Raw genomic sequence first — 137975 nt, 5'->3', positions numbered from 1 at the left:
AAAGCTAAACCTAGAAAATTGGAGAATGCATCTTCCATATAATAAAGACTTTTTAAAATAGAAAAGTAGGAAAATTCAAGATAAGAACTATCAAAAATTCAGTGTTTCACAGAGTTAAATAAAATGAATTTCTAGCCAGACATGGTGGCACACACCTTTGATCCCAGCCCTCAGTGATCTCTGTGAGTTCAAGGCCAGCCAGGTCTACAGAGTGAGTTCCAGGACAGCCAGGGATACAAAAAGAAACCTCATATCAAACCCCCCCAAAAAATTTAAAATTTTAAAAATGAAATTATAAACCAAACAACTAACCAGGAATAGAACACAATAAATGTACAAATGTTAAATCCTGTCTCTGTATGTTTCATCTCATATTTTCAGAACATCAGGGATACAGGAAATGTTTCCAGAGGGGGAAGTTAGGTCATATCTCACAGACAAAGGAAACAGACAAAGATAAGATTTGAAACAAAGTCTTTAAATTCTGAAGGGAAATCATTTTAATTTAAAATTTGATAATCTGCCAGGCATGGTGGCTCACACCTTTAACCCCAGCATTAAAACAGCAGACAACTGTAGATCTCTGTGAGTTCCAGGCCAGCCAGGGCTGGAGAGTGAGACGCTGTTTCATATTTTTATTTTTTTTTAATTTTAAAAGAAAACAAAACAAAATTTGATAATCTTTTTTTTTTCTTCCCAAGACAAGGTCCCACTTTGTAGCTCTAGCTGTCCTGGAACTTAATATATAGACCAGGCTGGCCTGGAACTCACAGATATCTACCTGCCTCTGTCTCCCAAGTGCTGGATTAAAGGCATGCATCACTACACCCTGTTTAAAATTTGATAATCTTAAAAATCATCAATCAGAATTGTAGATACAATGGTCATTTTCAGACATGCGTTTTTCCTAGGGACTGTCATAGGATGTGCTCTATGAAAATAAGGGCTACATCTGAGAAAAGGAGACCTGTTTTGAAGGACAAGGTTCCTGTCACTCAGTGAAGAAGATCTCAATGTAAAAGATAAACCAGAAGCTCACAGGAAGCCTGTAAGTGGAGATGAGAAAACACATGTTTAAAGCTACATGCTTGGGGCTGGAGAGATGGCTCAGCAGTGGAAAAACTTCTGGTGCTCTTTCAGATGACCCCAGATCAGTTCCCAACACCCACGTCCAGTGGCTCAGAGCACCTGTAACTCCAGCTCCAGAGGTGCTGATAAAAGGCTGCCTGCCACCCCAGGAATCCAGGACACAGAGGAGTCCACCTAGAGAAGAGTAGAAAATAATGAAGACAACCCTGACAGAGCAGCTGATGCAAATGAGGGGAAGAAGCAGGGAGGGAGGGAGGGAGGGAGGAAGGGAGGGAGGGAGGGAGGGAGGGAGGAGGAAGGGGGAGGGAGGGAGGGAGAGAGGAGAGAGAAACAAGTCCTTCAATTCACCCTCATTTGTGAAAAGTCTGAGGATAAATTAGGAAAAGCAAGGCAACTACTAGCTCCAAGAAAACCAAAAGAAAGTTCTGGAAAGGTTGTGTGCTGGTGCTGTACCATTTCTGAGTCCAGAGCAATATATATAGTTACAATGATGTAATGCTGACCTTACAAAAAGAGGGTGCTATAAGCATACTGAGTGCAGGGCAGACAAGTAGGAACAGACGAAGTCCACACAGAAAGAGCTCAACAGAGAACATCTAAATTTGGAAAATATAATTTTCAATAGAGCATGATTTTTGTTTGTTTGTTTTCTTTGGGGGGGGGTTCCAGACAGGGTTTCTCTGTATAGCTTTGCGCCTTTCCTGGATCTCGCTTGGTAGACCAGGCTGGCCTTGAACTCACAAAGATCCGCCTGCCTCTGCCTCCAGAGTGCTGGGATTAAAGGCATGCAGCACCACTGCCCGACTCAATAGAGCATGCTACTGAGGTGTATAGTGTGGTGATATTTTTGTTTGTGCACTAACAAATCAAGCTTGCCTGGAGATCAGAGTGCAGAGCTAGCCACTAGAGGCCAGACACCGGTGGCACATCCCTTTAATCCCAGCACTTGGGAGGAGAAAACAGACCATCAGGCAGACCCAGGATGGCTCTCAGAAAGTATCTTTTTTACTTGTTTGGCCTGGATGGCCCACAAGCCTGTTAGGGTGAGTCATCCCACAGCCAAGGACAGAATAGGCCCAGTGGCACAGAGACATCAATGGCCAGAATGTGGTAACAAAAACACCTGACCAAAAAAAAAAAAAAAAAAAACTAAAACAGGTACCAAGAACTGGGTACTTGCGAGTATTTCACTCATGGGAGTCCTCACAGAGCTTGGCAAGGAGCCACAGGCACTACCTCCCTGTTACCCAGGAGCAGGCAGACACCACAAGGCTAGAAGACATGCCCAGACCACTAGGCCTGAAGCTCAGGCACCCACCCTCCAGAGTCACACTGCCCAAGTCCTCACTAGAGACCCCAGGGGGAAAGCCAGGTGACCCCACTTTCCATCTTCACAGCTTTGCAAAATTCAGATGGGTGGGACAGATCAGAGTGGTACCACTGAGGCAGGCAATAAGCATTGTCCAGAGGATGGTTAAACATCATTAAAATCACCTCTTGTGCATGGGTCTTAGAGAAGAGCCTACTACACTTGACTAAACAGTATAATTGCTGACTGACCACATTCTAACGCTTACCCTTATAGCCACAGATAAACGTAGCTCTCACTTCTCATCAAAGATGCTTCCTTTTGCAGCATACAGACTATTGTAGTATAGCGAGATATGGAAGTCCAGGATCAGGTCAGGTTTAATAACAGAAGAAATCAATAAGGTACACTCACTACACAGAACAAGGTTGACGTTACTGTCCTGCCCTTCCATGGCTCAGACCAGCCCAAGAGAGTTGTACTCTCAACTCTTCCCCCAGGGGTTCTTAATGGGTCATATACTTCTGAGAAGACCACGCCCATTGAGCCAAACTGCTCCATTCAATTGATCATTGGACCGAATGGCAGAATTCCCACACATTACAGAAGACCACAAATGATTAAAATTCAGATTGACTGATCATGGGACACAATTCCTGCACTGAAAACTCAGGAAATATCATGGAAGAAGAGATAGGAGCCAGAGGACCAGAACGTCTGCTAGGAAATTGTGTTTCCTAGAAATGAATAGGAAGCCACACCCACGATACCTCAACAACATATCGGCCTAAACAAGACTTGAACAATGACAGCACCAACCACAGATATGTTAACTTGGAAGGGGAAATCTCCTTGTGGCCACACCCCTACGTAAACTACAGGCAATTAATGACTGCTGAGAGAGGAAGATCTAGTCTTTGCAGAGGATAAGTTGGTTATCCAATACTAAGTGGTCAGCCCTGAAATCATATCCATACATGTAGCACTAAAAGGATGCAGCAGGTTGTATTTCTGTATTTCTGTATTCATATGTGTTTGTGTGTATAACAATAATATATAAGAAAGAGGCCACCAATTTGAGAGGGGTGAGGGGGGACATGAGAGGTTGGAGAAAGGACAAGGGGGGATTAGAGGGAAGAAAGGGAAGGGGGAAGTTATGTAATTATATTTCAATTTAAATTGTTCTGGCTCCCGTCACTAGCCTGTCACACTGCCACCATGTTGGAGGAACAGCTCTTCTGACAGGTCACAGGGGTGGCAGGAGCCAGGACAGTGCCAACAGTGAGGCCAAGGGAGTGGCCAGCAGCTGTGGCTGTCGCAATGGTGGCACAACAGCAGCATCTGGCCACCATGAATAAAGCCTCGGTGACAGCAGCAATGAAGCCACGGCTGTGGAGTGATGGCCGAGCTGGAGCAGTCTGGTAGCAGCCATGACGACTGTGACAGGAGCCACAGGAGAGTGACAGCAGGGACAGCGGCAATAGCGCTACAGCGCCAGTGACAGCAATGACAAGCAGCGTCAGTGATGGCAAAAGGTGCCTCCCCTGTGGTGGCAACTGCGACCTTGGCCATAGCATCAGGAGTCACCCCAACAGTTCCCGAGGGTGGCTCAGCAGGGAAGGGGGCGAGGCAGAGAGTGGAGGCTGAAAGACCATGGAAGGCTGAAAATGGCAGTGAAGACGAGCAACTCCTGAGGGCTGCCAGGCATTGGTGTGAGACTTGTGTCTCAGACGCCATGGAAAACAGGCAGAGAGTACCAGGGAAAGCCAGCCTGAATCAGTAGGGTAGCAAGGCCTATGTCCCTTCCTGTGACAACATGAAGTAGTCTCCTCAATGACTGGTGACAGGATGAGCCCTGGTGTGGGTCAGAGCAGCGGTTATCACTGAACCAGTAACATCTCCCATGTCCTGACATCTCCAACCCATTCCTAGCAGGAGGGTACCATTGAGCTAGGAGAAGCCCAGCTGGTCCATGAGTCACAGATATCCTTGTGATGTCATGGTCATCTCCTCATTTCCCACCTGCCCTGCCCCTGCTGTACCTAAAGGAGCAATACCAAGAGGGAATGAACATCTGAACCCCTGCCCTCCACCATGGTCAGTCAGTGTTGTCTAAGGCTCTGTCAGACTCACCTTCCCTGGGGTGGAGACTTATCCCTTGACAGAAGGAAGCCCTGGATGATGCTATGGGCTTCAGGAATAAAATAGGGAGCTGGGGCATTAGACATATCTCGGAGAAATTAGTCTTCACCCATGACCCAGTGAAGTGTTTGCTTATTGTTATTGTTCTATTAATAAAAACTCAGGAGTCAGATATTTGGGTACAAACCTGCTAGATCAAGAAAGTAGTGAGGAAATGACTACCGACTCTTTTTCCACTCTCCCAGATTGAAAAGCCCGAGAATCTCTCTCTCAAAGCCCCTACCTTTCTCTTCCTCTACTTCACTGTCTGGGCTCTCCAAAATCTGTATGGCTAATTCTGGTCAGCTAGTTGTGGACTCCATCCCTTGATTCAAGGTTTAACTTTATTAACAGTCTCAGAGTATCTCTGTACAATCAAATATCCCACAACAGCCCAACTCTCATAGCGTTCTATTGCTGTGAAGAGACACCGTGACCACAGCAGCTCTTACAAAAGAGAGCATTGAATTGGGGCTTGCTTACAGTTTCAGAGGTTCAGTCTGTTATCATGGTGGGGACCATAGTCCCATGCAGGCAGACATGGTGCTGGAGAAATATCTCAGAGTTTTACAAATGGATCTTCAGGCAACTGGGAGAGAGAGACTCGGGGCTTGGAGTGGGCTTTTTAAAACCTCAATGCCCACCCACAATGACACACTTTCTCCAACAAGGCCACACCTCCTAATCCTTCCATATAGTGCCACCTCCTGGTGACCAAGCATTCAAATCTGTGAGCCTATGGGGACCATTATTATTGAAACTACCATACCAACCCAATTCTGATTGCAGAAGTCTGATCAAGATAAGAAAAAGCAAACACCAGGAAGAAAAGAAGAAGCAGAGAACAAAAGGCAACTGAAGGTAGGTGAGAAACTGGAGAGGGCAAACCCCATGATCTCACAGTCCCTGCACTTAGAAGAGCCAGCTCTGGCCCCACTGGACTGGCTCAGCATTACCTGTCTCTGAAATCTGCTCCCTGAGTAAACAGCATAAGAGCACAAGGAAGGTGAGACCCAAGGTGTAAAAATGGGAAAGTGGACAAAGGTTGGCATGAGCCCCAAAGGCTGTGGAGTAACTTGAAAGGTAGGAGTAGACATTAATAGAAACAAGGTGAGGGAGACCCTGGATGGCTAGGACACTGTGCGACACATTGGTGAACAGCATCCTGGCCTCAGGACCGAGTCACAGGCCATAAATTCAAAGTTTCTTCCCTGTAAGGACCCTTTACTTCCTACACACAGAGAAAGACATTTTCCCCCAACTCCCCCTGTGAAGTCCACATGGCAAGTGTAATCCTGCATGGTAGATAAGGATGCTGTAGCTCAGAGGGTGTGAGCTACGGCCCACAACCACCGGTAAGACAAAGTACAGGTAAAAGCCCACCTGTCTCCTCCTGTGTCCAGGAAGAGGGCTGGTTGTTAGAGCTCCGTATGCTTGATTGACAAATGCACTGGGAATCCTTGTTAGTTGCTTCCTGCAAAAACATGCAGAAGAAAATAGTTCAGCTCTCACTTTTTGACCCCCCTGCCCCTTAGTACTAGATTTGCTATGGTGTATACAGTCCCCTCCTCCCTAAGCATGGTGATATTCTTCAAGACTCCAGAATCGGCTGATGGGGCTCACAACCACTCACTTCTCGTCTCCAGTGACTTTGGATTCCATTCTACCACAGTCATCCAGGCCTGGGCTTGCAGTATAGACCCCAGTTTCACTCGTATAATCGTTTGGAAAAAAGAAAAGAAAACAAAACAAAACAAAAAAATGGGTAATCCTTCACAGATCACTTCTTTTGTAACAATAAACATGGAGTTTGAGAAATGAAGCAAGAAAAAGCAGACACACTCCGAACCTTGTCCTCAACCACTAATTAGAGTAATTTTCATGGGCTCCTTGCCTCTCCCCTCTCATGACCACCTTTCACTACCATCGCGGCCCCACTCCTGTACCCTCACCCTCCTCACCCTGCTGAGGCTCTGACACCCTATGTCAGATGTCCCTCTCTGTGGCTACCCTGCCCTGCTCCAATCGGTCCCTCTGATCACCGTGGCCTGCCATCCTCCATATTGACATTCTTCTCACCCACCTGGGCCCCAGGACTGCGCCAGGCAACTTCTCCAGGTAAACACAGTCCTCACCAGGATGAGGCTCCTGCCTCCTCACTGGCCTGTTGACCCAGGCAAAGGTCCCCTTCATTCACCTGAGCACAGAAAGTATCAGCCTCTCGGTGTGACATTCACCTGAGCACAGAAAGTATCAGCCTCTCGGTGTGACGCGGTCTGACTTCCTGTAGACCACTTCTCATCCCAAGGATATGATACACGTTAGAGCTGGGAACTTGGACCCCTGTGTCGACCCCTCCTGTCTTGGCCTGGGTTCCCTGCTGGAGACCCCTCTTATGACAATGCCTATGGTGATATTTTATTTGTACTGAAATGTGATTTTATTTGTATGATAATAAAGTTCCCTGGGGTCAGAGCTAATAGCAGCCACAGCAGAAGCTGGGCAGTGGTGGCACACGCCTTTAATCCCAGCACTTGGGAGGCAGAGCCAGGTGGATCTCTGTGTGTTCAAGGATACAGCCAGCATGGAAGACACACGCCTTTAATCTCAATACCAACCATAGAAGACCTGGAGGTCTGTACAGACAGGCAGTGATGAGGAGGTCATATGGTTGGGTTTGCAACCAATGAGCAGGCAGAACAGAAAGTCAATAAGAAGGACAGACACACAGGAAGTAGGCCTCTTTCTGAGGGGAAGGACGGCAGTGACAGCGAAGGGTAAGAAAGGAGATTTTAAGTCTCAGCTCTCAGCTACTACTGTGACCTCTTGGGCTTTTAACTCTGCAACTGGCTCTGTGTTTCTTATTTAATAAGACTGTTCATCTACAAATGCCTACTTACCTGGCTTGGCATCCTCACTGACTTCTTTGTCCTCTGTATTTACCGCCCACCCTATTGAGGGGAAAGGAAAAGGGGAGAGATGAGAAGAAAGTTCACTTTTAGATTTCTTTTTATGAAGTAAACAAACAAGACACAAGACACCCGTGGAAGAAAATTCTCAGTCACGGCCTAAAATAGGCTTCAGGGTCCCACTCAAAGGAAACATCCAGAAACTCAAAAACAACAACAAACAAACAAAAAAACAGAATGCTTGACACTGGACCCAAATGATGAGTGCAGCCTCTGACCTCCTTCTCCCTCTACACACTCATATGAACAACAGAAGAACGTATCATTTCAAAAATATCTATTGCACCTTTAAAACGAATATAAGAAGGAACAACCCACAGGTAACAATGATGTGGAATCCCTAAAAGATAGAAGGTAAATGTGACAAGACAAAGAAGATAGGTCAAAGTTGTATATAATATATTTTTAAAGTAATTTTTAATATACTTGGGAAAGTGAAGAGAGTCCATGCTGGCCATCCAAGCTCAGAAGCATCAGGTCCAGGGGCTGCTTGGGTTTGGGCTGCCAATGGGCTGTTTGGACTCTTCCTCCAAGAGGAGCAAATGACTTGTCTGTCTTCAAGAGGACTGAGGCTGGTTCAAGGAGCCATAGCAGGGTCTAGTGTTGCACCCTACCAGGACACTGACACCACATCCCCAGCCTACCCACCCCATAGAAACAGACAATCCAGAGGTGAGAAAGGAAGCCAAGAGAATGAAGGGAGGGCAGCACACAGTCAGTCCTCAAGGGATTTCCCACTGTTGACAAGAGGGTTTGCCAGAGGCTTTAGAAAAACCAGACTGAAGTCAGTCAACTGACAAACGAGTTGTGTGCAGGGGAAGCTGGGTTTTCACTAGTAGAAAACAAGGCCTGTGTTTAGGCTGGCTGTCCAAATGAAGCAGTTGTGTGCGTATTAGAATTAACGCTGACTTGGCCACAAAACGATCTACTTTGTCCTTTGATTCTGATTATAGGAAGAGCAAACCCAAGATAATAAAACTAAAGCTGTGAAGACAGATGGAACCATACTTAAGAAAAGGAATACAGAGAAAATGGAACTTCCACCCCAGCCAGAGGTAGGTGGTGTAGAGAGGGCCCCAGAGTTGGGCAGGGATGACCTATGAGCTAACGCAGCTCTTGATCCACATCACACAGGCTGGTAAAGGCTTTGTTTGTGGCCCATACCATAGGGTAGTCATGGAATTAATGCTCCAAGCATGGCACATGTGGAGGTAAAAGGTCTGAATAAAACCATTTCCCTGAATAATCATCCGAAACCGAGACTATCCCAGCTAACTGGGGCGGCTACATTCTCCAACGCTGCTATGAATAGGACTTGCTTGTCCTTGACTGTCTTATCCAGTCGCCTTGTTAGAGAGGCAGATGACTGAGGTACAAAGATTGGTGTGTGGGGGAGGCAATGTCCCAGAGAGTTGGGGTAGGGCTATGTGACGCTGGGGGATGGTGTGTGTTTGGTGAATAAAGAGCCAAACAGGGAAACTCTCATGTCCAAAATTATGCAAGTGTGGAACGTGTGTGTGTGTGTGTGTGTGTGTGTGTGTGTGTGTGTGTGTGTGTAAGATGTGGGAAGTGAACAAAGTAAGAGTGAAAACTAGAAGAGAAAGACCCCAGACTGTACAGAGGAGGGGACAATCTTAGGACCTCACAGAGGGAGATGGCAGGTTGTGTGGATTAAGGCGATAGGAAAGTACAGTTCATGCCTGCAGATGGAGGTCTGAAGGAAGAGGACAAGGGGCCCTGGTGGCTATCAGATCCAAGGTGGTTCTATAGTACCTAGGGCTCTTGTCCTAAACTGGCCAGCCCAGCTCCATGGAAAGCCAGAAGAGGTATCAAGAGCAGATGTACCCCATTCTATAAATGGGGACATTGGACTCAAGGTGGTACATGTGTATCCATTAATAAGCATGACAGAAGGAGGTAACCAAAGGACAAATGCTCTTTCTGATCTCTAAGGGCCCCCTGGTTTCCCACCCTGAGGCTGAGGTATCTGAGGACTATTTCCTGAGTGTCCTTTCTTTTTCATGCAACCACCCCTCTTCAAAACAGCAGCTGCCTGCTGCCGTTGTGCTGGCAAGCATAAAGATCCAAGCCTGGTGGCGAGGCACACTGGTGCGCCGGACCCTGCTGAGGGCTGCGCTCAGTGCTTGGACCATTCAGTGTTGGTGGAGGCAGACAATGGCCAGGCTACTGAAGAGGAGGTTACAGGAGAGGACACACTACAGCCTGAGACAAGTACATGCAGCTGTGAAGCTGCAGTCCTGGGTGCGGATGTGGCTCGCCCGCAAGCATTACCTCCATTTGTGCAACTCTGTTCTAAAACCTCAAGACTCTAGGAATCATGACTACATTTGTAAAAATCATAGTGCGATCCAGGGCTGCTATGAGATCACAGGAGACAAGCTAAAACTTCAGGTTGATATCTTTTTCGAATCACAAATTTGTCGGATTTCAGACTGCATGCCTTTCCCAATAAAGAACTGACCGGGGTTGCTCCTAATAGCTGTCTCTGGGTCTTTGTAAGTCAAACTGCTGGATGTCCCAGCCTCAGCGATGGGTCAGGAAAATGACTGCCGGCTTAAAGCACAAGTGTGCTCTGGAGAATCAAGAGAGAATGTCTACACTCCCGAGGGCCAGAGAATGTGAGAGTCTCAAACTACATGATCAAGATCTGTGATTGATTAGCAATGTCTGCTGGTTGGAATATTGGTGTTGTAGGGTCCAGGTGTTGCATGACCAACTCCAGAGACCCTGCCTCACTGATGTCCATTTAAATGATGTTCCTCAATTTGTGCAATATGGATGAACTCATCCTCCAACATCTGGATTTAACTTTTCCCCATAGTGACCTTGTTTGGTCTGACCTGGTTTTTGCACCTTCTCAGTGTCCTTCCTGTGACACTGGATAGGAGGCAACTTTGGTTTCAGTGACATTAGGATAAAACTCATGCAAACAGTGTAAGTGTCATAGGCAAAAGTATTATGGTTAGGGGAAGGCAGGTTCAGCTGGAGTTACAGGAAGCCAGTACTGACAGAGAGGATGCTGGCTTGCCCATGCATGAAAGAGACAGGCCTTTCAATGAGTCACTGATATGGACTAGGGCCTAGAATTTCCCATGGATCATGGATATGACACTGTTTTTCATTTTTTGTTTTGTTTCAGTTTTTGAACCAGGTACTGCATTAATCAGGGTTCTCTAGAGGGACAGAACTGATAGAATGAATCTATGTATACATAAAGGGGATTTATTAAAGTGGTTTACAGAAGGAAAGTCTGAGAATCCAGTAGTTGTTCAGTCTACCAGGCTGGGTTTCTCAGCTGGTCTTCAGTGTATGTCAGAATCTCAAAGAAGTAGGCTCTGATGCCAGTGAATTGTAAGGGTAAGCAGGGAAAAAGCAAAACCTTCCTTCTTCCTTGCCCTTTATATAAGCTATCACAAAAAGGGGTAGCCCAGATTTAGGTGTGTCTTCTTAGCTCAAATGATCCAATTAACTCAAACTCCCTCACAGTGTGTCCAATGAGTTGGTGTTTTAGTTAATTCCAGATATAGTCAAGTTGACTACCAAGAATAGCCATCACAACTACCAAGGGTAGACTTTTAAAAAATTTTTAGTTTTTTTTGGGGTGTGTGTGGGGGGGGTATTTTGCCTGCATGTATGTATGTGTATCACTTTCATGCCTAGTGCCCTCAGATGCTAGAAGAAGGTCTCTGATCCTGTAGAACTAGAGTTACAGATTATGAACCATCATATGGATGTTTGGAATTGATCCCAGGTCTTCTGGAAGAGCAGCCAGTGCTCTTAACTGTCGATCCATCTCTCCCCAGCCCCTAGGTATGGCATTTTTAAAAGAACATCTTCCTTGTACATAGTACATATCAACAATCAGTTCATCCTTGGACACATTACAGCCCTACCCTGGTCCCTACAGTGCATCTGGCCCTTCAATCAGAGGAGAGTAGAAAGAAAGACATTCTGTGCATTGTTGGGAAGGGGAAGGAGGGGGAAAGACACAGTCACACATTCAGTGGATATCAGAATACACATCGTATTAAGGCCCAGAACTTATCCATTCCTTTTCTGGGTTAAAAGTCCCTGTCCTGTAAGAAGGAACCAAACTGAAGCCATTTTGGGTAAAACTTCCACTTTGAATAGGGGGTCAAAGAAGGGTTAAGTTCCCAAGACTGAGTGACTGTCATCCTGGTTGACAAGAGACATGAATGTGGGGCAAGCCATTCAGCCAGAGTTGAGTAACCAACCAATGGGAACAGGACAAGGGTGCCGCCAAGAAATGTCCCTAGGAGATTCCCCTATCCTGAGAGGTGGAAAATGTAACTTGGCACAGATTTTTGTGACTTTTGTGGTGTGTGTGTGTGTGTGTGTGTGTGTGTGTGTGTGTGTGTGTGCTTAAAAGCTCTGTAGCATTCTGGCTCAGGACCACAGTTGAGCTCCTGAGTCTGTTCTGCATCCCCGATCGACCAGTTGCAGCTTGATGACAATGAACTTTTCTTTTCTGCACTGACTTGGTGTTTGAGCCGCATTGGATCCAAGCAGACCCCCTAACAGTCCTACACATCCCAAGCAGAACACCCCAAGCTTGCTCCCATCCCAGAACTTTTCCCTCGCTGCCTGCTTCCCTGGAGAATTCTCTGCTGAAGCTCTCTCTTCATTCAAGTCTATCTCTGCACAAAGGCTGGGGGGGGGGGGCACGGCGCAGGGTGATGCTTTCCCTGACCTCCTCCTCTTAGCTCTAACTCCTAACTCTGCTGCTCTGCTATAACGTTCTTATCAGGTCCTGAGCATCTAGCCTTGTTGTCTACTGACCTGTGATGTTCTTCTTGGTTGTCAACTTGACTGCAGCTGGAATGAACTACAATCAATGGAGGGCACACCTGTGAGAGATTATTTTTGCTTGGTTTGGAGTGGGTGAATCTGCTTCTAGTCTGGAACTTTGAGGTGGGAAGACATATATGCCTTTAATCTGGGCCACACCTTCTGCTGGAAGCCTAATTAAAGAAGGAAGCTCTTGCTCTTTGTCTGCTTGCCCCCACCTTGCTAGTTCATCCATTCTTTCACTGGCCTTTGGAGCCTAGTTCTTTGGGATTCCAGCATATATTGAAGAGCAACAGAGACATCCAGCCTTGAGGACTGAGCAAACTACTGGATTCCTGGACTTCCCTCTTATAGACAACCATTGTTGAATCAAGTGGACTGAAGCCTGTAAATCATTCTAATAAACCCTCCTTGTATAGACAGAGAGGGCGATTCACTCTACTTTCTGTTAGAACCCTTCCTAAGACACGGCCTCCCACCAGAAGTCAACTTCATGGATGCAGGGCTCTGTGCCAGGAGCTTGCTCAGTTCTGACCCCAAAGGTTCCAGCACTTCCACCCAGCCAGTCCTAAACCATCTGCCTGCCCTGTCTGATCTCTCCATGGAAACACCAATATGACTGGCCTAACCTCTCTCCTTGCTTCTCTCCGCTGCCTTCTCACCAAACCTGAAATTCCCCTGTGACCTTGAGGGCACACAAGGACCTTTCTCCATGACCTGAAGAGCAATAAACTTGATTTTCCTGAGCTCTTTCTGTGGCTATTTTTGTTTTTTGGTTATTTATTTAAAATTTTTTTTTCATTTTACATAACAACCACAGATACCCCTCTCATCCCTCCTCCCACTCCCCAGCTACCTCTCCCCCACCCCTCATCCCCTCCTCCAAAAGGGTAAGTCCTCCCATGAGGGGACAGCAAAGCCTGATACATTCATTTGAGGCAGGACCAAGCTCCTCCTCCCTGCATCAAGGGTGAGCAAGGTGTCTGACCATAGGTAATGGGATCCAGAAAGCCGGCTCATGCACCAGGGATAGATCCTGATCCCACTGCCAGAGGCCCCCCAAACAGACCCAGCTATGCAACTGTCTCCTGTCTGCAGAGGGTCTAGTCCAGTCCCATACAAGTTCCACAGCCATTGGTCTAAAGTCCGTGAGTTCCTATGAGTCAGTGACTGTGACTATTTTTGTGAAGTATTGCTCATCACAGGAAAGAACCCAGGATTTGTGTGTGGAGTGGGGGAGGGGGTGAGAAAAAGAAAGGAGGAAAGGCAGGGTACTGAATGCATGAGGCGTGGAAAACAAAATGGGAGAGTGTTGAGGGGGAAGAAGAGATGAACCAGCAGAGGAGACGAGGGAAAGGGAGAAGGACAAAGTAGAACAAAGTCTAATGACATGAGTGTATGAGCCCACCATCATGAGACCTGTTATTACGGATGTCAACTAAAAAACCAATTTAAAAAAATAGAAAAGGGTAAATTAGAGAGTGGCCCACACATAGCCATCAAAGGTCATGGCCATGTAAGTCATGTGACCTGCACTGACTGACAGACCACCTGTCTGTCACTCCTGTGCAGGAATGAGGGAGCCAGACTCAGGTTGCCTGGGGAAGGGCTGAACCTGGCTCATGTCAGAAGGAAATGAGCAACACCTTGAAAGGAGAAGATATAATGGAGTTGGCAATGAAGACAAACTATTAATGCTGTCTTGTTATCAGCCTAGAAAACTATCTGACCCCTTCAAACAGGTTACTAAGAGGCCAGGGCACCATTCTCTTATACAATGGCTTCTCTTTGGAAAATCCCCATCAAAAAGAGTATTCAACCACAGGAGGGAATGGCTTGTTAAGAGTTCAGCTGGGAAACAGAGGTGTCGTAGACACAGAAGGACCAGTTGGAGTGACAGCAGCAGACAAGGAGACATAGACATTAGCTGAGGCTCTCCATCCCGAGGGATGCTCCCCAGCCTCCCCCCCCACTCCCACCCCATTATAGTTTGGATAGGAAGTACCCCCCCCAATTATTCATCACTACAGTTCCAGTCATCTGATGCCTTTTCCTGGCCTTCACAGGCACCAGGCACACGTGTGGTGTACATACATAGATACATGCAGGAAACACACACACAAATAGATCCCTAACAAAATGAAACGGGAGGACACGGGGGGGGGGGGGGGGCTGCAGCCAGAGAGGTAGCTGGTACCCAAACCTCCCGAGGTTCACCTCTTGCCACCACATAACCCAAATGCCAGACATAGCGCTCCAATAGGTAACGTTTGCCCTGCTGGGTTTCAGCCTTGAAATCCTTCAGCAAGTGTCCCCTCGATCTACGTTCCTCCTGTTCTTCTCCTTAGGAGTGGGAATGTTTGGTCTGTGATATTGCATGTTGAAAGTGTGAGAATCGGCTCTCACTGTTAGCCCAGAAGCTGCTGGGGAGGAGCCGCATCTCCTCCTGAGCCAGAGTGTTGCCTTGCAGCAAGAAACTCAAGAGATGAGCATCAGAGAGAATGGCTGTAATTTCCATTATTCGAACCTCTTAAGAAAATATCTGGGGGCTGGAGAGATGGCTCAGAGGTTAAGAGCACTGACTGCTCTTCCAGAGGTCCTGAGTTCAATTCCCAGCAACCACATGGTGGCTCACAACCATCTGTAATGAGATCTGATGCCCTCTTCTGGCCTGCAGACATACATGCTGTCTACATAATAAATAAATCTTTAAAATATATATATATATATATATATATATATATATATATATATATATATATATATATATATAAAGACCAATTCAAGATGGTGGTGGCCACTGGCACCTTGGGACTGAAGAGCAGCTCCTAGAGCTGGCCCTAGGTCCCCTGAGAGGCTCAGGCCAGTGCACCCATACCATGGCCTGGAGCTGCTACTGCTCGCCCTCCTTGGGGGTGGAGAGCATGGGCCCAAGGGCTGCAAACACAATGGTACAAGGTGAGCAGGCAAGGCGGCCTTCATCAAGAAGGGATTTAGCTCAGTGGTAGAGCATTTGCCTAGCAAGCGCAGGGCCCTGGGTTAGGTCCTCAGCTCTGAAAAGAAAAAACAAAACAAAACAAAACAAAAAAAAACCTCTCAATCCTGCCCCCAGATGCCCTGCCCAGCCAAAACATCGCTCTGACTCTGGGCAACCACAGAATCTCATTGATAGTCCAGTATCTATGGTACTTCAGAAACCCTTGAACCAGATAAATGATTCCTTGCAATAAGCATGTAAAGCTATTTGGGCAAAAAAAATATATACTGTGTGACACACTCAGTTTGCAATGCCATTTAGATGATAAATGAGATGGAGAGGTGGGAAAGATGGCCTAAAGGAGCAGCACATGTATGTTGATGATGGATGGGGGAGCATGTCATTGTGGAGAAGGGCTGCCATGGGATGGTCTTTCTGTGTGCTGTGAATATGTGTTGCTACCATTGGTTATCCCAAGGGAAAGGCAGAGCATAGGAGAAGACCATAGTGAGGGAGGTCAGAGGCCCATATACCTTCTTGTCACAACATGAGCTACTGTCCTCAGTGGCCAAGGACAGAATGTACCTGATGCAGCCAAACAATAATTCATCTTTGGGGTAGAACAGATTTACACCCTAAGGACTCTAGTCCCTTCCTGGCTAGAAACAGATATTTCTTCCTTCAACCAAAACCTGTGATAGTGGAGAAGACAATCTGGTCCCTGGGTCACAGTTGCCCTTATGACATCATGGCCATCTCCTCCATCAGCCATCCTAGGCCTGCTGGAGTCAGATGAGCAGCAACCGACGGGGGATGATCACCTGAGCCCTTCTCTCTGCCATGGGCGCTCAATGTTGTGTAAGACCATCAGGCCCACTGCCCTAGGGTTGAGGGGTGCTACTTGGCAGAGGGAAGTCATGAGCTACTCTAGGGGACTCGGGAAAAGCCTGGGGAGCTGGCAGGGGTGCTGGCTTTTACCTGTGACTCCTCATTTTAATTGCAGAAGTCTGACGTTGAACTCGATCTATATAAGGAAGAGAAGCAACCAAAGGTAAGTGTGATCCAGGACCATAAATGAACCAGAGTCCCCTCAAACCCTGACCTCAGTGTTTGTAGAAATGAAGGTGCCTTCTTCATCCTCACTCGGTATTGCTCTCCTGTTCCTTAAATACCCTCCCTACCCCGAGTGACCTGTGCACAGGACACAGGAAGGTGAGTCACAGAGCAGTGGGAAGTGAGGAGGTAGACAGGGGTTGCCATGGCCCGCATGGCTGAGAGAGGGAGAAATGGGGTGAGAGAAGAACTTAGGGAACTGTTATAGCAAGCCAAAGTGTGGGCTGGTTCAGAACTGAGATGCAGACTGTAAGTCTGTAATTCTTCTTTATGAAGGCCTCGTGAGGTCTTCAGGATCAGAAAGTCTTCCCCCCACCCCCCGGGTCCCTTGTAAACATTACAGTATAAGCATACCCCACTTTATAGAGGAGGCCACTGTGGCTCAGAAGATGAGCTATGGCCATAGCTGTGGACAAGACAGAGATGGAGACAAAAACTCTATCCAGCTCTCCTGTATCCCCATGCACTGAGCATCCTGTCCTTTGCTTGGTTAGCCCCGTCCTTCAAATCTACTACACCACCAAAAAAGGACCCAAGCAGCCAGTAAGATCCAGGCCTTGTGGCGCGGATTCCTGGTGAGGCAGACTCTGCTGGTTGCTGCCCTCAATGCCTGTGTGATTCAGTGCTGGTGGAGGAACATCCTGCACAGGCACATTCTTAAACAGCGGCTGGCCCTGCTGCGGATATACGTCATCGAGGAAGAGGCGGCAGTCAGGCTCCAGGCCTGGGTTCGCATGTGGCAGTGCCGTAGGTATTTCAGTCACATGTGCAACACGCTCTGTGTGGTCCAGTCCCTCGAGAGCAGCATCACCTTCCAGAATGATGACATTTTTCAGGTTCAATATGGAATGGTTCCCAAGCAGCCAGAGTTCCATATTGAAATCCTCTCCCTCTAGAAGCCTGTAGCTCAAAGAATTGGCTCTAGCGCCTCAATAAATACCTGACCTGGTTTTGTGAGTCTCAGTGATTGTCATGCCATAGGGACACCCCCACCCCAGGGGCTCAGATTCTACATCTCTTCCTCTCCTTAGGGGAAGACCATCCCCCTCCCCACAGAGCCTGGTACCTCCAAACCAGGAAATGAGGATCAAGATGTCTGTATTTATGCAGAGCCAGGCATCCCATGACACAACCCTGGGACCACCCCTGTCTTGTGAAGTTGGAATTAAAGGGACTAAGGTTCATGTTCCTAAAGCAATATATGAGATAAGCAGCTTCTCTGCCTGCTACCAAGCACTTGGTATAATCTTTATGAGCACCCTCCCACAGCACGGAAATAATACATGCACCATCCCAGCCTCTAATTTGTTGTCGTTTTCTTGCCTTCTCTCTTCTAGGAGAAAGGTCAGAATAGTATGGCCTGTACAGCAAAGTTGTTGCAATAGAGATGAACATTTAGCCCAACATATTATCCGGCCCTCACTGACTTGCGTACGCTAAGCAAATATTTTCTAATGTCTAATTAGAACTCCTCAGAGACAGACATAACCAATTTCACTCTTGGCTATACTGTCCATGCTCTTGCACCTCAGTTTTCTTCTACAGTTTTACCCCAGTGACCCTCTCTCTCCACCTGTGAATGAGTCTTGCTCTATCCTGCTTCATCTCTGCATCAGATGAGCTAAAAGAAAAGTCTTGTTGGATGGGAGGAAACCGTTATCAACTCCTCGAAAAGCTAAACAGAAACCAGATGTGGCGGCGCCCCTGTAATTAATTCCAGTACTTGCAAGGCTGAGTCAGGGGGTCCAAACTGGGCTTCATGGAGGAACCTTGTCCCAAAAGGGGGTAGTTAGCAGACTGGTGACATGGCTTAGTGGGTAAAGGCACTGGCCTCCAAGCCTGAAGACCTGAGTTCAATTCCCAGAATCCACATGTTGGAAGAAGAGAACTGATTCCCACAGGTTGTCTTCTGGGAGGCAGACTCGGGGAAAAGGTAGAGGAAGGAATACAGGAAAGATAACTAAAACCAAAGACATTTTGAAAAACTCACCTGGAAGCCTACTGCTGTAGAAACTTTCCAAAACATTACACATATACATATACACATACACATATATACACATACATATATATATATACATACATATACACATATACAAAGAGTTTAAATAGAATTACCCTATTATAGGGCAAAATGCCCTCCTAGACAAAAGAGAACAACAAAAAGCCCAATGCTGGGAATGTGTTACATCTTTTGAAGTTGTTGGCAGGTGAGTCACATGGACCCCCCCAAATATTACAGGAAATGTCAATGCTCTTGGTTACCTCCAGAACTTGATGGTAAGACCCTATTGCCAAATATAACACATACTTGAGTCATAGAACAAAGAGATAGCAAGCAGATAGCCACAAGGAAGCATTACCCATAGTGTCTAACTTCCATGAGCTGGAAGGTGCTATGCACACTACCAGAGGAGAAAGGAATCACCACTCTTGGCCCACTGTAAACCCTGTGAGTTACAATGGCAAGAGGTGTCCACTAGTGCATAAGCATCATGAGGAACCAACCACTCTCTTACTTCACAAGCTGAATCCCATACCTAGCACCATTACCCGGGACCATGAACCTATGTCTAGACAAGTCATAGCCCCTATAGGAGAACCTACCGCTATGACTCTGCTAAATAGACATAGTATTAAACTGACTCCTAATGGCTTGTGGTTATATCCCTAGACTAGTGTGTCTCTCAGCCCTCATCAGAGCGGCTGCTTTTTGCAGTAGATGGGAATTAACACAGAGGCCAAGAGAAAAACAAACTGAAGAAGGTTCAGCCCTAAATAAGACATCCATTTCATAGCCCCTCCTCCCAAGGCTCAGGAATTACCGCTAAAGAAAGGGCAGAAGGGTTATAAGACCCTGAGGTGATGGACAACCACCAGGAAATAGTGTTTCTGGACACAGCAGGCCACTTGCACATATGAATCCTTGAGACAGCGTGCATAAAACCTGCATGCGCTCACACCAGACAAAGGGGAGGTGGGCATGAAGCCTCACCCCTAGCTAAAGAGCTATGGGCAATTGTTAGCTGCTGGGAGGGTGTGTGTTTAAGGGGAAGCCTGGTGAGCTGACTACCCTTCAGTGAAGGCCACCCATACAAGAGTACACTGGCAGTACAAATTGTACTTGACAGTGGTGGGAAGGGTGCGGTTGAGTCAGTTGGGGGAACCTGGGAGGAGTGGGGAAGTGAATATGATCAAAATACATTGTGCAAAATTCTTAGAAAACATAAAAGAATGAGGAGGGAAAAGCTGTCATCTTACCTCCACATACACACTGGGGTCCACGCACACACATTCACGAAGAGAAAAAGGAGAGAGAGAGAAAAGAGGATAACGTGGAAAACAGAAGTTCTACAACACAAGTTAACTTTGAAACATTATGTTAAGTGGGAGACACACATATTGCAGAGTTATATAAAATTTATATAAAATGCCCAAGAGAGGTAAATTATAGAGTTATAAATAAACTAGGATCTGCCAGCATCAACGGGAAAGAAGTGACTGCTCCAGGTTTTTGCTGGTGGTGACTTTTGTTTTCAAGGATGAAAATATCATAGAATGTGATCACAATGATGGTCACTGTGCTAGTTACCTTTCTGTTGTGATAAAAACAATGACCCAAAGCCACGTATGGAAAAAAGTTTCTTTGGATTTACAGCTCCAGAGGGCTAAGAGTCCATCATGGCATGGAGGAAGCATGGCATCCAGTGCCAGGCATTGTGGCAGAAGCAGGAAGCTAAAAATCTCATCTTCAACCACAAACAGGAAGCAGGGAGAGCAAACTAGAAGTGAGGCAGGGCTGTGAACTCTCAAACCCAATGTGGGTTTAAATGAGAACGTCCCTCATAGGCTCATGCGTCTGAACGCTTGGTCCCCAACTGGTGGAACTGTTTGAGAAGGACAGGGAGGTGTGGTTTTGTTGGAGGAGGTGCGTTTCCCAGTTAGCTCTCTTTCTCTGCCTCGTGCTTGTGGATCAGATGTGAGTTCTCAGCTACTGTGCCAGCACCATGCCTGCCTGCCCACGGCCACGCTCCCCATCATGATGAACATGGACTCTAGCCCCTGGAAACGTCATTCCCAATTAAATATTTTCTTTTATAAGTTGCCTTGGCCATGGTGTTTTGTCATGGCAATAGAAAAGTAACTAGATACTCACTCCCAGGTGAAGCAAAGATAAAAACTCTCCATAACCTAGAGAAAACAGAGGGAAGGAGAAGGGAACTCCGAGTACAAGCCCTGGAAGGCAGAAGGTTCCAAGGGTACTGAGAAAAGACAAGACTGCACACAGAGACGCTGCATGTCATGTTTAACCTACTTCAGAAGACTGAAGGCCTAGAGGTCGCCTCTCTTGCCAGCCATTCGAAGTCTTGTCAGATTTACACACCTTGTCCATATGGAGACTTGGGGAAATTGATTAATAGTTCTTCAAACTCTCAGAGGCTTTGGTGACCTAGAGCTATCAAAATCTTCAATGAGTCCAGGCTGTACCACTTTTCATATTCTTTCTGAACAAGACGATATTCTAATGATTGATCCAATAAAGTTCTCTATACCTCAGTATGGGGCCAGCAAGATGGTTCACTGGGTAAAGGCATTTGCTGCCAAGCCTGACAACCCAAATTTAATCCCAAGACTCACGGAGTGAAGGGAAAGAACTGATTCCTGCAAATTGTCCTCTAACCTACATACACACACACACACACACACACACACACACACACACACACATACACACACATACACACACACACACATACACACACACACACATACACACACACACACATATACACGCACACACACACAAATGTGGTGGTATTGTGTTCCCTGAAATATTGTGCACTCTAATAAACTTATCTGGGGTCAGAGACAGAAAAGTCACAATATTAAACATAGAGGATAGGCAGTGGTAGCTGTGCACACCTTTAATCCTAGCATTCCAGAGGCAGAAATCCCTCTGGATCTCTGTGAGTTCAAGGCCACATTGGAAACAGCCAGGCGTGGTGACAAACACCTTTAATCCCAAGAAGTGAGCCTTTAATCCCAGGGAGTGACGGCAGAAAGCAGAAAGATAGATAAGGCGTGGAGATCAGAAACTATCAGCATTTGGCTGGTTAAGCATCTGACTGGTTAAGCTTTTAGGCTTTGGAGCAGCACAGTTCAGCAGAGAGGCTTCCAGTCTGAGAAAACAGGATCAGCTGAGGAATTGGTGAGGTGAGGTGGCTGTGGCTTGTTCTGCTTCTCTGATCTTCCAGTATTCACCCCAATAACTGGCCTCAGGTTTGATTTTATTAATAAGACCTTCTAAGATTTGTGCTACATACAAACACTGAAAAATAAAGACAATACAATAATACATGATAATAGAATCTGTTACTTTGTATACTAACTTTAAAAGTTAATTTTTTAAGCAAGAAAATTGATTTTTTTTCTCCTTTTGGAAGTTGTTTTCTTAATGACATAGCCTCTAGAACACTTAGTATATATACTAAGTTACAGTTAAAAAAATCAGGGGCTAGCCGGGCGGTGGTGGCGCACGCCTTTCATCCCAGCACTTGGGAGGCAGAGCCAGGCAGATCTTTGTGAGTTTGAGGCCAGTCTGGTCTACAGAGAGAGATCCAGGAAAGGCACAAAGCTACACAGAGAAACCCTGTCTCAAAAAAACAAAACAAAACAACAACAAAAAAACCTCTCTAAAACTGTATAAATGCTATTTTCATTGCAGCACAGAGAGAAATGAACACTCTCAACATCAGTGAGAACCGTACTATGAGGCTTTTTAGAGAAGTAAAGGTATCCAAAGCCAGGCTCATGTCCGTTTGTTCTTGCAGGATGATATGCCTCAAGAAGTAACCTCATTAATCCTTTCTGTGAAGTAAGGAATCGGGGTTCTCATTTATGTACTTATCTTTTTGTTTGTGTGTAGGCAGTCACAGCACACACACATGTGTATGAAGCCAGAGGCCAACATTAGGGAACTTCCTCACTTTCCACCTTCTATTTTTGAGGTGGGTCTCTTGAAGAACATGAGGCTCATGAACTGGCTAAACAGATTGGCCAGTGAGCTCCAGGGACCTACCTATCTCCACTATCCCAGAACGAGGGTCACAGACACACCCCACAGTACCCACATGTGTGTGGGGTGCCAGAGGCCTAAGCTCTGGTCCTCATGCTTGAGTGTTTTACCCACTGAGCCATCTCCCTTGGCCGTTTTTCTCTTAGGGTGTGTGTGTGTGTGTGTGTGTGTGTGTGTGTGTGTGTGTGTGTGTGTGTATGAGTGCACACATGGTCTCTGCCTCCTATCTCATTATCACTGGAATTTCAGGCATATACCACCACAGTTGGCTTTTGTTTATGGGAGTTGGGGTCCTCATACTTGTGACGCCAATGTTTACTGACTGGGGGTTGTCTTCTAAGCCCCACGAATGAGCTGTCTGTATTATGGTTACTTCTAAAGAAAATTCAAATGTGATGCTAGTATCTTTGGCATTCTGTGCACTTTCTGACACAGCCTGGACACTGATAAAGAAAACTTCATTTCATGCACAAAATGTACCCAGAAAGGGGCCTTTTTTTTATAGGTAAAATGTATATTGCTATAAATATAGTAATAAAGCTGCATCACTCTATTTTAGAAATGGCCTGTGTCATGTATTTTTATCTATGCTATAAATATTTTGTACTGCTAATAGTTTGTTAAAATATTTTTTCTTCTCTCTAAGAAAATATTCAAAAATAATAGTTGTGGGCTATATAGAAGGGGTACCCTAGGATGACTGTGGCTTATAATAAGTTTTGGGTTTACTCAATTACTGGGCAAGCCTCAATCAAACATTTCACTATTAGGATAAGAATTTATATTGTATCAAGCTGATAATAGATAAATAAATAAATAAATAATAGTTGTGCACACCTCTAATCCCAGCACTTGGGAGGCAGAAGCAGGAAGATCTCTGTAAGTGTGAGGCCAGCCTGGTCTACAGAGTGAGATCCAGGACAGCAGAGCTATATAGTGAGATTCTGTCTCAATCAATCAATCAATCAATCAATCAATAAATAAATAAATAAATATTGATCCAGATATGGTGATACACGCCTATAATCTTAGCATATGGGAGGTGGAAGCAAGAAGATCAGAAGTTCAAGCCCAGCCCCAGCTAAGCTACATGAGTGTCTATCTCAAAATACAAAATAAGTTAAAATTTAATTAAATTAAAATGTTGACACTGTATCAGTTAAACGGTTATAGCTTATTTATTCAGCAGAGCTACCACTCTGTGTCTTGGTCCAAGTTCAAAGACAATAATGTTGATCTAGTATAGCTCTGTAGCTTACTGGCCACTCTTGGACACTTTGATAGTGAATTAGACTATCAAATACACAAAGCTGAATGCTGGCCTACCCTAGCCATGTCCCAGCCTTAATAGATGCTTCTCAGTACATATTATACTTCAATAATTGGAAATATAGCTTAGGTTACAATTTATTTTTTCCAGAAAGCTAAAAGAAAAAAGAAAGAAAGAAAAAAAGTGTCAGGCATGGTGTTGCACACCTATGCAAACTATGGAGGTAGGGGCAGAAAAGTTATGAGTTCAAGACCAGTCTGGGCTACCTAGAGTGACCCTATTTTAGGGTTTATTTTTAGGTCTCACCATTTTAGGGTTTTAGTACATCATGGCAGGGCAGCTCTGTTCCTGACAGGGGGACTGTGTAGTAGAGTGCTTCCACTGTACAGATCAGGATGCAAAAGCCAACAGGAATCAGGAGCCAGGCTACGACCTTCAAAGGCTCACTCATCCCTACCAACCTATTTCCTCCAGCTAAGACCCACCCCCTAAAAAAGTCACAGCCTTTCAAAAGAGCTCTACCAGCTGGGAAACGAGCATTCAAAATATGATCCTGTGGGAGACATTTCAAACGGAACCATGGCATTCCCCTTTCATATTTCTGTCTGGCTGCAGACTCCACACAAGAGCACATTAACTCAGTTATGATCCCGGCAAAACCTCCACAGATGTTTAAAAACTTTTATCTGTAATGGTGCCAAGAGACACAATTACTCCATATTAAATAGCAGCATCAACTTATTTTTTCTTTTTCTTTTTGCTGTGAGGAGGTCATTTAACTGCTTTGTGTCCCTTTTTTGCATCTCTTTCTATTTTTTGAGCTTTATCCAATATTAGAATTCTTTCTCAAGTTCCTAAAATTACATTTCACCCTTAATACAATATTTCTAAAAATGAGAGGTTTTTTTTAATTCAACATTTCAAAGTATAATGGGAATGTTCTAAGCATTTAAAAAGAGATCCCAACTAAAATGCATATAGAACCACAAAAGACTGTGAACAGACTAAACAAGCTGTGAATGGGGAAGTTGTAGGCATGCACGTTCTGATTTTAAAAATCAGAAGGGGTGGGAAAGAAAAATTAAAGTAAGCGTAAGACCTAAAAAGACATTTTCTTCCAAAGAAAACATATTGCTGGCCAACAGGTACATGACAAGGTAGTCAACATCATTAGCCATCTGGGAAAATAGAGACCAAAATCACAATGAGCCATCACCTGACATCTGTTGGGATGGTTATCATCCAAAGACAAGGGGGGACGTGTGGGCAAGGGTGTAGAGAAAAATTGGGACAGCCATATGGGAAACAATATGGAAGATCCTTTATAAAAATCAAAATAGAACTACCATATGACCCAGAACCATGCTTCAGGGGACATAGCCAAAGGAAGTTAAGTATCTGGAAGTAATAGTCACTCCCATGTACATGCACGGGATCCTTCTGGCTTGCCTCCCCAGCAGCTGGATTACAGGTGTGTGCCACCATACTGGCTATTTTATGTCAGTGGTAGGGATCCAAACTTGAGTCTTCCATGCTTGCGCATCACACACTGTCAGTCTATCCACAGGATGACAGAAAATGTTTCACAGATCATAGATCTGATCATGAACTTGTGTCTAGCACACACAACTCCTAATAAAATTCTGCTGAGACTGGCTGGAACTTCTGGGTCAAGGCTAAGGAAGCAGAACGGCCCTGGCAGCAGTGAGGCTGTGTCTGTACCCTTCTGCTAGGCCCACCAGACAAAGTCCAGCCCTGAACACCAGCTGTGGACGGCCTGGAGGGCCTGGGCCAGGGCTGCTGGGAGAGCAGTGTGCTCATACAGTGCTCATCTTTCTGAAGAGGCTGCTGGATAAGGTAGCTTTAAGAACGTTGATGCTCAAAGGCTTCAGAGTGCCAACTTTGGAAAGATGACTGGCGGTCTGAATAAGAATGGCCCCATAGGCTCATATATTTGAGTGCTCAGGGAGGGGCACTATTTGAAAGCATTAGCAGACATGCCCTTGTTGGAGTGAGTATGACCTTGTTGGGGTAGGTGTGGCCTTGTTGAAGGAAGTATGTCAATGGGGGTGGCCTTTGAGGTTTCAGAAGCTCAAGCCAGGCCCAGTGGCTCCCTCCTTCTTCCTACTGCCTGGGGATCCCAGATATGAAACTGTCAGTTTCTCCAACACCATGTTTGCCTCTGTGCCTCCATGCTCCCTGTCATGAAGATAATGAAATAAACTTCTGAAACTGTAAAGCAAGCCCCAATTAATTGCTTTCTTTTATAAGAGTCACCATGACCATGGCGTCTCTGCACAGCAATAGAACAGACCCTGAAGGATCTGTTTTTCAGGCACTTCCAAACAAGTCACAAGGATGCTGCCCATCCACTTGGCAAATGTCTACCTAGCAGATCTCACTGAAGAGGATCCTTGTTAACAGTAAACCTCATCAGCTTTCTTCCAGATGCCACTGTATTCATGCTGTGCATGCTGTCAGTGTCTTGCTGGAGGGGCAGCATTTTTGACAAACTTGAGACCCTCTGCTGTGTAAGGCTGGGTTAGGCAGTGTACCCTTACCTCATGATCCTGATCTTTGAAAAGTCCCTGGTCTTCATGGTCCTCCTCATACTCCAGTGGGAAAAGTCCTAATGAATCCTATTTATTGGAAACTCAGACCTAAAACTGGCCATTGCCATGGACATCATCTCCTTCTTCATTAAAATATGTTTTCAAAAAAAACAAACAAATAAAAAAATCCGTTTTGAGTAGTTTTGAACAGTTTCTTCATGAGAAAGGGGTAGAGGAACCATAAACTGTTATCAAAAGAGGGGAAAAGCCAGACAGGTTGGAAGGAACAAGAGTGGGGTCCACAGCTAAGGGCTGTGTGTCTCTGAGAGACTGAGTCTGAAATTCTGATCTCAGCCCACAGGACGGAGGAGTCAATGTCCAGGAGGACCTCCACAGGCTGACCCCTGACAGGACAGAGGAGTCAATGTCCAGGAGGACCTCCACAGGCTGACCCCTGACAGGACAGAGGAGTCAATGTCCAGGAGGACCTCCACAGGCTGACCCCTGACAGGACAGAGGAGTCAATGCCCAGGAGGACCTCCACAGGCTGACCCCTGACAGGACAGAGGAGTCAATGTCCAGGAGGACCTCCACAGGCTGACCCCTGACAGGACAGAGGAGTCAATGTCCAGGAGGACCTCCACAGGCTGACCCCTGACAGGACAGAGGAGTCAATGTCCAGGAGGACCTCCACAGGCTGACCCCTGGACAGGACGGAGGAGTCAATGTCCAGGAGGACCTCCACAGGCTGACCCCTGGACAGGACAGAGGAGTCAATGTCCAGGAGGACCTCCACAGGCTGACCCCTGGACAGGACAGAGGAGTCAATGCCCAGGAGGACCTCCACAGGCTGACCCCTGACAGGACAGAGGAGTCAATGTCCAGGAGGACCTCCACAGGCTGACCCCTGACAGGACGGAGGAGTCAATGCCCAGGAGGACCTCCACAGGCTGACCCCTGACAGGACGGAGGAGTCAATGCCCAGGAGGACCTCCACAGGCTGACCCCTGGACAGGACAGAGGAGTCAATGCCCAGGAGGACCTCCACAGGCTGACCCCTGGACAGGACAGAGGAGTCAATGTCCAGGAGGACCTCCATAAACTGACCCTCCCTCAAACTGTGGAAGTGTCAAGTTTGTGAACGATACTTTCCCACACTGAGAAAGACAGTCTGGAGTCCAGCTTTATAGCAGGATCCCTCCTCTTTGCCTCTCCCTTTCTGCCTCAAATTCTCTTGCTGACTCTGCCTACTCTCCCCTACCCCCAGACAACTGTGACTTTAAGGGAAGTCTCATAAGGCCCACCCCTAGATGAAAAGCTATGGGCAATTAATGACAGAGAGGGAAAATCAGTCTTCCTCAGGGATAAGCTCCCTAATTGGTATCCAATACTAAATGGTCAACCAAAAAATACCATACATACAAAGGCCACTAAATGGTCTCAGTAGATTGCATTTATGAATGTATCTGTGTATGTAACAAAGAAAAAGAAGCCATGAATTTGAGAGGTCCAGAGCAGGGAGAAATCAGGAAGGGTTGGAGGGCAAAGAGAAGGGGGAGAAGATGTAAATATAGTACAATGTCTCAAACTTTTAAAAAGGTTTTTCATTTAAAAAAAGGGACAAGCCGGGCGGTGGTGGTGCACGCCTTCAATCCCAGCACTCTGGAGGCAGATCCAGGAGGATCTCTGTGAGTTCCAGGCCAGCCTGGGCTACCAAGTGAGTTCCAGGAAAGGTGCAAAGCTACACAGAGAAACCTTGTCTTGAAAAAAAAAAACAAATAATAATAACAATAATAATAATAATAATAATAATAGTAATAATAATAAATTTTAAAAGGGACAATGAAAAAGTGCTGGAAGAGCCTTGGGTACTGGTGGTCCCTGGCTCAGTTTCTCTACAAAGTCACTGTGTAGGCATCAAAAATATTATTTGTGCTGGGTGTGGTGGTGCACACCTTTGATCCCAACACTTGGGAGTTGGAGGCAGGTGGATCTCTGTGAGTTCAAGACTAGCCTGGTCTACAGAGTGAGTTCCAGGACAGCCAGGGCTGATATACAAAGAATACTGTCTTAAAAAAAATTTATTTGCCTTAATCTCAGTACTTGGGAGGGAGAGGCAGGTGGATCTGTGTGAGTTCAAGACCAGCCTGGTCTACAGAGCGAGATCCAGGACAGAAGGGCTTTGTGGAGAGACCCTTTCTCAAAAAAAAAAAAGAAAGAAAGAAAGAAAGAAAGAAAGAAAGAAAGAAAGAAAGAAAGAAAGAAGAAAGAAAGAAAAAGGAAAAAAGAAAAAGCTTTACTTTTTGTTGAGAATAATATAGTAAGAAATTGTATTTATATACTAGTATAACATAAAATATATACTTCTTTCCCTCTCATGATCCCCTTTCATGTTTTATGACCCTTCCACACACATAAATACACATATACATATGGATACATACATCCATACTTTTAGATCTAGATTCTGCATGCATATAAGAGAAAGTGAGTGTTTAAATTTTTTTTTTCTTAGTTTTTCAAGACAGGGTTTCTCCATGTAGTTTTGGTGCCTGTCCTGGATCTTGCTTTGTAGACCAGGCTGGCCTCGAACTCACAGAGATACGCCTGGATGTACCTCCCAAGTGCTGGAATTAAAGGTGTGCACCACTACCACCCAGCTGGATGTTTAATTTTTTTTTAATTGAAAGTTGGGGTATTGTGAAGCCAATGTTCTATGTCTGAGCCAGTGGCATGGTGGAAGGAAACAGTACACATGGTTGTTGTAAACACAAGACGCTCTTGGAGTCAACAGTAACTCAATGGGCAATGTGGTACAGGAATGCTTTTCTTTGTTGTTAGAGACAGACAATCTCTATACAGCCCTGGCTGTCCTGGAATTCACTATGTAGACCAGGCTGGCCTTGAAACTCAGGAGCCTGCCTGCCTCTGTCTCCCTAGTTCTTGGATTTTAGGATTTTATTTCTTGTTCAAAATAGCTTTTGTAGGTCTTGTTTTCTAAAGCCTGTTTCTACACTTGTCAGGACTGCTGTTTTTTCAAATGTGTTTGTTTCCTTGAAAGTATCTACAGGACTTTTGGACAAAACAGGTTCTCAAGTCTTCTCCATTGCTATTTGTCTCCTACATTTTAAACTGTAATTTAACTTTTACTCATTTATTGTTATTTTAGGTGTGTGGGGGTGTTGTGGATGTGTGTTGTGGAGGTGTGTGAGGTGCCCTCAGCCAGCCTGTCGGCTTGCAGTTCAAAGACAGCCTCCAGAGTTGGGGAATCAGTTCTCTCCTGCCACCTTGTGGATTCAGGGATGAAGTGCAGATCATCAGCCCTGTGTACAAGTGCCTCTACCCACTCAGCCATCTCCTTGACCCTCAGTTATTGTGTTTTTAAGTTATTTTAATCCCCGCTCTGAAATTCTAATGAATAAATTAAAGTAGGCAAAATATCTAGAGATAGACATTTCTCTGAACACACATACATGGCCAATAAGCACACAAAATACATTTAACATCATCAATCCCAAAAAAGATAAAATATATTAGTTGTGGCAGTATGAATCTTTGATCCCGGTACTCACGGTGCAGAGGCAGGTGGGTCTCTGTGAGTTCGAGGCCAGCCTGGGCTACATAGAGAGTTTCAGGACAGCGAGGGATACATAGTGAGAACTTGTTTATAAAAAATTAAATATATCTTCTTTTATATGCATACAAAACCTAAGATTTGGGTTGGGGATTTAGCTCAGTGGTAGAGTGCTTGCCTGGCAAGCGCAAGGCCATGGGTTCGATCCTCAGCTCAAAAAAAAAAAAAAAAAAAAGCAGAACCTAAGATTTAAAAATACATGTGCTTGTATTAATACCTATATGTGTATTTATTTGTCTGGATGGGTCATGAAACAAGAAAGGGAATTAATTATGAGAGGGAAGGGAGAAATCTTTTAAAATATAATTTTATTAATTCTTTGAGAATTTTCTACTATGTTTTCCAATCATTCACTCCCCAGTCCTTCCTATAACATCTCCCAGATCCACTCCATCCCCAGCTAATCTAAAACATAACACTAAAAAGAAAATCTAAAAACTTCAAGATGCTACCACTACACACCCAGAAGAATAATTAATCAAAACACCAGGCAGTAGCAAGTACTGACAGAAATTTGAAAGAATCAGAGCTTACACACACAGGCAGAACTTTTACATGCTCGGTCCCTATGTAAAACAACGCCTCTGTTCCTGAAATGATTCCTCAGAGCTAACCATGAACCAGAAGTTCAATTCCTAGCTATAGAGAAATGAAAGACTGTTCACAGAAAGTTTGTACGTGGTTATTGACAACACAATGCCCACCAAAAGGGTGTGCAGACAAATAGAATGTGGCATGTCCATGCAGTGGGATATTACTTGGCAACAGAAAATTATCAGGTACTGATACATTCTGCAACATGGATAAAGTGTGAAAACATTCAGTAATGAAAGAGTCCAGACAAAATGGAACACACATGTGATTCTAATAAGAAATACTGAAGTTCTGAGTTTCAGATGTCTGCCACCAAGTCAAACTGTCCCTGTGAAATCCTTTTTTTGTTTTGATTTTTTTTTTGTAGCCCTGGCTGTCCAGGCACTCATTCTATAGACCAGGCTGGCCTTGAACTCAGAGATCTGCCTGCCTCTGCCCGCTGAGTGTTAAGGATAAAGTCATGTGCCACCACTGCCCAGCTCCTATGAAATTCTTGATGGAAATTCTTTTAGGATAGTTTTTAATGAGTAACATCTGAATTTCTAAGTTTTTAGAGATTCAGATTGGGTCTATCAGGTCTTGGTGCCTATTTATGGTAGATCTTTAATGGGCTTCTCAATGGGTTCTGGGTCTCTGCATTAATCTCCATCTACTGTAAAAATAAGCTTCTTTGATAAGGGTTGGAAGATGTACTAATCTATGGGTATAAAAATAAGAGCTTAGGGGGATATTTATTGCTATGACTATTTAGCAGAAAAATATTACTAGGTTCTCCCCTAGGGCCAATGACCTAGCCTGCCCTGGGCTCTTGGCCCAGTTAACAATGCTAGACATTGTAGTTGATATATTGTGTACTCCAATAAACTTATCTGGAGGTCAGAGAACAGCCACTATATTAAAATAGGTTTAGGCAGCGGTAGCACATGCCTTTAATCCTAGCATTCCAGAGGCAGAGATCCATCTGGATCTCTGTGAGTTCAAAGCCACACTGGAAACAGCCAGGCATAATGACTCACACCTTTAATCCTAGGAAGTGATGGCAGGAAGCAGAAAGGTATATAAGGCATGAAGACCAGGAACTAGAGCTGGTTAAGCTTTTAGCTTTTAGCAGCAGTTCAGCTGAGATCCATTCGGATGAGGACACACAAGCTTTCAGTTTGAGGAAACAAGGTCAGCTGAGGAATTGGCGAGGTGAGGTTGGCTGTGGCTTGTTATGTTTCTCTGATTTTTCAGCATCACCCCAATACCTGTCTCGGGGGGAAAAAAAAAAAAAGATTTGTGCTACAAGACATGGGTTCCATCTTGTAGAATGAGCTTAAAATCCAACCTGAAAGTGGTTGGTTGTTCCCATAATCTTTGTACCACTATTGCACTGATGGATATGTCTTGTCAGGTTAGTTGTTCCTGCAGCTCCCAGGGTTCACAGCTGGATAAGACTGTTAATTACTTTTCTCCCCTGGTAGTATGCATACAGCCTTTGAGGATTGTGAAAGCTAGCCAGAAGAACCGAAGCTTGTAGCTCTGACTACAGAGATACTTGGACATCCATGTTCATCAATATTATAGTCACATTAGCTAGGAAACAGTAAGCCTAGATGCCTACCAAGTGACGACAGATAAGGAAAATGTGGGATATACACAGAACTAAATCTTGAATTCTGTGAATACACAGAAATTGTAAGACTTCTGGATACATGGGTGGAACTAGACGGTATTTTACTGAGGAAGTAGCCCAGGCTCAGAAAGACAGATGCATGTTCTCTCTCATATGCAGATCCTAGATTTGAATTTTTAGATTTGTGGGTTATCCTCCTTCCCCCTGTTTGGAATGCCTGTAGAGGTGAGAGGCTAAAAAGGGGTCACTGGGGAAGGTACTTGAGAGGGGGACAGTAGCACATGTGTGACATGGAAGTAGGCAAAGGAGAGTCTGAGGCAGATGTCTTAACCCTCTATCACAAAGCCATTGTGAATTCAGTTTCCACATCAGACCAGACCTTGGGAAGCAGAGAAACCAGGGCAAATGAAACATCTAGATGCAGGTTGGTTAAGGTGCTTAAGTTTTGTGTAAACGACCTGACAGATCCATCAGTGGTTAGAACAGGGGTGTGGCTGGGTATCATCCTGGACTTCCCAGGTCTAGGGGAAAGAGGGGATGGTAAAGCACGGGTGGTTTTGAACAGACCACACTAAGAATGATTTACTCACGTATGTGTATTTCTCATTTAATTCTGGTGACAGTCCAAGAGCACTTTAATTTCATCTGTAACTGAAGAGGAAGATGAAATTGTTCAAAAGAAGGAGAAACTAAAAGTAAAAAAACGAGTGAGTAGAATGACAATAGCTAAGAGAACCCCAAATCATCTGTACCCACGTCCTAGGGGTGTGGGATTCCGCCCCACACACCCAAGTCTAAAGTAACCAAGAGTCAAGTCAGTATTTGCTCATTCCTCTCTGTCTCCTGCTCCTCCTCCTCAGTCCAGACTCTTGGATCTGAGTCTGACTGTGACCCGGTGACTGGGAAGTGGGAAAGCCATCAGAAACTAACTGCTTGGGGCTGGAAGTCAAGAACACGTGTACTCTGAATTAAGCAGAATGGCCTAAGTACAGAAAGGTTGGCTGTAGAGCATGTGCTACAAACCACACCACAAAATAAAAATCCATGACTACTGCAGAGAGCCATCAGACGATGGAACACGAGTCAGCAAAGCAAAACCAGACAGAAGCGTTAGGAGAGCAAACGTCCCCCAATCAGTGCACCCCAAAGATGTCTTGTGACTACAGCGGAGCTCCTCCCATTCCCAGTAGACCCTTCCAGTGACTCTTGATTTAGGCAGCAATGAGGTAGGCAAGAGAAGGATACTACTGTTAGCCAGGAGAGTACACTCCCTGTCATCCCAGCCCTTGGGAGATGGAGGCAGGAGGAACAGAAAGGTAAACTCATCCTCCACTGTATAAGAAGTTCAGGCCAGTCTACAATACATGGGATGAAAAAGAAAGGAACAGCTGAGTGGTGGTGGTGCACGCCTTTAATCCTAGCACTCAGGAGGCAGAGGCAGGAGGATCTCTGTGAGTTCAAGGCCAGCCTTATCTACAGATCGAGTTCCAAGACAGCCAAAGCTGTCTGTCTCAAAAACAAACTCTGTCTCAAAAAGAAAAAGAAAAAGAAAGGAACTGTGACACTGAGGGTGAGGTGATGTGTCCACAATGACAAAGAAGGTCCCTACCAGATCTCCTGGCTCCTGATCAGAGTTCTGCTAGATCCCAGAACTCAACGAGGAAGAGCCAATGTTTCTTCTTGTTGTTGTTGGGTTTTTTGTTTGTTTTTGGTTTTTTGGTTTTTTGGTTTGCTTTGGTTTGGTTTGGTTTGGTTTTTTGGTTTGGTTTGGTTTGGTTTGGTTTTTCGAGACAGGGTTTCTCTTGTGTAGCTTGGTGCCTGTCCTGAATCTCACTCTGTAGACCAGACTGGCCTCCAACTCACAGAGATCCACCTGGCTCTGCCTCTGGAAGAGCCAATGTTAAGAGACAGACCAGAACCCTTCGAAGAAGACCCTGAAAGTTGGTAGCAGGGAGGTCCTTGAGTAATCTCTCTTATCTCTGTCTAGAAAAAGTTTAAAAAGGCCAAAATCAAAGCAGCCATTAAGGTCCAGGCCTGGTGGCGTGGCACGCTGGTGCGCAGGACCCTGCTACACGCAGCCCTCAGAGCCTGGATCATTCAATGCTGGTGGCGGTTGACACTCGGGAGGAATCTGGAGAAGAAGCGGAGGAAAGCGCTGATTGACTACTCGAACAGAGAAAGAGCTGTGGTCAAGCTCCAGTCCCTGATTCGGATGTGGCGCATCCACTGGCGGTACTGCCAGGTCCTCAATGCCATCTGCATCATCCAGGGCCACTGGAAATACCACAACTGCCAGTCTTGCTCCCTCCTGCGGGGTCACTGTGTGATCACTACCACTCACCTACAGTTCCATATTGAGATCATTGACCACTGAGAGCTGATTAGAAGGAACGCTATGTCTTTGATCCCCAGTAAAGGTCTAAATGGTTGGTGTATGTTTATGTTTCCAACTAATGGAAGCCTTGAGTCTTGGCCCTCACTGACTCCTTGTCTCTCACAGAGAACGACAGTAAGGTTTTCCTATGTTTGTGTATTGGAATGGTAATGGTCACATGCCACTCAATTATCAAAACATCAGCTAGGTCCCAACCTGACCTGACCTCACAGAAGTCCAGTTCCTATCCTCAGGCCCATTCTTTTCTGCCAGTCACTGATCTAAAGACTACAACCCATGAAAACTCTTGATTCCTCTCCATGCATAGGCTGAGTCTGGGGTCTGGAGTCAGGGCTCGCTGGGGTCTCCAGTGCCTCTGTTCCCTCTTTGGGAAGCATCTAAAGCAAATGTCAGTGTCTGAATGAGGGCATCACAATGTGGCCTTAAGTGAGGATAGGAGGTTGGCCTTAGTGCTGGGGCTGGGGCTGGACATGTCAACAGGCAAGGAGATGACCCGGAGAACAAGAGAAAAAAGACCCTCACGGGGCTAGAGCAAGGGCTCAGTGGTTAAGCTGTTCTTCCAGACGACTCAGGTTCAATTCCCAGCACTCACATGGCAGCTCATAACTGTAACTCCAGTTTCAGGAGACCCAACACCTTTACACAGACATTCGTACAGGCAAGACATGAACGTGCATGAAATAAAAATAAACTCCTTTTCAAAAAGACACTCCTGGCACCTCAATTCCTTCTTCAATTCTCTCACACAAACTCCTTTCCTGAAGGGCTGTATAGCAAACAAGATGCTCTCTAACATCCCTCCTTCCCAGCCCCTAAATGACCCTCCCAAGCTCCTTAATTCTGCTCCCATGGCCACACGAAAACAGCACTATTTTGTAGAACCCTTTTGTAGTTGCACTGTCTGGTATGGAAAAGCCCTGGAAATACACCCAGCAAAATGGAGGAAATGGGTTTTTAACTTTTTTAGCTCTCCACACTGTGGCTAGTGGCTACTGCACTGGACAGTGAGGCTCCAGAAATGATTATCCCCCGTAATGGAAGGCTGCTCAAATTGCTTTCTCCAGGCCCCATCTCTGGTCACTTCCTTCTTTCTTTCCGGTACAGCTTCTCAGTAACAGATGGAGTGTCTCTTCCGGTGTGTTAAGACCTTCCATCTCTAGACGCTGCCAGTCTTTCAGGCCATCACTCCTGCTGCGCCTGACTTTACCAGTCCAGGTTCTGTGTTTCATTACAATCAATGCTCTGCAGAGTCTGGCTTCTTCTCTTCCTTCCTCCATCCAGCTTCCTCCCCGCCCCTCCTTCTTCCCCTCCCTCTCTCAACACGTGGGGTGAACCCACCCCCTTCCTTCTTCTTTGCCTGTAGTATAGCGCCGTTTGAACAAGACTCTATACTCAAGACTATTTCTCAACTGAATATTCCCCCAGTTTTCTCTCATATTTACATTTCTATTTTATGGGTTGAATAATCCAAAGCCCCTCCTCTCCAAATACCCAGTTTTGCTTCTTCTCCCCTCCACTTGATTGAAGAAGAAGGAACAGATTGGGTCCCTGATTTCCTATCCCCTTGTTCTTCATCAAGCTGTCCCTGGTCCCACACTCACTGCTCTTTCTCCAGTGAAATTAAAGGTCTTTGTCCTGATCACAAGCCAACCCCTCAGATTATTCTTCTGCCTTCTCAAGCTGCCTGATCCTATATATGGAGCCTAGCTGTCCAAATTGTCATTATCTACTTCTCCTGTCTTTAAACATGCTTCCTTCATTCTGAGCATGGTGACATCCACCTTTAAACCCAGCACCCTAAAGGCAGAGGCTGTCAGATCTCTGAGAGTTCAAGGTCAGCCTCATTCTACAGAGCAAGTTGCAGACCAGCCAGACCTGCGTAGTGAAACCCTATCTCAAAAACTAGGTGAGGAGAAAGGTGACCAGAGAGATGGCTCAGCAGTTAAAAGCTTGTGCTGCTGCTTCAGCAGTCCCAAGTGGGGTCCCAGAACCCAGGTCAGGTTGCTCACCATCACCTGTAACTCCAGCTCCAGGAGATCTAACACGTCTGGCCTTGAAGAGCACCTGCACTCACGTGCACATACTCATGCGAAGGTACGTACAAAGGATTTCACACAAATTTTAAAATACAATACAAATAAAGTCCTTTTTGAAAAATGTTTCCTTTCATTCCTGCTCCAGTTCTTTGCTTCTTCTCATAGTGAGACATGCTACAATTCTTTCCACCTCTGTTCTCTCCACTTTCCCTTTGATTCATACCCTGCCCCACCTCTCTCTCTCTCTCCTCACACACACACCCCACTTTAAAGAAGTTTGTTTAACTAAGATACTTGGGCAGGAGAGATGGCTCATTGGTTAAGGATGCACACTGCTCTTGCAGAGGACCCAAGTTCAGTTCCTAGAACCCACATCAGCTGCATCAGAACCACCTCTAACTCCAGCTCCAGGAGATCTGATGCCTCTGACCTCCACACATACATATCTGCACATATCCACGAACAGGGTCACACATAGACACATCATTAAAAATAAACTAAAAAAAAAGACACTTGGCTGGGCGGTGGTGGCGAACGCCTTTAATCCCAGCACTGGGGAGGCAGAGCCAGGCAGATCTCTGTGAGTTCGAGGCCAGCCTGGGCTACCAAGTGAGTTCCAGGAAAAAGGCACAAAGCTACACAGAGAAACCCTGTCTCGAAAAAAAAAAAAAAAAAAAGAAAGAAAGAAAAAAAAAAAACCACTTGAAGGGAAACTGTGGTCTGTTTTGCTAGAGTTGTTTACCTCTATTTAAAGACATGGTGGCACATGCCTTTAAGCCTAGCACTCAGGTGGATTTCTGAATTTGAGGCCAGGCTGGTCTACAGAGCTAGTTCCAGGACAGCCACAGCTACACAGAGAAACTCTGTCTCAAAAAAAAAAAAAAAAAGAAAGAAAGAAAGAAGAAAGAAAAGAAGGAAGGAAGGAAGAGGAAGAAAAAATTGCCTATATGTAGTAACCAGATACAAAAATGTTATGAAATTGTTCTAGTGATAAATGGGAAATACTAAAATTCTCCAATTGAACAAGAAATGTGAGAATTTTTATGGCGGTGGCTATTTGTTAAACAGCAGGAGAAAAGAACTTCCTGGGCTACAAAGAAGAGCTGAGTAGCACAGGGAAGAGGTGCTTGACAGGGCCAGTTCCCCTGTCAGCCTGTACCTGACACCAGCAGGCAAATCTCTGTGAGTTCAAGGCCAGCCTGGTCAGGACGGGGCTACTTAGAAAAAGCATACCGTTTGGGAAGAGGGCACTGAGAAAACGGCTCAGCCAGTAACGTACTTGCCTGAGTTTGATTCCAGCACCCAGATAAAAAGAGCCAGGCTTGGCAGGACACCTGTATCCCAGACTTGGAAAGGCAGAAACAGGAGGGTGCCCGGGGTTTGAAGACCAGCTCATCCAGCTAAATTGGTGCATTCTAGGTTTACTGAGAGACCCTGAGTCAAAAACTAAGATAAGAAGGATCGGGAAAGATACCTAAAGTCAACCTCTCCCCTCCACAAATACATGTACACACAAGTACAAACACACACACACACACACACACACACACACGCATGTGCACACGTACACAAGCACTCATACACATGCATACACTCATATGTGCGTATGAAGGCACACATTTAAAGAATAATTTTAAGCCGAGCGGTGGTGGCGCACGCCTGTAGCACTCGGGAGACAGAGGCAGGTAGATCTCTGTGAGTTCAAGGCCAGCCTGGTCTACAGAGCTAGTCCAGGACAGACTCCAAAGCTACAGAGAAACCCTGTCTGGGGCGGGGGGGGGGGGGGGGGGGGGGGATAATTTTAAAAAATCAAGTTTACACAATTTCATTAGAACAGAAATCAACTTTTGTGAGGCCAGTGTTCAAACCGAAGTGAAACCAGGGGATGCAAAGGAGAGTTGGAATAAAAGAACAATAGCCCCGGGGGATTTATATGCCAAAACCCACGAGAAAATACCAGCATTCCAACCCCAGGACAGAGCCTGGCTCTCAGCACACAGTCGGAGAAGAGAGCCCTTGGTAAAAACTGAAGCTGCTCGAACAGGTTTCAAGAATGGAGGCATGGCTAAAAGGAAGAGGAAGTGTTAAAATGGCAATCTGGAGTATCGAGGCAGAGGGCTGGGAATGATACAAGCAAGGCACTATTGTTCTTTCATATGTCCTTGCTTTGAATACAGCTAGCTGTAACATTAAATGGAAGCTTCTGAGAAAGCCCCCCTATTCCCACCTGACCCCCATTTCAGGAGAACCCAGACCATCTGATGCACAGGAGTTATCCAACTAAACACAGCTAGTTCTTGGTAGATGTTTTGCTTGACGTGTGTGTGTGTGTGTGTGTGTGTGTGTGTGTGTGTGTGTGTGTGTGTGTACCTGTATGTCTGTCTTACCTACATGTATGTCTGTGTGCCATGAGTAGGCCTGGTACCCAGAGAGGCCAGAAGAGGGCATCAAATACCCTAGAACTGGAGTTATAAGTGATTGTGAGTCACCATGTGGGTGCTGGGAATCAAACCCAGGACCTCTGGAAGACCAGCCAGTGCTCTTAACCACTGAGCCATCTCTCCTCCAGCCCTCTCTGGTAGGTTCAAGGAGCAATACTAGCTTAGTATAATTAATGGCAATTGAGACACCTGCAAAGTTGGAGGTAATGATGCCAGCCAGTGTCTAAGGGCCAGCAGATAGTCAAGGCCAACAACTCACAAAGTCAGAATCAGACATGGATAAAGAAGAGGCTTCAACCACCCCTAACGGAGGGACAGGATGTGATCATCTCCTTGGGTGGGCCAGGGGAACATGCACAGAGCATCTGTGCTCATGTTAGCAGAGACCAAACCACAATGTCACCTCAGCCTTTGTCCAGTGTCCGCCGCAGCCCTCTACAAACCCCCAGACCAGGAAGGTCAATCAATAGCTTTTTACCTCTGTGAGGACCCTCTCACTCTGGACAGTCTCTCACTTTTCTTCAACTTCTCACTTTTCTGTAACCCTGATAAAGTTTCCTTCTTCTTGTCATACTCCCACAAGTACCTGAGTCATTAGTATTTATGGGCATGAGACCACAAACACAGAGCCACTGTCCCAGATTAACCCTTGAGGACCACAAATGTCCAGTACCCTAGGTACTTAGTCACATATAACTGGGCAATAAAATGTCTCATCACACTCAAAAACCACATATCAAAAACCAACAACATATAAAAGTGATTCTAGACCTCAATCAAACCAAATTTAACTCTAGGAAGTTAAAATCCATCAGTCCACGTGTGATTATTTTAACCAGTACAGAAAAGTGACATGGCAAATTTAGCATCTGTCTACTCATGAAAACTCTTGAGCATTTTAGAAGTCTGATAAAAAGAACCCTACAACTAGCCTAAGAGTAACCAAGCATACTCCACCACCCCCACTACCCTGCTAGACCACTAATGAGACAACACATCTACTCTCAAAGGTGTTCACTGTAGTTCTGGGAGTTCTAGCCCACGCAATTAATTAGTCAATAAAGAGAAATAAAAGGCACACAGAGAGGAAAGGCAGAAGCCAAACTGCTCTTATTTGCAGATTATAGGTTTGAGAGTACAGATTCAAGAATCTAAATGCAAACAAAAATCCACCCAAAGAAAAAGATTTAGAAAGTAGGGTAGTTCCTTCGGTAGAGTGCATGGCCAGCACACACAAATCCCTGTGCCCCATAAAACCAGACATGGTGGCGCGCATTGGTAATTCCAGCACTAGGGAAGTGGAAGCAGCAAGGTCAGAAGTTCAAGGTTATCCTTAACTTAAGGATAACTTAAGAATATAACTTAATGTAGTGAGTTCAAGGCTAGCCTGAGCTACTTGAGAGCCAATCTAAAAAGAAAGAAAGGCAGAAAGAAAGGGAGGAGGGAAGGAAGAAGGAAGGAAAAGAGAAAATTCATTTGGATAATCCCTTAATACAGACAACGCAGATCTATATACTGAAAATTTTAAACTCTTGATATAAAACACCAAAGTACAGCAGGCTCGGTGAAGGACAGTGTGTTCATGAGCTAAATGATAGCGGAGGAACGATGTCACGTGGTCACTCACTCACTGTCAAGGTTGGGTCACAGGCTTGGTGACAGGCATGTTTATCCACTGAGCATCTCACCAGCCTAGAAGTCTTTTAGCTGTTTGTTTGTTTTTAACTTTTTGGTAGTTTTAAGTTCACAACAAATTGAAAGTACAGAGATTTTTCCCCCTGCCCTTGAAACACTCCTAGCCTCCTTTATAATTGGCATCTCTCACCAGAGCAGCACATTTGTTACAATAAGTCTACAAGCCGACAACAAAATCACCCAAAACACACACTTCCCATTAGCATACACTCTTGGATTTGCCGTGTATTCACTGCTATGGAATCATGAGTGATAGTATAACTTCCCTTAAAAAATAAATTTCTATGTGCTCAGGTAGGTGTGCACACGTGTAATCCCAGCACTCAGAAGGCAGAGGCTAGAAGATTGCAAGTTCAAATTCATCCCGGGCCACATATTTCTCCATCCTCACACCCTCAAAAAGCCTACCAATCTCTGACATTTACTTTATTTACTCCCTCCATAGTTTGTTTTTGTTTTTCTAGAGCACTACATCTCTGGAAGCTGTGTATGTAGCCTTTCAGTATGCTTTCTTTCCTTGAGTAATATGCACCTAAGTTCTTTCATGTGTCATCATGGCCTACTCACTTTAACACCACATAATATTCCACTTGAGGGACACATCACAGTTTATTCAACCCCTCCTAAGCTGAAGGACATCTTGGTTGCTTGCAAATTTGGGCAGTTATGAATAAAGCTTCTAAAATCATGCATACTTGGGGTTTTATGGGGATGTGAGTTTTCCACTCCTTTGTGTAGACTCAAAGGAGCATATGGATACCCAGAGGACCTGAGTTCAAGGCCAGCTACACACTGAGACAGGTCTCGAAAAGCAAACAAACCCACAAAGATGGGGGAGTATGTACCCCATGATCCTAGCATTGGAGAGATGGAGACAAGAAGAGGATCAAAAGTTCAAGTTCACCCTCAACTACAGAGTAAGTTCAAGGGTAGCTGCATGCATATTCATGAGCTTGCACATATGCATGCAAACACCACACACACACACACACACACACACACACACACACACACACACACACAGGTGGGGTTTCTCTGTGTCTTTGCAGCAGCTCCAAATAACCATTTAGAGACTTATTATTAATTATAAATGCTCGGCCAATAGCTTAGGCTTGTTACTATTTTAAATTAACCCATATTTCTTATCTATGGTTGCCACATGGTGGTACCTTCTTTCAACAGTGCATTTTTGTCTTCTCTCTGCATCTGCTCATGACTCCTGAGACTCCTCCCTTCTTTCCAACATTCTCTGTCCCAAAATTCTGCCTAACTATCAGCCAAGCAATGCATTTTCACAGTCTTCAGAAGGGTTATTCCACAGCACACACACACACACACACACACACACACACACACACACACATGCATATACCACACATAAACATACACCACATACAGACTCTCATACACACATATACAAGCATATACCAGACACACGTGCATACATGACACACTACAACACACAAACACACATACACATGCACACACCACACACACATTTTTTTTTTCTTTTAGGTTTTTGAGACAGGGTTTCTCTGTGTAGCTTTACGCCTTTCCTGCAACTCACTTTGTAGACCAGGCTGGTCTTGAACTCACAGAGATCCACCTGCCTCTGACTCCCAAGTGCTGGGATTAAAGGCGTGCACCACCATCGCCTGGCTAACAATTTTAAAAAGAAGGGAAAGTGCTATTTGTCCATCTGTGTTCATAGCCACATTGTTCAAATATCCAAAAGGCAGAGTGGCACACATCAGTCAACAGGTGGACACAGGCAGTACATGCATTCTCTGGGCTGTGATTCAGCCTTTCAAAGGGACACCTGACATGTGCTGCAACCTGAACTTGTAATAAGTGTAATAAGCTAGTCGCTACAACATAGGTTTTCTGTGAGTTCTCTGGGTTCTCCAGAATGGGTAGAGGGAAGGGGTGCCACTCATCAAAAATTGAATGCATAAAAACAAATAAGTTGTCCAGGGCTGTAGGGAGAAACAAAAAATTCCATTTAATGGGTAAATTTTCAGCTTTACAAGATGAAAACATGGTGGAGATCGATTGTGACGATCGCACAATGTAAGTATCTTTCAACCTAGTTTAAAAGAGTGAGTTTGTGTCAAATTTTTACCATGATTTTTAAAATAAGTTTTGCAAATTTGTAGCAAATACAAAACTCCAAAATATAGGCCTCCATGTTATGTTGTCAAGGGAGGCCATTGATATGTTCTCCCTGGAACTGACACCTGGAAACCCTGAAATCCTAATGCCCTGCCCATGGCAGACATTACTAATCTATCCCAAATCCTTCTCCTCCAGCACTGAGGCTCCTTTTCAGTAGTGTCCCTCAGAGTTGATTTGCCAGACACCTGGTATTTGCCAAGTTGACTCTAATAGTGACCTGGAAGTCCTGATAAAGAGAGCTAAGGACATGGGTGTAGCAGACCTGATCACTCTTTTATTGGTAGGGTTATACACTGCTGCACTTTGCAAGCCTGTGAGCCCAGGGAAATTTCAAGTTGAATATTCAGTTGATTTTCTTTGATTTCATAGTTGCCCTGGATAAAGCCACGAGTGTGGCAACTATGCCAACGCCAATAAACCTGGATGATACGGACAGCATTTAGCAAACGACAGTACCGTTGGCGGATGCGCCACATCCGGTACCAGGACTGAAGTTTGACAGTTGCCCATGTTTTTTTAGCATACATCTCCAGAGCCGCTCGCCGTCTCCTCTCCCACAGCTTCGCCAGCATCTTTCTCCACCAGGACTGAATGATCCACGCGTTGAGGGCAGCCTCCAGCAGCGAGCGTCGCAGCAGTGTGCCACGCCACCATGCTTGAATGAGCACAGCTGCAGATGTTTTTGTCATGGCGCGAGTTTTTTCTGTCATGGCGGGAGTTTTTTCTGTCATGGCGGGAGTTTTTTCTGTCATGGCGGGAGTTTTTTCCGTCATGGCGGGAGTTTTTTCCGTCATGGCGGGAGTTTTTTCTGTCATGGCGCGAGTTTTTTCCGTCATGGCGGGAGTTTTTTCTGTCATGGCGGGAGTTTTTTCTGTCATGGCGCGAGTTTTTTCCGTCATGGCGGGAGTTTTTTCTGTCATGGCGGGAGTTTTTTCTGTCATGGCGCGAGTTTTTTCTGTCATGGCGCGAGTTTTTTCTGTCATGGCGGGAGTTTTTTCTGTCATGGCGGGAGTTTTTTCTGTCATGGCGGGAGTTTTTTCTGTCATGGCGCGAGTTTCTTCTGTCATGGCGCGAGTTTCTTCTGTCATGGCGGGAGTTGCTTCTGGGCCTTGCAAAAGAGAAAAGACCACTTAGGAAGTTCAGGGTGTGCCAGACAGGAATCCTGATCCTCCATTAAGGAGGTGCAGGACCCCAGCAGGGCCACAGCCAGACCCAGGCGACCAGCTAGCCTTGCTCTGGTGTATGCTGGTTAATTGGCAGGAGTTCATCGACCTGACCTCCGAGTGTCGGGGCACGGCTATCGGTAAAACAGGGACATCTGCTCTAGCTACCGCAGCCAGTTTTCCAAGGGTTGTCTCATTGGTCAGTCTAGAGCAAGACACCATGATTTTGAAATAAAATGACTTTAAGATTCACTTTGCAGGGGCTGGAGAGATGGCTCAGTGGTTAAGAGCACTGACTGCTCTTCCAGAGGACCCAGGTTCAATTCCCAGCACCCACATGCCAACCCACAACTGTTAACTCCAAGATCTGAAACTCTCGCATAGACATACATGCAGGTAATGCATCAACGCAAATAAAGTAAAAATAAATTAATTAAAAAAAAAGATTCACTTTGGCAGTTGAGAGTATTGGCTGCTCTTCCAGAGGTCCTGAGTTCAAATCCCACCACATGGTGGCTCACAGCCATCTATAATGGAACATGACTCCCCTCTCTTCTGGCATGCAGGTGTACATACAGAAAGCATACATATACATAAATATTTTTTTAAATAAGATTCACTTAGGCAGGACCACCTCCTTAGGATCCAGAACCTCTGTTCAACAATCTACCAGAGAACTGTCACCCACCCATGTTATCAACAGTTTAAACTTCAATTAGCACTTCTGTCACTGCAAACATACACACCTGCTCATACACAGCATGTAGCATGTTTAGAACATGCTTCTTCATTTTCTTTAATGATAATTCATTTTTTAAGATTTATTTATTGCTGGGTGGTGGTGGCGCACACCTTTAATCCCAGCACTCGGGAGGCAGAGATAGGCGGATCTCTGTGAGTATGAGGCCAACCTGGGCTATAGAGCGAGATCCAGGACAGGCACCAAAACTACACGGAGAAACCCTGTCTTGGAAAACAAAACAAAAGATTTATTTATTTTATGTGTATGACTACTCTATCTGCATGTATACCTACATGCCAGAAGAAGGTAACAGAACCCATTACAGATGGTTGTGAGCCACCATGTGGGTGCTGGGAATTGAACTCAGGACCTCTGGAAGAGCAGCCAGCACTCTTAACCACTGAGCCATCTTCCCAGCCAGATGGTTTGTTTTTTTTCTTTTTGAGACTTTCATCCTATAGCCCAAGCTGATCTGGAACTCACTATGTAGCTCAGGCTGTCCTCAAATTCATAGCAATTTGTCTGCCTCAGCCGCCTAGGTACTTGATCACTTATGCCTTGTTCTGATTATAATTTAAAGCTTTCTTTCCATATTTGGGAAGAAAATAAGGGAGAATATAGAAAACGTTTTTCCTGGTTCCAAGTCAACAAGACCCCACTTCTGGCCTTTCCTGTTTGTTTGTTTGTTTGTTTGAGATGGGGTCTTACTATGTAGCTCTGGCTGTCCAGTAACAGGCTAGCCTTGAATTCACAGAGATCCTTTTGCCTCTGCCTCCCTGAGGGCTGGGATGAATGCTGTGGGCCACTACACCCAGCTGTTTCTGGCCTTTCTTACAATATTAAACATGGAGGGGGGCCCCCCTACTATGGTAACTAGGAGAGACCTTACCCTACCCTATCAAATGTATCCAACCTTTAGACATTGTGAATGACATTACCACCTACAAAGTTCACATGAAAAATACCACACAACTGAGTTACAAAACAAAATCAACCACACACATAAATCTCATAACATTTAAGGAAGTTTAAAAGTTTATATTGGGCCACAGTCATAGCTATTCTCATCTGCATGCTGCCCATGGGCTGTGGGATGGACACACCTGGATAGCTCAATCTCTGGATAGCATTCAATGCCCTGACTTAGGCATGCATGGTCGAACCCCCCTCGGATCTATATTCTACTAAATTACCCATGGTTAGGGGCTAGATGTTCCCATCGCCCTCTGGTCTGCGCTTCTCTAGCTCTGATCCAGCAGAGAGGATAGAAGGGACAGTGATGATGTCACAAGGGCCCCTGTGACCCAAGCACCAGATGACTTCTGACAACCGGTGCAGCCCCTGTGTGATGAGTCATGGGAGGCTCCGTTACACACACACACAAACCCACACAACCCATCTCTTTATACTGCTCAAACCTACTTGCCTCCCACGTTTTCACTCCTCCAAAAGCTTCTTTGGAGGGCTGGAGAGATGGCTCAGTGGTTCAGTTCTGAGCACCCACATGTCAGCTCACCACTGTCTGTAACTCCAGTTCCCGGGGGATCCAACATACTCACACAAACATACATGTAGGCAAAACACCAATGTACATAAAATAAAAATAAATTATTTTTTTTAAAAAAGCTTCTTTGGGGCTGGAGAGATGGCCCAGTAGTTAAGACTCCTGGTTGCCCTTCCAGGGGAGCTGGGTTCAATCCCCAGCACCTACATGGTGGCTCACAACCATGTGTAACTCCAGTTTCAGAGAATCCAACACCCTCTTCTGGCTTCCATGAGCACTACACTTATGTGGTGCACAGTCATACAGGCAGGCAAATACTCATACACATAAAATAAGAGTAAAAAAACTTTTAAGATTCATTTATTTTTAGTGGGTACCAAGACAGGTCCTAGTTTCTTTAGCCATCACAATATATCAGTGCGAAAGTTAGTGTCGTCAACTTGACAGAATCTAGAATCACCTGGGAGATGGCCTCTGGGTGTCATCTTAAGTTAGGGCAGAACCATTCCCTAGGCAGGAGACCCCTGACTGTGTTTATGAGTGAAGAGAGCTAAGCAGCAGCTGGCTTACTTCACTACTTCTTGATTTTAGACACCATGTGACCAGCTGCTTCAGGTTCCCACTGCCCTGATGTTCTGCCATGATGGACTGTGCCTTGAACTGGGAGACACAATAACGTCTTCCCTTCTTAAGTGGCTTTTGACAGAGTATTTTATCACAGCTGGAGAGATGGCTCAGCGGTTAAGAACTGACTGCTCTTCCAGAGGACCTGGGTTCAATTCCCAGGACCCACATGCTGACCCACAACTGTCTGTAACTCCAACACCCTCTTCTGGCCTCCAATGGTGCTCCATGCATGTAGTGTACAGACATACATGCAGGCAAAACGTCCATAAAGTCATAAAGAAATGTAAAGAAACTAAGATAAATCAATATTAGCAGACTAAGCAAACCATAAAGGTTGGAAATGTTCAGTGCATATCTTATCACAGGGGAATGTTTCAAAAACTAAAATGTGAAAATAAGATTGCAAAGAAAATGAATTTCCAACTTGCTCATTTGCTAACCAAACAAGGAAAGCTCTTACCTGAAGTGAGTTTAATTAAATCAGCTTGATTGCAGCAGCTGAAGAAACGTGTCCAGAGAAAACCAACCCCAGCATTAGCTTTTCAATGAAAAGAGCTGCCCAGGGAACTGCAGACTGTGAGGGCTGACATCAACAGTCAATTTTAAAACAAGGAGGATGTTTTCAAGAGGTTTTCTTTGGCTCTTAATGAGTTGACAGATGCACCAATACAGACCAGCTGTTGTTACTGTCAGGGCAAACACCAGCTTTGGAGTGGCTGAGGATGAGCTATAAATAGTATGTATGAAACAAATAATAAGAGACTATCTGTTGAAGAAGTCAAGGGGAAAAATAAACAAAAACTCAACACCACTTGACATGGACTCTGCCTTGGAGGTGAAAAGCCTGAGGGTACCAAAAACGGTTTTGGAACAAAGTGGGGGGACAAGCTTACGAAATGAAAGGCTTGGGCGGAGGCTCAAGGACAGAGTGCTTGCCTAGCATGCACAAGGCCCCAGGGATTTGACCTTAGCACCACAGACAAAAGTGTGTGTTGCAGGTTGGGGATTTAGCTCAGTGATAGAGCACTTGTCTAGCAAGGGCAAGGCCCTGGGTTCAATCCTCAGCTCAAAAAAAAAAAAAAAAAAAAAGTGTGTGTTGCTTAAAGCCTATGGCTTCTCACTGTATCCGTATCCATTAGTAGGAAAGTTATGGAGTCTACTGTGTTGCATGTCACTAGGAAACCACTTGTTATCATCAGTTCCATGAATGTCTGTCAAAAATCAAAGCTGGGGCTGGAGAGGTGGCTCAGAGGTTAAGAGCACTGGCTGCTCTTCCAGAGGTCCTGAGTTCAATTCCCACCAACCACATGGTGGCTCACAACCATCTGTAATAAGATCTGGTGCCCTCTTCTGGCCTATAGGTATATGTTCAGACAAAACACTGTATACATAATAAATAAATACATAAATAATAAAATAAAAAATAAAAATAAAATAAAATAAAAAAATTCAAAGCTGGCTAAGCTGACTTGCCCAGCCACCCTGGGGCTCCATGGCTTAGCACTGAGAATATTTGACTGAAACAAGATTCAAAATTTCTGAATAAGAAAAACCATTTGCAGCAACTAGTATCAAACTGACCAGCCCTGAAAAGAAACTGTTTTACTTCTGTCTTAGTCAGGGTTTCTACTGCTGCAAAGGGACACCATGACCACAGCAACTCTTATAAAGGAAAACATTTAATTGAGGGGGCTTGCTTACAGTCCAGAGGTTCAGTCCATTATCATCATGGTGGGACATGGTGGTGTGCAGGCAGACATGGAGTTGGAGGGGCTGCGAGTTTTACATCTTAGATTGACAGGCAACAGGAAGTAAACTGAGACACTGGGTGTGGCTTGAGCATATATGAGCCCTCACAGCCCACCCCCACATGACACACTTCCTCCTACAAGGCCACACCTCCTCCAACAAAGCCACACCTCCTAATAGTGCCACTCCCTATGAGCTTATGGGGGCCAATTACATTCAAACTGTCACACCTACCTTCACATTTCTTTTCCATTTTTAGGGTTTTTATTTTTTAGGATTTTAAAAAACTAGCATGAGGGAAGGGGCTGAGGAGATGGCTTAAAGGATAAAGCACTGGCTGCTCTCTCAGAGGACCCAGGTTCAGCTCCAAGCACCCACATAGCAGCTCACAGCCACCTGTAATTCAGGGGTTCTGATGCCCTCTTCTGACTTTGATGGGCATTACATGAATGTGGTGTACAAATAAACATGCAGGTAAAATGTCCAGACACATAAAATAAAATAAACCTTGTTTTTAAAGTTATAAAAATATATAAATAAGTATGATTAGTATGCAAAGTAATGAGTTTCCTTTTGGCAATTTCATACAGGTGAGGGGGTATGGGGGGTATGGGTATGTGTGTGTGTGAGCAGGGGCACATGTGTGTTCAGATGTACATGTATGTATAGAAGCTGTAGGTCAACACTGCATCCTCAGGTCAATTCCTCAGACACTGTCCTCCTTCCATTGTGTTCTTGCTCTTTAATTGGTTTTTTGTTCTTGTGTTGTTTGGGGGTTTTGTTGTTGTTGTTTTGTTTTGTGTGTTTTTTAAAGATTTATTTGTGTATTTTATGTATTAGGGTGTTTTTTCCGCATGTATAACTGCACACCAGAAGGAGGCATCAGATCCCATGGGACTACCGTTACAGATGGTTGGGAGCCACCAGGTGGATGCTGGGAATCGAACTCAGGACCTCTGCAAAAACAGCCAGTGCTCTTAACCACTGAGCCAGTTCTCTAACCCCTTGTTTTGTTTTGTAGACATGGTTCCCTGGCTAACTTGGAACTTGCTACATAGATCAGGATGACCTGGAACTCAGCGACCCACCTGCCTCTGCCTCCCAAGTGCTGGGATCAAAGGTGTAGGGCCACTCACTACACTCTGCCTATACCCCCTGCACGTGTGTGTGTGTGTGTGTGTGTGTGTGTGTGTGTGTGTGTGTGTGTTCAGGCATACTTCTCAGAGGTCAGGTGACAACATTGTGGAGTCAATTCTCTCTTTCCAGCTTGTTGAGATCGGGTCTCTCCGTTTCTCCCATGCTGCACACTCTAGGCTACCTGGCCATGAGCTACAAGGAAATTCTCTTTTCTCTGCCTCCCATCCATAGGAGTGCTGGGATTACATGCGAACACCAATCCACTTGGATTTTTTACATAGATTCTGGGGATTGAACTCAGGCTGTCAGGCTTGCAAGGCTAAAACTTTTACCCACTGAGCCATCTCACAGACCCCACCCTTCTTTCTGTTTTTAGATTCTCATTGGCCTGGAGCTCACCAATTCAGCTAAGAGAACTGGCTATCAAGCCCCGGAAGTTTTTCTGTCTCCACTTCCCAGTGCTGGACTGACAAGCCTGTGTCACCACCCCTGGCTTTTTTAATGAGTGCTATGGCTATGGGTTGGAGTCAAGTCTTCGCTATGGTGGAGTAAGCAGTTTCCCCGCTGAGCTCCGACCCTGTTCTTGGTTTTCTTGGGGGGCTTGTTTGTTTGTTTTAAGACAAGGTGTCATGTAGCCCAGGCTGCTCTCAAACTCACTTTGTAGCCAGGCAGTAGTGGCCCTTTCCCTTCCCCGATAGACCCCTTCTGGTTTCATGTCACACGCATTCTATTTTTGAGACAGGATTTCTCTGTGTAGCTTTGCGCCTTTCCTGGATCTTGCTCTGTAGACCAGGCTGGCCTTGAACTCACAGAGATCCACCTGGCTCTGCCTCCCGAGTGCTGGGACTAAAGACGTGCACCACCACCCCAGCTCCCTTCTTCCTTTTAGAGGGCTTTTTCTCTGGGGCTGGAGAGATGGCTCAGAGGTTAAGAGCACTGACTGCTCTTCCAGAGGTCCTGAGTTCAATTCCCAGCAACCACATGGTAGCTCACAACCATCTGTAATGAGATCTGGCGCCCTCTTCTGTATTCATAACAAATAAATAAATCTTAAAAAAAAAAAAAAAAAAAAAAAAAAGAACCCTGACTGTTCTTCCAGAGGACCAGGTTGTATCCCCAGGCCCCCACATGTCAACTCCAGTGCCAGAGGATCCAATGTTATCTTCTCACCTATGCGGGCATCAGGCACAGACGCACATGTAAGCAAAATCTCCATATACATAAAATAGTAATAAAGATTTTTTTTCTCCTCTCATGTCTTCTTGTTTCTTGATGAATTAAACCCAAAATTAAAAGGCAAAACTATAGGGGCTAGAGATACGGCTCAGTGGGTGAAAGCACTGGCTGTCCTTCCAGAGGACCCGGGTTCAATTCCCAGCACCCACATGGCTGCTCACAACTGTCTGTAACTCCAGTCAGTTCCAGGGGATGTGGCTCCCTCATACAGACATACATGCAGGTAAAACATCAAAGCACATAAAAAAAGCAAGACCGTGAGGCTTGTAGCTAAGATTTGTACTCTGACAAAGTCATGGCAGAAAGAAGTAATTTTGAATCTTAAGTGATGTTGAGCTTTGCTGTGTACTTCCTGTGCTACCATGAGATATCCACTCGTACACAGATCTGCACTGAATATATTCTGAGCTCATGTTATAGATACAGCAGCCACTGTTTGTCAGTTTCTCCATGCAAAGATGAAAGTGGTTTCCGTATGTCTAGATGTATTTATCCAGAAACTGAAGAGCAGCCACCCACATTTCAGATGGAAATAATCCATGGTACGATGACACATTTAAGGGAAATATCAAGAGGGAAATCTAGCAGAACTCTGTAACTGTCTCCCAAGTGGTAAATATTCTCAATAAAGATAGTATGTTCATGGATGTATAGCCGTGTCCAGCAGTGCCAAATATTTTACACAGTAGCTGTATTGTGAAAAGAAAATTTCAAAGGTGAAATGTGTAATATTTCATTAAAGACAGGCATTTCCTTTTTAGAAATTTATTTATTTATTTGGTTTTTCAAGACAGGGTTTCTCTGTAGCTTTGGAGCCTGTCCTGGACTAGCTCTATAGACCAGGCTGGCCTCGAACTCACAGAGATCTACCTGCCTCTGCCTCCCGAGTGCTGGGTTTACAGATGTGTGCCACCCACTGCCCGGCTATTTATTTTTGAGACATGGTTTTTCTCTGTAGTCCTGGCTGTCCTGGAACTTGCTCTGTCAGCTGGTCTGGAACACAAAGATCCACCCAGCTCATGCCTCTGCCTCCCAAGTGCTGGGTTTAATATTGGTTAAATTATTAAGGCCACTCCACGTAGTTAAAAGGGAGGTTTATTTTGTGGGGTAACTTACAAATGAAGGGGTAGGTTACAGGGTCTGGCAAGGGTATAGCGCAGTCCGGCGGTGTTCTCTGGAGAACTCTGCTCGGTCGACCTCCAGTGTCCAGAGTCCGGGAACCAAGCGAGAGAGCTCTTCCCGATCCTTCGTCTTCCGCTTCCTCCTCTGCCCCGCCTTGTGGGCGTGACCATTACCGAAGCCTCAGTGGGGATTGGAACTTCCAGGCCAATGCTGGGATGGCTACCCACTACATCTCCCCCTTTTGTCTAAATAAGAAAGCTCTAACCTAATACAAGACTATATACAAAGAGATGCTTATCAAATATTGTCTAGGAGTAATGAGGGATAATGACCTAGATAAGTTGGAATTACAATAAGTACAAACAATATCAAGCAAAAAACACATAGTAAAATCCAGGGAAGTCTAGGGCATGGGTAGGTGGCGTGTTACAAAGATCATTCCAAAAGGTATCCTATCCTAAAGAACCTGAGTCTAATACTTAATATATCCTATCTAAGATATTATATATGTATATATACTAAGTTGTAACTATAACTGCTAATCTCCAACCTCATCAAAGACCTGAGAAGGAATATAATAATACCTGAGAAATGGGAGAAGGATGCAAGCTATTTTCAGGAGTCTTGCAAGAGTAGACAGAGATAGCTAGCAGCCTGGACAGTCACCTAATGTTTCTCAGCATCGTTGGTGCATTCAAATTGGCTACAGGCCTAGAGTATCTGACAGACCATTTTCAGAAGCAGGAATTCTGAAAGACCATCTTACCCTGTCTTGGCAAAGTATAGTGGTCGCTTTCCTTGTGTCCCGCTTGTCCAGAAAGGACAGCATTTGTACTGTCAGCAGTTGAGGCAAGGGCAGTTCTTTGCCCAGTAGGCCATTTTGTGCCAAGAAGACAAACTTCCAAATGGAAATGTCTTAGAGGCCCAACATTCTCTCGGGAACAAATTGGTGCTGCCAGGAGCAATTGTGTCTCACGTCAACAGAATTCTAAGTTATTTAAATGCCATGTTCTCTAGGTCCATGAAGTGTTTGAAGATTACCTGTCCATCTGACCTATGTATTTATTAATCTGGATGACCTAACTAACATAATTATAGAGATGACAAGCATAGGTGACAATAACTATGTAAGTCTTGTCTACCTAAACAACCTAAGGACTAAGCTTCCTATAAATAAGGCAAACAGTCTGTAAGCAAATGCACAGTAAAAGGACAATGACTTTAAATTGTGACAATACACAAAATATCTTTAACAGAGGTAGGAATGTATAGTGCAATATGCAATATGATAATAATCCTAAATATATATCAGTATACAGAATATCTTAAACAGAAGTAGAACATACATATAGTATGACAGATATAAATTCACATTTGTATCAATATACAAATATTTCACATAAGAGTAAAAATATATGTACAATATAACAAACATCGTTCTGTATTTGTATCAATATACAAATTATCTTAAATAGGAATGTAAAAAGTTTATATTTGTATCAACATATAAGAATTCATAACAGTGCAAAGGCTGGTATATTACTAAATTTGTTTACTAATGTATATGACAGTCTACCATAATATCTTATACCTATCCATTCCATTTCTTCTTTTCCCTTTTTTTTTTTTTTTTTTTTGAGACATATTTTCTTTCCTTAAGGAGAGTACTGAGTTTAACAGTTTCTTCCACCCCCAACCCTAGAACCATTATCCATAACCCTGAGAAATATGAAACCTTAGGGAGAAGGGGCGTCGTTTTCTTAGAATTGCTTCCTGCTGTTTAGGAAGCGATGGTTTCTCTGTTGGGTATTGTGAGAAAGCTCAGATAGTTAAATCTCAGTTAGACTAACTGTAGATTCTGCAGCAACTCTCAGAGTAATGGGTAAGATTGTCTGAAATTTTGGCAAGAAGTGTAATATGATGATGATTACCATGGCATCATTCTGGATTGGGTAGAGTTGTTGTTGTTGGGGCCCCATCTTCCTTCTGGAGACTTCAGAGATTGCTATTGGAAAAAACTTATTTTTTTATCAGAATGGAAGGTTTGGATTTAAAGATGTCATGACATGTAAGAAAGGATTCCAAGAAATCAAGAGTAAGCATGGAGAGAATTAGAATCTTGAAGATAATGGTCCCTTATAATTGGTTTCCTTCTGTCTCACACCAGAGGGCTCTTCTGATATGGGACTGAAGAATCTCTCAACCTTTTCTTTTATCAATATGCTTGGGTTTAGAGAAGGAGTGAGCCAGTTCCATCTCCAAATCCAGCTTGGTTTATAATTAAATTGGAACCACAACTATTCTAGATTGATAGAGATATAGATGTTAGAAAGTGATATCTTACCCTGTGTAGATTGGTACCAATAGATTCTTTCTTTCTGCTGTAAACATCCGGATATCCAAGGCCTTATGATTTCTGGAAGATGGGTATTTCCATTATCCTGGAAAGACAAAAACAGAACCCTACCCCAACCTTTGATTGTTAAGTTTTTCTTACAACCTGAAGAGATGTCACATTGGTGGATGATCTTTTACTTCTCCTCATCAAGGGGTTTCTCCTGTTCGAATCAAATTTTTATTAATTTTGTTGGTATCCATAGCTTTTCTTCTCCTGTGGAAACAAAAGCAAAACCCCTTCCCCAACGTAGGACATATCCAGGTTTCCATTCTGAGGTCAACACATCTTTGAAATAAACCGGTTGGTTTAGCTCAGGAGTTTTGTCTGTCGTCCAATGTCTCTCCGCACCTGTTGTTCCTTTCTCATCAGCATTGAGAAAATTCAAGGTTAATAAAGCACTATGCAATCTATTTCTAGGAGTCATTGTTACCTGTTGCTGTTTATTTAGCATATCCTTTAAAGTTCGATTGGATCTTTCTATGATTGCTTGGCCTGTGGGATTGTGTGGTATACCTGTAACATGCTTTATATTGTAATAAGCAAAGAACTGTCTCATTTTATTGGAGACATATGCTGGGGCATTGTCTGTCTTAATTTGTACAGGTATTCCCATGATGGCCATAACTTCTAATAGGTGTGTAATCACAGAATCAGCCTTTTCAGAACTCATAGGAGTTGCCCACTGAAATCCTGAATAGGTGTCAATGGTATGGTGCACATACTTTAATCTTCCAAATTCTGCAAAATGAAACACATCCATCTGCCAAATTTCATTTCTTTGTATACCCTTTGGATTGCTTCCTGCAGGTAATGGAGTTTGGTTATAGAAGGAACAAGTAGGACATTTTTTCACAATATCCTTAGCTTGTTGCCAAGTAATGGAGAAATCCTTCTTCAAACCTTTGCTATTTACATGGTGTTTCTTATGAAATTCTGAGGCTTCTAGCACATTACCTATTAGTAACTGATCAATCTCATCATTACCTTGTGCTAGAGGTCCTGGCAGACCTGTATGGGATCTGATATGTGTTATATATATAGGATGTTCCCTTTTTCTGATGATTTCCTGCAATTGTATGAATAATGAAGTTAATTCTGTATTATCAGGAATAAATTCAGCAGTTTCAATGTGTAAAACAACTCTCTCTGCATATTGAGAGTCAGTGACTATATTGAGGGGTTCTGTGAAGTCCATCAGTACCATAAGAACGGCATACAGTTCTGCCTTTTGTACAGAGCTGTATGGACTTTGTACTACTTTACTTAAGTCTCCTGATTTGTATCCTGCTTTCCCTGATTTATTTGCATCTGAATAGAATGTGAGGACTCCAGAAATTGGCTTGTGTCGTACAATGTGAGGAAGGACCCATTCAGTCTTCTTTATGAATTCTATTCTCTTGCTTTTGGGATAATGGTTGTTAATCTCTCCCAAAAAGTTACTGCAGGCTCTCTGCCAGTATTCATTATCTTTCCATAGTGACGAAATTTCCTCATTAGTTAAAGGTACTACAATTTCTGCTGGGTCTATTTCTGTCAACTGACGAAGTCTTAATTTACCTTTTTGAATCAAATCAGAGATCTTTTCTATATAAGTCTTTAATTTCTTATTTGGTTTACGTGGTAGGAATATCCATTCCAATATAATATCTTCCCTCTGCATCAAAATACCTGTGGGGGAATGTCTGGAGGGGAATATAACAAGAATACATTTAAGTTCTGGATCCACACGATCCACATGTGCTTCTCGAATTGTCTTTTCTACTAGAGCCAATTCCTTCTCAGCTTCGGCTGATAATTCTCTTGGGCTATTTAATTCTTTGTCCCCTTCTAGAGTATTAGCCAAATTTTGTAGTCCATCTTTGGGTATTCCCATGATACCCAATAAGTTGGAAATGCTTCCTAACAACTTTTGAAAATCATTAAGAGTCTTTAATCGATCTCTCCTCAGTTGTACCTTTTGGGGTCTAATTTTTTGTAACTCTATCTTATATCCTAAGTAATTAATAGAATCTCCTCTTTGTATTTTTTCAGGAGCAATTTGCAGTCCCCAGCGAGGCAAAACTTTTTTTACTTCTTCAAACATGCTTTCTAATGTGTCTAACTTTGGATCAGCTAATAGGATATCATCCATATAGTGATAAATTATGGATTGTGGAAACTTTACACGAATTAACTCCAATGGTTTTTGCACAAAGTATTGGCATAAGGTAGGGCTGTTTAACATTCCCTGTGGGAGGACCTTCCATTGATATCTCTTGACTGGCTGAGAATTGTTATAATTAGGAACTGTGAAGGCAAATTTTTCTGTATCATTTTCTTGTAAGGGTATGGTAAAGAAACAGTCTTTTAAGTCAATAACTATTATAGGCCATTCTTTGGGTAGCAGAGAGGGCAAGGGCATCCCAGTCTGTAGGGAGCCCATTGGCTGAATTACTTTATTAATAGCTCTCAGATCTGTCAGCATTCTCCAATTACCAGACTTTTTTTTAATAACAAATACAGGAGAATTCCAAGGGCTGGTAGATTCTTCAATGTGTTGAGCATTTAACTGCTCTTGAACCAGCTGTTCTAAAGCTTGTAGCTTCTCTTTTGTCAAAGGCCACTGTCCAACCCAGACAGGTTTATTAGTTAGCCATTTTAAAGGTAAGGCAGTTGGTACTTCTGAGAGTTCAACAGCAGTTGTGCTCTGTTTGTGTACAGCCTGAATGGTTGGTGACTGGTTTTTATAGCATTTTATGAGATTATTCCTAGAAACATGCATTGGCCTGTATTCCTTTTCTGAGAGTGTAGGAATTTTAATCTGGGTATTCCACTGTTATAACAGATCTCGGCCCCATAGATTTACTGCTACATTTGCTACATATGGCTTCAGCCTTCCTCTCTGTCCTTCTGGCCCTATGCATTCAACCCATCTCGAACTCTGTTTTATCTGAGATAGGGTGCCAATTCCTAAAAGTTGGACATCTACCTCTTGAAGAGGCCAATTTGGATGCCATGATTTTGATGTAATTACAGTCACATCCGCACCTGTGTCTACCAGGCCCTCCAGAACCAAGCCATTAATTCGAATTCTAAGCTTTGGCCTTTGTTCATTTATGGAAGTCTGCCAAAATATTTGTTTTATTGTGTTCTTTGTAAACTGTGATTCATCTATCAGAGCTGTTTTATCATCCATTGCAGTATCAGTTTTTACATTAGACATTGGTTTATTCAGTTGTCCTGGAGAGGAATGTCTTCCACAGTGGCTGGGAATGTTCTTACCACATTTGATTTGGGGGCCTGCAAGAGGCCCCCTGAGGTGTTTCCCACTACTAAAGGGTTGCCTCGTATATCTATTTTTGATCTGCACTCACTGGTCCAGTGTCGGCCTTTGCCACATCTTCTACATAATCCAGGAGGTGGTTGGGGTCTTCTGTTTAGGCTATTCCTAGAAGGAGTATTACTTCTAGGATTACCCCATGTACAGTTTTTACTTATATGACCTGGTGTACCACATTTAAAACATTTGGTACTACGGGGCCTTCTTACACCTCTGGGATTTGTCTCTCCTATCCAAGCCTCATTACTGTAGTTAAGAGATTCAACACTATTAGTATACTGAATCCATTCTTCCAAAGGAGCTGATCTGATCTTTAATGGTGTAAGTATTCTTTTGCATTCTGCATTAGCATTGTCGAATGCCAAGGACTCAGTTAATACTTTTCTTAATTCTTTATCTGATACAGCTTTTGTTATAGCTGTGTTCAGCCTTTGTAAAAAATCAGTGAAGGGTTCATGTGGTCCCTGAAATATCTTTGTGTATACCTCAGTTGCTTTTCCAGGTTCTGGAATTTTTTCCCAAGCATTTAGAGCTGCTGTACGGCATAGGGATATTGTATGCTCATCATAAATGGCTTGTACATTCCTGTCAGTGAAACATCCCTCACCAAGTATTTGATCTTGGGAGATCTCAAAACCTCTGAGTTTACCTTGTTGTTCTAAATTTCTTGCCTCTTCTCTCAACCAGCTTTTCCACTGTAACTGCTGGCTATATTCTAGAACAGCTGAAATTAACTGATGCCAGTCATCTGGAATGATTCTATGTGAGGTAGACCACGAATTTAACATCTGTTTTACATATGTGGAGTGTATCCCATATGTAACTACTGCTTCCTTTATATTTTTAAAGTCCCTTGTTGAAATTGGTTGTAATGTATATGTCATATATGGCTCGGGGTGTGTGTCATCTGCTGGCTTCTCATGGATGATAACAGGATAAGCCATTGTATGAGAGCCATTTGGAGATGTTACAACCTGTATGGTCTTGCCCTTCTGCTTATTAGGTCCCTTGTCATGTTTATTTAGAGTTTCCTCCAGGGCTTGTAAACGAGCACCTAGGGTCTGTTCCAGGGAGTAAACCTCTTCTCTTGTAAGGGATTCCAGATTTTTCATGGAATCATGGAAGTTTTTATGTTCTTCTGAAACACATGATTCCATGGACCTTATCTTATCAAGTAATGATAATTTTTCTTCCTTATATATTGTCTGAGTAGCTACAACTTCACTCTGGAGAGTTAGTGTTCTATCCATTAAATACTCATATTTATTATCAATAAAAGCAATTTTGGGTACAAGCTTGCTTTGTAAATTCTGGTTAGCAGATTCCAGAGAGAGAATCTTTTTATGTAAGTCCTGGCCAGCAGATTCCAGAGAAAGAATCTTTTTCTGTAAGCCTTCATTGCTATCTTTTAAAACCTGTAATTCCTGGTTAGCAGATTCCAGAAAGAGAATCTTTTTATGTAAGTCCTGGTCAGCAGATTCCATAGACAGAATCTTTTTCTGTAAGCCTTCATTGCTAACTTTTAAAGCCTGTAAATCCTGGTTAGCAGATTCCAGAAAGAGAATCTTTTTATGTAAGTCCTGGTCAGCAGATTCCATAGACAGAATCTTTTTCTGTAAGCCTTCATTGTTATCTTTTAAAGCCTGTATCAGTCCCAATAATGACTCATCTTTGTTCTTATTATTAAACCAGTGTTTGAACACTGTGTGAATTATTACAATGAATGTCAAAATGGTACAGGCCAGATATGTCTTAGGGAGGTCGTATATTTCCAGGAAAATGTCATTCAGCATACAGGCAAAAAGGTTATTAAATTCTTGTGAGGTAATGTTGTCAGCCATATTATAAGAATTACTCAAAATTTGTTAGTCAGTTTTAAGGTGTAAAATTATCAAGTATTTTTACTTGAAAGAAGCTTACCTTTCCGTGGTTTTGGGGGGTGCAATAGCACTTTTCAGCCAGCAGGAGGTGTTGGTATAGCTCCAAAGCAGGGCCTGCTGGCAACCTTGGCTGGCGGCAGCTGAAGGCAGGAGCCAAGATGGCGGGGAAACGGCACTCGGAGGAGTGGGAAGATCTCACTCACAGCGGTTTTCGCTGGTCTGGGGGATAAGCTAGGGAACTGAGACTGGACTAGCTGCTCCCTTTTTCGGGAATGGAACCGTGTAGGTGTCCCCTGGTTAAATGGAACTTTGCAGGCAGTTTTAGGTACCCACCAGCTGGGGAGGAGGCTGAGGGAGGGAGCCGCCTAGGCCTTTGGAATTTGCCCCACGTGAGCGCCAGATATTGGTTAAATTATTAAGGCCACTCCACGTAGTTAAAAGGGAGGTTTATTTTGTGGGGTAACTTACAAATGAAGGGGTAGGTTACAGGGTCTGGCAAGGGTATAGCGCAGTCCGGCGGTGTTCTCTGGAGAACTCTGCTCGGTCGACCTCCAGCGTCCAGAGTCCGGGAACCAAGCGAGAGAGCTCTTCCCGATCCTTCGTCTTCCGCTTCCTCCTCTGCCCCGCCTTGTGGGCGTGACCATTACCGAAGCCTCAGTGGGGGTTGGAACTTCCAGGCCAATGCTGGGATGGCTACCCACTACAGTTTAAAGGTGTGTTTCACCCTTCGGGGCTCAAGACAAGCATTTTATTTGATGGTTTTTTAAAGTATTTAGTTATTTATTATGCATACAGTGTTCTGCCTGTGTGCCAGAAGAGGGTACCAGATCTCATTATAGATGGTTGTGAGACACCATGTGGTTGTTGGGAATTGAACTCAGGACCTCTGGGAAAGCTCTTAGCCACTGAGCCACCTCTCCAGCCCAAGACAAGCATTTTCTATTGATTTTTTTTTCATTGTTGTTTTAAGGTTTTGTTGTTTCTTTTTGAGAACAGAGTCTCCTGAAGCCCAGGCTGGCCTTGAACTTGCTATGTAGCTAAAGATGACCTTGAACTGTTGTGGAATAATATTTTTTTGTTTGTTTTTTGTTTTTTGTTTTTCGAGACAGGGTTTCTCTGTGTAGCTTTGCGCCTTTTTCCTGGAACTCACTTGGTAGCCCAGGCTGGCCTCGAACTCACAGAGATCTGCCTGGCTCTGCCATCCGAGTGCTGGGATTAAAGGCGTGCGCCACCACTGCCCGGCCGTGGAATAATATTTTAACTAGGAAAAGATGTATTACATTTGGGACTGGAGAGATGGCGCAGAGGTTAAGAGCACTGGCTGTTCTTCCAGAGGTCATAAGCAACCTCATGGCTCACAATGATCTATAATGCATTCCGGTGTCCTCTTCTGGCCTGGCATACATTGCAGGCCACATGCAGGCAGAACACTGTATACACAATAAAAAGTAAATCATAAAAAAAAAAGATGGGTTACATTTGCTTGTGTTTCAGAACATTACTTTAACTGTGTGAAGGTGTGTTACATTTGTTTATGCTGCATTTGTTTAATGATGTAAAGATGTGTTGCGTTTGTTTCACCTTGCCTGCCTAAGGCACCTGATTGGTGTAATAAAAACTGGAATGGCCAATAGCTAGGCAGGAGGAGGATAGGCAGGGTAGGCAGGCAGAAAGAATAAATGGAAAGAGAAATCTAGGCTTGAGAGGAGAAGAGAGTGAGGAGAAAGAGAGGGACATGTCTGGGGCCAGAAGCCAGGCAGCCACCAGCCAGACATGAGAGGCAGTGAAAGTAAGACACAGAAGGAAAGAAAATAAAAAGCCCTGAGGCAAAAGGTCGATAAAGAAAGACAGGGTAAGTTAAAGAGCTAGCTAGAAATGAGCCTAAACTAGGGTGAGCGTTCATAACTGATATTATGTCTCCATGTCATGATTGGAAATTGGATGGCGGCCCCAAAAGAAAAAGCCTGCTATATTGAATCTTGACCCTCCTGCCTCCAGATTCCCAGTTCTGGGATTATACGCATAAGTCATCACATCAACTTTGCAATTGACTATGACGAGAGGAAACATTAACTTTCAGCCTTCATTACATAACACACACATATAGAATGTTCTCAAATATTACAGTAAGTTACAATGATTGGTTTTCAAATATTGAAACTGTGTATCTGATATAAAGCCCATTTAGTCGTGGTGTGTGTATTGACATGCAGACTTTATATTTAGTAAATGTTTGATAAATTGGATTTACTAATGCTTCATTGACTTTTTTTTCTTTCTGTGTTCATGAGGTATATTGGTAATTTTGTATTTTTGTATTATCCTTGTTTGGTCTTGGTATGAAGGTTGTGTTAGTTAATTTCCCACCAATATAATAATATGCTCGAAGCAATTAATTTATTTTTATAAGTCTGTTTGGGTCCAGAGAGGTATCTCAATAGTTAAGAACACTTGCTGCCCTTCCAAACAACCCACAGAAGAACTTACAGCTGCCTGTCACTTTGCTCCAGGGATCCATCTGACTGACTCTTTCTGTCTTTGTGGGTACCTGCATACACACGCTCATATCCACACATGTTGACATAAAAATAAAATCAATCTTTTGCTAAGTTTGTTTTTTAGTTTAGTTGCTGTTGGATTTGGTTTGGATCTGGTTTTTTGGCAGTGCTGAGGATCAAACCTGGGTCTTGTGTATGCTAGACAAGTGCTCTACCACAGAGCTACAGCTCAGACACTAAGAACATATTTATTTGAGCTTACAGGTCTGTGGGTTCTGCCCAGGATCCGGCAGTCCCATTTCTTCAGGCTTCTGGTTCAGGGAGTGTAAGGGACCCCCAAGACCAAGTTCTCAGCACAAAGGAGATTATTTGCCCCAGAGGGACAGAGGGTAGGGAATAAGAGACAAAGACAAGCCAAGTGATGCACACCTTTAATCCCAGCACTCAGGAGGCAGAGGCAGCTGGATCTCTGAGTTCAAGACCAGCCTGGTCTATATAGTGAGTTCCAGGATAGCCAGGGATATGCAGAGAAATTCTGTCTCAAAAAAAGAAAGAAGGCCAGGCTGTGGTGGTGCACGCCTTTAATCCCAGCACTCGGGAGGCAGAGGCAGGTGGATCTCTGTGAGTCTGAGGCCAGCCTGGACTACCAAGTGAGTACCAGGAAAAGGCGCAAAACTACACAGAGAAACCCTGTCTTGAAAAACCAAGAGAGAGAGAGAGAGAGAGAGAGAGAGAGAGAGAGAGAGAGAGAGAAGAAGAAGAAGAAGAAGAAGAAGAAGAAGAAGAAGAAGAAGAAGAAGAAAAACAAAAAAAAAATAGAGTGAGAGACAAAGACAGGAGATAAAGGATGAGGGAGAAGGTGACAGGAACAAGGGAGAAGGATATTTGTCCAGGGGCCAGGGGAAGAAGAAAAAGGACTGTCTTTGGATAGAGAGCTGTAGTGGTATTGTGTTTCCCAAAATATTGTGCACTCTAATAAACTTATCTGGAGTCAGAGACAGAACAGCCACAATATATAGAGGATAGGCAGTGGTAGCACACGCCTTTAATCCTAGCATTCCAGAGACAGAAATCCATCTGTTCAAGGATACAGCCAAGCATGGTGACACATGCCTTTAATCCCAGGGAGTGATGGTAGAAGGAAGAAAGATATATAAGGTGTGAAGACCAGAAACTAGCAGCATTTGGCTGATTAAGCTTTGAGGCTTTGGAGCAACACAGTTCAGCTGAGATTCATTCTGGAAACAGGATCAGCTGAGGAACTGGCGAGGCGAGGTAGCTGTGGTTTGTTCTGCTTCTCTGATCTTCCAGCATTCACGCCAATTACTGGCCTCAGGTTTGTTTTTATTAATAAGCACATTTAAGATTCCTGCTACAGAGAGCAGACAGCCGCACCCCATAGGCAAAAAGTGGCTTATAAAGGTAAGCTCGTGTTAGAATGAGGTGTTTAATTTTAACGGGGCGTGTTAATTAGGTGAGCCAAAGGGGGCTTTTGATTGCTAGACTTCAATACTTTGACAGCTGGATCTTGGTAGTTAACCTTAGGAGGAGAATGTGGGCAAATAAGGGAACAGACCTTGGTGGCTAGCTTTAGGAATGTAATCTAACAGTTTTCAGTAAGGCAGAGGGGCTGGGGGAGAAGGGCAAGACTACCAGAGCTGTGTTTGCCATGCTGGCCGGCTAGAGTCCCTTCAGGGAGCACACGATGCCTGAAGTGTCAGACGCCCTGAAACAAAGAGGAGGAGAGAGGCAGGTATCCCACAATCCCCTTGAAAGGCATCAACCCAGGGTTGGAGAGTTGGCTCAGTGGTTAAGAGCACCAACTCTCCTAGATGACCCTCGGTTCAATTCCAAGCATCCACATAGGGACTCACTACCATCTGTGACTCCAGTTCCAGGGGATCTGACACCCTTTCTGGCGTCTGTGTGCATCAGGCACACAAAACACCCATACACATACTTTTTTAGCTAACAACCCAAGAATGCCCCACTTTTCAAAGGCTCCACTACCTCCCAGTAAGCATCATCTGGGATCAAATCTTTAGCACAGGAGACTTTGGACAGCCACATCCATGCCACAGGGTAATGGTGACCTCAAAAAAACAAACAAACAAAAAAACAGCTGGGAAAGTGTCCCTTCTTCTGTTTTATGGAAAATATTGTGCAGAATTGGTATTGCTTACTTATAAATGGTAGAGTTTACCAGTTAAATCATCTAGAAGGTTTTTAAACCAAAATTTTAATTTTTATAGAAACTATAAGATTATTCAAGTTATCCCATAAATAAGCAGTGAGGTCTGGTAGTTTGGAGATCACAGAACTGATTCATTTCATTGGGTTCATTTATGTTCAGTTATTTATAATATTCCCCTGCTAATAGGTGCCGTGGGAGGTTCTGGTGCAGAAACAGCCCAGCAGAACTGCCCCAGAGTGGGGGAAAAGGACGGGTCTTTTAGCTATTCGCCTGGATCAGTCCTTGGGGGTGGGACTGCCCTCTGCCACTGTGTGTGACGCTATTCCTGGAAAGATGTGAATGAAGGTCTACCCCTCAGACAGTGAACAGACAGAAGTAAGGATGCCACCCAAGTCCAAGTTGATTGGCCAGCGAGTTTTATTGGGGTTACTTACAGGAGTAGAGATGAGCGCTTGGTTATTTACAGGGGCAGAAATGAGACAAAGACCGTGATGTCACCAAAACTCACCCCAACATGAGTAACAGCTGATAAAAGCTGGGAACCTGGAGCACGCTGCACGACCTGCCAGCCGCTCAACAGATTGGAATGTTTGTTTCTCCTTCAAGCAGCTCATCCCAGGCAGCTGGCTGGGCTCTGGCTCTTCCAAGTAGCTCAGAGGGTCTCTCCATCTCCCAGGCAGCTTGGCTGACCTGAACCTCCTGTGACTGACAAGCTTCCCTCCAAGATTGACACTTTGGTTTTGTCCCGGAGGAAACTGTTACACAATAGCCACTGACGCCCTGAAGAAGCAGACAGCTGCACACAGAACCCCAGGAGCCCAGGCAGCAAGTGCGTTGTTGTTTGGCCAGAGCCCACATCTCTGCCCTCACTGTCCACAGCAGGGCGAGAGTCCCAGCTCTGTAGACATTTACAGTTGTGTGTGTGTGATGTAGCTACATGTTCATGTGGGTGTGTCTGCAGGTGATCTTTCCTGCAGAGACCAGATGACACCAGTTGTCTTCCTTGATACCTCGTCCCTTATTTTTTGAGACAGGGTCTCTCACTGAATTTAGAAACCATCAAGTTGGCTAGGCTGGCCAGCCAGTGAGCTCCAGGGATCCACCTGTATCTGCCCCCACAGTACTGGGGTTACAGATGAGCACCTCCAGGGGTCTGAACTCAAGTCCTCATGCTTGGGCAGCAGAGACCAACAATCCTCTCTCCAGTATTCATTTACATTTATTCTTAATCTGTGCAGACATACTACCATCTCATTCTGCGTCTCCCTTCTTCTTGTGACTTGCTCTTCTTTCTCCAGTTAGCTTGATAGGCTTTCCCATGAGTTTTAAGTCTGGTGAGTGCTGCCCTTCAGCCATCTTCAAAACTGAGTCAGCTATTGTTAGTTTATTCATGTCCACACCCCACACTGCTCACCAGAAGAACCAATTTTGTTTTGAATGTCAGTATGCTCACTTGAATGAGTAATTTCCACGCCTCCCTTGCAACTGCAATGATTATGTGATACTTGCTAACCAGTATCTGCAGGAGCTGTAGGGAAGGTCTTCTGGGAAGCTCTGTGTCTGTCTGTCTGTCTGTGTGTCTGTCTGTGTGTCTGTCTGTGTGTGTCTGTGTCTGTCTCTCTCCATGTATGTGTCTGTGTGTGTCTGTGTCTGTCTGTCTGTCTGTCTGTCTGTGTCTGTGTATTTGAGCCTGCGTCTTATGCTGGAGCCTGGCCTGGCTCTCTGCGTAGGCCAGACTGTCCTCAAACTCACCTCCCTCAGCCTCTCAAATACTGGGATTCTGGACTTGAGCCGTCTCACCTGGTAAGAACAGCTCTTCATGGCTTCCGGGACCAAATGGACCTTTTTACCATCCTACCTTCATGCTCTTCCTTCCCAAGCTGTAAGCCTGATGGCCTGCACTGTCCATTCCTGGGCTTCTTGTATGTGATATAAGAACAAACATCCAACTTGTGTGACTCACCGTCCTTTAGATTTCTGCTTTAGGGGAACATAACCTCTGAATTGCATGGGAGAGATGCCTGTTCCTTCTTCCTATGCTTACACTAAACATCAGCACATTTTCAGGGATGGAGGATGACTCAGCAGTTAAGAGCACTTGATACTTTTCCAAAGGACCTGGGTTCAATTCCCAGAACCCACACAGTGATTCATAGCCATCTGTAGTTCCAATTCCAGGCAATACAACTCTTTCTGGCTTCCCTAAACACCAGGCACAGAGTGGTACACAGACAGACATGCAGATAAACACCCATAGACGTAAAATATTAAGACTCTGACCGGCATGGTGCTGCACACTTTAAATCCCAGCACTCGGAAGGCAGAGACAGGTGGATTCCTTGTTTGAAGCCAGCATGGTCTACACAGAGTAGCCAAGGCTTCATAGCAAGAACTTATCTACACACACACACACACACACACACACACACACACACACATTTCAGCTCACTCCCCCTTGCTCTCCTGCCTCCAGCAGACTCCTCTATTGCTGTCATCTGAGACTGCACTCCTTTGCTATAGAAATCTGCATATAGAAAAATCTTGTTCAGTTGCGAAAATAAATCTTAGTGACACCTGTTCATCAATGCTTCTTGTATCACTCTCCTGAATCTGCTTTTGTCACTGGGTTTTTCTCCAGAAATACTTTCAGAAAAGGGCTGGGGAGATAGCCCAAGGAAGTGCTTTCTGCATAAGCATAAAGACCTGAACTTTATTCTGGAACCCACATAGAAAAGCTAGGTGTGGTGGTATGCAACTGTAATCCCGGCACTTGGGGAGGAGGGGTGAACAGCAGGAGTAAGAGTTCAAGGTCGCCAGGCAGTGGTGGTCCACGCCTTTAATCCCAGCACTCGGAGGCATAGCCAGGAGTTCGAGGCCAGCCTGAGCTACAGAGTGAGTTCCAGGAAAGACTCCAAAGCCACACAGAGAAACTCTGTCCCAAAAAACAAAACAACAACAACAACAAAAGAATTCAAGGTCATCATAGCTACTCTTAAGATGAGTTACATGAGACCTCGTCTTTAAAGAAAAAAGGGATGACTTGCACTCTGTTCTTATATTTGGTGATATTTGGGGGTCATAGGTCACTCAGGGCTCCTCAATCTCTTTCAGAGCACTGCAGGTACTCCACACTCTTCCTCCACCCAGCATTACTAAAAACACCCACGCCAATCTGACACTGCGTCCCTGCAGAGGTAACCTGCTTATCTCTTTTCCTCTTGACTACTAAGCTTTGTTTTCACTCCATCTGTTATGACATTGTGCTGTGACCTGTGTGGAGCGCCGTCTGTCTCCCTTCGTCTTTTAAGGGCCAGTGAGTCCCTTTAGGAATCTTGCCCATGCTTTAATGGAGCAGCTCTCCATCTTTGCTCTCCCTTCTCGGGGACCTTTTCACTTTGTTTCTCTGGTTTTGCTTTTCCTGATCTTTGCATTTCTCTGCCCTTTTGAACTGCAACTCAGGGGGGTCCTTCATGTCAAATGCTCCAGTCTGTCCTTATGGTGTCCTCTCGTCCCATCAGTTAGTGGCCTATCGTGTTCCTCTCTAATGGCTCTTTGATGACAGTTATCTCTGTCTAATGAAGCCCCTCCCATGCTCCCAGGATATTAATTTCTCTCTTTGGTAGTGGCCATGCCAGAGGAGCTGCAGTCAGTGGTGGAGCTTACAGAGTGCAGCTCACTGGATAGCACAGCCTCAGTGAGTGCACCCTGGAGAGGCAAAGCCCCAGGGGTTTGTCTCCAGAATGACTCCTTGCTTCTGCTGTGCCTTCTCCTGCTTGCTGCTGCAGTGTTCTTACCGTATCTGGCATGGTCTGAACCTTATGTGAAAGGATCCCACTGTATCTAGTACAATTTGATTGTTTCATAGGAAAATCTCATTCCTTACTGGGCAACTGACTTGCAGATCATAATGAAGATGATTTTCATAGAGCAATGTCGCTTGCTGGGGATGGAAAATGAAAACAGAAAAGTTCCCCACATTATAGGCCCACGAATTCTGCCTGTGGAAGAACAGGCTGATGAGCAAAGAAGGCAGTGATGTCCCTACAACCAAGGTTAGGTGGTGCAGAATATTTGTTTAACCAGGCAAAGATGTGTTGCATTTGTTTATGAAGAGATGTGTTGCTGTCTCACCTTGCCTGCCTAAGGCACCTGATTGGTCTAATAAAAAGCTGAGTGGCCAATAGCAAGGGAGGAGGTATAGGTGGAACTTCTGGACAGGGGGAATAAGTATGAGGAGGAATTTAGGCTGGGGGGAGAAAGAAGGAAGAAAGAAAAGGAGACAAAAGGGAGTGACCAGGGGCCAGCCAGGCAGCCACCACCCAGCCAGACACAGAGGAAGCAGGAAAATAGAACATATAGAATGAAAGAAAGATTAAAAAGCCCCGAGGAAAAACAGAGAAATAGAACTGATTAAATTAAGTTAAAAGAGCCAGTGGGAAAAGTCTAAGCTAAGGCTGAGCATTAAAATTAATAAAAAGTCTCCGTGTCTTTATTAGGGAGCTGGTTGGCATCCCGAAGAAAATGCCAACTGCAGTTAGGTCTGAGTTCCTTGGTCATGTAGCTTACAGAACTAGCCACAGTTTTCAGTGTGCACCTTGAATAAACAAAGTTGTGAACGCAAATCAAATGACCCTATTGTGTATAAAGAAAAACAGATGGTGAGCTGGGCACCTGTTGAAAGTTCTCTAGAGTAGAAATAGGAGGAATCTGCTACACCGAAACCACAGACAGTTGCCCACCAGCACAAAGGAGCTAGGTTTTCATTTATTTTTGGAAAATATGTAACTTGCAGTTGTGAAGTGATTTCCTTTCTGCATAGAGATTCTTGTCTTAGGTGGCATAAAAGGGTTAAGAGAAAAAGAGTAGAAAGAAGAATTAAGTTTTGTCCCCTTGGATAAGACTCCTTTGTGTTTGTATAGCAGCCACCTCCACATCTCCTCCCCAGTTTCTCTGACCTGCTGGAGGGGGACTCCAGCAATGTGTTTGCTTGCTTGCTTGCTTGCTTGGTTTGGTTTTCCTGAAGATGAATTGATCCTGCTTTTTAACAGAATGTTTAGTGTTCTCTTATTTTATTTTCTTGTTCCTCCCTTGAACAATTCTTTTTTTTTATTTTATTTATTTTTATTTCACATACATTGGTGTTTTGCCATGGGTGTTGGGTCTCAGAAACTGAAGTTACAGACAGTTGTGAGCTGCTATGTGGGTGCTGGGAATTGAACGCGGGTCCTCTGGAAGAGCAGCCGTGCTCTTAACTGCTAAGCCATCTCTCCAGCCCCCCTTGAACAATTCTGAAAGCTCCTGAATCAGGTGGTATAATGGGACTAGAGAGACAGTCTTGACAGCTCCAAATAAGGAAGATGCCAAATGCTTTAAGGAAGGCGTTGGCATGGGAGGACTGGCCAGCAGAGCCCCGGACTATGGGAGAAGGGGTCCATGCAGGGATCCGAGGTCATATCACTGAAATGTGCATTAAGAAACTGCTCTAGGGGTGGGGATTTAGCTCAGTGGTAGAGCACTTGTCTAGCAAGCGCAAGGCCCAGGGTTCGATCCTCAGCTCAAAAAGAAAGAAAGAAAGAAAGAAAGAAAGAAAGAAAGAAAGAAAGAAAGAAAGAGCTCTAAAAACCACCGACCCCTCACATGGGCACACAAGGTAACTATAACAGTTCCAAGGCAAAAGCCTGGCATCTTGGCCTTCATTCATGTCTGTCCCCTTCCCTTGAGGCCACCTGGCCATCTCTGCAAGTCAACTGTTAGTCACCCAATGAGTATCTGAACTATCTCATCCCCTTCAAGGCTGAAAGCCCAGAAATGGACTGACCTAAACACACAGTCACCTTAGACTCCAGGAGCCACCAAACCTCAAAGACAGACCACCCCAGAGACAATAGCAGTGGTCTATGAGAACCAGGCTGTACCCTGGGGCACAAGTAATCACCCCCTAAGAAGGACTTCTGTAGACCACTTTGCAGGACCAGAACTGAGATAGTGATCAAGGAGTCCACACCTAGACCAGGGATGCTAAACTGTACATACCCCTGCTCCTCGCCCCAGTTCTGTCTAAACCTAAAGCTGATTTCAGATCCCCAAAGACAGGCCTGCAGTCACCATCCCTTACTTGTTCCTCTGCACTGCGGCCACATTGAATTCATCTTCTCTACTTTCTACCATTCCTTAGCTCTTTAGTTGTCATCCTGGAGACGGGCGAGCAAGCCTAGCTTGTTGGGCTGCAGCGAATCATGTCCAGTGGCATGGGAAAAGGCATCTGTGGTCTGTAGACATCAGAACTTAAGCATCATGAGACTTGGGTGTCCAGCTCCGGCTGGATGAGGAGTGTTTCTGCCCAGCAACAGGGCTCTAACTGAGCAGGAGCCTGAGACACTTGAAGGGCAGAGAGCCCAACAGTCACCTGGGCGGAGGGAGGGAGGGTCAGTCACTGCTGAAACAGCATGGGGACAGGTCAGTGCAGGGGAGAAGCTGGCAGCAACCACTGACTCCTAAGTAATTGCCTACTCAAAATTAAGAGTTAGAAATATGGGGCTGGAGAAACGGCTCAGTGGTTGAAAGCATTGGCTGCCCTTAGAAGGGGACTTGATTCCATTCACAACATCCGTATCTGGTAGGTCACAACCACGTGTAACTCAAGCTCTAGAAGAGCCAAGAGCCTCTTTGGGCCCCCAGACACCTACACACACCTGCACCTTCATACACACATAGACACACGATTTAAGAAATAAAATCTCTAAGCCAGGAGGTAGTAGTGGCACACACCTTTAATACCAGCAATTGGGAATCAGAGGCAGGTGGATCTCTGTGAGTTCGAGACCAGCCTGGTCTACAGAGCTAGTTAGTTCCAGGACACTCAAGGCTACACAGAGAAATCCTATCTCAAAAAAAAAAAAAAAAAAAAAAAAAAAAAAAAAAAAAGAGGAGGAGGAGGAGGAAGAGGAAGGGGGGATTTGGAAAGGGGAGCAGTAGTAGAATGAGCTGAGTTTGGAACTGAAGGTCTCATACAAACTTGAAAACTCGCAGATTTCAGTGTAGATACCAAAACAAGCTCAACTGTGCCTGTACATTGCTGGTATAAATGTGTTCCAATCTCCATCCACTGAAGAGGCCAGGACTCTTTTTTTTTTTTTTTCTTTGACACAGAGTTTTGCTACATAGCTCTAGCTAGCCTGGAAATTGCCATGTAGACCAGGCTGGCCTTGAACCTGCAGCAGTTCTCCTGCCTCTGCCTCTTAAGTGCTGAGATTACAGGCATGTGCCACCACGCCCAGCTGATCGGTCTCTTGGGATTCATTACAGCAGGTCCAAGTAACGACTTCTTTTCCACAGCCCACAAGTAGTTAAAGTCTGTGTCTTTCTTGCTGAGGCTGAACATTTTCTAGGTTTTTATTGAGATGTAATTGACAATGTATATGTTTAAAGAATAAAATGAGAAGTTTGAAAGAGACAAAAATTTGTACCTGACATTCAACCCTGAAATGCAGAGATCGTCAGCCCCAGCTTGGGAAGCTAAGACAATTGACAGGTCCATGGACAACTGACAATAAGAGGCCGAACCAAGGATCTCACCCAGCCTCTCAAGGGCCTTACCATCAGACACTGAATGTGAGACAGAGGAAGGCAAGAACAGAGAAGTCCTTCAGAGTGGTAATGAGACACCAAGACTCTGAAAAAACGCAGGGCAGGGCAGAGAAGGGAACAGAGAGATCATGCCTACATATGAGACAGATAGCTGGCACCTGAGATCTCTGGGAAGCATCTCAGAACCTCTATGAGGACCAGCTGGCCAGAGAAGTCAGTAAGGTAGGGCTGGACACAGGGCTCCAAGCCTACAGTCTTGTAGGAAAAGACCCAGATCTCAGAGAACCTCCTTTTCTGTAAGAGTCTTTGGAATAGCAATATCCAGACAGGAAGAGGGGTAGCCTAGTCTAGGCTGCCACTGACCTTTGACTACCATCTGGCCCTGATCCCACCCTATGGGATAACACGTCACAGGAAGAGACTTTCAGAGAGCCCAGCACTGCCTAGACATCCCTTGAAGAGGAAAACAAAACTGAGACTCAGCTCCTGGGTCCGTGTCACCTGAGGCCTGGCCACTCACTTGCAGCAGAATGCCATAGAACCTCTCACGTTGGCCAGATGTGGAGACAAGTGAGCCTAGTCTCCTTTGGGGGTTCAGGGGAGAAGTGGGAATGAGAATTCAGCTGGACTCTCTTGACAGTTTCCTGTTTGGGTGTCTGATTACAAGTCAAAAGCTGAGGATGTGGTATGTAGGGTGAATAGAAAATTTCTTAATTAAAAAAAAAAAAAAAAGCTGAGGATGAAGATGAAAAGCCAGTCCAGCAGGGAGACAAGAACCCAGGGTTGCCACTTCCTCAGAGGTAGTACACAAAATGCCAAGTGTCTTCCTTTATACCCTCCTGGAACTTGCCAAACAGAAAAACTGCATAAGACCGTCTCACTCCTTTACTGGGAGGGGAATACTCTCGGACACGATACATGGCTGTGAGCCCAGCAAGATCTCCAGCTCGAGATGCATCTGGCTGGCTGTAACTCGGTAGTGGCCTTTGATGACACCCCGTGAAGTGCAGGCATGGCACCTCCAGTAAGACTGGATGACTCGGGCAGCCTTAAGCACCTGGTGGTAACGCCTGTGGATACGCCACATTCGGACCCAGGACTGCAACCTGACCACCGCCCACTGCTCCTGTTGGAAGGTATCCAGTAGCGCCTGGCGCCTCTTCTCCATAATCTTTGGCAGTGCCATCCGCCACCAGCACTGGATGATCCAGGCCCTGAGGGCCGCGTGCAGCAGCGCCCGACGTACCAGTGTGCCACGCCACCAGGCTTGGATCTTTACAGCTGGGGTCTTTTCAGAGAGCTCCTGGTTTTCTTGGAACTTGCAAGGAAAAAGAGCGGATGGATACTCAGTGACTTTCCTCATCCACCTCAGTACAAGGGTATGCGGAGAAAGGCCCTGACTGCCTGTCGATAATTGTCCCCCTCCCCCTGAAGTGAATAACCTTGGTCAGGACACTGTCACCTTCTGGCTCAGGCCCCTAGCGGCTCCCCTAGTTCCTCGAGCCTGTCTCCCCTGCCCTGGCGTTTCAGCTTTCCTAGAGACCAGGTAAGCAGGCTGAGAGCAAAACCCGCGACCCACATATAGATCACATGGTTATGTCCTGGAGAGCCTGCCCACCTAACCAGGACCATGTCCCTTCCCATCACACCCTCCTGGCGACTTATTGTCCTTCGCTCACTCTTCCCTCTCTTCCTTGACTTTACCCCGTGCATGGCCTTCTCCTTCCCTCTTGTTGAATCCTCATGTTTCCCCCAACTCATATTCCAATCCCTCATTTTCTCTTTCTCATTCTCTCTATTCTTCTCTTCCCACCCTGCACCTCATCGTGTGTGTGTGTGTGTGTGTGTGTGTGTGTGTGTGTGTGTGTGTGTAGACAAGGTCTTTGTAACCTTTGCTGGTCTCTGTCTCACTCTCCTATTCCTCCCAAGTGCTGGAATTATCGGTGCATATCATCAGGCTGGTCTGTTCTCCTCGTGACGTTCACACTTCTCATCTTGATTGACAAGCAGACATGTGCAGAAGTTTAAACACGCACACACAAATCTTTTGTTTTGGTTTGAGGTTTTTGTTTTCTTTTGTTGTTGTTTTTGGTTTTTTGAGAGAAGGTTTCTCTGTGTGACAGCCCTCGACCAGGCTGGTCTCAAACTCACAGAGATTCATCTTCTGTCTCTTCTCTTTTTTTAATTTTATAATTAACTTAATTTCACATATTAGCCACGGATTCCCCGTCCTCCCTCCTCCCATCCCCTTCTTCTGTCTCTTTAAGTGCTGGGATTAAAGGTGTGCTCTACCACAACCAACTTCCTTACATCCCAGCTATTCTATTCCATAAACACGTTCCCAGCCCTTTGGTCTGAGAGGTCATAGTTCCCCAATTTCACACTACCATCACCTGCTTTCCATTTCTGAACCAGAGTTTCTGGCTGGAAATGAAGTAGGAACGTGGGGAAATATGGGTAAATCATTTATTCCTGTGCCTAGCTCGGTACCATGCAAAGAACAGGGGCCAGAGACACTCAAGCCAAACTTCCTCCTACCTTCGCCCTCTGTTTCTAAGGCTAGACCAACTGGCTGCGTCTCCTGAGGAGCACACCCAGTAGATTCTTTAAGGTCTTCTCAGGTTTTGTCTGTTCCTCATCCTGTACTCAGCCATGGGGGAAGTTAAGAGTGGGGGGCTGCCATCTCTCCCTCACTGTTCTGTACCCCACATTCGCAGTTTCCAGAGCGTCCCAGACTCTTCCCCCACTCAGGTTTTCCAAGACAGGGTTTCTCTATGTAGTCCTAACTGTCCTGGAACTCACTATGCAAACCAGGCTGGCCTTGAACTCAGAAATCTACTTGCCTCTGCCTCCTGAGTGCTGGGATTAAAGGCGCAGAGCACCACTGCCTGGCTGCTTCCTAGACTCCGGAGTTATCAGAAAGGTCTGGCGTTTTGAGATTTATGGGAACATATATAACAAGCCTAATGTTTCTGCCGTCTCTTGCTTACCATTGTTCATACATGGATTGGGTGTAGATGGTTAAAAATCCCCTCAGGTCTGTGCTGCCCCGGTGTTGGCATGAGCAGAGAGCAGAGGAAGGTGACTCATGATGTCACAAGGGCAGCTGTGACTCAGGCAGCAGTTGAGTCCCTTCTAAGGAAAAGGCAGAGTGCTGTTTTTTTTCTGCCGTAAATGCCCAAAGCCCTTACTTCAAAGCTGAATCACCCGAATCACTGGTCCATTGACATAAAGGTGTATAATGAATTATTGGTAATAACACTTCATTTGCATTTCTGAATAATCAGTGGAGGGTTTATTTAATAACTTCAGACAAGATCGGGCATGGAGGTATCAGGGAGGTATGGCGGTAGACTGCTTACACCTTCAAATACTAAATACTAAAAAGTAGTGAGTTAAATCAGACATGGTGCTTCATGCCTGTAATTCCAGCACTTAGGAGGCCAAGGCAGGAGGATTGCTTTGGGGTCAAAGCCAGCCTGAGCTAGCCTCAAAAAGTAAAAATGATGAGTTGATCTATACTACTGAAATGCACTTGTAATTAAAGGCACTTGACTACCGTGACTGCATTTCTGGAAACTAAGATCATAACAATGCACATATCTGCACATGAATATGAGAGGTGAAAGGCATTTACACAAACTGTCAGTGACAACAGAGGTACTGGGTGGCCGACATGGCTGACCTACCCACTCAGTGTCCAGGAGACCCGTGGGCTCCATCTCAGTTCTGGGTTCAGTGATCTCTTCTTTCTTCTGCCCTTAAAGATGTCAGACAGGTGAAAGGCAGCTGTTACCAAGGGGGCCCTTCCTGCTGATCTTACCTCCCAAGACCTATCTTGACAGCATGAGGTCCTGGAGTCTGGTCAGTTACAGTACCAAGAGTCATGGGCAGCACTTTCAGAATGTATATCGTTAATATAGACTAGGGGGAGTCATGAAGAGGCGGGGGTCATGAGAGGCTAGAAGTGTCAGTGTGGAGTTAATGGGGTGAGGGAGATGCAGGAGGCAGGTTGTGGGTATGGAGTGGCAGAAAGACACATTATCCTCTATTTGGAAAGTAGAATGTACAGGCATTTGTGACTGTTTGTTTTTTAATCTCTATACACACACACACACACACACACACACACACACACACACACACACACGGGGAGGGGGCATTTTAAATTTTAAAAAGATTTTTAAGAGGTAAGTTGGAGTCTACATGGAGGTCCTTGGATTACTGAAGTTGCTACCCTTGGAAAGGACTGTTGCAGATTTACCCCTGAATTTCTGGCTTCCTATTGGGTGATGTGATATAATCTCTCTCCTTCACATAAACTCTTGCCGTCTGCTACAGAGCCTCACCAGAGGTCGGTCAGCTGACACTGGCAATGAGCTACATCAACACAACAGAGAAATCTCACGTTCTAAGAAAGCACTGAGGTCATGATCAAGACACCTACAGGGACATGGTTCAGGGTGGAATATTTGCCTAATGTGATTCATATACCTTGGTGTCATTCTGGGTAGGAAGGGGAACACCTGTTCTTGCAAAGAACCTAAGTTTGGTTCTCAGAGCCCACACACAGCAATTCACTGCCTGTCAACTCTAGCTCCAAGGGACCAGTGTCCTCTGCTGGCCTCCAAGGGCACTGCACCCACATGACATCCACATATAGGCATACACATAAATAAAAATAATAGTAAAATATATGTGGCCAGGCGATGGTAGTGCACACCTTTAATCCCAGAACTCAGGAGGCAGGGGCAGGTGAATCTCTGAGTTCAAGGCCAGCCTGGTCTACAGAACGAGTTCCAGGACAGCCAGGGGTACACAGAGAAAACCTGTCTTGAAAAAACAAAAACAAGATGTGTGTGCGCACACACAGAGTATTTTCAAAACAATTATAAAAGGTACTGAGTCCAAGTTTTATTTCTGAAAGCATGTGACGATGAATTGACTGTCTCTGCTGTCCTCTCAACTCTAGGACTCTGTAATTTGTTTTTTGGAACTATGTTGCCGGAGCTTCAACTTTGACGTCTGCATCTTTGCAGGTTAATTATAGGAAGAAAACCATGTTCTCTCGATGACTGGCCAGAGAATTCTCCAGGCTGTGTTCGCGGGCCTTGGGAAAGGCACTGACCCAGACGATGACAGTCACACAGCTCTGGAGTCAGAGGACTAGGAGACCAGGTAGCAGTCAGCAGCAGTGCTGAGGGGCTGCCAAAGAGAAATGTCTTCTACAACACTAGCCAGCATCACGCTATGTTCCACAGAGTCTTTGGATCCTCGCTGGTGCTCCACAAATAATCCAGGCTAGACTTGAGATCATAAGGATAGGAATCTACTAACCCTCATAATGCAACCACTTTTGAGGGGGAACCCTGCACATTCTTGAAAAGTTTACGAACTGGGAAGGAAAAACCATTGAATTTGTGGTGGAGCACAGGCTGGACATTAAGCAATCAGTCTTCTCCCCTCACTCCCCAGGACACTGGAGCTTGGGCAGTGAGACCAGACAAAATACAACCTGTCATCCACCCCAGGAGTGCTCTCAACCAGGCCAAGGGCAACATGGAGGAGCCATGCAAATCCTGAAGGAGCAGAGGGCGAGGACTGGCTTTGCCTGCATCCATGAGCCCAGCTGCACGACCTTGTGTCCAGGGTCCTGGGAATGCCCAAGAACTGTGGCCACCACATTCCCTCTGTCACAGGTCAGTACGGGTATTAAAACCCAGACGTCATAGAGACGCCTCCTAAGGAAGATGCCTAGTCACCGCCAAAAGCTTGGAGGGTTAGCAGTGAGTTGGTGTTCTGGGAGAGCATGTTTAAGCAACAGCCAGAGGTGAAGTACACACAAACCCACACACAAACCTTCAGTTGTGCCACCAAGACCACCCAATGCAGACCTACACACATACCTTTTTCTTCTGTATTCTTCCTCTCTCGGTTTCCCAAGCAAGTGTAGCCTGGCTGCTCCTAGGACCCTCTCCTATCTGACCTGGAATCCTGTTATCTACCTATATGCTCTGGCGAGTCTATTCACCCGTGTTTTTAAAAATTAAATTAAGCCAGGCAGTGGTGGCAGACGCCTTTAATCCCAGCACTCGGGAGGCAGAGCCAGGTGGATCTCTGTGAGTTCAAGGCCAGCCTGGTCTACAGAGTGAGATCCAGGAAAGGCGCAAAGCTACACAGAGAAACCCTATCTCTGGGGGAAAAAATTTAAATTAAATTAAAAGCCTGCTCCACCCCCACCTGGTCGTCCTCAGTCATTACTGACCCCTGCTATCACACCCCCGTCCATCCATCACAAGATCCGTGAGCTCCAACTCCAAGCCCCACCTCAGATGCAGCTACCCCTGCCGGCTGCAAGCCCCTCACCATCCCATCCCCATCGTCCCCTGTGACAGAACTGTGGCTTCCCAACTGGCCTTTTTCCTCCAACTCCTACCCTGAACCAGCAACCCTCACCGCCACCCCCCCCCCCACACACACACACACCGCTGCAGCTAGATGGTTATGTTTTCTCTTTGCTTTTTTATTTATTATTTATCAAGATGGCATGTGCTGGGCTGGAGAGATGGCTTAGAGGTTAAGAGCACTGACTGCTCTTCCAGAGGTCCTGAGTTCAATTCCCAGCAATCACATAGTGGCTCACAACAATCTGTAATGAGATCTGGTGCCCTCTTCTGGCCTGCAAGCGTGCATGTAGGCAGAACACTGTATACATAATAAATAAATAAATCTTTAAAAAAAAAAAAAAAGATGGCATGTGCCATGGCATGTAAAAGTCAGAGGACAACTTTTGGGGTTCAAGTCTCCCCATCTGGGTTCTGAGACCGGAACTCAGGTTGTCAGGCTTGGCCTCCACCCGCTGAGCCATCTCACCCCCTGGTTATCTTTTGAATGTGACCTAAAGTCGGTCACTGGCTCTCACATCTCTCCCGGTTCCCCTCCGCACTTCTTCCAGCTGACCCAGGACTCTGGTACCTCCGGGCCTTGCACAAGCTGTCCTGGGTGGGGGTTCTCGCCATCACTTCTCACAAGAGCCTTGGAGGCACCTGACCATCTGCCCTGCTCCTCAGCTTCCCCCGTCTCTCCCCTCCTCCTCTGCTGCATCCCCAGGACAGGGGTGAACCACCCAATATGGAAAAGCAACAAGTATTCCTTTGATACCTCTCTCCAGCAGGGTCCCTGCCTAGCTCCATCAGACTGAATGTCCCCAAGTATGGTAGACTCCCACGTCAGGGGCAGTCTATCCCTTCCAGCTTCCTGAGCTGGAATGGGTGGGAAGTGGGGTCAGCCTGACTTGTAGGCCTTGCTGGTCCATTTGAGCCTCAGACCCCAGCTAGAGAGCAGCTGGCTGATGAGGTCATGCAAGAGCCTGCTGAGGTTCCCACCCACAGTCCTCTGACAAAAACCAAAGGCCTTCGGCAGAGAGCTTGCTGGAGTCCTGTCCTTCCCCAGGGCTCGCCAGCTCCTGGTCCCTGCCACACCCACCCACCCCCAAGCCAGAAGAACAAGGTCTAAAACAGAAAAGGCTTTAATACAAAAGGGGGTCGGGGTGCTGGAAGAGCTTAAATAAGGACGAATGTCAGGAGCCAGCAACAGGGGGCGCAGGGACTCTACGGAGTGGGATGATGCAGACTGAGTTCCGAGCCTCTTTGATCCTCCACCATCGGCCAAGCCTGTGGGGAAGGAGAGGACCAGCTGAGGCAGACCCACACCACCCCTCTCCTCTTCCCATCTGGCCAGTGGCACCTTGCCCTCAGCCCCACCTCCCACCGTGTACCTGTGCTCCTGGCCCACTCCAGCCACCAAGAAGTCCCCCGCACTGGAGAACTTGAGGCTGTTGATAAAGCCGACCTGACAGAGAGGAGACACAGTAAGGATCCGAACATTCCTCACCACAGCTGCCAACGTCAGTCAAGAGCCTGGTGAGAACCTGCTGCCTCCTGCCCTGGGCGGGTGGTCCAACCCCTTCCCCCTGCAGCCCCAGCATCCTAATCTGAGCCAGAAGTGCAGCAGCAGCCTCGCAGGAGATGGATTAAGGAGACAGTACCCATCAAGTGTGTCAAGAGCTGCCTAGGGCCTGGCTCCTGGCAGTGGGGTGAGAGAAACCCCAAGAGAGCCATCCCGACCCAAGCTGTCACTGACATATCCTGCCACAATCCCACAGGTCACCCCAATGTGGATAATCAATTCCACACAGCCCAGCCTGGTTCTCAAGCCAGTGCCAGCTATGCAGAACAAACCCCAGGGCAGGCCTCCAACCCTCTGCCCATGCTACTCTCAAAGCCAGGACAGGACAGGGAGGAGGGGCAGGGGACAGAGAAGGAAGGAAGAGGGAGTCCCTACCAGGATCTATGATAGTAAGTAGCCTTGCTCTGAAGTGACTCCTTTGGGTGGGAAGAGCAGAAAAAGCTCATCCAGGGGCCCCCAGAGTCTGCCAAAGACAGGCTTATGTGTTGACCACTTACCAGGGGGATGTCACAAAGAGGATCAAGCTGCCGGAAGCCCTCTCCACACTGCCAAAGCCGCACACCGGCATTGTGGGAGCCTTGGAGGACAGAAGGCCAGTGAGCAACCCCTGTACCAACTTGCCCTGTGCCCCCTCTTCCCCACCTCACAGAGCACCCACCTGTGGCCACAAGGTCTGTATTGAGTAGGGCAGCCACTGATGATACCCAGAAGGGCTGCTCCAGGCCCGGCTCCCCATGCAGCCCGTGAGCTTCACGCTGCAGAGCAAGTGGCCGTTTCTTGGAGAGGCCCCACAAGGCCACGGAGCTGTGGGTGGCGAAGATAAGTCTGAGGGGCCAGAGCAGGACCAAAGGCAAAGAGCAGGGAGAACCAAGCACACAGACCAGCTGAGTCCAAAATGATCCCATGAGTGAATAAGTCCAGGCCCTGGCAGGCAGGAATGGTCAAAAGCAGCAGCAGTGGTCAGACATGTCAGGAAGATAACGCTTACCCATCATCCGCACCGGACACCATGTGCTCCTCATTGATCAGATGAATACAGTCAATGGAGCCCCTATAGAAAGAGACTGTGAGGGACAAGGGGTCCAGCCCTCTTAGCAGCCCATAGAGCCTTAACACACACCACAGCAGACTGCCTTACTGGTGGCCATAGAAGACAAGCTGGGATTCCTCTGGGATCTTCCACACCCGCACAGTCCCATCCCGGCCCCCAGCTGTCACACAGCACTCTCGGCTCAGGGCATCCAATGCAGCCACAGCATCCTGGTGCCCGAAGCTGGAGGGAAGAACAAAGCAGGGGTTGGGGGGGTGGTGTCACATTTGAACTCATAACTACATGTGAACCCGTATGCGCACGCCTGAGCACACTTACAGAGTCTCCACGTAGGAGTTCTCTGCTACATTCCACACCTTCACAGAGCGGTCATGGGAAGTGCTGTAGAGCTGGTGGGTACCTCTTCGGAAGGCCAGTCCCTAGAGTGAATGGGTAAAATTGGGATGCCACCAGGGGAGACAGGGGGCAGGCCCAGAGAGGCTCTCCTGAAGCAAGTCATGTGATAGGGGAAGCCCTAGAGCACTGTTGAGGACCACATGAGGCCCTGTGTGGAGCCGGGAACATGCTTGCCTGTCCTCAAATAGCTGGACACCTCTCAGGCCCTCCCTGGCCCTGCACCAGCTGAACCTAACCTCCCGCCATCCCTCTTTATATCATGTCCTTTACACACAGACTCACTACCCAGAAAGGAGGTCCCCTGAAGATGAGCCGGGGCCTAGCCCCAGGCGGGCCCACTCAGCAGGTGTCCCCTAAATACCACAGAGCCTCACCGACACAGCGTCCCGGTGTCCAGTGAAGGTGTACAGGTGCTGGCAGCTCTGGGCCTCCCAAATTAGAATGAGTTTGCTACGGTCACCAGAGGCCTGTGGGAAAGACGATAATAGCCACATGCACACGCTGCACACCCAAATCTTCCACCTGCCTACAGGGCTAACCCAGTCTTACAAGGTACTTGCCGTCAGAGGAGATGGCCATGCAGAGGATGTGGCTGCTGTGGCCTGAAGGCTGCCCCTGGGACCCCTTCTTGGCTCGAGGAATCACACGCAGCTTCTGCCCACTCTCTACGCTCCCTGCAACCAAGACAAGAAAGGTTACTGGGATGGGGGATACCGCTGGCTGCTTAGCAACCTCCCCTCCCCCAGTATGAAAGAGCAGCATGGACAAGGTCATGGAAAGAGTCCCACACTCGGGTCAGAGGATCCAGCTCAGCTGCTGTGAGCCTCTGCACAAATCACTCTCATCTGCCAAATAGGGGCAACAGTCCCCAAGAGCAGCCATGACCCCTAAAAAGAGGAAGAATGCAAAAGTGCCCTGAAGATTGGAGGCATGCTCAGTAAGGACCACTTGCAATGTGCATGGACCTGAATTCAATCTCCAGAACCCACTCGACTCCCACAGGTTGTCTTCCGACATCTCTACATGTGAGCTGTGGCATATATGCACACCACACACACAAAATAAATAAAAGCATTTGAAAGATAAAGGAGGAGGAGGAAGGGGGAGAGAGAGAGAGTGCACGCATTGGGACTGCTGGCACGAGCCCTTCCTCTGATGAAGGTGGGAAGGTGTGGACTGTGCTCAGGTGTGGAGGGCTAGGAACCTAGAAGGACCAAGGACTCCGTCAAGTTGGTGCAGAGCCTCAAGCACCCTCTAGTGCAATCTCCCATTTGAGGCCTCAGTTCCCATCCTCATCCTGTCTTTGCCCCTTGGAGCTGGTCGGAAGCTTCCGCTGTCACTCACAAACACCCCCTTGGTAGCAAACCTGCCTCAGAAGCTTCCCTCATCAGGGCTCCACACATGCCCCCAAGGTCTCACTCACACTTAATGATGGTGCAGTCTTTGGCGGCAGAGAAGATGGCCAGGTCGTCGGGAGTGATAACCAGGCATGTGATGGAGAGCTGGTGGCCCCGTAAAACTCGAATGTCAGTGGGAGCTGGGGCCTGGATCTGGGCAGACAGGGACTGGGTCACTGCACTTGGAACCATGGCGACACTCCCCACCCAGAACCATTCTTACTCACCCACCCTAGCCAGAAGGAAAACAGGACCCAAGGCTACAATAAGACCCTTCCTTACCTAGCCATATCTACCTAGCTGTCCCGCTGTATTCCACAAAAAGACTCCCATAGCCTGCACAGCCCTAAGCCATCTGCTAGCCAACCCAGCTGAGTGCACTGACTCTCTCTGACCTTAAACCACGGCGCTCAGCACACTCACCTCCTTTGCCACCGATTTCTGTAATCTGCCTCTCTGCTCGAGCTGCAAAGAGAGGAGAAAAGAGGAGTTAGGACCTGGGAGAAGGCCCAGCCTCCCACCACACTCGCGCCCTGCCTTCCATACTCACCACGTCCTCCTTCAAGCGCCCCGCCACCTGATCCTCCTCAAATGCACGGGCTTCAGCCTTCTCCTCCTCTGTGCAGGACAGACCAGTCCATATAATCCCGGGCTGCGTGAGGTCCCCTCCCCTCCTTCCATCCCAAGCCTAGTCCTCTGCCCCAGGGCTGGATCACAAGTGCCTACCTATCTCATAGGAAGCTCCCAGTGCCTGAGCAGAGGGAAGGGAAAACTAGACAGTCCCTTCCTGATGCTGGTTGTTTATGACTGGGCTTAGCTCCCTTTGGGTCTAGTCTGTCCGGGGAATACTGGCCCATTAGAGACCCTAGCCACCCTCCACACAGAGCCAACATCAGCAGCACAATGGGAAGCTACAGACGGCTGGGGCTGCAACAGGGACAGCAGGTAGGCAGAGACCCTGGCCTTCACCTAGCGCCCCCAGCTCACCTTGCTGCCTGAGCTGTTCAAGGTAGAGTTTGGCCAAGCGTAGCTTCTTCTCCTGCGCAGTCTCCTCCAGCTCCTCCCCCTCCTCTTCTTCCTCTGTTTTCCTTGGAGCCACGCTATGGGAAGAAGGGGCTGGGTCTAAGAGGTTGGCCTCACTCATCTGGCCCCTGGGACTGTGCTTCCTCAAAGCCAACCCTGTCCCTGCCAAGCCCCAGGGCCAATGACCCATGTGCAGCAACTGCAGGATGTGACTTGACCAACTGAGAGATCCCATTCAGTGTCCATCCAGCACAATGTAAAAATGGCCAACTTCCCCCAACACCAAGAAATGATTATAAAAGTTCAGCAATAATGGAAAGAGAAGGGTCCACAAGCTTCTAAGAGAAACCAGGTTGTCTACAAAGGATGAGAAATAAAAATGGGAAGCCTGCAGAATTAGCTCAGTGGCAAAGTAAGACAAGCATGCTTGAGGCCCTGGGTTCAACAGCCAATATGGGGGGGGGGGGATAAGGAGGAGGAGGAGGAAGAAGATGAGAGAGAAAGCAGAGAGAGAGGAGGAAGAGGAGGTACCCAGATAAAACAGTGGCCAATGAAGACATTGCAATAGGTATGGCTCAGTGACAGACCATGGGCTTAGCCTACACAAGCTCCTGAGTTCAATCACCATCCCATTGTCAGGCCAGGCACAGTGGCATACCCAAAATCCTAGAATTTGGAAGGTAAGACAGGAACTGCCACAAGTTCACGGTTAGCCCAAGACAGAACAAGACTGTCTAAAACTCCCTGCTAAAAAGATGATGTACAAAGTGACACAGAACTGGCCCCTTCCTTCTCCTGAGCTTCCCTAACTAAAGGAGAAAGGCACAAGACACTAGAGACGGGAGATCCAGCACGCAGAGCAGAAAAGGCCAATGCCAGGGTGACAACCACCGGGGGCACCTAGTTCCAGCAGAGGCTAAGAGACAGACATGTTGCAGTGAGGCTCACTGCCCCCAGCATCCTCCTAAGTAGTACTGACTTAACTGTGTTGATGAATGTCTTGCTATCTCCTCTAAGCCCCAGTCCCTGGGCCAGCTGAGGACACTCTCTTCACTCAAAGGCTTTGGGAGCTTGAGGTGGGTGATGAACTCACTAACAGGGAGTCCAGGGCTGTGGTCCCTCTGATCACAAGTCCTCAGACATCTAGTCTGCTAGCTGCTTTATTTCCCAGCACCCACTCAAGACTCTGCCCAGGACTTCCAACAGAAGGGACCTTAAAAACCTGTCAGGAAGCTGGGAAGTGGTGGCGAACGCCTTTAATCCCAGCACTCAGGAGGCAGAGCCAGGTGGATCTCTGTGAGTTGGAAGCCAGCCTGGGTCTACAGAGCGAGATACATGACAGGTACCAAAACTACACAGAGAAACCCTGTCCCGAAAAACAAAACAAAACCAGTCAGGAAGCCCAGTGTGATGATGTAAGCCTTTTTGTTTTGTTTTGTTTTGATCTAATTATTTTTAATGAAAATTTTTAATAAATTTATTTGTTTCTTTTACATCTCAGCCACAATTTCCCCTCCCTCCTCTCCTCTCAGTTCCTCCTCTCACCCAACCTCTGTTTTATCCCAGCACTCGGGAGGCAGAGGCAGGCAGATCCCTCTTAAGGCCAGCCTGTTCTACAGAGCAAGTTCCAGACCAGCCAGAGATACAAAGTAAGCACTCACCTCAAAACCAAAACAAAATCAAAACACCTTTCAGGAAGGTCAAGGCCAGGCCAAGTTCTGACCTTCCTGAGTTTACCCAAACCAGTCAGTATTTAAGGGCCACCCCCAGAAAACTAGGAGAGAGGCAGAGACAGGCCCAGGGTAACAGCACTAGGTGCCAAACCTTAGAAACTTGATCTACCATTTCTGCTTGCCTGCTTGCTTTCTTTATCTATTTATTTAGCTTCATTGTTTTTGGTTTTCTCAGACATATAGCCCTGGCTATCCTGGAACTGGCTCTGTACCAGGCTGGCCTCAAACTCAGAGATCCCTATCTGCCTCTGCCTCCGGAGTGCTAGGATTAAAGGCATGCGCCACCACATCCGGCATCATGGGGTTTGTTTGTTTGTTTTTTCGAGACAGGGTTTCTCTGTAGCTTTGGAGCCTGTCCTGGACTAGCTCTGTAGACCAGGCTGGCCTCGAACTCACAGAGATCTACCTGCCTCTGCCTCCTGAGTGCTGGGATTAAAGGCGTGCGCCGCCACCGCCGCTCAGCCTGGCATCATGTTTTGTTAAAAGTAGCTTTTGTAAGAAAAGGTATGTCAACCCTGAACTGTATGTGTGTACACATTTATTTTTATTTTTGCCCATGTTAGAGGATCAGCAGAAGAAAACTGAGAGGTGTTTCTATAGCTAATATATTTCACAACTTCTTAAAATACTTGAAAGTGGGCTGGACAGATGGCACGTCAGTTAAGAGCTCCTGCTGTTCGTGCAGAGAACCTGGGTTCACTCCCCAGCACCCACACCGGTGGCTCACAAACACCTGTCACTGCAGCTCCAAGGGATCCCATGCCCTCAGTCCTCCTTGAGCATCTGCACACAGGTTGTGCATACACACTCACGCATGTACACATCTATACATATATATACTAGAAACACACAAAAACCTTCAAGTGTTTGGCACAGGCTGTGGAAGCAGAAGCAGGCAAAGTCTTTTGAGTTTGAGGCCAGAGCGATCTATATCGCTAGTTCCAGGAGAGCTACATAGAAACACTTTGTTTCAAAAGAGAATGTTTCTATGAGCAAGTTAAGGCAACACACGTTTCACTTTCAGAAGCAGAATTGCTAGCCAGGCCTGTAATCCCAGCACTCAGGAGGCACTAACAGGTGGACCTATGAGTTCAGGGCCCGCCTGGGGTACAGGGCCAGTTCCAGAACAGCCAGGGCTACACAGAGAAACACTGGAGGGGAGAGAGTGGGACACAGAATTGCTAAGTCCTGTTTATAAGGATGGCATCAGGATTCCCTGGACTGAGAGCCCCCACCCCTAGGGATGACTCCCTGCCCCAGTCCTTTGAAACCTCGTAGCCATCCCCATCAACTGCTGAAATGAGCAAGTGTTCCTACCCCTCCCTCGATTCTATATGCACCTGTCACCTGCTTTCATCTTTTCTGTCTTCCACCTGGGCATGCTCACACCCCAGACATGTCGCTGACCCCTGGATGCCTTCCCTCCCTCTCCATGACACTCCTCCTCATCTCCCCAAGCCCTACTTTTAAAAAGCTTCTGTTCTCAGAACACATACCTGCAAGATACACCTCCCTACAACACCTCTCTCCACTTGCTGCCCACCTCTGTCCCCAACAGTGAAACCAGTGCCTAATGTCAAGGGAAGGAAGCCTAGATATGCGCCAATAAACAGAGTCTTCAACTATTTAGGAAGCCGAAGCTGTAGGATCATTTGAGCCCAGGAGGCCAGGGCCACCTTGGGCAATACAGGAGAGACCTCGTCTCAAAACGGAGTCCAAGGACACCAGTAATTGTGACGCTGTGTGAAAAATGGGATGAGTTCTGCAACTTTCTCCCCTGCCTCGCAATCCACTCTTGTGCCTGCGTCCTTATCATGAGGCAAAAAAAAAAAAAGTCTCAAGACCTCACACACGGGGACCCAGAGTCCTCCTCACAGACACACCAAAGATAAAAAACATCTCACAACCAGGTGTCAGAGTTAAGACCCAAGATCTGTGAATCAAAGACAATCCTGAGTTCAACCAGTCTTCCGTTCTTCACCGTGAGCCTCAAGTTTACCCTTCCCCTCGGTGGAAAAAAAATGCTCACCTCTCGCTCTCAGAATCGCTGGAGATTTCTTCATTCATCTTGCCGCCATTCTTGGCTTTGCCCCTGTCCCCAGCAGAGTCGACCTGGAAATAATACGATCCTTTCTCGGTCAAGAGTCTCCGGACTGAGAAAGGCAGGGGCTCCTGTCCCTGGCCAAGCAAAAGGCTTTCGGTGGGTGGGAGAAAGAGATCGAGGCTGGATCCAGATGGGACCCTGAGCAACGGGATGGGGCCCCGGGCAAAGGTATGAGCCCCGATGGGGGCCCTGGGATGGAATGATGGATGTCCCAGGAGCGAGATCGGTCGTGCCCGAGGGAACTTCATGCTCACCTTTCGCCGCCGCTTGCTGGGCCCCGCAGCGGCCCCGGCCCGGGGGGCCGGCTTTGCCCGCTTACGAGTTGCCACGGCGGTGGACATGCTCTCCAGTGTGCTGCCGCGGCTGCGGGGAACTCACATGGCTGCTAAACCCCGGCCGCATGGCAAGACCCGGAGCCCTGATAGGTTCCTACGGAGCGGCGGGCCCCGCCTTCCGCAGCCCCATTGGACCCTCCGGAACACCCTGTCACTCCCCCAATCGTCTATTGGACCGACCAGTTGGCCACGCCTCCAAGAGCTCCTCTAAGCTCCAGCGCCAAGCTGGAGTAGAAAGCAAGAGTCTTTTCCTGTTTCCGGCCTGGGCCTGCGGCGCTTGCGCTCTGCCGTCTCCCGACTTACAGGGAGGGGTGGGGCCAGGAGGACATTCTTTGTGCTTGCGCCTCATGACCACTCGGGGGAGCCAGAGGTTTGGAGTTCTTCGTTCCCCAAAGTGATTCCATTTTCCAGTCTGGGGCGGGGACAAGGCTAACCCAGCCAGGCTCTAAAACACGGAGAATGGAATCCAGGCAGCCCTGGAGAGTAGACAGTATCCAAACCCAGGGCCAAAGTCACCGGGCAAATAGCGGATACATGTTTCATGCCCCTAGTCAAAGCTGCATGAAGGATGTATCAGTCTGTGAGGCTTTGGGTGTGTCTGGATTTGTGTCCTCTCATCTGGGCACAGGACGGCCCACCAGCCTCTGCCCAGTCTCTGACTCACCCCACTAGTAGCCAAATAGCTGGAATTCAACACCACCCCTTCTGCTCTTTCCCTTCCTCTGGTGGTTGTTGGGAAGTCCCTACCAAAGACAAGCGGAAGGTCCACAGAGGTCACCAGACCGGAGCCCAGACTTAGAACTTGTTTCTTGGGAGGCACTCGGCATTCCTGATACCAGGCTGGGTGACAACCACCTCTTCCAGGGTCCTATTTCTTTTGGGTGAGTGTCCTATGGCCCTGCCCTGGAGTCCTCTGCCTAGCAGGGAAGGGTGGGTAAAGGTGGCTCCTTATCTCTGGCAGTTGAAGGCCACTTTATCGGAAACCTTGGCTGGCACCCCAGAACTCTGTTGTGTTAGGAAGAGGCTTCTATACCTCAGCTCTAGAGAGGTAGATCTGGCTGCAGAAGGGCAGCTTGTGGCGCCCTGCCCTCTCCCAACCCCACCCCCATCGCTCAGCTGATTCAGAGCAGCAACTTTGCCAGATCCACCTTACTGACAGGAGGAGGAAATGCTTCTAGAAAGGAAGATGGCAACAGGTGGGAGGGGCGAGTCTGCTTTCACTTTTCCTACAGCCTCAGGGCACGCAGGAGAGCCGGAGAGGGTAGGCAGCCAACTTCTTCCTAGCCCGGGGTGGCGATTGGACAGGCTCTAACCTTACACTTGCAGCTTGGGGAGGGGCCGTGTCTGCGTACAAAGTGCAGTTTTAGAAATGGGGATTTGTGTAGCAAGAAGTTGGAAGGGGCCAGCCCCCTAAAAGGCGAGTCTGATCACTCCCCACCCCTCACCCCAGAATAGCCATGGCTCCAAAACGAAAGTCTTCAGTACAGGCTGAGGGCCCCAAGAAGGGGCGACTGGAGACAGGGGAGGAGGGCAGTTTCCGCTCCACTGCTGAGGCTCTCAGAGCAGCTCCTGCAGATCAGCGCATCATCCGTGTGGACCCTGCATGTCCATTCAGCCGCAACCCCAAAATTCAGGTGAGCTGCACCCATGTTCAGACCACACCTTCTGCCCCCTCAGGTTCTCCGTTCTAGCCCAGTAACTCAAAGTCTCTAATAAGCTGTGGATCGCTTACATGTGTCTTCTTAAGACAACAAACGTGACTGTATTCTATCAGGTCAAGGTGTGTCATGTTTGGCTATCAGATACTAGGGTGTTGCCTCTTGCATCACACTCAAGGAAGAGGTCTGACTCAGTTTCCCCAGGACTCATAGTGCTCCCTCAAACTGACCCCTCAGGGCAGAGCCAGGTCTCTTTCAGATTCTCCCACCTAGGAGATAGTTGCATCCTCTCCAAATTCCCACTCCCAAAGCAGAGCTTAGTTACATCCAGTTAGACTGTGTCCCCAAGGGCAGAGCCATTATACCAAGTGCCAAAGTAAGACCCCTTCTGATGTCCCCCAGGGTGCACACGCAGCCCATGCCCACCTGAGCTGCCTTCCGGTCTCACCCCACACAGGTCTACAAGGACTATGACTGTACACTGAACCAGACCAACATTGGCAACAACAATAATAAGTTCTACATCATCCAGCTGCTGGAGGAGGATGGTCGCTTCATCTGCTGGAATCGCTGGGGCCGAGTGGTGAGTGACCCGTGACCGGTGTGCCTCGCCCAACTCCTTCTCTGCGCACACTTCAAGAGTCCACACTAGCTGCGTGGTAGTGGCACACACCTTTAATCCCAGCACTCGGGAGGCAGAGGCAGGCGGGTCTCTGTGAGTCGGAGGCCAGCCTGGGCTACAGAGTGAGTTCCAGGACAGGTGCCAAAGCTACACAGAGAAACCTTGTCTCGGGAAAAAAAGAAAGACTGCCACACTTCAAGAGTCCCCAAAGGGCCACTGTTGCTGACTGTCCCACTTCACCTTCAGGTGTTCAGAGGCAATCAGTCCAGCCAGAGACAGATCAGAGAACATTTCAGATAGGCACGCCCCTCAAAGTTGTCACTTGCAGGGGGAGACGGGGCAGACCAAGATGACCCACTTCCCCTGCCTGGAAGATGCAAAGAAGGACTTTGAGAAGAAATTTCGGGAGAAGACTAAGAACAAATGGGAGGAACGGGACCACTTTGTGGCCCATCCCGGCAAGTACACACTTATCGAAGTGCAGGGAGAAGCCGAGGACCAAGAGGCTGTAGTGAAGGTGAAGGGGTGGGGCAGTGGGGGGCAGAGGAAGGGGGCTGCCTGCCTGGCACCACACCCTCAAGTCCTGGCCTCCCTCCCTGGCCTCAGCCTGGACCCTTTCTAAGGCTCTGCCCTGCTCCCTGTGTGGGCATCGTGCCCAACTGCCCCGCCATGCAGGCACTGTCTCGGCAGGTGGACGGAGGCCGAGTGAGGACTGTGGTTAAGCCCTGCTCCCTAGACCCTGCCACTCAGAAGCTCGTCACCAACATCTTCAGCAAAGACATGTTCAAGAACGCGATGACCCTCATGAACCTGGGTGAAGAGGGGCTCCAAGCGGAGTGGCAGGGACCCGATATCAGGGGGTACAGGGCTGAGACTATCCCTTCATCCCCCAGATGTGAAGAAGATGCCCTTGGGAAAGCTGAGCAAGCAGCAGATTGCAAAGGGCTTTGAGGCCTTGGAGGCTCTAGAGGAGGCCATAAAAAAGCCCACAGGCGGTGGCCAGAGCCTCGAGGAGCTGTCTTCCTGCTTCTACACCATCATCCCACACAACTTCGGCCGCAGCCGGCCCCCGCCCATCAACTCCCCCGAGATTCTTCAGGCCAAGAAGGACATGCTGCTGGTGAGGGCTGGCAGGCCCTGAGGATACCAGATAGACTGGGCAAAGACCAGAGGAGCAGATGGTCATGGGGCCCAGGTTGCAGTGGGCAGGCTGAGGGCCAAGAGAGGAGAAAGCCAGACAGAGAGATGGGGTGGGGATGGACAGGTGGGGTGTCTGTCACATGGGAGAGGCTGGGGGTGGAAGTAGAAATCCACGAGGCAGACAAGCTCTGGTGCCCATTCTTAGGTGCTAGCGGACATCGAGCTTGCCCAGACCTTGCAGGCAGCCCCTGGTGGGGAAGAGAAACTGGAGGAAGTGCCACACCCACTGGACCGAGACTACCAGGTCCTCAAGTGCCAGCTTCAACTGCTGGACTCTGGAGAGCCCGAGTACAAGGTGAGCTCTGCCCACTGCCCTTGAGGGACCTGGGCAGCCCTGGCTCTCAGATCTAAGGAGAGCTCTGGAGTGGGAGGACCACGGGGCACTAGTCCCGGCGTCTGTCACTCTGAGTCACCAGCCCCTGTTCTCCACAGGCAATACAGACCTACCTAGAACAGACCAGCAGCAGCTACAGCTGCCCAGCTCTGCAACATGTTTGGAAAGTGAACAGAGAAGGGGAGGTAAGGGATATTCAGCTCCTGTATCACCACCCTGTCCCTTAGGGGATAACATTTACTTACCTGCCCCTTGCTGAGCTGGCTCAGCAACTGATCCACAGCCACCATGCCTAGTGTATGCCAGTGACCTGTGGGGCCCTAGGCCTTGGTCACACTATCCAAGAAGAAGGAGGACACATGAACCTTCCTTCACGTGACGTGGCATTACCATGTCCCACCTTTCCCCCACTCAGGGAGACAGGTTCCAGGCCCACTCCAAACTGAGCAACCGGAGGCTGCTGTGGCATGGCACCAATGTGGCCGTGGTGGCTGCTATCCTCACCAGTGGGCTCCGAATCATGCCGCACTCTGGTGGCCGTGTTGGCAAGGGTATCTATTTTGCCTCGGAGAACAGCAAGTCAGCTGGCTATGGTGAGGTGCCTGTGGGTTAAGACCTGGGGGGTGGAGGCACCAAGATGGACTGGGCCCAGTCCTGAGAGATGAATCCTGAAAGCATTACTGACCAGAGTACACTGTGACGTGCCCTAGGGCTCAAGGACTCAAGAAGCATCTGGCAGTCAGGGGTCATGTTACCCTGGAAGAGGGGTGGCAGAAAGGATGTGAGCAGCAATCAGAGTCTCAGCAGTGAAAGAGAGATCTTGAAGGGAGAGGGGAGAGGCTGTGTGGACCAGGCCTTGCCAGCGTGTTCTGTGTGGAAGGAGGGGCAGGGACATGGGACCAGAAAGCCACAGGGCCCAGGTGGATGTGCACATTGAAGATTCAATGGCTGCAGCTGTGGAGAGGATGGGAGGGATGGAGGATGGGCTCTCTGTCTCTCTCTGCCCCTCTGTGTCTCTCTGTGTCCATCTCTGTCTATCTGTGCCTGTCTGTCTGCCTGTCTGTCTGTCTGTCTCTCTCTCTCTCTCTCTCTCTCTCTCTCTCTCTCTCTCTCTCTCTTTCTCTCCACGGGCACTGGCCCTGGCCCCAGGGCTACAGAAATGAGATGAGAGCATCCGTGAGCAGAGTGTGTGAGTGAGGCAGAGGTGTGGCAGCATGTGGAAAAAGACCAAAGGCATCTCCAGTGACTTCCAAAGTCATGGTCAGGGTATCCTCACTTTAGTGACCTCATCAGTCCAGGCTGAACACATCATTGGAGGCCGCCATCACCTGCCAGTCCAAGAAAGCAAGGCTTTAACCAAGGACAAATGGGGCTAAGTTCTTGGTGGACAAAGAGGTCTACTGAGAGGACAGTATCCCAAGAAAGACTGGCTGGGGGTGGGAGGGCTCAGAAGAGCCGCCCCTGTGAGGTGCCCCTTCCCAGCTCCCAGGCTGGGATACCTCACTGACTCAGTAGCTGAGAGCCTGTGGGAGGTGAGGGAAGGGGATACTTGGAGCAGAGAGGCAGCTGAAGCAGGAGGGAGCAGGCCAGGATGAGAGGTGCTGGAAGATAGCAGCAAGTGCTTCCCTGGGCTGCAAGCTGGTGGAGATAACATGGCCACTGCAGGAGACAGTTGGCCAGGGGCCCGAGCTGCTTCCTCCTGCCACTGAGCCTCTGCATCCTCTAGTTACTCCCATGCAGTGCGGGGAGCACCTGGTGGGCTACATGTTCCTGGGCGAGGTGGCCCTAGGCAAAGAACACCACATCACCTTGGATGATCCAAGCTTGAAGAGTCCACCCCCTGGCTTTGACAGTGTCGTCGCCCGAGGCCACACAGAGCCTGGTGAGCCCCAGATATGGGTCGATCTATAGACAAATGTGGGGTTGATATAAGGGACTGGGTGTATTTTTCAGAAAGAAGTCAAATCATGCAGTTCCTGAAGGGACTGATCCCCTGTGTGTTGGCCAACAGATCCCCCCAGGGTGTCTGAGAGGGCTGAAAAAGTCACACCATTGACTGAGCGTTAGCCTAGGGCTTTCCTAGGGGAAAATGGGGGGATAAGGTGACATTCCCTGTAGCAAATGACAAGTCACAGGGAGCAAGACCAGTGACCCCCTTGGCTCTCCACCCCTTACAGATCCCACCCAGGACATTGAACTAGAGCTGGATGGGCAGCGGGTGGTGGTGCCTCAAGGTCGACCTCTGCCATGCCCATCATTCAAAAGCTCCAGGTTCAGCCAGAGTGAGTACCTCATATATAAGGAGAGCCAGTGCCGTCTGCGCTACCTGCTGGAGATCCACCTCTGAGCTGCTTGCCCTCCCACATTCTGCTAGGCTGGGCCATGCTCTTGATCCTCACTTCCCCTGCTGGCTCCCACATTTCCATTTGCCTCCCAGGAATATAATATATGCCAGGCACATTGGCACACCCCTATAGCCTCATCAACTCAGGATATAGACAAGAAAAATACTACTCTGGGAGTTGGAGGCCAGCCTGGACTACATAGTAAGACATATCTTTAAAAAAATTACACTCATGAGACAAAGCCAAATGACAATGTTTTGAAGTAGGCAAGGATGATTCATGCCTATAATCCCAGTACTTAGGAGGCTGAGGCAGGAGAATCACTGTGAATTCAAGGTCAGCCTGGGCTAAATAATGAGTTCTAAGCTAGCCAATGTTCTTCTGGTCAATGATGGACTGCATATACTAAGATTATATAACCTAACAACACTGTTGTCATCTCCATCTGTCCACCAACAATGACAAAATCACCTAGTGGCCCATTCATGAGAATGTATCACCATCATGAAGTAAAAGATGACTGTACATTGTCATCATCTATAGGCATTGTGTTGTGCAATAAATTCTTGAACCCATTTCTCCTGTCTGACTGAATTTTGTATACACATCTTCCTAAGCTCCTTTACATCTACAAGTTCAATTTTTTATATAATTTCTTTTTATTTTATGTGCATTGGTATTTTGCCTGCACACATATCTATGTAAGGGTGTCGGATCCCCTAGAACAGGATTTACAGACAGTTGTGAGCTGCCATGTGGGTGCTGAGAATTGAACCTGGGTCCTCTAGAAGAGCAGTCAGTGCTCTTAAATGCTAAGCTCCTGTGTTCAAGTTTTTTAGGTTCCACACATTAAGTGACATCTTGTGGTGTTTGTCTTTCTGTACCTGGCTAACTTAACATAATGTCCTGAAGGTTCTCCATGTTGCTCCGAACAACAGCATTGCCTTCCTTTTTTAAGGCTGAATAGTATTCCACTATATGTTCACACCACAGTTTCTTTGCCTAGTCACCCATCAAGGGACATTCAGGATAAGTTGTATCTTTGCTATTGTGAACAGGGCTGAAAAAAAATCAACCTACTGGGTTCATTTCCTTTAGAGTAGTCGGATTGCTGGATCCATCTCACCTCTTCCTGTCAGACCCCCCATATCTCAATGAATGATTCCCAGTACCTTCCAATGGTCATGGCTGTGGCCCCAGAACCTTGCCTCCTAAACTGATATTTAAAGGGACACAGGCTAAAATGGGTTAGATCCCACCCATAACCTGAGTTCATGCACTCTGCCAACTGAGTTACATCTCCAGCCCATTTGGGGTTTTTCTTATATTTTATTTCAGTTTTTTGTGGTTGGGGCCTTGGGCATATTAAGGGAAGTGCTCCAACACTGAGCTACATCCCAGCCTCACAGTTTGTTAAACCTCAGCTTGTTCTGTGAAACAGTGGCCACAGACTTCCTCGATTTCCATGGTGGCCCTACACATGGCAGCTCCAGCTGAACACTGAGAAGTGAGGGCTCACATGAGCTGATAACGGCCACACCCACTCAAAGCTAACCCGGAAGCACCTATCTCTTCTAATAACAGGGTCCAAAGAGGAGGCTCGCCACTAACTCAGAAACTGTCATTTGGAAACCCACCTGATCCTGTCTCCTTAGCTTAAACATTGCCAGGTAAACCAAGCATCCCTGTGTGTCTCACATCTGGACATTATAAACAAGCTGAGTTTGTATTAGAGAGGCACAGCTCTGCAATCCTCGAGATCGACAGCTATCACCTGGAAATCCCTGTCCTAGCCTGGGGTGCAAGTGCCAGAAAGTAAGATCAAGGTCCCCTCTGCGGGCTGTATGTTGCTGTCTGTCGTATCTCTTTTGCTCAGAAAATGTTCTCAACCATATTCCTTTTATAACTTTGACTTTTTCTTTTTCTTTTTGAGACAGGATCTCGCTATATAGCTTAGGCTGCCCTTGAACTCTTGATCCTCCTGCATCATCCTCCTAAGTGCTGGGGTTACGGGGGTGTGTGTCATCACATCCAGCTCATTTTGACATTCAGAAGAGTCTATGACAGTTGTTTCATATAATGACTCTTCATAGTTTATGTGTATGGCTGTCTTGCCTGCACGTATGTCTCTGTACCGCTTGTGTGCCTGGTGCCCACAGAGACCAGAAGAGGGCATCAGATCCCCTGGTACTGGAGTTACAGATGGTATGAGCTGCCTACTGTGAAGCTCGGCAACCTGAGTTTGATCCCCAGAACCCACATAAAGGTGAATGGAAAGGGATGTCGATGTGGACCAAGCTCCAGGAAGCAGCTGACCAGAGCTCCCGCTGTATGCTCTGAAGCACATGCCTCCCTTCTCCGGACCCCAACCTTCCCATCTGAATGATGGAAAATTTGACCTGTCAATTCCATCATGGAATGAGTCAGCGCAAGAGGCTGGAGCCTGATCTCTAGAGCTGAGGTGGCACTGACCTTGTTCTTGTGATGACCTTGGAGGCATGGGTCCAAGCAAGAGGCAGACAAGGCCCCCTCTCTTTCATCCCAGTAAAAGAGGCTTCAAATAACCACAGACATACATATGAAACAGAATATCAGGAAAGCAAAGTGCCTGTGAGAGCACTAAAGCAGGTAAAAGGATTGATGTGAGCCAAAGCTGGAATGCTTTTAGAAGAGATGGGCAAGGCAGGCCTCTCTTGTGAGTAGAAAACCGAAGTAAATAAATGACAGAACAAAAATTAGATGGGGGGTGGAGCTAGAGAGATGGCCCAGCAGTTAAGAGCACTGCTTGCTCTTCCAGAGGTTCAATTCCCAGCACCCACATGGCAGCTCACACTTGTCTGTAAGTCTAGCTCCATGGGATCTGACATCCTCACACTAATGCATGTGAAGTAATATTAAATAAATTATATAAAAAATAAATCTGCCGGGTGGCGGTGGCACACACCTTTAATCCCAGCACTCAGAAGGCAGAGCCAGGCAGATCTCTGTGAGTTCAAGGCCAGCCTGGTCTGCAGAGCAAGTTCCAGGACAGAAACCAAAGCTACAGAGAAACCCTGTCTCGAAAAAAAAAATTAGATCTGGTAGCATATGCCTGGAATCCAGCATTCGGGGATAAAAGCAGTAAGATTAGAAACTTAAGGTCATCCTTAGCACACGATGAGTGTGAGACCAACCTAGACTATATGTGGTCCTGCCTCAAAAATAATAAAACACAAACAAACCGTAGGAAAGCAAGTCATGGGCAAACAGAGAGAGCAGCAATGCAAAGATCCTGGAGAGCACTTGCCAGGTGAGAGGCACAAAGAGCAGGTGACTTCTGGGCCTGGAAGCATGATGGGCAGGAAGGAGGAGAAGAGGTGGGAGGTGGGCAGAAGACAGCTGACAGAAGCCACAGTGGAGCTCAAACTGGCTCTTGGAGGGAAAGGAACAGGTTTCACAATGCCATTTGATTTCTTTTTAAAAGGGTCCATTTTAGCCACTGCTAAGAGTGGATTGTAGGGAACAAGTTGGAACAATCCAGCCAGCAAGACAGGAATTACACTAGATAATGGAAGACCAGGGGAGCTGGATACAGAGAAAGAACAGGCAGGAGATGATGAGGCGATCCAGCAACATCAAGGAAGCCATCACCACCCACCACCCAGGAGGCTGGGGGGAAATGGGAGGAGACAGCTATGGGGCCAGGTTCATCTAGCAAACACAAGAGCACGGAGGAGGCTCCGTGGAGGAAGCCACAGGTACAGGGTGAGAAGATGTCTTCCACGGAGGGTTGTAGAGGACCATGCTGGGCACCAGAGGGAAAGCATCCTGGCCTCCTCCTAACTCCCACTCTCCAGTTTTCTGCTGATTTAACTTCCATCGGCTGACTATTCCTCCAGAGAAGCCTGGGAAGACAGGGTAGGTAGAGGTCGGTAGAGTGGAGAAGGGACTAAGGGCTAATCAGCTAATCAGATAGATGTGCAGCTTGAAGTGCAGGAGCAAAGAACAGGCCAGTTAGGGGGGTGCTGTGATGCTCTGGGTGGGCAGCAGCAGTGGCAGGGAGGAGACAGTGATAGGAAATAAGTGGATTCCCAGGATTGATTGAATGATTGATTGGTTGATTGATTTTGGTCTTTCAAGACAAGGTTTCTATGTGTTACAGCTCTGGCTATCCTGGAACTTGCTTTGTTGACCAGGCTGGCCTTGAACTCACTGGGATCCTCCTGCCTCTGCCTCCTGAATGCTGGGATTAAAAGCATGTGCCTCCACCGCCTGGCTGGATTCCCGGGATCTTGGTGGTGGATTGGATTGGGTAAAGGAAAGCTAGAAAGTTAGGGAGCTCTATCATGAGAAGCAATTTTCCAAGAAGATTCCGCAAGGAGCCAGTCATCAAGAGTCCTGGTTCTGTTCAGGACACAACATGTTTGAGCTGCCCATTAATCAAAGTCCTAGGGAGACTCAAGTCTGGTTCAAGGGAGAAGGCCCTTCAGACACTGATAGGTTCTCGGTAGGGTTTTGCCATGGGACTGGGTGACTGTAACCTGAGCATGTGACCCACTGGAGTTGCAGGGCTTTCCTGGAGCCACCTACCTGGGGGTGAGGAGGAATGATACATACTGACTGGTCAGGACTGAGGCTTTTGTGTTTGCTTGGTTGGTTTAGTTTTTCTGAGACACAGCCCAGGCTGTCCTGGAACTCACTTTGCAGACCAGGCTGACCTCAAACTCACAAAGACCTCTCTGCCTCTGCCTCTGCCTCTGCCTCTGCCTCTCTGCCTCTGTCTCTGCCTCTGCCTCTGCCCCTCTGCCTCTGCCTCTGCCTCTCTGTCTCTGCCTCTGCCCCTCTGCCTCTGCCTCTCTGTCTCTACCTCTGCCTCTGCCTCTCTGCCTCTGCCCCTCTGCCTCTGTCTCTGCCTCTGCCTCTCTGCTTCTGCCTCTGCCTCTGCCCCTCTGCCTCTGTCTCTGTCTCTGCCTCTCTGCCTCTGCCTCTCTGCTTCTGCCTCTGCCTCTCTGCCTCTGTCTCTGCCTCTCTGCCTCTCTGCCTGTCTCTGCCTCGAGTGCTGGGATTAAAGGCACCACCGCCCAGCAGGACTGAGACCTTTACTCAAGCTGCAAGTCCTGAGACTGAGAAGGGGCAGTTTCCTAACGCACACGTAGGGTGCTTTTGAGAAGACACCTGGTTTGCCAGCAGTGAAAGTACCAGACCAACCAAGCATCTGTTTTCTGCTGAGGCCTCACATTTACAAGGTGAGGTGCCAAGATAACGCTAAGCAACCACTCCGTGCCATGCCCTGAGATTTTTCTCTCCTTCCCTCAGAAACTCCTGTGTGTGTGGGGAGGGGGGGGGGGTCCAAGCAAGCCTAAAAAGTTCTCCTGGCTGATTCCTCAAGAAAAGTACTGCCTGACCTAACTACCCCCAAGCCTGTCTGTCTCCCTACCTTCCTACGCCCGCTCGCACAAGGCAGGGAAGGGTCTAGGCTCAGTAAGCTGTACCCTTGGGCAGTTTCACAGAAGAGCCTCCAGTCTCCAGCTGGCAGCTGCTAGGACCAAGGGGGGCTGGCGCCAAGCCCTGCCCCTCCCTTACAAGCTGTGTGTCTCCAAAGGGCAGCATCAGAGTGACAGCCAGTACCATCTCCACAGAGGCTGAGTTGCTGGAGCTGGGCTAGGGCCAGGGGGAGAAAGCCCAGCCAGACTCAGCCTTGCATCCACTCATAGGGCCCACCAAACCCCAGAAGAAGATGGCAGCCTGGGCATCGGAGTCACCTCCTGGGCAACCTACGAGGTGAGGGCTCCCCCCACCCCACCCCCTCCGAGGAGCACGGGACAGGTTATGGGAATCCTGGAGCTGGAGGCTCCATTTCGCTCTCCCCCACAGCAGCCCCAGTGAAGCCTGAGGGCTCAGATGGCTAGCAACACGGGGATGAGTATCACCGAACTCGCGGGCTCGGTGGGGTTGATCCTGGCGGTTCTCGTAGAAGTGGGGGCCGTGCTGGGCAACGGCACGCTGCTCGTGGTGGTGCTGCGCACGCCCGGGCTGCAAGATGCCTTCTACCTGGCGCACCTGTGCGTTGTGGACCTGCTGGCAGCCGCCTCCATCATGCCTCTGGGCCTGCTGGCCGGGCCGCCGGGGCTGGGCAGTGTGCCCCTGGACCCCTCCTCGTGCCGCGCCGCACGCTTCCTCTCGGCCGCTCTGCTCCCCGCCTGCACGCTCGGCGTGGCTGCGCTCGGACTGGCGCGCTACCGCCTCATAGTGCACCCGCTGCGGCCAGGCGCGCGACCGCCCCCGGCGCTGGTGCTCACCGCGGTGTGGGCGGCGGCCGCGCTCCTGGGCGCGCTCTCTTTGCTCGGGCCGCCTCCCGCGCCGCCTCCGGCTCCGGCTCGCTGCTCCGTGCTAGCCGGGGGGCTCGGGCCCTTCCGGCCGCTCTGGGCGCTGCTGGCCTTCGCACTGCCCGCCCTCCTGCTGCTGGCCGCCTACGGGAGCATCTTCCTGGTGGCGCGGCGCGCCGCCCTCCGGCCCCCGCGAGGGACCCGGCTGCGCTCCGACTCTCTGGACAGCCGCCTCTCCTTCTTGCCATCCCTCCGGCCACGTCTACCCGGGGGCAAGGCGGCCCTGGCCCCAGCTCTGGCCGTGGGCCAGTTCGCAGCCTGCTGGCTGCCTTATGGCTGCGCGTGCTTGGCGCCCGCGGCGCGCGCGGCAGCAGCCGAGGCGGCTGTCACCTGGGTAGCCTACTCCGCCTTCGCGGCTCACCCCTTCCTCTATGGCCTGCTGCAGCGCCCGGTGCGCTTGGCGCTGGGCCGCCTCACTCGCCGGGCGCTGCCTCGGCCCCCGAAAGTCCGCATGCCGCAGGCCTGGCACCCGCGGGCACTCCTTCGGCGCCTCCAGGGACTTCGCAAGGACCCTGCCCTAGGCCCTACTGAGGCACCAGGGCAGACCCCAGAATTGGCAGGACAGAGCTCGAGTGTGTCGGAGGCCACCTGAGAGATTTCTCCTGAGCTGGAGAAAGGAAGGTGGGATCAGAGGGGCACATCTACCCCCTGTACAGGCTGTGGTAGGCACTCTGCCCGGACTGCTGGCTCTGAAACCGGAGAGGGTGGTGCTCAGTCTCGGGAACCTGATTCTGAGCCGGATACTACCTGTGTTCCTTTCCCGGGGCCTCGGTTTTCCCATCTGTATCCTGTTTCCCATCTCCTAAGGACCTCTCCAGGGTAGGCTTTTTTAAATTCATAGATACTCCCTGGCCCAGAGGGGAGAAATGCAGGTACCGTCACAGAGAAGGGGGTCCTAAGAGCTCACAGCCAAAGAACGAGCTGGACAGGGTCTGGGTAACAGCCACAGCAGGAGGAACCAGTGGAGAGATGTTCAGAAGATAGCCCTGCCGTCTGTGCCACAGAGACATCGGAGAGTTCCACTCAAAGTCATTACTTAAATGGTTTGGTGCTCAAGGTGGAGACTGAACGCGTGACCCCTGAAAGGGTCCTGCGATTTCATCCAGAACTGACATGTTTCCGGAAGGGGCTGTGGACCAACTGGGACTGGCGGATTCATAGTTTGGGGTCCTTCGGGGTTTCAGCTACACCCGTTCCCTGGAGTTTTGTCACCCCAACACCAGTATTATACAGCTTTCTGGTCGCTGAGAATATTTATTCAAAAACAGGGATTGAAAAAACTGTACAGAGAATCTGCTGCTGAGAACTGGGCCCCTGCCCCAGGCCACTCCCCCGGCTACAGGCAGAGCCCTCTCTTTGGGTTGCCCCTGACAAGCCCAGCCAGTCTATTCCAGTCAAAAGGGTATCAGTGGAAGCAGCAGGATCTGCAGGGGATGAAGAGAAGCTTGGCCCCAGCCACCCCTCACTCTCCTCCAATTCCCACGGGGACAGTAGGCTGAAAGCCCAAAGGGATGGAGGACATGAGGGGGCCTCCCACGGCAGGGCACTAGGGAGCCCCCCGGACACTCCCGGCATCCAAGCATAGGTCTGAAGGGGTGGAGCCCCTGCTCTGGGACTACCATAGCTCCTAGAACCCTGGGCCAGAAACTGTCCCCTCTCTGAGGAGGAACTCCAAAGACAGGGCAGGGTAGGGGGTGCATCCATGCGTCTGGCATTACTGGCGCTTGAGACCCCATGGTAGAGTCTCCTTGGGCAGGAAGGATGTGGAGGCAGCCCCTGCCGGCGGTCCTGCCTGCCCCTGCCTGGGCCTCGGCCGGCCTCAGTAGGGGGAGAATTTCTGCCGTTCAGCTTTCTTGCTCCCATTGGCCGCTGCCATCTTGGCAGTGTAGGCCGCCAAGCCCGGCGGTGGCCCTGGGGAGGCAGGTGGTAGAGCCAGGAAGGGTACAGGCTTGAGGCCGATGAAGTTGGAGAGGGAGATGGCATAAGGTGTGCCCAGCAGGCCTGGGGGAGCTGTGGGCAGGGCCGTCAGGGGTGGCGAGAAAGGGGTGGGCAGGTCTGCGGGGGCTGAGCCAGGTGTCCCCCCAGAGGTAGACTTGGCCGTCTCTAGACTGGAGAGAGGGACACAGAGGGGAAATGGAGGGAAAGGTGAGGGTGAGACACAGGCCATGAGGTTAGCCAAAAGATAGGCGAGGAGTAGATTGGAGAGCAACGGCACGGGGCGGGTGGTGGGGGGGGGGGGAAGGATAGGGAAGGGGAAAGGGACGGAGGGCAGAAAACACAAGCAGACAGAACTTGGGTTAAGAGGAGAAACAGGAAAATCCACCAGTGGGAAGTCAGGCATGAGGGGTGGATACAGACGTGTTAATGAGGCAACAGGAATGACTTAGGTAGAATACCACAGGAAAAGGAGGGGGGCTGAGGCGCAGCGGGGGACTGGTCCAGAGAGACAGGAGGCTATCCCTTCCTCCCACCTGTGGTCTTCCACAGCCCACCCCATGCTCACCAGGCAGTGATGAGGTACTGAGCCAGGGCAATGGAGACCGGTGAGCCAGTGATGGTCACATGACGCTCCCCAGCACCCTCTGCTTGGTTTCCAATCTTAATATGCGCCCCTGACATCTGCCGGATCTCGCTGATCTTGCTGCCCTGGCGTCCGATCACACAGCCAATCAGCTAGGGGGAAGGCAGAGTGTAACCCTGAGCAAGGTCCAGGCCCCTGGACCCCTGCACCGCCCTCCAGCCCCCCCACCTCCTGCTCACATCGTTGGGAACCAGGAACTCCTGTGAGCTGGTCTGTGTGCTGGGATCCAGTCCTGGGGTAGAAGGAAAGGACTGAGCACGGTTCTTGTTTCCCATGGGCCTCCCACGCCCCTGCAAGGGGTGCCCAGCCCTCCCGTCTCTTTCAGCAGGCACTGCTTACCTGGCACCACACTGGGTGAGGCAAAGGGAACTGCGTGGCCTGAGAGCTGCTGGAGCTTGTTGACCTGGGCCAGAGAGCAGGGTCAGAGGTTAGAGGGGGCAATTCAGGAAGGAGTATCTCAGGCTGCGGGTCACTCACCTCCGCAGGGGCCACCGCTCCATACTGACCCTGGACAGAGAAACCCTGTAGGGACAAAGTGGTTGAGAAGGGAGTTGCTGTGACAGGTCAGGCATATGACAGCTTGGCCGGATCACCCCCGTACCCTCCTCAGACACCCCCCCAATTCTTTATTCCACTCCCTCCTCCATCTTCATCCCCCCTTCTCCAGTAAGGGTTCGAACCCATGCTGGTGCTTCCTCACCTGGTTGGCGGAGAGGAGGACAGTACCTAGGGAGAGGCTTGGATGATATGGGATAGTGGCTCCTTTGGGTGGGGACTAGAAGGCACAAATTGAGAAGCTTTGTCAGGACCAGGCCTCCCCAAGAACCCAGTGGCGTTAAGGCATTCCCATGGCTCCCCTGGAGATGTGTCCCAGAGTACCCTAAGCTTATAATTAGTCCATGGCTGTGGCTCTGCCTGCCCCACCCCACCTGACATTACAGCCATAAGATCTAATGGTGACAAGCACCTGGGACCCTCTCCTGCCCTCTCCCTGACTGCCCCCCCCCCAGGTCCCTCACTCCGGGAAGCACCTCCAGAATAACAGCACAGATCTGGCGCACGCACAGGATGATGGCATCAGGCACCCCAGATACGGTGACAGCACGCTCTGTGGAATTGGGGAGCAGGTCCCCCGCCACCTGTACCTGGGCTCCCGTAGTCTACAAATAGAAAACAGTGTCCACTTCTGTTGACTCCAATAGCCAAGAGAAAGGCCACAAGTGCCTAGAGCACCCCCAGAGCTCTCTAGTTCCCCCGCCCATGGACGGGTAGAAGACATACGCCCATGGTAGTGCACCCAGGGGTGGTAGCTCTCTCTGCTCACCTCTCGGATCTCCTTGATTTTGGTACCTGCCTTCCCAATCAGTGATCCACACTGGCTGGCAGGGATGACAAGGCGCAAGGTCACTGGAGGCCTGGAGACACTGCCACCATTTGCAGGAGCTGCACAAAGGTCCTAGGGCAGGGAGACAGTGAGTCGGCCATGCATGCCCCTGCGACTCTCCTACCCTTCCTCAGGTACTTTCCTGAAGAGGGTAAGGAGAGTGCCTCCTCCCTAGATCTCCTCCAAGAGAACATGGCCTTGGACTTGACCTTCCCTCCCCCCGTAGCCACTATCTGGAGACAGGGTCAGGTTTCTCACAGGCAGCCACCCTCAGACTCCCACCCCAGTCAAGCACAAACCTCATCCAGCTTGAAGGCAATCATGGAGACCGCATGGAACACAGCGGCTGTAGATCCAGTGATGGTAGTGATTCGCTCAGGGCAGGAGCCCTCAGAGATGGTGATCCTGGCACTGCTCTGCAGGTGTGGACAAGCACTGGGCAGCAGGCAGCTTCCCCACCGCGGTACCAGAGATCTGTCTGCCTGCCCCACTCACTAGGCCCCAGCCAACACTAGAAACTGGCATTCTTCTGGGCACTCAGTTATCCCAGGTGCAGTGATTCAGGGAAAAGGATGGCCACCTCCCTTCCCCTCAACACCAGGGCCCTGGGCTCTTCCCCCGACCCCACCTTTACCTGCTCCCGGATTCGCTTTACAGTCTCTCCCTTCTGTGGGAGACAAAACCAAGATTCCTTAATGGTCACCTCTTAACCAGGGCTGAGGCTCAAGCTGAGGGGAATACACAGAGCAGAACTGGACACCTACCTTCCCAATGATGCTGCCCACCTCCTGCAGAGATAACAAGAGTGGACTCAGATGGGTATGAATGCCCCAGGTCCAGCTCCTCCTGTCCCTCGGGCAGGAGAGCAACATTGAGACCAGACGTGTGTGCTGTCACTGGGCAGGCCAGCTCCACCCACTCACCTTCCCATGCATCAGCATCCGCAGCGTGAGGGTGATGCTAAGCTCTGGCTCCTCCTCCAGCCCCGCATCTGAACTGCTCATCCTGTCAGGCGGGGCTGGGGCCACAGCGGCCTGGGAGTGTGTCCACGCTGTGGCTCAGCTGGCTCTGGACAGGGCAGCAGAAAAGAGTCTGAGAGAAGCCCTAGGTACCCTACCACTGCTCTTACACGGGGACCCAGAGCCAGGCCAGCCAAACTCAAAGAGAAGGGAGATGGCATGGGCCTTGAGTTCTAAATGTCCCTCTGACATTTAGTGTATTTGTGTGCACCTTCCTGGCTGAGTAATCCTAGTCATTTAAGCCTCTAGGGCCCCAACCTAGAAAATAATTACTGAATCTTACCCTCCAAATTCATGGGAGTTAAAAAATGAGACAACCACATGACAGATACCCAATTTCCCTGACTTGTTCCCTTCCTCCCAAGAATTAGAAGATGGCAGGAGATGAGAGCTCATGGTGGAATGCCTGCCTAGAATATATGCCGTCCTAGGCCTGAGCACCAGCAAGGGAGGAGGGGGAGTTAATGAAGAGGTCGGCTATGAGCAACCACAGGATGACTCCCTCCTTCACTTGGAAGGGAGGATCCCTGCAGATTGAGCCCCCACTGTGGAATTAAGGTTGAAAGTTTACTCTGGACCAGGCACAGTAGCACAGGCCTATAAACCCAGAATGCACCCAGGCTAAGGCAGGAGGCTCTCATTCAAGGGTAGCCTGGGCTCTGCAGTGAGACCGTGTTTCAAAAAAAGAAAGAAAACTTTACTCTAAATAGGAGGTACCTGCTTCCAAAGGCCAGGGCTAGCTGGCTGACTTAATGGTGGAGAAGAGACCAAGGAAAAGGGTAGAGCTTGGCAACGGTTTGGGGCAGGAGCGCCATGATACGATCTCCCATGAACTTCGGGGTCATTAGAGGAGAGGGTCACTGCAGACAGCTCTGGGCATGATCCACTCAACACTGACATGGGGAAAGGTAGGCTCTCTCTACAGTGGTGTCTCTGACGCATTTTCTACGTTCTCAGAACGGCCCTGTGCACAGGCGGTAAGAAGTGTGAAGACTGGCCACATACCCAACCTAGAACACACTACTGTACCAGAAACATGTCACTGGGGCTCTGAGGCTAAATGTCCACACACATCAGAGAGGATCTAGGTAATGGGTAAGAGAAGGATTTGGTGGGCTGCAGGAATGTCAAGGCCATTAACTCGTGGAGCAAGGCCGAACCTGAGATTAGCTACTGGGATTAGTTTAGCCGCCAACACTCCCCACCCGACCCCTTTTCATGCCTCAACTTAATCCCGAACCTTAATCCTCCTCAGAAATCCTTCAGCAGCGGCTGTCTCCCGCCAAGGCCCAGCCTTGGTGGTGAACTCATTGGGGACCAGAACTCAAGGAGGACAAACAGTAGAACTGCTGGTGCCAACAGAGTCTGGACCCAGACATCACTGACCATGGGAATTCTGTCTGTCTAAATGGATGTTGGGACAGAGGATAAGTGGTCCCCAGTGGGAGTCATTTGGAAGACTCAGGTCACCTTTGCTGGTCCTCTGTCCTATCCGGACATGAGAGTCAAGGTTTCAGAGCTCTCCCCAAGCCTTCCTCTGAATGTCTTGTGCCAGCCAGAGTTTGGGTATGGAGTAGTTAGGGGGTTCCCAAGCTCGCTTTCTCTTGGATACTTGAGTGAGCCACTGTACCAAAATGAGGTCTCCTTTCCTCCTGGCAACGGGGACAATCAGGATGGCAGCATTTGTTCCTAAGTGCTTTTTCCCGGGTGCCCACTTCTTCCATTTGAGTTCTGCCATAGACTCACCGGAGGGCAGAGACCAGCAATAGATGTGGGGCCTGTGTTCTTTGGGCATCCTGGCCAGCCTCGTGCTGGCTGCCCTTGCTGGACATTCTCCTGGCGGCCTGCACTTCCCCCATCAAAGCGCCCGTGATGACGTGCATACTTTCTGTCTCCCTGGACAGCCAAGCCTGGGAGCCCCTTAGAACAGGAGCCAAAGCTGCCACCTTCTCCTTGTGTCCCCAGGGCTCAGTTCAGAGCCAGGCTAGAGAGGGTGCTCAGACACACCAGTGACGGTAGCAGATGAATTTGCTCCCCGGAACGGAACCGAATACACAGAGGGTCTGTAGCCTGCCCAAGGTCACAGAAAGAAAGGGTGTAGAGGGAAGAGCAGGGCGCAACGAGCGAGTGTAGGACCGGGCCGGGCTCCACCTGTGATCTGTCTCAGCCTTTTAGCCTTTTCTGAAGTGGAGTTTAGACTTCGGCGGCCTGGGGAGCCTCTGCCTGGCCAGTGGATGTCCATCCTGTCTGGAGAACACTGAGGGCTTATCCGGGGACATATAATCTTAAGCTCCAGAATTCCGTGGACTCTAATTGGGTGATAAACAGTGGGAGATCTGAAAGCAATCTTTCTTTCATCTCCTCACTTCTGGTGACCCCCAGGAAAAATGGAACATGGGTGGAACTGTTAGTCTTGCTATGAAGATGCCTAGGACTGCAGCAGAGACCCACTGCCCCAAATTCAATAGGTGACCTTGACCTAGCTCTTCCCTGGCCTGGCTCTGGATTTACCCACCTGCACTGTTTGGGGAGTCGGGGTAAGGGCAAGTTGCTGGTATCTCTGTGACCCTGTTCCGAGACAGTTGAGTTTTTCCTATCTTTTGGAAAGAATGAGGCTCCTGACCCTCCTCCAGGCCTTTCTCTCAGAGCCCAAGCATAAGTAGCCACACTGGGCATTCATTACCAGATGCCCTGCTCTCGCTGGGCTTTCAAGGAGTATCTTGCTGCTTCAGTCTGGTGGGCCCCAGGTCTCTGCTGGGCCACCCACGTGGAAGCCACACACCATGCCACACTGACCTCCAGCTCACCTCTGAGGGTGCCCAGCCCCCTCTGGTCAGCAGAGCTCCCTGGCAGAACATCCCACTCTCAGACCAATCCTCTGACCTCGGGCCTTCCTTCTTGCTTCCCAGGCCCCCTCCCCAGACCAAGTGCCTACTCTTTCTGAACCTGGCTTCCTGCCACTCAGGCTGGAGGGGTTTGGGGGGGCGGGGTGACAGCTGTGTAAGCGATGGTGGCTGCCCCTTCCTGCCCCTCCCCCCCAGCTGTCTCTCTCCTATGACAGCTGCCCAATCAAAGGGCCGGGGGGCTTAGCCAGCTCTCCCCCCCATGCAGGGATCAAGTGTCCTCCCTGGCTTTGTTCTAGTGCAAGAACAATTCAGGGGAGGGGAGGCTCCTGGGGCCAGTTGAACCAAGTAGGCTGGCCCGCCCCTTGGGGGATTCCCTCTGTTCTACTGCCCAGTGTGTCTGGACCACTAGAGACTGTGGACTCACCTGGGCTGCAGAAGGTTGGGGGAATCCAGTCTCCAACTTCACCCCATATCTCATGCCCACCTTAGCACACTCCTAAGCAGTCTCCTTCAATCCTTACTCCAAAAACAGTCATGCTGGCCACACCCGATGATGCTGGAGAACGGTTAAGCATCAAGTATGGCAGGGTGTGGCAGGAGGGTGGCCACTGGGCCTTGGGGAGGGGGTGGACAGCCTTGAGGGCTCCTGGCTCCCTTGTCCATCCCCTACTCTGGGCATGCTCACTCTTGTTGATTAGCCTGATTGCCACAAAACTGTCCAGCATCCTCAGACCCATGGGCCCAGTCTCAGCCTTTCAGCCTCCCAGGATGGTCAACCATCCCTAGTTTGGAGGGAAATGGGGGTGATGGATACAGAGACTAGGGGAGCAGGTGTAGACTCTAGTTTTTTGATTTAAGTCTGTCTGGTAAAGTGTCATGGAAGAGAATGTAGAAGGGTTAGAAGCTGACAAACTGGTAGATGCCAGAAATGCTATACCCTCCTTAGAGCTAGCTGCCCAAGAGTCTTCACAGCTGAGGAAAACCAAGGCAGGCTCAGTGATACTGTGTATCCAAGTTGAAAAGGCTTTCTAATTGCCATTCTCCATGCTGAAGACTGTATGCTCATTCTGCTATTGAACAACCATCCGTGGATCTCCAGGACCCAAGGGATAAAACCTGACTTCTATGCACCAGCAATGGAGGCCTCCATGGTCCAGGCCATACCAACTTCTCTTGTTGCATCTCTAGACCATCCCTCATACACACCAGGCCACAAAATAGGTCTAGAACTTCCAGGCTTCAGAGAGAGCCTTTGCCTGGCTGACAATTCAAGCTTGAAATACTTATACCCTTCACTCTCTGGCAAAATTCTTCTCCATTGCCTCCTCATCCATGGAGCCCTCCAACCTTTCAAATCAGATGAGATTGCTCTGGCCTCTGTGCTTCCCAAAGATGGCTACAAGTCAAAAGAGGCCCAGTAGGCATTTCTGGGCCTGTCTTTCTGCTACAGAAGAATAGGAAATTTGAGACAGGGCCTGGCCCTGGGGAGGGGGTGGTGAGGGCTCACAGATCTCAGAACATTAGAGACCATCACACCTCAGAGTCTTGGGGCTGTAAGCACATGGGCAGAATCAGGACATGCCTGGTCAGAATTCCAAGTTCCGGCTCAGCATCCCAGCCTGTTCCTGCTGGTTCGCAGGCCTAGGGGCTCCCTGTGCATGCTGCTGAAGTGAGGAATTTGAGAGTTCTGAGAAACCAGAGTGGGTCCGCTAGCAGGAAGAGGAGCTGGTAGAACCGCTGTAGTGTGAGATAGGTTTCACAGCATTGAGGTGGGTTCAGCCAATCACAACTAGAAAAGGCTCACCAATCAAGAGACAAACCTGAGGCCTAGGGAGGAGGGGGGTTGTTTAGAAGACTGCATAGGAGGTGCCAGGCAGGCCAGGAGAACCACGGGTCCACCTGTACGGCTCGGAGCCCTTTCCTTCCAGAGCTAGGTCATGGTGATAGAGGCTGGAGGAGGGCAGTGATGGGAGTAGGAGGGTGGACAGAGCCTGTCTGGGGACACAGGGTGGGGCAGGCCTGCCTCTCTGCGGCCTGGGCCTGCCAGGGTGTGTGGGCCGCTCGCTCCCAGCCCCCCACCCTGAGCATGCAAAGAGAACAATCCCCTTGTGTTTAGGCAGCCTGAGCCTGCATGCTGATGAAGGCTAGGGGGTGGGGGCTGGGATAGGGGTGCTTTGAAAGTTGAGGGGGTTCCAGGACCTAAAGGAATAATATCCTCAAATGGAGAAACAATAGACACCCCCCAGGTGCTGGCCCTGAGGCCACCAGGGTGACCCCACTGAACAGCGAGGGCCAGAGATCAACTCTTGACCAATGCCTGGGGGCTAAGAGCTCTTTACAAGAGGAAGAAGGGCCCCTGGGGACACATGCCTTGTTGGTCCAGCAAGAAGGTAACCATCCTGGGCTTGGTGGGGACCCACAACCACACATTCTGAGAGAAACGGTGTGAATGGATCAAGGTACATCCCCTTGGAGACCATTCCCTTGGGTGCCAGGGTGGGGCGGGGCCCTGGGTGCCACAGGTCTCAAGATGGCGGGCCTGGTTTAGGAGAGTGAGGAGGTGGGCACCTCCCTCTCCTGACCAGGCATGCATGAGGGCCAGGCTGAAGTAAGTGGCAGAGCCCCTTCACCTCCACCCCACCACAGTACCCAGGCCAAGAAGCTAGGTCAGAGCTGGAGATGAAGAGCCACGGGGAATGAGGGACCACTTAGTGCTCCCAACTATCATCTCCATCCCACCTTGGCCTGGAGGTCTGTGTCTGGCTCCTCCAAGGACTGCAGAGAATGGGAAGGGGTGTGTGTGAGCTGCAGAGCATGGCAGATGAGAACAGAGACGAAGTAGAACCCGAACCCAGGGCTTGAGGTCCAGAACTAAGAGCCAGCTCAAAGGACAGACACAGCGAATAGGATGGGAGCCTCAAACCTGGTACCTAAGGTCCAAGAAACCCCTCCCTGAAGTGGGGTGTTCCCCTGGAAAACCAACGCCCCCCACCTGTGCAGGCCTCAGCCGTATTGGACAGGGACCGTGCTCCTCGCAGTCCCCCCCCCGGACCACGGTCGGTCGGTGCACACCGGAGCGGATCCCCGCCCCCACCCCTGCGAACCCCCAAACTTCACGGCCCGCGGTGCCCCGCCCGGCCCGCGCCTTACCTCGCTGGGGCTGTTCTGCGGTGGCGGCGGCGGCGGCGGCGCGGCGGCTGGGCCGCTCAGTCCCACATTGTCCCCGGGAAAGGCGGCCGCTCACAACTGCGAGTGACATCAGCTGCGAACAATGAGGGGTTTGACAGGCGCGGAGCCCGGCCGGCCCGGAGCCCGGCTCCGCGCCCCCCCCCCCCCCCCCCCCGGCCCGCCTGGCCCGGCCCCGCCCCGCCCCCTCCCCGGATCCGATTACAGCGCGGCGGGCCCGCCCCAGCAGCCCCACTGCCGCAGCCGCCCGCCCCGCCCCGCCCGGCCCCGCCCCGCTCCGCGCCGTCCGGCGTCCCGAGCGGCCGCCGCTTCCGGGAGGGAGCGATCGACCCTTCCCCTGCGGCTCACCAGGGCCTCGGCAGCCTCCTAGTGTGGCTCTCACCGGGCCGGCCCGTCCTTCCCGCCCAGCGCTTCTGCTCAGCTCCCCGCAGCCTTCATCCCAGCCCGGGCCGCGCCTCCCGGCTTCTGTCCCACGGCCCCCCGCCCTGCCCCGGCTCTCAGCTTCTTCGCCATCCTTTACTCCTGGGTCCGGCCCAACAAGACCGGCCACCTACGACTGTCGCACCGCCCGGCCCTCGTCCGCCCAGGACAGGTTACCCAGCCAGCTGGAGGAGGGGCCTGGGAGCCGTGTGGCCCTTAAGCACCCTGTCCCGTGATCCCCCAAGTCTACTGCCAAATTCCCTTTGGACCGAGGGCTGTAAGAGACAGAGCGCCATTAAATCCTTTACTAGGAAAGGGATAGGAGTGTGTGTGGTGTTGGGGGGTGTGTGGGGGGGGTGCTGAGCCCTCCCCTCCCCCATCTCAGAGCAGATATTCTTCCCCTTTCGGTAATCGGCTCATGCTGGTCCCACTGACCTCCGCCTCCCCCCTAAGCTGAATCTCTTGGCACCTGGGTGTGTGTGGGTGGGGAGGGGAATCCAATCTCCCTTTCCCTCCATCTGGCCTAGTGGACAAAGGGCAGGGGGACCATCTGGTCCCGCCAGAGTGGGGGAGGAGCCCACAGTGGCAGTCCCGAGGGGGGGGGGGGGGGGGAGGGGGAGGGGGAGGGGCGGCGCTCCGGAGACAGCAAAAGCATGTGAGGTCTAATAGCATCACTTTATTTCAGGGGCCTCTGCAGTCGGCCTCCCCTCCTGCCCCACCCCCAAACCTCATAGCAGGAAACAGGCTTGGCTGAGATTCAGACTTGATGACCCGGGGAGGTGTACAGCCCCCAAGAAGAAGGGAACGAGAAAAACAGGGATATTTGAAAGGCAGAGGGGTACACCTCCCTTTCAGAGGAGGCAATTCTGGTCTGGGACCAATTGCAACGTGTGGATGAGAGAAATCGAAGGCTGGCCACGTCCTTCTCCTGGCATGTGGGTCTCTTACAAAGACTGGCTCATAAAGAGGTTCCCACCTGCCTTCACAGGAAACTGTACCTTCACATGTACCTGTGCAAGCACGTGATGCACAAGAATGTGGGTATCAGTCCAGTCATGTGGACCCATGTGCTCCCAAGGGAAGGGTTCTGTTTGGGTGTGGGATGATCTAAACAAGCATTCATACATGTATGTTATCTGTGGCCTACATGTATGAATGCTAAGAAGGAGGTGGAGGGAAATAAAGTAAGGCAGTGAAAGCCAAGCAGGGAAGCCTGTAGGAGAAGCTCATGGATTACCCACAATCAGATTTCTCCCCTTGAATCTGAGACTTTTTCCACGTGATTTTACCTCCTTGATCGGATCTGTCACTGCAAGAGAAAATCAGAAATGTCAGAAACCCAGACAGATGTACAGACAGACCTGTTGCAGGTGAGGCACAAGCCAGAGACCAGGAGAAGACAGTGAGAGATCCCAGAGTAGGCAGGCTGTCACCCCTATCATCAGGACCGAGTCTCATGCTAGCCCCTGCAGGAAATCCAGCAGCCCTGTGTGCCACTCAGCAGGCTTGTCCAGGTAACAGGGATGTCCTGCCCCTTCCATGACCAGCACTCTGTGGTTAGGCAGCTGCTTCAGGTGTTGAAAGCTGGAGGAACCCATGGGGTCCTGGTCTCCATATACAATCAGAGCAGGAGTCTGGGAGAAGGGGAAAAGAGGAAAGAATCAAGGGGCTTGCCTCACCAACCCCAGCCTTCTAAAGGTCAACGTCTCTTCCTGCCTACCTTAGGAGGAGAGAGGAGCGGATCCAATGGGTGGGGAAATGAATTTGTACTTTCCCAAGTACATAGTTTACACAGGGTTTGGCATAGTTGAGGGAGGCCTAGGGATGGTCCCCACCTTGCTCCTGACATGCCATCTCAGCTTCTCTCTCTCTCTCTCTCTCTCTCACACACACACACACACACACACACACACACACACACACACACACACGAAAGGTACCTTCACACTGGCATAGTCGGCAGCATTGATTTTGTCTGTGCAGATGGGAGCCACTGGTACATAGCCCCGGAGTTGGGAGCCAGGGGCCACGAGGAAGGGCAGTGCATACATGCCACTTAATGATGGACTGATCACAACTGGGGTTCCCAGTTCCAAGGCATCCACCACAGCTGCTAGGAAGCTACCAGGGGCCAATTCCCCAATAGGGGCAGGGGCTGCTGCTTCCTTGGAACGCCCAAGACCTGCAGGGATTCAGGTGTGGGAGAGACAAGGGCAATGAATGGGAAGGGTCCCTTCTTCCAGCAAGTTCTCCTAGGTCAGTCTCTCTGTGCCTGGGTTCATGTAACACCCATTGAATTCATTCACACCCACAGCCCTGTGTATTATATTTGTGGCAAGAATGAGACATTTCTTTCAATGTTTGCATTCATACTAACAGTGTCCTGAAAAGAATCAAGCTCTGGAGTCTATCAGGGCTAGGTCTGAGTCCCAGCTCTCCATTTACTATAAAGATGACCATAGGTAAGGCCTCCCAGGCCTCCTCAGCTGCCCAATTTTCCCTCTCTGTTTAAAAGGGATGGGGAATGATCCTGCCATTTAAACTTGTGAAAATTAAGTTAACTGTTTAGAAGGCACCTCGCCCTCCTGGAGGATCGGACCTGAGACAATGCTTCTGCCCTGGGACTTACCAGTCAGTCCCCCACCTTCAACAACATTAGCTGTAGACCTTCACCCTGAAGCTCAGCCCAACCCACTGTTGGAAGCAAGCCTGGCCAGGCCAGAGATCTGCCCTTGAAACCTGAAACTACATCAGCTCTAGCTTGTGAGGGGATTAGAACCAGTCAGAGAAGCTATGTCTCCAATACCTCACGAGACACTAAAATGAGTGGGGCCTGGTGATCCAGGTTATGACAGGCAGTCTGGAAGCAATTCCCACCTCCTTCAGTGCCCAAGGTCTCTGCTTACAAATAGTTGACCAGGTACTTAGCCATTCATTAGGCCCTGCCATGCTTCCCAAGGCTCTGGAAGGTTATTGTCAGTGCCTCCATCAGCCTGTGAATATGGCTCTGTCAAGGGACTTTATATTCACTTCCAATCAGCTGAGCACCCATTACCACCTCTCAAGTACTAGCTAATACATTCACACTGAAAAACCTCCTTCTGTGCTCACTAGGGACAGTCACCAGCAGGAGTGTGGTATCTCCCACTCCAGATGAGGGAAGTAAAGCCCAGGGACATGGAGACACAGGCTCAGTAACAGGGAAAAGCAGCTGAGCAGTGTATCGATCCTACTAGAACAAGACTAGACCAGTTCAAAGGTGCATGCACTATGGACCTAACTCTGTCGAGCTCAGGGCCCTGCCTGGCTAAATCCTTCCAGTCCTCCAACCTCAAGTTCTCCCCAACCCCGGGCCCCCGAAGCCCACCCCAGAAGTACCTGGTAGGTCAATGGCCACAGCCCTGTAGCCAGCCTCAGCCAGCCTCTGCAGGGTGCCCAACTTCTGCCAGGTCTCAGAGGAGAAGCGGATGCCGTGTAATAGCAGTACTGAGAAGCGAGCGGCCTGCCCACTGCCAGGTCGAGCCTCTCTGAAGAAGAGGCCCTGGCCCTGCACCTGGATGGTGCCCTCGAGCTGCTCCACACTGGCCATGCTCCACTGTGATATGCCTGCAGTTCAAAGTCAGCCTGATGAGTACTGAAAGAACACCCTGCTGGGGGTGGGGGTGGGGTAGGGCGACAGTTAGGGGACTACCTGGTCTTTAGGATCTGAATTACGGTAGGAAAAGCAGGTATTGTTTCTGCCTCTCCCACTTGGTTATTTGATACTGGGCTTCAACTGACCTAACTAAAATATGGCAGAATTAGGAATGTCACTTAAGAATTTAAGAAAAACTGTCAGGCAGTGGTGGTATATGCCTTTCGTCCCAGCACTCAGGAGGTGGAGGTAGGTGGATCTCTGTGAGTTCCAGGACAACCAGGGCTACACAGGGAAACTCTGTCTCAACCTCCCCAGCCCGAAAACAAACAAACATAAATAAATAAATAAGTATTTTTTTAAGAAAACTATGCGAACTGGGTAGTGGTGGCGCACGCTTTTAGTCCCAGCACTCAGGAGGCAGAGGCAGGTGGGTCTCTGAGTTCAAAGCCAGCCTGGACTATAGATCGAGTTCCAGGACAGCCAGGGCTACACAGAGAAACCATGTCTCAAAAAAATTTTTTTAAGAAGAAAAAGAAAAAAGAAAGAAAGCCAGGTGGCGGTTCATGCCTTTAATCCCAGCACTTGGGAGGCAGAGAGAGGCAGGTGAATCTCTGTGAATTCGAGGCCAGCCTGGTCTACAAAGCAAGTTTCAGGACAGCCAGGGCTGTTACACACAAAAACAACCCTGTCTCGAAAAACCAAAAGAAAAAAAGAAAAAGAAAAACTATGCATCCTGCTGGGTCTCACCACCAGTTAAGGTATCCGCCGATAGTAAAAACTGGTATATGGACTATTCAATACTAGTTCATAGACAGTGGATAGAATTAAATGAAACTATGCATTAAAAAAAAAAGCTTGATACATGCATGCCTGGGCATATAGTAAGTGCTCAGTCGAGGTTAAATACTATCTTGATTAGCCTCATCTAACCCAGCATTATCGTACAGTGGATGAACTGGCAATACAGGCAGGAGTGAGACCAAGTTTGTTTGGGACGAAGGCCTATTTTCCAGAGGCAGAAACACATGCACTGGTCGGCAAGGACTTTGGAGTTCCTGACTGCCAGGGACGCGGGGTGCTCAGTGCGCTGGTCCCTGGAGCCCAACCGGTTGACGCAGCAGTCACCTGCGCTCAGTCCACAGCGCCCCACAATTCCAGATTCCTAGGTCTGTCTGAAGGAAGTACGAAAAAGAGGGGCAGCCCAGAGAGAGGTGACCTGGAGAGCCGAGATCAGATGACTTGGGGCAGGTGGGTTCTGAGTGGAGATGCAAAGGAAGAGTGGAGAGTGCAGAGTGGTACCTGGGAATTTGCGTGGTCTTCAGCAGGAGAATGGTGAGTGCTGTGGGCGGGTGGGGAGCGAAGTAGGAAAGGGGCGGGGCAGGAGGTGGGGACAGGCCTGGGGGTTCCGGGCGCCCTCTTTTGGTCACAAACTACCACTAGGCTCGTCCGCACCTTAACCCTTGGTTCTTCAACAGAACCTGTTTCCCCAAGCCGCCCCCACCCCCCTGTGCCCCAAGAGCCAGGTTGAAGATCTTGAAACCCTCAGCTGTCTGCCCCACACGGAAATGGCCTGCCTTGAGGAGGAAATCTATTCCTGGTATCCTTGCTGTCCGCCCCCCTAAACCGCCCTCACCCCTAGTTAGGACAGTCCAGGACGAGCTGTGCACCTGTCATGAAGCTGACATCCTACATATCAGCGTGGAAGGCTCCGCCAAAGTTCAGCCAGGTGGCATGGGAGTATTTTCCGAGCCTGAAGAATGGGTCTGGTTAATACCAACGTTGGCAGAGTACCAACAAGTAGTGATCCTTTTGCGCCCTTCATGGCCTCCCTGCCCCGAACCTGGTTGCAGCACAAAGGCCTGAACCTCGGGTAGACCAGATGTTGATCACAGGTTGCTAACCAATAATAGGTGTCCCCCGAAGGCTCTGACCCGGCAGGGGAATGGGCAGAGGCCTGGAGCTGCTGTATAATAACATCATCTGGCATTTACACTAGGAGACCTCGGGGCCAGAAGGCCTCGGTGTTCCGAGGCTTGACCTGTCCTTAAGTCCTACGACATCCCCTGCGGTGAGTCCTATCTTAAACTCCATTTTGCAAAACAAAACGATAAAAAGTGAAGAACCCGGTGGCTCTCCACAGGCTCTCAGGCCTCAGGCCAATAACAATTCCAAAAATCTGGGCCGGGAAAGGCGGGCCCCGGGGCCTTAGGGCACCGCCCCAAATCTTCCTTTGGTAACCAGGCAAGGCCTGCAGCTGCGTACTGCGCAAGCGCGCAGGGGTGGTCGGCCTTAGGCCGGCTGGTTACCAAGCTGGAGGCAGAACCAGATTCGCCGGGCTGTTTGGATGTTGGCTCCGCCCCGGCCGGGCCCTGCCTCACCGGATCCCCGCCTCGTCACCCCTGTTAGCGCGGTGAGTGTCTCCCGGGAAGGAGGCCCGCAGGTTGTCCCGGGACCGGCCATCCTTGTCCCTGCCGCTTGGGGCAGAGTCCTTTGCAAGGCGCAAGCGCTGGGCAACACGTGCTGTGTGCGCGCGAGTGTCTGCGTGTGCATTCCTGAATGTCTGGGTTTTCTCTTCGCTTTTGCCGAGGGTGGGGTGTGGTGGGGGTGTTCACGGGTCTGCCTGCTTGCTTGTATGTCTCTTTTCTGTATTTACGTCTGCATCTGACTCTGTAGTTCTCAAGGTTTGTGTATGTCCCTCTGCTGGTGCGTTTCTTTTCCTGCCTACCCCCAGGTCCTTGCTTGCTAGGTAGTTTTCTTTGCCTGAGTCCTTGGGAACGTGGGGGAGGTCTGAGAACAACTTGCTGGAGTCCGTTCATCTTTCACCTTATGAGTTACAGGGATTGAAGTCAGATTGTCAGGCTTGGCAGCAAGTGCCTTTACCTGTAACCCTGTCCCTTTTAATATTTTATTTATGGGGGGCGGGGGCGAACGCATGCAATAGGGTGTGTGTGTGTGGAGGTCAGAGCTCAGTTTGTGGAATTGTTTTTTTCCTCTCACTCTATGGGTCCTGGATATTGAACTCAGGATGTCTGGCTTGTCTGCAAGTACCTTTACCCACTGAGCCATCACACCAGCCCCTATTTATTTTAATTCAGGGTCTCACTACATTGCCCAGGAAGGTCTTGAACATCCAGTGCTCCTGAGTTTGGGCACTTTTTTCTGTCTTTGTTGTTAATGTTGTTGCTGGGTTTTTGTTTTGGGTTTTTGTTGTTGTTCTTTTTGTTTGTGACAGGGTCTTACTCTGTAGCTCTAGCTCTCCAATTTGCATGGATCCCTCCCTCTCTTTGAGTGCTAACTCTGAGGCCAGGACTATGTGTTTATGTGTGGTGTAAGGGTTGGGTATGATTTTGTGCTTGAATATTCCCAGGGTCTGCATGTGGTTTTGTGGGTGTTGGATTTTGTTTGCTTACTTTGAGACAGGGTCTTACCAAGCAGCCCAGCTGGCCTCAACCTATAATCCTCCTGTTTCAGTCTCTCTAGCTTCCGTGCCAGTATATGGGTTGGGTTTTTTTGTTTGTTTGTTTTTGTTTTTTGAAAGCGTGCCTTTCTATATAACCCTATCTGATCTGGAACTCTCTATGTAGTTAAGGCTGACCTCAAACTCACAGAGATCCTCCTGCCTCTGTATCCTGACTGCTGCAGTTAAAGCCTTAGGCTTGTATATATATATATATATATATATGTGGTCTTGAAATACATATGTCTGACTCTCTGCCTTCCCAATAACTGACTGTTGTGTGACAAAACTTTTACTGGGGAGATGAAACACACTTGTCTACTCACCCCAGATAGGGAGGCATGGCAGACCAAAGAACGGATACCACGAAAGCCCAACTTGGTGAGCCAATGAGCTTTATTGCGGTTACTTAACAGGAATGTGGATAAGGGGTTGCTTACAGGACTCACAGACAGCTACATCACCAAAGCCCACCCCAGCATGGGTGACCGTTCACAGAAGCTGGGAAGGTGGAGCACCCTGCACAGCCTGCAGGCAGCTCAGTGGGTTGGTTGGACAGTGTCCTTTCCAAGTGACTCAAACTCCTCCAGGCAGTTCACCTGGTTTCTTCAGAGACCGGCTCTGGTCTCAGAGTCTTCTTTGCAGCTTACCTTCTCCTCCTAGGAAGGAGCCTAGTGAATCTGGTCAGTTTCAGGGAGTTTTGTTTTGTTTTTAGATTTATTTATTATGTATACAGTGTTCTGCTTGCGTGTATGCCTGGGCACCAGATCTCATTACAGATGGTCGCGAGCCACCATGTGGGTGGGTGCTGGAAATTGAATTCAGAACCTTTGGAAGAGTAACCAGTGCTCTTAACCTCTGAGCCATCTCATTAACCCTTCGAGGGAGTTCTTGAAGCTAATTTTTGGCTGTTTACCTCCCTGCTCACAGAGCTCCCCTGTGGTATGGAGTGTTCTGACTTCAGAGGAGACTGATAACATAACTGTGCATGTGCTTTTGTGGATGTTCCTGTAAGAGACTGACTGTGCATAGGCCAATGTGTGGGCAAAGAGGCCGCTGTACATTTAAGGGATAGCTTCTTGAAATGTGTGGAAGCAAGACACTTTCTGTATGAGTATGTATACATCTGTGTGTCATGGTAGAGAGGCCTTCCAGGATCCAGAGCAAGCACAGTTTACTCCTCTCCTCCTCCACCTGCCCAGTAATCTGCATCAGAACCCCTACAATTGTCTAGTCTTGGGCACCCTGGGTTGCCATGGCAACGAATAAAGCCCCACTCCTTCACCCTGAAAGAAGCACAGGTTCGCCTCTATCAGACAAGTGAGAGTGTCCCTTCACAGATGCTCGGCCCCGTGGGAACCTGAGCTAAAGCTGCGTTGAAGGCAGACATCCTTGGCTGCTCCAGGTTAGGGAGAAGAGTGTGCTCTTCGCCTGGGTCCCGATTTTCCATCAGCACTGGCGGATCTGCTGCTGCCCACACACTGCCTGACTTCGGAGCTAGAGAGTGAGATTTCCAGAAGAATCCCACAGAGTCAGCAGAGGTGGGTGTGAACCAATGCAGGCTGCAGCTCCTAGGCCTAACAGACTCAGTTTACACTCAATAAAAAAGCATCCAGAGCCAGGCAGTGGTGGTGCATGCTTTAGTGCCATCTCTTGGGAAGCAGAGGCAGGTGGATCTCTGTAAGTCTGAGGCCAGCCTGTTCTACAGAGTGAGTTCCAGGAGAGCCAGGGCTACATGGAGAAACCCTGTCTCGGGAAAAAAAAAAGAAAAAGAAAAAAAAGAGAGAACTCATCCAGAATCCTATAAACAAGACAAGCATGTTCATTGTAGGCCTAATAAATGATGATAGGGATATCCCATTCTCCACCTGATTGGGTGGATTGTATTACAAGAAGCTTGGTCAAGTACCAGGAGCATATCCGGAGTTACCAAACTCAACTCGTGGTAGAGGGGAATTCTCAAACCGAGACCACTGGCCCTGCTTGAGTCCCCTCCATGCTAACAAAGGCACCACACTGGAGGAGTTCATGAAGCAGATCATTTGGCAGAAGTGGGGTGGAAGCTGGCCCATTTCTAGGCCAGCTGCCCTCTTCCCAGCCCCCCAGTATCTCAGACCTCAGTGTTATCCGCAACGTTCTCCGTGAACTGGCTCGTAATGGCTGGTGTGACCATGAACTAGGCCCCTGTTGCATTCTGTTTTTAGCAGTGTTCTAGTCATTGTGAGGAAAGAGAACCACCTCCAGGCTTCCCTCAGTGGAGGTCTCTGTACACATTGAGCTTTACTGGTCTCCACTCCTCCAGCAACCACTGAGTCTCCAGTGCATCCAGCTCCTGCAGAACACACAGTTCCTCTATCTTCTTCCAGAACACACGTGGCCTGGTATTTTGGAAACAAGCCTCAGGTCCCAGGTCCCTTGCTTCTGCTGCGGTAGAGAATTCACCTGTGAGCCTGGATTCCTTCATGCGTCATACGTGTTTTCTTGTGGCCTCTGAGTGCTTAATGGAGAGAGTCAGGCATGAAGGCAATGGCCAGAAGAGCTGATGGAGTTAACCCAGCAATGATGGCGACCGTTACACATGCCTGTGCCAGAGGGACATCTCATGCACTTCTCCACATAGTGGAGTGTCTAGACCTTTGCCCTGGCCTGAGGAGTGCTTGGGTATGAGCAACAAGATAGTCATGCAGAGCAAGAGAAGGGAGAAGGGCCAGGGGTCCTCCTCAGCCTCTCTCTCCCCTTTTCTCTTCCAGGCTGTGTGGCACAGACCTTCATGAGCCGGTACCAGGCAGCCTTGCTGGGTCTAGGCCTGCTGCTCATGCTTCTCCTGTATGTGGGGCTGCCTGGCCTGCCTGAGCAGACTTCCCAGCTCTGGAGAGGCCCCAATGTCACAGTCCTGGCTGGCCTCACCCAAGGCAACTCCCAGATATTTTACCGTGAGGTGTTGCCTATCCATCCAGCACACAGGTGAGTGATACCCAAGGGTTTAGCGGAGGGACATCAGCCCAACTCCACTAAAGTTTAGTGGAGCTCAGGAGCCTGGAGGGCAGTGAGAGATGCCCGGGAAGAAAGGATGGTGGCTGCCCAGGTCCCATGCCACTTGTCTCCCCCATGTGTCTGCAGAGTACAAGTGGTGTTTCTCCACGGGAAGGCGTTTAATTCCCATATATGGGAGCAGCTGGGCACACTGCAGCTGCTGTCAACGAGAGGCTACCGGGCTGTGGCCATTGACCTTCCAGGTGAGTACCCCCACATCCAAGTTTCGAGAAAGTAGGCTGAAGCAGGAACAAAGGGGCAGTTACCAGAAGGGAGAATTTAGCAAAGCCCTAAGGTGAAGCAGGGCCATGTGGGCCCCTGTATTCAGACAAATCAGGTGCAGGTCACAGGAAGGCACCACAATAAAAGCCTATTTTTATTTTCTACCTTGAAAAACAACAGTGTGAGTTATTGTATGTCACAGAGAAAACAGAAAAGCGATTCATTCCATGAGCAACCATTGGGGGGGATTTCACTGTGCTTTTTGTGACTGTGATTTTTGTGGCTTTTTTTTTCTAAATTTTGGGGGCACACCTGTGGAAGTCAACAGATAACTTGTGAGAACTGGTTCTCTCCTTCCACCCTGTGGGTTCCAGGGATCAAACTCAGATTGTGAGACTTGGCAGCGAGCCCCTTTACCCACTCACTGGACAACCTGTCCTTGTTTTGTTTTTAACTGTACACATGGACTATGCTACCCTCTGGGTTAGTCGTTCTTTCCAGTAATGTGGATCGAACCCAGGACCTCAAGAATGCTAGGCAGGCACTCAACCACTAAGCTACACCTCCAGCCTCATGCTATCATTCTTCTAATTAAAAATGAAAGTGGGGGTGGGGCCTAGGGGGTGGGGACTAGAAAGATGGCTCAGCGTGAGCTGTGCTTGTAGAGGATTTGAGTTTGGTTCCTAATACCCATGCCAGGCAGCTTACAACAGCCTGTAACTCCAGCTCCAAGGGATCCAATGCCCTCTTCTGGACTCTGTGGGAACCTGAATTCATATGCACAAACCTACATACAGAAATATGTATATAAATTAAAAACAAAATCATTTTTTGGTTTGTTTTTTGAGACAAGGTTTCTCTGTGTAACAGCCCTGGCTGTCCTGAAACTTGCTTTGTAGACCAGGCTGGTCTCAAACTCATAGAGATTCTCCTGCCTCTACCTCCTGAGTGTTGAGATTAAAGGTCTATACACAGCTAAATCAATATGAAGTCCTGCCAGGCACAGTGGCGCACACCTTTAATCCCAGCACTCGGGAGGCAGAGGCAGGTGGATCTCTGTGAGTTTGAGGCTAGCCTGGTCTACAGAGGGAGATACAGGACAGTCAGGACTATTACAAACCCTGTCTCAAAAAAACAAAATAAGATATAAAAAGAGAAGTCCTTAGAAGCCAGTAACACTTCTCTCCCCTCTCAACAGCTGAGTGACAGCCCCACTTTCAAGCATTCCCATGCATGGAGACACACACAGGTGGACAGGTGGGCCTGGTTGTACAGACATGTAATCCCTGCTACTCAGGAGGCTGAGGCAGGAGGATCCCAGATGCAAGGCCTGCCTAGACTAGAGTTGAGTTCAGGGGTAGCCTAGCAACTTAGTAGAGACCCTGTCTTAAAATAAGTAAAAAAGGCCTGAAAATATAACTCAATGGTAGAGTCCTTGCCTTGCATATGCAAGGCCCTGGGCTCAACCTGCCTATACAGAGAGAGACAGAGACAGACACACACACACATACACAGAGAGACAGTGACAGAGAGAGAGACTGACAACATGCAGGTTATATGTGGGGGTTGGGAGCATGAGCATTCTGCCTACTTAATGAATGTATTTACACCTTTATTCCCCTGGCTATTCCATGACTTGTGGGTCACGCCAGATCCTGCACACCTCCTTTGCTGTCAGGGCAGGCTGCTGAGTGGGCCATGGGAGGCATGGGCCGGCTTTGCATGTTCATCCCTCAGTTGGTGGATTTAACATTTTCAAGGTCGCTAACCCAAGCATCTTTGGACATGTTTCTTTAAGTATAGGAGAGCTGGGCGTGGTGGTGCATGCCTCCAGCACTCAGGAGGCAGGGGCAGGTGAATCTCTGAGTTCTACAGAACAAGTTCCAGGATATCTAGGGTTACACAGAGAACCCCTGTCTCAAAAAACAAACAGGGGCTGGAGAGATGGCTTAGAGGTTAAGAGCACTGCTTGCTCTTCTAAAGGTCCTGAGTTCAATTCCCAGCAACCACATGGTGGCTCACAACCATCTGTAATGAGATCTAGTGCCCTCTTCTGGCCTCCAGGGATATGTGCACTGTATACATAATAAATAAATTGGAAAAAAAAAAAAAAAGAAAGAAAGAAACATGTAGGGGCAATAGTTCCTCTAGGATAGCTATCAGGGACAATTGATGAGTCAGGATACACTTTTAAGCTTTTGGACAAATACTATGTTGCCTTCCAGAAAGGCTGTATAGATTTATCCTTCCTTCAGTCAGGTAGGTGTCCTTTCTTTATATCTTCCTAACACTGGTTGTTATCAGCTTAAAAGTTTAGCCAATATAATGCCTGAAAGATATTTCTCCTTCTAAAAAAGTATTATTAGCTAGTTGGTTGATACTGTGTGTATACCCGTGTGTGTGTGTGTGTGTGTGTGTGTGTGTGTGTGTGTGTGTGCATATGTGCCCATGACAAAGTGCACATGTGGAGGTCAGAGGACTTTTTTTTTTTTTTTTTTTTTTTTTTTGGCTTTTTTGAGATAGGGTTTCCCTGTGTAGCTTTACACCTTTCCTGGATCTCGCTCTGTAGACCAGGCTGGCTTCAAACTCACAGAGATCCACCTGGCTCTGCCTCCCGAGTGCTGGGATTAAAGATGTGTGCCACCACAGCCCGGTGAGAGGACATTTTATGGGAGTCAGTTAGTTTCCTCCTTTCACCACGTGGGTTCCAGAGATCAGATGCAAGTCATCCAGGTTTGTGTAGCAGGTGCTTCTACCCACTGAGCCGTCTCACCTGCTGGAAAACTGAGCTTCTTAGGGGCCTGGTATAGTGTGAAAACTTGCTTCTGAGAACGGCTGGGGTGGAATTGCTATGTGCCACTGATCATCATCTCTTTCCCACACTGTGATGTCCAGAGTAGTTCCTGGATTAGCAGTTCTCAACCTGTGGGTCAGGACCCCTTTGGGGGTTGAATGACCCTTTCACAGGGGTCACATATCAAATGTCCTGCATGTCAGATGTTTACATTGTGATCCATGACAGTAGCAAAATTACAGTAATGAAGTAGCAACAAAAATAATTTTTCCAAAACACGAGGAACTGTATTAAAGGGCCAAAGCGTTAGGAAGGTTGAGAACCAGTGTCCTGGCTCCTCTCAGGTAGTGCCTGCTGCTGTTCCCAGGTTTTGGGAACTCAGCACCTTCAAAGGAAGTGAGCACAGAGTCAGGGCGAGCGGAGCTGCTGAAGCAGGTGCTGCAAGACCTAGAGGTGCAGAATGCTGTATTGGTGAGCCCTTCACTGAGCGGCCGCTATGCCCTGCCCTTCTTGATGCGAACCCACCACCAGCTCCGCGGATTTGTGCCCATTGCACCCACCTCCACACGGAATTACACACAGGAACAATTCTGGGCTGTGAAGGTACTTAGACAATGATCTGCAAAGATCCTGGCCCCTGTCCCTGTCCCTGGCTTGTACCACATGGGGGTGGTCTTAGAGGGTTGGCCCCTGAAGTTGGACGGAAGAGGTAGAGTGTGGAGGGCAAGGCTCCCCAAAGGAATAGCTTGTGGGTTGGATCCTCACCAAGCCCCCAGGATCAACAACTTCTGGCCTTGCCCTGCAGACCCCAACTCTTATCCTGTATGGGGAACTGGACTACACCTTGGCTCGAGAGTCACTTCAGCAGCTCCACTACCTGCCCAACCACTCTGTGGTGAAGCTACACAATGCGGGCCACGCCTGCTACCTCCACAATCCGCAAGCTTTCCACCTCGCCCTTCTTGCCTTCCTTGACCATTTGCCTTGAATGGACTCACTTCCCAGAACTGACCCTGAAGGGTCTAGACGCTCTCCTCTTCCAGGGAGGCCAGTCTTGAGTGGGATTGGGGACAGAGGATCAAGCCCAGCCAGAACTTTTGATTTCATTTCATAGGCACAATAAAGAAAAGCCCTTTTGTCTCGCCTGGAGAGTGACATTGTGTTTCCTGACTTGTGTGGGGAAGCTGGGAGTGGGAGGCAAGTCTGGGACTGCTCTGGGATGGATGGGGAGGCTGGAAGCGGTGCTTCTGGAAGTCTGAGTGCACTACTTCCTCATAATCTGTGCTCCCTTCTCTGTGCCTCAATTTCCTCCTCTGTGAAATGGGCGTGGTGATAGTAGCAGGGGAAATGATTGTGGGGTTGAATGTGGGTAGGTCAGATACCTGCGTGAGTCCGTGAAAGTGGAAGTGGTGTGTGGTTTAAGAACTAAAACAGTGTTGAACCACCAGACCCGATTGCTTCCTTGTTATGGGTGAACAGGCAGAGACTTCAACCCCAAGAGGGTAGGGTGGTCCCCTCTTTGATCCTCCCTGCCTGCTCCCTTGGTCCCAAGGTTGAAGTCTTCTGCCCCTTCCCCCTCCCCAAGCTGGCTCAGCCTCTGGAACAGAGGGCAAAGAGCAGCTAGGTGCACAAGTGGGCAGCTACAGTTACAAACAGCTTGCTGGTGGCCAGAGGAACAGCTCTGCCTCTGTTTCTCTCTCGGCTGGAGGCGGAAGAGCTTAGGGTTCGATGTAGGGTCAGCCAAGATGCTCTTTCCCAATCTGTCATACTGGCAGGTGTCGTGATTGTACCTGATGCATACTATTGCACGTGACGCTCGCCATCTCCACCATCTCAGACTCATAGTGTCACACATAAGGTTATATCCACCGTTACACGGATTTGGCCACACCGTAACACGTTCACAGCCGCACGTTCCCGTTCGGGCATTTATCTTTCATTTATGTCACTTTGCCCAGACTCCCACTTTGCCTGGCCAGGGTTAGAATTCCCTGGGCACACCGGTATCCTGGAACTCACAGGGTGGGGAGAGCAGACGCTTAAAAAAAATAATAATAATTAAAAAAATAAAACAAACAAAACCCTCACTACACAAGGAGTGAGGCAATCTGGGAGAGCCTCCCTGAGGAGTGGAGGCAAGAAAAGGGCAGAAAGGACAAAGGGGATAAGATGCACTTTGCAGCCCGACACCTAGAGAGCAGACCCAGCGCGGCTGCGGCGACTTTTAGCGCCAGGCCCCGCCCTCTTCTCTCGCCCTATCCGGAGGCTGCAGGGGGAGGAGGGTCGCCTGGGGGCGGGACCAGCCTGAGCTTGCGGTCCAGGCTCCAGGGCGGGACGTGGGGAGGGCGGAGCTGGCCGCAGTGAGGAGGACCCAGGGGGTGGATCCCGGATCCAAGCTTCCAGTTACCCGGCGCAGGCCCCACGTCGAGCCAGGCAGGGACAACGGCGACGACTCCGCCGCGCCACGGGAACTGGGACGGCCCTTGCAGTCTCCGGTCTCCGCCCCTCCACCCCGCCCTGGCCACGTGGTGGGCGTACCCGGGCGGTTTTGAGATTGCGACCTCGGTGGACCCTGAGTCCTGGCCACAGTTCCGAGAGAGGAGAGCCCAGGACCGAAACCTGGAGAGAGCAAGGTTGGGACACCTTAGGGAGCGGTTGAGGGGTATGGGGCTCCGTGGCATAAAAGCCCGGCTTTTGGGAGAAATATTTTGAGTAGGGTGTAGGGAGTCAGTGTCTCTTTCAAACCAAGTTCTACTTCCTTAGCTGGCTCTGAACCTCTCTGAGCCTCAGCTTTCTCTTTTGTCAAGTGGGCACTCAAAGCCACAAACTTACTTCCTTGGCACTCTCCTGGGGATTAAATGAGGAAATGTGTAGAAAGTAACTAGCACAGCACAGAATGGGGGAGTCAGACCAAGGTGTTCTTCTCCCCGTGGGAGCAGCGTTGGAAAGGTCAGAGTGCAGGTGCAGCCCACCGGGCCCCAGCTGCCGGGGGCGAGAGAGGGAGTAATAATTAACTACTGACTTTGCCCAAGCCAGCACGCGGCGCCATGACCACCAAGGGCCCCGAGTCCGAGCACCCCTCCGTGACGCTTTTCCGTCAGTACCTGCGCATCCGAACTGTGCAGCCCAATCCTGACTACGGTGAGAATGCAGGGTCCTAAGGCCTGTGATTGGGCCTCAAGGCCTGGGGGTGTGCTGTACAGTATCTTCCACACCTGTCACCCAATGGAGCCCCCACTCTGCTGTTTCCGCTGCCTCCTTTCTATATCAGCTGACCAAGGCAACCGGTCCCACTGTGCACCACCCTCTCCCTATGCTCTGCAGCTTCGCATGGTTACTCCCGACAGGAGTGGCTTCATCTCGCTCCTCAAGGGCCAGAGTGGAGTGGGGAATCTGGGACTACCACAAAGAGACACCTGATTCCCAATCTGCCAAAGCCGTTCAAAGGCCGCAGCCCTTAGGGAATCCGGCTTGGTGATTGGGAATCTTGTGCGTGAGTCCAAACGCTGTTGTAAGATTTACGAGCTGAGAGACTTTGGGTGAGTCTCTTTATCTCTGACGTCTCTATCTTTAAGAAAGATAGCACCCGATCTTCACAGAGGGTCACTTATGGGCCACGAATATTGTTTCTTGGGGACACAGACGCAGGTGTCGTTGGGGATTTGAAATTGTGTTGGGAAGGCAGCTGTACATCTCTGGGCTGCCCTGTGCTGGTGGGTACCAGCAAAAGCAGTGCCAAGGTTCTGTTTCCCCAGGGGCTGCCATTGCCTTCCTTGAGGAGAGAGCCTACCAGCTGGGCCTGAGTTGTCAGAAAGTAGAGGTGAGCCTGGGTCCCTGAGCAGGGTGGGGATGAGGGCTTGGGGACACCTCATCACCTGGTGCTGACTGGCTCTTGTCCTCACTCTCTGCAGGTGGCACCTGGCTATGTGATCACTGTGCTGACCTGGCTGGGCACCAACCCTACACTCCCCTCCATCTTGCTAAACTCCCATACCGATGTGGTACCTGTCTTTAAGGTATGTATAGATGGGTGTGTGCAGGCCTGCAGGACAGACATAGTGTAGACTTCAGGATGTCCCCTATGGGCCCATGGCGCTGATTCTACCACTTTTTTGTTGCTGTTGTTGTGTGTTTGATCCCCCCCCCCCCACACACACACACAGAGTCTCACTGTGTAGCTCTGACTATCCTGGAACTTGCTATGGAGACCAGCTTGGCCTCAAACTCACAGAGATCCATCTGCCTCTACCTCCTGAGTTCTGGAATTAAAGGCGTGCATCACTATGCCCGGCTTATCCACCACTAACTCTAAACATTCATATAGCATGGCTCTGTACAAGCAGCCTTTGTCCAGTGAGGGTTCTGCACTAGGGAGGGGGTGGAGACAGGAAACTGATGGGGGATGGAAATCAGCTAGCTGTTTTCTTAACCTTCTTCTAACCCTCTCGCCCTCTTCCCACTTTTGCTCCCAGGAACATTGGCATCATGACCCCTTCGAAGCCTTCAAGGATTCAGAGGGCTACATCTATGCCAGGGGCGCCCAGGACATGAAATGTGTAAGCATCCAGTGAGTATCCTCCATTCCCAGTCCCCTGCTGGCCTTCTGGACTCAGCAGGAACACAGAGATGTGATTGAAAAACCCCAGGCCATGCAAGGATCATCTTGACCTTCTGTATAAAGCAGAAATGACTGCCATGATCATTTATGAGTGGGGAAACAGGCCCAGAAAGGGACAGGGAGTTTTCAGGCATCCTGAAATGCATGGCAGGGAAGTGTCTGGATACCCTTCGCACTTAGCCTCTGCTACCTTAGGTACCTGGAGGCTGTGAGGAGACTGAAGAGTGAGGGCCACCGCTTCCCTAGAACCATCCACCTGACCTTTGTGCCTGGTAGGAGTGTGGCTTGGGGAGGGGCATCTTTGAGAAGGGGAACGAAAGTGTGTTATGAGGCATCTCACATCACATCCTTGACACTTTTACAGATGAGGAGGTCGGAGGTCACAAAGGCATGGAACTGTTTGTGAAGCGGCCTGAGTTCCAGGCTCTGCGGGCAGGCTTTGCCCTGGATGAGGGTGAGCAGGTTGGCAAGCCACCCAGGTTTAGGGAAGCTGCAAGGGGAAGCTGAGTCACACTCCACTCTGTATACCTACTTTCTCCCTCAGGCCTGGCCAACCCCACCGATGCCTTCACTGTCTTTTATAGTGAACGGAGCCCTTGGTGTGAGTATGGACTTGGAGTGGGGGAATCACTTTCTGCTGCCTCCTTTATAGCCATCCCTGGGTCAGCTGACCAAGGCATCCCACTGTGCAACACCCTTTCCCTATGCTGTGCTTACTACTGGCAACTAGTTAAGGAATGGCTTCCCCTCCATCTGCAAGGGTTACTTCTGGCCAGGTAGAAACTCAGCCAGGAAGGGCTAGAGCTTGCCCAGCACAGGGTCTCTTAGAAGTTGATGTCTGAGACATCTAGACTTTTGCCTCCCAGCTCTCCTTCCTGGGTTCTGACAGCAAGCTCTTATCTGTTGCCAGGATCCTGCTGTGCCATGGGTTCAGAGTTCAGAATGTGGGAAAGACCTGGGCCCACTGTAGGGCTGTGTCTCCAGCTCTCTCATGCTGAAAATTCTGTTCCTCCCAGGGATCCGGGTTACCAGCACTGGGAAGCCGGGCCATGCCTCACGATTCATTGAGGATACAGCAGCAGAGAAGCTGGTGTGTGGCCCATGGGGAGCCTGGGCGTTCGGGAGGCTCTCTCCCAGGCCCGCTCTCACTTCTCACTTCATACTCTCCTAGCATAAGGTTATAAGCTCCATCTTGGCATTCCGGGAGAAGGAAAAGCAGAGGTAAGGCGGCCTAGGAAGGGGTGGGGTGTGGGGGTGGCTCTGGAAGGCTGTGCAGGATGGGAGGGAGACTTGTGTAACCTTCCTTTGTCTGCTTCTCCTGCCCTCTGCCTCCCACCTCTGCCATGCACCAATTGCAGGCTGCAGGCGAACCCTCACCTGAAGGAAGGGGCTGTGACTTCTGTGAATCTGACTAAGCTAGAAGGTGGTGTGGCCTACAACGTGGTCCCTGCTGCCATGAGTGCCAGCTTTGACTTCCGAGTGGCTCCAGATGTTGACATGAAGGTGCAGCCTCCACCCAGGTTTGAGGGAGAGCCTGGATTCTCAGTCCTGTCCTAGAGGCTTACCCTTTTCCCCTTCCTTTCAGGCCTTCGAGAAGCAGCTGGAGACCTGGTGCCAGGAGGCGGGTCAAGGGGTCACTTTTGAGTTTGCTCAGGTACTGACTTGGGACCTATGATGAGGGAGCATCAGGGCCACTGGGGACTTGTCTTACTGAGGGTGAAAACAGGAGTATGTGCCTGATGCATCTGCATACATCTGGCTATTCCCTTAGCTGCAAGAGATGTTTTATTTACCCAGTAAGCAATAGCCGTAGAGACCATTGTGAATGGTGGATAAAATGGGGGTCTTGCCTGTTTCCTACAGCGTGAAGCGGGGAGGCATACATGTTTGTGTACTTTGATAGGAGATGTGAAATGTAGCTCAGTTGGTAGAGTGCTTGTCTAGCATGCTTGAAGCCCTAAGTTTGATCCCCAACATCTCATAAAGTAGGAGTGTGACAAATGCCTATAATCCCAGCACTCAGGGGTAGATGTGGGAGGATTCAGACCTGCCTTGGTCACATAGTGAGCTCAAGGCCAGTAAGGGCTACCTAAGACCCTGTCTTAAAAAACAAAACAAGCGGGGTGGTGGTGGAACACACTTTAATCCCAGCACTTGGGAGGCAGAGGTAGGAGGATCTCTGTGAGTTTGAGACCAGCTTGATCTACATAGTGTCCTTTCAGGCCAGCCAGGGCCATGTAGAGAAACTCTTTTGAAAGAAAGAAAAAAATAATAATACCATGATGTTACTATACAATTATGCACACATGTGGTCCAGGAAAGTGGGACCTTGTATTCAGAGAATATGTATTCTGCCTGTCTGAGGCCCAGGGCACCTGAGCAACAAGCATTTGGGCTAGGATATGAAGGAAAATTGTAAAATAGATGGGGAATGAGGGATTAGGAAAAGCCCCCGACCTAGGGCATTTGAAGGACTGGAAGAGGACCTGGGGCTACGCTGACCACTTGGAAGTCTGGTAGATGGGTGGGTGTGCCCTGTACCAAGCACAGCACATTCTATAAGTAGTAGAGCCTGAAGTTCTTATCCTGTTATCCTCCCTTCCCCAGAAATTCACAGAGCCCCGAATGACACGCATTGATGATTCAGATCCCTGGTGGGCAGCTTTCAGTGGGGCCTGCAAGGAAATGTGAGCACTGACCAGCCCTCTCCCCACAGCCCAGATCCTGGAACCTCTCCTCCTCATCGTCTTTCCCACCATCCTATGCCCCTCTGGTTTTCCCTGCCTTCTTCCCCATTTACCAGGCTCTTCTCCTGCAGGAACCTTAGTCTGGAGCCACAGATCTTTCCTGCTGCCACTGATAGCCGTTACATCCGAGCGGTGAGCTACTCACTCAGAGCCTGCCAGGCAGTGGGCTGGTCAGAAGGCTGCCTTTCCCCTGACTGCGCCTTGTCACCCCTGCAGGTGGGGATCCCAGCTCTGGGCTTCTCGCCCATGAACCACACCCCTGTGCTGCTACATGACCATAATGAACGACTGCATGAGGCTGTGTTTCTACGTGGAGTTGACATATATACACGCCTACTCTCTGCACTTGCTAGTGTGCCTGCCATGCCTGGTGAAAGCTGAGCCCCCTGCCTTCCAACCCTTGCAACTTTCAGCCCAAGCACTGCCAAGGATCAGCTGCCCCTGCCCAGCAATAAAGCCAGTGTTGGATAGGACTTTTATACTGTGGACAGTATGGAGTGGAGATTTGTGTTTTGGGGGGAATTTGTTGCTCTCCTCTCCCATTTCACAGATGGGAAAATTGAGCCATCGGGTCCCCTTTTAACTGTCCTAAACTGCTGTCTCTTGGCATGGCACACCATCCAGTACCACAGTCACATCTGTGCCTGGCTGGAGGCCCCAGTTCCTATGAACCAGCACACTGGACCTACAAGGACAAGATACTGTTCCCATCACAAGGGTACTAAGGGGCTGGAGGGACAATACAGTGGTTTTCCTGAAACAGGCTGGGCATCCCCAACAGTGTTACCAGCCATGGCTTCAGGAACTTCACCTAAATTCCATGAGTACAGGACAGGGGAGATGGAGCTTTTTATGTATCCAGGTGTAGACAGAAAATCGAAACCCTGGCATGTCCCCTAACAGGTGTTTTTGATAATGCGCCCTGCTCATAGTAAGGGGTCAGCACTTTGAACTGCTTACATACTGAGCTCTGCCAGCTTTTGTACTTAAGGTCCTAACAACATTCTGCACCAGAGCTGTGGCTCCCCAAGCAGAGCACTTTTCCCTAAAGGGACTACTTTTCTTACAGCAGCAAGGCTGCCTCTCCTGCCCTCCCTAGCCATGGGATCCATTTCCATCCACAGGTAGCAAGAATACTAACACACCTCAGAACAACCTTATAATGGGCTAAACCTGTGGCATTACAGCATCCCTATCCGTCACCAAAGGGTCCAGGGTGGATTAAGGCTAGTTCTGAAGGTTAAGTGTACTCAGGAAAGGATCCAACAAACAGGAAACCACCTACTTGTTGCTCTGAGTAAGAGCACCCTCAAGCTGGGAGTCAGCTTCCTTGCACCCTGGGAGGCTAAACCAGCACTGTCAAAGCCAGGGCTGCCTAGTTGGTTGAGCCTGCTAACCCTGATCATTGAGTTCTGATCCCAGTTGCCCTCTAACCTACATTCCAACATGAGCACCATGGCACCTGTACACCTTACACACAAAGAAATGTGTAGAGAAAAGGTTCAATGCCAGCCTAAAAGGCCCTTGGGGTTGGCGGGACAGCTCAGTAGGTAAACACTTGCCATCAAACTAATTTGATTTCCCCAGGACCCATGTTTCTACAAGTTGTCCTGAGTTGACGTGAATCCCCGCCCAGATTTTAAAGGTCTTTACCTGTAAAGCACAAACCTGGAGTGATAGATAGGGCTATGCCATCAGATCTAAGGCGGAGTCATCACCTGCCCTCCCTTCCCAGAACCAGCACAACCCAGCAGTGGACCCAAGCCAGGTGTACCCATGACAGCTCTAGTCCTGGATGTCAAGCAGAGCATGCTGGGGAGCTGGGCCCCTCCCTACCCAACGAAAGATGTCTAAGGTTTCTTCCATCCCCTCAGCTTATGGAGCTGTCCAGATGCCTTGGCTCCCCAAGGTCCCAACCATTCCATTTCCTAAGGCCCTCTCTTGTAGTCCAAGATCCCGTCTCCTGACTCCAGCCCATACCCTCTTCATCCAAAGCTGCAATATTCCCCACTCACTGATTCTACCCCAGTCCCACGACAAGGCACACAGGTTAACAGATCCTGCCTCAAGTTTATTTGTAAAAACAGCATGGGGTCCTGATCATCTGCAAATAGTGTGTAGGTGTGTCACACCAGTCCATCTGTCTGGCAGACAGAAACCTTTTCTATGGGGCCTTCACAGGGGCCTGGGCACCTTTGGGAGCCTGAGCTGGAGCTGAGGCCTGTGCCTTGGTTTGAGCCTTGGGCTTTGGTTGGCACAGCCTACGACCCTTGGCCATGTAGCTTCTAATCCGCTTCCCAAGCTTGGGGTGAGCGATGAAAGCAAGGCGGCTGAGCTTGCGGCTGGGGCCCTTTGGCATCTTGGGCTTAACCACCTCTGGCTTCACGAGGGCCTTGATGGCCTCTGCACGCGCACTCACTGCCTTTGCATTGTTGGCCTGCATCTTCTTCAGGCCTTTCTTGTTGTGCTTCTTGGCAAAGCGCATGTTCCTCAGGAACTTGGGGTCCACCTGGAAAATAAAAAAGACGTCTGTAGTAATATATTATAGTTCCAAGCCACTTCCTGGAGTCCCTATCCACAAGGATGACACTGTAAATATATCCAGTTAGCCTTGACCATGAGAGGGTTGGAGAGTGTGAAATTCTAGGGAAGAAATCTAGCTGCATGTTTTCTGAAATTCCCCTAGGGCCACCCTCCCCCTCTCAGGGGAGTGTGTTAATTAAATACCAAGTCCATCAGTTTCACTTCAGAGAGCAAGAATGCAGGCAAAGAACAGGCCAGGGGCAGGCTCAGCTAACCCCTAGGACGCACCTACACATGCAGCAAAGTAGTCCCCAGTCTAGTACCGGGTGGGATCGAGTACATACAACCAGTCAGCGCAAAGACACAAACCACAAGGTACCAATGCACAAAAATCCTTCTCTCCCTCAAAGGCTGAGCAAGGGAAGTTCTTTTGCTCTCAGGAATAGGATAGGAAGGTCAAGGAAACAGAAGACACTGGAAAATCATTAAGCCAAAGGGCACTTAAGAGTAGCCAGAGGCTGAACCCAGGAAAAGGAAAAACAAAATACAACAGGCCCGACTGTGGACCTCGAGTCAAGGGATATTTTACTCACCCCCTTGAGAGATTCGTATCTTTGCGACCGGGGTTTCTTGATACCATTTCTGTGCCATTTTCGAGCTGTAAGGTAATAAATGTCCACACATCAAACAGGGTCTAATAAGACCGTCTAACTGTGGTTCTCAGCCTGTGGGTCGAGACCCTTGGGCGTCCAAGGGCCCTTTCACAGGGGTGACCTAAGACCACCAGAAAACACAGATGTTTACTATTTGTAACAGTAGGAAAATTACAGTTGGGAATTTGCAACGAAAATCATTTCGTGGTTAGGAGGGTGGGTCACCACAACACAAGGAACTGTATTTAAGGGTGGCAGCATTAGGAAGGTTGAGAACCACCGACCTAGCATCACCAGGACGAATGCAAACTGGATTTCTGGCTTCCCAAATTTGTAACCTCAAGATTTGCTAACACATCACCAGCTTCAAGTCCAGCAACCCTCAACCCACCCTTGCTAGGGTACAGGCACCGGCTGGAGCCCCAGGGACTTACACTGGTTGTGTGTGGTGTGGTTCTTGGACTTGGCCATGTCGGAACCTGCAGGAGAGACATGAGATCAGGGCCGGGGTTCCCCAGCCTGGGCCATCTGTCACCCTGAACTGGTGAAACATGAAGAAACCCGAATAAGGCTGCAGCAGACGCTTTCGACTGACGACATCCACCGGCCTCGCGGCGGTCACAGAACGCGACCCCACCTCTCAAACGCGGGCAATGAGGTCCTGCAATGAACTCTGCCGGCCCCCGGGGCGGCTTTCCCCACCATCCATTCCCTCAGGACGGCCGGCACCACTCCCGCCCCGCAGCGTCTACGCCCCGCAGCCACGCCGCGGGCCGCCCTGTCCCCCGCTGCGGCCCGCATAGCACGCCCCGCGACCCGCCGCCGCCCACGAGTCACGGATGGCATCGGATGCCGCCCGGCCAACACTCACGGTAACCAGCGGCTCCCGAAGCGCCTGGGACCGGAAGAGAAAGAGAAAGGCCGCAGTGCAGCACGGGAAATAGGGCCGACGCCACCGGAAGGAACGACGGAAAAGCCTTCCCCAGTACTGGTGGGGAAGAAAGGTTCCGCAATCAGAAAGGAAGGGCTCAATGCTAGACCCGGGGCGCTTTGAGCTCGGCCCCGCCCTCTTTAGCGTCACAGATTCCTTTCTTTTCTTTCCGCCTCTCCACTCTTTTTGACACGGTCTTTCTTGCTCAGTAGCCTAGACTGGACTGTAGCCCTCCATCCTCCGGCTGCAGCTTTGTGCTCCTGGGGTTAAAGAGAGTGAGTGGTGCAGGCGTGGACCACGACGCGGGCCAGCCCTGTATCTGTCCTCTTCCTTCTCTTCCTCCAGTGCCTGCCTCGCTCTTGGGGCTTGTCTTCATGAGAGACCCCGAAAGCCAAGGGAGTCTTTGAGGGATGAAGGTTAGGGAGCGACGAATCTGTGTTCTTAAAAACTTCACCTGGCTCCTGTGTGTCCAGTGAACTGTAGAGAGCAGAGAAGAGGAAGAGCAGTGAGATTTGTGAGACCATCACACAAGCGTGCTGGCTGCCTGCGGATACTGAGGAATGAACTAGGAAAGAGAATAGACCGGACGGACTTGGGGTGTAGAGGATGAGGAAGAGAAAAGAGGTAACGGTGGTTCAAAAGTCTGGGTGGATGGTGGTGCTGGTTACACGGATGAGGACAAGAGGCAGCTTTGTGGTTTCTTCTTACCTGCATTAGATGTAGGATGAAGCTGGATGAGGTGACATAGGTTTGTAATAACAGCTGCTTTGCTTGGAGGCCGAGGAATTACAAGTTTGAAGTCTGCCTGAGTAACTCAGCTAGACCTTGCCTCCAAAAAAAATTCTTAATCCTGCCATGCCTCTTGGTTTACGCCTTTAATCCCAGCACTCACAAAGAAGAGGCAGGCACTTAGGGCCTAAGTCTGAGGCAGAAGCGGAAAGGTCAGGAGTTCGAGGTCACCTTCAGCTACATAGCTGAGACCAGGCAGGGCAGTGTTATACCGTCTCTACATGCAAAAACAATGTGCTGGTGAGCTAGATGGCTCAGTAGGTAGGAAAGCTTGCTGCTCAAGTCTGAATTTGAACGAACCCTGGATCCAGTTGTGGAAGGATAGACCAGTCTCCTGGAAGTTGTTCTCTGATTGCCTTTAACACCCACATACAGACCTACAACAATAGTGACTTAAAAATTTTTTTTAAGAAAATGAAGTTTAAAGACTGAACAAGTTACGGTGGTTGAAAGGACACTAATCCACTGGAGCGTGTGGCTCTGGTGGACCTTGTCCT

General features: G+C 48.7%; 12 protein-coding genes across 27 annotated transcripts; 6 read left to right on the top strand and 6 right to left on the bottom strand.

Annotated features, from left to right (window-relative positions):
• The first annotated feature begins 16613 nt into the window (after positions 1-16613).
• Positions 16614-17364, top strand: Iqcf3 (IQ motif containing F3). Its single transcript, XM_036193654.1, has 2 exons — positions 16614-16646; positions 16963-17364. The coding sequence occupies exons 1-2, from the start codon at positions 16614-16616 to the stop codon at positions 17362-17364; spliced, it is 435 nt and encodes a 144-aa protein (XP_036049547.1).
• A 14605-nt stretch (positions 17365-31969) lies between these two features.
• Iqcf2 (IQ motif containing F2) lies at positions 31970-34583 on the top strand. The gene is made up of 2 exons (XM_036193653.1): positions 31970-31987; positions 34197-34583. Exons 1-2 carry the CDS (start codon positions 31970-31972, stop codon positions 34581-34583), a joined length of 405 nt encoding a protein of 134 aa, XP_036049546.1.
• Positions 34584-43217: 8634 nt separating this feature from the next.
• Positions 43218-44018, bottom strand: LOC118587652 (IQ domain-containing protein F5-like). Its single transcript, XM_036193652.1, has one exon. It carries the CDS (start codon positions 44016-44018, stop codon positions 43218-43220), a length of 801 nt encoding a protein of 266 aa, XP_036049545.1.
• A 28966-nt stretch (positions 44019-72984) lies between these two features.
• Positions 72985-79126, bottom strand: Iqcf1 (IQ motif containing F1). Its single transcript, XM_036193651.1, has 3 exons — positions 79030-79126; positions 75797-75867; positions 72985-73425 (listed from the first exon to the last, which is right to left on the bottom strand). Exons 1-3 carry the CDS (start codon positions 79124-79126, stop codon positions 72985-72987), a joined length of 609 nt encoding a protein of 202 aa, XP_036049544.1.
• A 493-nt stretch (positions 79127-79619) lies between these two features.
• On the bottom strand, positions 79620-100853 carry Rrp9 (ribosomal RNA processing 9, U3 small nucleolar RNA binding protein). Of its 2 annotated transcripts, none has more exons than XM_036192510.1 (15): positions 100313-100853; positions 87705-87787; positions 83907-84019; positions 83470-83537; positions 83343-83384; positions 82946-83072; positions 82072-82196; positions 81897-81989; positions 81445-81545; positions 81214-81348; positions 81064-81126; positions 80734-80879; positions 80573-80652; positions 79885-79958; positions 79620-79780 (listed from the first exon to the last, which is right to left on the bottom strand). In XM_036192510.1, exons 2-15 carry the CDS (start codon positions 87740-87742, stop codon positions 79687-79689), a joined length of 1299 nt encoding a protein of 432 aa, XP_036048403.1. In that variant the 5' UTR covers positions 87743-87787; positions 100313-100853; the 3' UTR covers positions 79620-79686. The 2 variants fall into 2 exon arrangements, with proteins under 2 accessions (XP_036048403.1, XP_036048402.1); XM_036192509.1 differs by lacking the exon at positions 100313-100853 and adding an exon at positions 88034-90472.
• Positions 88542-94865, top strand: Parp3 (poly(ADP-ribose) polymerase family member 3). Of its 3 annotated transcripts, none has more exons than XM_036192507.1 (11): positions 88542-88995; positions 89570-89748; positions 90230-90355; positions 90723-90911; positions 91085-91208; positions 91288-91514; positions 91740-91889; positions 92027-92113; positions 92344-92521; positions 93655-93810; positions 94106-94865. In XM_036192507.1, exons 2-11 carry the CDS (start codon positions 89572-89574, stop codon positions 94273-94275), a joined length of 1584 nt encoding a protein of 527 aa, XP_036048400.1. In that variant the 5' UTR covers positions 88542-88995; positions 89570-89571; the 3' UTR covers positions 94276-94865. The 3 variants fall into 3 exon arrangements, with proteins under 3 accessions (XP_036048400.1, XP_036048398.1, XP_036048399.1); XM_036192505.1 differs by having other exon boundaries at positions 89565-89748; XM_036192506.1 differs by lacking the exon at positions 88542-88995 and adding an exon at positions 89247-89310 and having other exon boundaries at positions 89565-89748.
• Gpr62 (G protein-coupled receptor 62) lies at positions 99813-101889 on the top strand. Its single transcript, XM_036192515.1, has 2 exons — positions 99813-100033; positions 100127-101889. Exon 2 carries the CDS (start codon positions 100154-100156, stop codon positions 101228-101230), a length of 1077 nt encoding a protein of 358 aa, XP_036048408.1. The 5' UTR covers positions 99813-100033; positions 100127-100153; the 3' UTR covers positions 101231-101889.
• Pcbp4 (poly(rC) binding protein 4) lies at positions 101873-112075 on the bottom strand. 4 transcript variants are annotated; one of them, XM_036192512.1, is made up of 14 exons: positions 112003-112075; positions 111619-111730; positions 105527-105671; positions 105368-105391; positions 105238-105270; positions 104903-105019; positions 104544-104675; positions 104251-104379; positions 103920-103994; positions 103697-103741; positions 103559-103622; positions 103399-103451; positions 103142-103311; positions 101873-102746 (listed from the first exon to the last, which is right to left on the bottom strand). In XM_036192512.1, exons 3-14 carry the CDS (start codon positions 105605-105607, stop codon positions 102458-102460), a joined length of 1212 nt encoding a protein of 403 aa, XP_036048405.1. In that variant the 5' UTR covers positions 105608-105671; positions 111619-111730; positions 112003-112075; the 3' UTR covers positions 101873-102457. The 4 variants fall into 4 exon arrangements, with proteins under 4 accessions (XP_036048405.1, XP_036048407.1, XP_036048406.1 ...); XM_036192514.1 differs by lacking the exon at positions 112003-112075 and having other exon boundaries at positions 101873-102549; positions 111619-111816; XM_036192513.1 differs by lacking the exon at positions 112003-112075 and having other exon boundaries at positions 103142-103284; positions 111619-111816.
• Positions 112076-112739: 664 nt separating this feature from the next.
• Abhd14b (abhydrolase domain containing 14B) lies at positions 112740-118221 on the bottom strand. 4 transcript variants are annotated; one of them, XM_036192491.1, is made up of 5 exons: positions 117379-118221; positions 115453-115680; positions 114015-114256; positions 113508-113708; positions 112740-113383 (listed from the first exon to the last, which is right to left on the bottom strand). In XM_036192491.1, the coding sequence occupies exons 1-4, from the start codon at positions 117383-117385 to the stop codon at positions 113529-113531; spliced, it is 657 nt and encodes a 218-aa protein (XP_036048384.1). In that variant the 5' UTR covers positions 117386-118221; the 3' UTR covers positions 112740-113383; positions 113508-113528. The 4 variants fall into 4 exon arrangements, with proteins under 4 accessions (XP_036048384.1, XP_036048383.1, XP_036048387.1 ...); XM_036192490.1 differs by having other exon boundaries at positions 112740-113708; positions 117379-118220; XM_036192494.1 differs by lacking the exon at positions 117379-118221 and adding an exon at positions 116837-117170 and having other exon boundaries at positions 112740-113708.
• On the top strand, positions 116860-126366 carry Abhd14a (abhydrolase domain containing 14A). Of its 6 annotated transcripts, XM_036192487.1 has the most exons (7): positions 117554-118121; positions 120509-120709; positions 121535-121829; positions 121919-122132; positions 122289-122404; positions 125585-125820; positions 126023-126366. In XM_036192487.1, exons 4-7 carry the CDS (start codon positions 121939-121941, stop codon positions 126203-126205), a joined length of 729 nt encoding a protein of 242 aa, XP_036048380.1. In that variant the 5' UTR covers positions 117554-118121; positions 120509-120709; positions 121535-121829; positions 121919-121938; the 3' UTR covers positions 126206-126366. The 6 variants fall into 6 exon arrangements, with proteins under 6 accessions (XP_036048377.1, XP_036048380.1, XP_036048381.1 ...); XM_036192488.1 differs by lacking the exon at positions 121535-121829 and having other exon boundaries at positions 117555-118121; positions 120574-120709; XM_036192485.1 differs by lacking the exon at positions 121535-121829 and having other exon boundaries at positions 117555-118121.
• Positions 126367-127553: 1187 nt separating this feature from the next.
• Positions 127554-133068, top strand: LOC118586992 (aminoacylase-1A). Of its 2 annotated transcripts, none has more exons than XM_036192482.1 (15): positions 127554-127850; positions 128254-128358; positions 128973-129037; positions 129129-129233; positions 129690-129784; positions 130031-130107; positions 130200-130289; positions 130380-130436; positions 130852-130925; positions 131007-131056; positions 131194-131338; positions 131421-131489; positions 132443-132522; positions 132654-132714; positions 132799-133068. In XM_036192482.1, exons 2-15 carry the CDS (start codon positions 128265-128267, stop codon positions 132961-132963), a joined length of 1227 nt encoding a protein of 408 aa, XP_036048375.1. In that variant the 5' UTR covers positions 127554-127850; positions 128254-128264; the 3' UTR covers positions 132964-133068. The 2 variants fall into 2 exon arrangements, with proteins under 2 accessions (XP_036048375.1, XP_036048376.1); XM_036192483.1 differs by having other exon boundaries at positions 128250-128358.
• A 1564-nt stretch (positions 133069-134632) lies between these two features.
• Rpl29 (ribosomal protein L29) lies at positions 134633-136705 on the bottom strand. The gene is made up of 4 exons (XM_036193204.1): positions 136630-136705; positions 136193-136237; positions 135699-135763; positions 134633-135091 (listed from the first exon to the last, which is right to left on the bottom strand). Exons 2-4 carry the CDS (start codon positions 136227-136229, stop codon positions 134747-134749), a joined length of 447 nt encoding a protein of 148 aa, XP_036049097.1. The 5' UTR covers positions 136230-136237; positions 136630-136705; the 3' UTR covers positions 134633-134746.
• Between the last annotated feature and the right edge of the window lie 1270 nt (positions 136706-137975).

Source organism: Onychomys torridus, chromosome 7 (genome assembly GCF_903995425.1).
Source record: "Onychomys torridus chromosome 7, mOncTor1.1, whole genome shotgun sequence".
NCBI classification, from domain to species: domain Eukaryota; kingdom Metazoa; phylum Chordata; class Mammalia; order Rodentia; family Cricetidae; genus Onychomys; species Onychomys torridus.
This window is presented reverse-complemented; position numbering and strand designations above follow the sequence as displayed.

Bases quoted from the DNA above. Each gene is read 5' to 3' on its own strand.
- Iqcf3 (XM_036193654.1), top strand. From the start codon at position 16,614: ATGGCCCGCATGGCTGAGAGAGGGAGAAATGGG. The intron at 16,647-16,962 runs GTGAGAGAAGAA...TTGCTTGGTTAG, and splicing joins CTGAGAGAGGGAGAAATGGG to CCCCGTCCTTCAAATCTACT.
- LOC118587652 (XM_036193652.1), bottom strand. From the start codon at position 44,018: ATGACAGAAGAAACTCGCGCCATGACAGAAAAAACTCCCGCCATGACA.
- Iqcf1 (XM_036193651.1), bottom strand. From the start codon at position 79,126: ATGGCGAGAACCCCCACCCAGGACAGCTTGTGCAAGGCCCGGAGGTAC. The intron at 75,868-79,029 runs GTGAGAGCCAGT...GACATCTTTAAG, and splicing joins GGAGGGGAACCGGGAGAGAT to GGCAGAAGAAAGAAGAGATC. The intron at 73,426-75,796 runs GTAGGTCAGCCA...TTTCCTTGCAAG, and splicing joins GTCTCCTGGACACTGAGTGG to TTCCAAGAAAACCAGGAGCT.
- Rrp9 (XM_036192509.1), bottom strand. From the start codon at position 88,120: ATGTCCACCGCCGTGGCAACTCGTAAGCGGGCAAAGCCGGCCCCCCGG. The intron at 81,990-82,071 runs GTAAGACTGGGT...TCTTTCCCACAG, and splicing joins CCTCTGACGGCAAGTACCTT to GCCTCTGGTGACCGTAGCAA. The intron at 81,127-81,213 runs GTAAGGCAGTCT...CTCTTTCTATAG, and splicing joins CTTGTCTTCTATGGCCACCA to GGGCTCCATTGACTGTATTC.
- Parp3 (XM_036192507.1), top strand. From the start codon at position 89,572: ATGGCTCCAAAACGAAAGTCTTCAGTACAGGCTGAGGGCCCCAAGAAG. The intron at 90,356-90,722 runs GTGAGTGACCCG...TGTCACTTGCAG, and splicing joins GGAATCGCTGGGGCCGAGTG to GGGGAGACGGGGCAGACCAA. The intron at 92,114-92,343 runs GTAAGGGATATT...TCCCCCACTCAG, and splicing joins AAGTGAACAGAGAAGGGGAG to GGAGACAGGTTCCAGGCCCA.
- Gpr62 (XM_036192515.1), top strand. From the start codon at position 100,154: ATGGCTAGCAACACGGGGATGAGTATCACCGAACTCGCGGGCTCGGTG.
- Pcbp4 (XM_036192512.1), bottom strand. From the start codon at position 105,607: ATGAGCAGTTCAGATGCGGGGCTGGAGGAGGAGCCAGAGCTTAGCATC. The intron at 104,380-104,543 runs GTGAGCAGAGAG...TTCTATTTGTAG, and splicing joins AAATCAAGGAGATCCGAGAG to ACTACGGGAGCCCAGGTACA. The intron at 103,312-103,398 runs GTGAGCAGGAGG...CCTTCCCCCTAG, and splicing joins AGTTCCTGGTTCCCAACGAT to CTGATTGGCTGTGTGATCGG.
- Abhd14a (XM_036192484.1), top strand. From the start codon at position 116,977: ATGCAAAGGAAGAGTGGAGAGTGCAGAGTGGTACCTGGGAATTTGCGT. The intron at 122,405-125,584 runs GTGAGTACCCCC...TGCTGTTCCCAG, and splicing joins TGTGGCCATTGACCTTCCAG to GTTTTGGGAACTCAGCACCT. The intron at 125,821-126,022 runs GTACTTAGACAA...CTTGCCCTGCAG, and splicing joins AACAATTCTGGGCTGTGAAG to ACCCCAACTCTTATCCTGTA.
- Abhd14b (XM_036192491.1), bottom strand. The intron at 114,257-115,452 runs GTACTTCTGGGG...GAATCCCTGCAG, and splicing joins TGTGGCCATTGACCTACCAG to GTCTTGGGCGTTCCAAGGAA. The intron at 113,709-114,014 runs GTACCTTTCGTG...CCCTTCTCCCAG, and splicing joins CCGACTATGCCAGTGTGAAG to ACTCCTGCTCTGATTGTATA.
- LOC118586992 (XM_036192482.1), top strand. From the start codon at position 128,265: ATGACCACCAAGGGCCCCGAGTCCGAGCACCCCTCCGTGACGCTTTTC. The intron at 131,057-131,193 runs GTAAGGCGGCCT...CACCAATTGCAG, and splicing joins CGGGAGAAGGAAAAGCAGAG to GCTGCAGGCGAACCCTCACC. The intron at 131,490-132,442 runs GTACTGACTTGG...TCCCTTCCCCAG, and splicing joins TCACTTTTGAGTTTGCTCAG to AAATTCACAGAGCCCCGAAT.
- Rpl29 (XM_036193204.1), bottom strand. From the start codon at position 136,229: ATGGCCAAGTCCAAGAACCACACCACACACAACCAGT. The intron at 135,764-136,192 runs GTAAGTCCCTGG...ATTACCTTACAG, and splicing joins CCACACCACACACAACCAGT to CTCGAAAATGGCACAGAAAT. The intron at 135,092-135,698 runs GTGAGTAAAATA...TTTATTTTCCAG, and splicing joins GATACGAATCTCTCAAGGGG to GTGGACCCCAAGTTCCTGAG.